Source organism: Hippoglossus stenolepis, chromosome 19 (genome assembly GCF_022539355.2).
Source record: "Hippoglossus stenolepis isolate QCI-W04-F060 chromosome 19, HSTE1.2, whole genome shotgun sequence".
Lineage (NCBI taxonomy): Eukaryota > Metazoa > Chordata > Actinopteri > Pleuronectiformes > Pleuronectidae > Hippoglossus > Hippoglossus stenolepis.
The window spans coordinates 8,023,909-8,168,087 of NC_061501.1; the positions used below are offsets into that span (position 1 = coordinate 8,023,909).

The 144,179-nt window shown below is 42.0% G+C and overlaps 1 protein-coding gene across 1 annotated transcript; it reads right to left on the minus strand.

Moving 5' to 3' along the window:
* Positions 1-22,612: 22,612 nt before the first annotated feature.
* ofcc1 (orofacial cleft 1 candidate 1) lies at positions 22,613-111,318 on the minus strand. Its single transcript, XM_035143166.2, has 20 exons — positions 111,301-111,318; positions 106,856-106,922; positions 106,305-106,484; positions 102,746-102,850; positions 102,029-102,112; positions 98,838-99,062; positions 98,448-98,545; positions 91,548-91,790; positions 87,591-87,739; positions 87,270-87,384; positions 86,052-86,379; positions 79,112-79,185; positions 77,203-77,348; positions 63,612-63,863; positions 60,937-61,189; positions 59,993-60,156; positions 53,580-53,739; positions 31,125-31,325; positions 25,452-25,590; positions 22,613-25,301 (listed from the first exon to the last, which is right to left on the minus strand). The coding sequence occupies exons 1-20, from the start codon at positions 111,316-111,318 to the stop codon at positions 25,228-25,230; spliced, it is 3,075 nt and encodes a 1,024-aa protein (XP_034999057.2). The 3' UTR covers positions 22,613-25,227.
* Positions 111,319-144,179: the final 32,861 nt, after the last annotated feature.

Genomic DNA, 144,179 nt, shown 5'->3' on the forward strand with positions numbered 1-144,179 from the left:
AGGGAACTGCGCTGTATACTTTTTATAGAGGAACTTTTAGTCATTAGGCCATATACTCCATCTCGCTCAAAGAGCCAGGCAACGCGGCAGGAGGCCACAACGTGCTTTTTGTACAAACCCCCCACCCCCACCCCCCCAACACACACACACACACACAACAGAGAAGTAAAACGTCTGTTAATGAGAGCCCAGTAAGTTCCTGTGTCTTCAGATGGTGTCCTGTTTGTTCAGCAGAGCAGGGGGATCTGTGTTAACCCTTCCACAACAAAATCTGCTTAGAAGGTGTAATCCTATCTAGTATGCATGTAGCAGTCTTCAGGCAGGGCTGTGCTGGAAAAACAGCCAAAGATGCTGTATCAAATTAAACATATGTGTGGAAGAAAGCGCACTCTCTTGGGCAACAATCAGGCCGCATTGAAAGAGAATGAATTTATTCTGAAAATCTAGTCTAAGGTTGTCATTTTCATTTGAGTCAAATGGGATTTGAGAACAAAACGCAGTTTGAAACATGACAAAAACAGACCCAATAGTTGATCTGTTTACAAAAACATGATTCACCCGGCGTACTGTACTTTCATCAAAGCAGGTCCCACAACTGCTCAAATGAAATATGATGAAATGTTTAATTTTAAATACATATATTATATGCATTCATTTAGCATTATTTAAATCTATGTCATAAAAATAAATAAATGATCAATTTGTGATAGGAACGTTATTGGAGTTTGAGTCAAGTATATTTATGACCAATCCCAAAATAAAATTACACAGCGTGATTATTTAATTATTGAGGGATTCTAAACATTTAACAGTGACCCATTTGCCCCCATTAATTCCTAATATTATAAAACATCATACATTTTTACCAGTGGAATCAAGGCTGCCAATATTATTGATGTGAGCAAGAAATGCAATAATAATTATGAAATTAACGGAAAATTCTCTTTATGTCATACACTTCTAGGTTTTTGCAGCTTTCTCTATTGTGTACTTTGTTTGTTGTCCATATTTAATAATTACCCATTTAAAAAAAAAATGGTTTCTTCTTACTTTCCTATAAAAAGATAATAAATGAGGAACAGAATCCCTTGCAGGGAATTTGTTTTATTGAAATTGCTCACCACTCACTTAAAGAAGAAGTCAATAAATGGAAAATGTAAAAAATATAGTAAAATTATAGAAACAATAAATAAACTGTAATAGGCAATAGGTAAACAAGTAATGTGCAAAGCAGGATCACAGTGGGGACAACAGTGCAACAACTTAACAGGGAAAAATAGATTAGCTGCAATTTAACAGTAAATTAATCGTAATGTGCAAAGATAAACAGGATGAAAAGGCTAATGTGGGTCAAGAGTAAATTAACAGTAGTTTAACAGCAGAGTACTGATGGAGATGAGCAGAAAGAGGATGAATTGTATTTCTGGATGGTCACAGGAAGGAATGACCTCCTGTAGCGTTCAGTGGAGCACTTAGTCATTCTCTGAGTCTCTGGCTGAACCTGCTCCTCTGACTAACCACAACACTGTGTGGAGGGTGGGAGACATTGTCCATGATGGAGAGGAGGTTTGACAACATCCTCCACTCCCGACTACATCCAGTGGGTCCAGCTCCACCCCCATGACTGAGCCAGACCTCTGATTCACTCTGTTGGTGTCGGCTACTCTCAGGCCTCTGCCCTCAGAAAAACATCTGCAGCATGGTGCCAAAGACGTTGAAGGAACGGAGCACTCTGGAACTTCCTGTAGAGAACCGCAGAGATCCTGGTCCAGTCCAGTTTGATTTCTAAGTGGACACCCAGGTATTTGTACCATGTCTGCCCTGTTGGAGGTTGAGTAGCAGGAGTCCTGGATCTCCGGACGTTCACCACCACACAAGTAAACGCCATCACTCATGATGCACTTAGAGCCATTGGAGAACTTCTCTTGGTGAGGTAGTCCACCACGACACCAGATGACACCAGTCATCGTCCTTCAGGAAGACGGGATAAAGGTGCTAAAGAAATGGAAGAACGTGATTTTCGATGCGCCCCCTGGCCTGTCCAAGTAGTAAGAATTATCCATCAGACTCCAAAAAGGACCAATGAATGGAGGGAATCCAGGACCCAGGATGTGTGGGGGCAGTGCTATTTGCCTGTAGTTGCTGGTGTCAAGATAGCTATGAGCGACATTTTATTAAACAGACTTGATGACTGTGTGTGAGACTTAAACGATTTTAGCCGACCTTCCATTCAATCTTTGTTCAAATTGTCCAGAATAAAGCAGTGAGCATATGTCAGTAAAATTTGCTGTTATTTGTATGTCGAGTCTTTAAAGGTTGCAACATTCTTTCCCCCGTTTAAGACTCTATCCAGACATCATCTTTCATAATCTCCCTCTCAATTTGTCCAGCTGGGTTCCTGCTAACCTCTGTGAACTTTGACCTTACCACACAGCCCTTGCCAGCCCGTCATATTTGTCTCTTTGTGTCCTTTGTTGCCCTTCTGTCCCCCCGTTCTCCCCCTTCACCATATATGGCAGATTAATGACAGCTAATAATATCTGATGTTCCTGGACATTGCGCCTGGTAATGAGATGCATTCCCAATGGGTAGGCAAGGTGTCACCACTAACAAATTCCCCGTTGCTGTGCGCAATTAGCCTGTAAAAAGGGTGGAAAAATACACTAAATCAGTATCGGCCAAGATGGATGGAGTGCGCCGAAAGAAAAATACCCCTTTGTTACCAAACAGCCGACACGGAGGAAGAGAGAAGGAGAGAGAGAGAGAGAGCGAGCGGGAGAGAAAAAATGTCTCTTTTCCTCCTCCACATCTTTCTCCTGGAGGAGATGTGGACAGGTTACCTTTATGGAAACATTATTCCTTGACTGCTCCCTGGCAGGAGTTCATTACAGCTCAGCCTAACGTTGAAATATTCTCTGCGAAATGTCAACATATGTAAATGAGGACTCAGCCCTCATTCGCATGTCATGTTTTGTTAAAAGTTGTTGCAACCTTTCTTTCCTACTTATTTCTGGCTTTTCCTTTCCAACCCCCAATGTCTTCCTCATCACAGGGAATTCAGCTCATTTCCAAAATAATATATATCAAAATACCAAGAAGGAGCAGGGAAATATATACATTTTGCTCGACACCGATCATTTATATCACTAAAAGCACAAAGGATACACTGCACTGCCAATTTTTCAGTCAGTGATTATCCCTGAAACACGACTCATTCATCAATAAATAATGCTGTTTTTTATTTTGCACCAGCATATTTTTTTTTTAATTCATGGATATCTCAGTTTGAAATAAAACCCGTGTGATCTGGCGTTTGCTTTACTAACATTCAAAAGAAGTTAAATCACACACACCAAACAACTGTGTTTTCCGTGTAATGTGGCCGCATTTGTATCCGCGATGGTCGGCCATATTAAATCATGTTCAACAACATCGATCCCTCAGGGCAGTTTAAATATTAGTGAGCATTAAATCAATAACAATGCAGGCTGTGGTTACACACCAAAAGGACACTGGCATGATTCAACATTTATGCAAAACAACAGCTAAACTGTGGCATAATGTCTTGGCTGGTGCCATTCTGCACCGCCGAGCCCCATGGCAAACTGCGAGTGATGAGAACGGATAGAGCTCCCATTCACAGCCACCCATGTGTGCCCAGTAGCTCAAAGCATTGACTAGTTGCCCAGTCATCCCCCGATGTGACAGTTAGCACAACTCTGAGCAAGCAGCTATGTGTTACACTGACGCTGAAACACTATCTACTTCACCCATAAACTCGCGGAGCCCGTGCCGATCAAATTTTAAAAAAGCGCTTTTGCCTCCGCAGGGTGAGTGTGAGGCAGATGCAGGGGAGATGGTAGAGAAAGGATTCACACCATGGATGGGGCTTGTAAAGGGGGGGGGTGGGGGTTCTGTTTAGTTGATGCAGCGATGTATGAATGCATCAACCTCTCAGTCTTGCGTTGTCAAAAATTCATTTCATGCAGGGGTACTGAAGATGCCAACTAGTTCACCTAGAGCTCTGAGGAAAGGGGATTTGGCGCATTGTGCCTCTGAAAAGAACGCCACGGCACTCACGTATTCAGCAGCCGGCTCCCTGCTCCGCTTTGTGCCCCTACTGTACCCCCTACTCACAGGCTGAATCTGTTGGGGGCTCTATCAGCCTAATGAAAATTACATTCACGCCCGCGCCACTCCTGCCTATAAAGCCTACATTATGCAACAGATGAGCATTGGGGGCCAGGGTGTCTAAGTTTGATAGCATTTCTTAAGCAGGATCAAACTGGAAGCACGGGAGGAGTATTGGCAGTGATGTGAATTTGATGAGTTCAACAGTAAAAATATTCACTTTCCACGTATAATGAGAACGGCAAACCCGCCCGGTGCAGGGTTGATTTTTGGAGTTTTTTCGGAAGGGGAGGGGGGGGGGTTCTTCATTGCAATATCATTTTGCGCGGTAAAATTGATATAAAAATGAACTTTTTGGAATAATTGACTCGGTGCTCATAACGAGAGGGGATCCCGTCATTTGTTATGAGCCAAATGTATGCTACAATATAGGAAATCCAGTTAGGAGAAAAGTGATGAGTTTCAGGAAGGCACTGAAATCTACATGCAAATGCGTAATAATCACACATCTACAATATTGCAGTGTTAAGAAAAAAAAAAAATACCTTGAATTCAATTATCATGTGGGCTGGAATAATCATAATGTTATTGGAAACTCAATTATGGAGGCAAGCCATGTCTGGAAATTAGCTGAACTTAGCTAAGGCAAGTCAGCCCCTTGAATTCATCAAGTATGGATTATCACAATATTACATGTTCACTTTGATTCCGCTGTCCAAAGACAAACATTCACAGTCACTGCTGCATACTCCCCACGTTTGTTTTATTCATGAACTGCGCTCTGATCTATTATACATACAAAACTGATTCTATGCTGATCGCCCCGGGCTAACAGGCTCAGACATAGAATTAATTATATTATATACACATGCAAGATAATTGTGTACGATTCGGTCAAAAAAAACAAACAACAGAGGTATTTCTCTATGTGTGATTACCAGTGTTGCTTCACCGGCAATTATTTCCATTATTGTTGCTAATATTGTTAATGTTATTGTTTTCTCATTACAGCATTTCTCTGGGGCTTATTTTTAAGATATTAGGATGTATGTGACCGCTACTCTGGAATAAATCATGGCATTGGCTGACGAAGCCCATGACATTAATACCTAAGCTCCACGCTCATATACCAAGAAAATTACTTTGAAATTAAACACAGGGCTAGCACAGGTCGGGCACAGGAAATAGAGATAAGCGTGCTAATTCATTAAAAAATATTAATGAAATATCCCCCTCTATACAGTGTTCATGGAGACAACCATACTTTTGAATATTGCAACATAAAAAAAGAATATTTCTTCTGGCTGATTTAAAGGGTAGATCTCTCTCTATTATTCATATTATATTGGTTGATACTCGCGCTCTGTTTTCCATGCCTGAGCATGATTGAAAATATCATTTCCATTTGGCACTGGGAGTTTCATGCATGGTTTGGTTATCAAATTCCAACACACTCACTGCAAGGTCCAATATGATTCCACCCCAATATTGTCCAAAGACATTTAGAAAAAAAAATATACACCGGGCTTCTGCAGAGTTTTCTATGAGGAGACTAAAAAAAAAAAGGAGCTGGACCTATGGAGGTCAATTGCATGCCTCGGTGGCATTTCTAATAAGCATAATGTATTTAGGCATGGGCCATGGAGAGGTGTCAGAATTGATATTTGCATACATCAACAGTGTGTAAGGAAAGTGTTTGTGTACTGTACATGGAAGAAAAAAAGTGTGTTGTGTTTACAGTATGAATTTAAAAAGCCCAATTTTAAATTTTACTTACACTTTTTCAACTGCTCTCGAATTATAATTGGGTAATTAAAACAATTATCAGGCATGTAAACAGCCCAAACCTTTTTTTTTTTTTTTTACAAACTTGTGCCATAATTTCTGCTCTCCAGCATCAGTGATCCTGGTAACAAACGTGCTCCTGCTTATGATTCCGTCAACTTTCAGAGTTCCTTCCAGTTCACTCCGTCACCAGCCTCACCCCTGTTTTCCCCCAGCACCGCCGCCTGCCACGGCGGAGCTGGGGGAACATGCAGCCTCGCTCCGAGACGACTTCAATCCCCTATTATCAGGAGCGCGCACATTGCCGCTCACAAGGGTTTAATTTATTTGTGCCTGTTTCAGCCCAAGATTAAAGTTTAATTGGCACTGACTGGCAGCTCCCAAGTTTTGACTAATTCTCCTTATCGGGAATCCTTACCGAGTAGCTCTGGGCAATGTGAGGTCTGCCTGCCTGCCTGCCTCCCTGTGTGCGTGGCAACAGTGCCCACACACACACGCGCATTCACACACATGCAGTCAACATAGTAATCTGCTATTTTAATTGGTCGATGGATGGAGTACCTGTGACTATACGTTAATTCAAGTTGTGTGTTTATAGGTGCGTGATGTGTACGCATGTTCGGATTTGTGGACACGTGTGTTTGAGTGGTAATGCGTGTGTTAGCTCCACTGGCAGGGCCCCCAAAAGCTTCTGGATTGTTGGGTAATTAGACATGCATCCTATTATTTACTCCAGACTTTATAATCGATTTGTGAAGGTGGAACCATCGTACTGTAGTGCAGGCCACTCTTGTGTTCCTATAACACACTGAGCCTTTGTGACTTGATGTATATTGATATGCATTATTTCTCCGTCTGTGTCGCAAACACAACAGAGGAAAAAAAAACGCTGGTTAAAAGAACACCAGTGAATTGTGGGTTGTCGCCGCTTGTGTCACCACATTTCCCCACAAACTCTTGGAACATAAATCATTATAAAGTGAATTACTGCAGAGGGGTTGCATTTCCATAAGTGCGTCTTTACGCCAGAGTGATACACAAGCGTAAATAACACTGATAATCTCAGCCTGTGTTTCATCAGCCAAATCTGAGTCGGAGGGTGCAATCGCTTGTGACCTGCGATATTAGTGGCAGCTATTAAAAGCTGCGGAGGATTTGCAAAGCTTCATTTAGTCAGTCGGGGAGATGTGCGTGAAATAGCGTTCCTTTGGTCGTAACTAATGTCTCTAATTCTAATGAGCGGGGCTTCTGTGTTGCAGCGGTGCGCTCCTAAACTGGGAAGCACTGGATTAAGAGAGTTCTTGTGAGGGCAAATGGACCCAAGTTCAAAGTCACTGGCTTTGATCAGGCACGGAGATGCGCGCACTGGCAGAAGAGCTTGTGTCGAATGATTCCACTGATGCGACTTTATATGTGTGGCTGAACGTACACGCTTACTTTCATCCGACCAAAATAATGACGATGAACTCGAAATTTTTCATCAGCATTTTTAAGCTCATTTGAGTATATGACACATTTCCAATAAGGGTGACATTTATTCATGTGTTCTCCCAAAGAGATTTGGCAGTAAACACAAAGTGAGTCATCTTCAGGTTGTGTCCTCCACTGATTCACAAGTGTTTGGAAAGCTTTAATGAAAGAAAAAGGAGAAGACAGGGAGACATGCAGCAAAACAAGTGAGGATGTTGTACTTATTGGAAAAGGAGACATTTTAAAAGAAAAGGAGGAAGGAAGGAAGGAAAGGATGCATGTGAGGCTAATGAATGGAAAGGGAAATAGACATTTATTTTCAAAGAAGGAGAAAAGGAGGTGGTCGACCTCGCCAGTTTCTCACTGGCCAGAGTGAATCTGGGAAAATGCCACGTTCTGTCCAGCTGGAGACAGCAGACTCCCTCGCAATACAAATATGTGAAGACGCCATACGTGAGCATATTACTGGTCCTGACTATGTAATGAAACATGCCACGACTGACTCCATGTCAAAGTCTGATGGCACTTCCCCTCGCCCCCCCCTCCCGTCTCCAGCCCCACTTCTCCCTGGCCATGTGTTCTCCGTCCTCTCCCCAGACCTGCCCTTCTCCATGTCTCCACCTGATGTCCCCGCACTTTTCCTTCATTTGTCATTTTTCTTTCCAAAATTCCACTGGCTCACTTGTTCCGCAGCTTCCGTCCTCGCTCACGCACCTGATCCCACCTCCCTCGTCCCCCAAACCAGTATTTACAGCTGCCTTTGTCAGCAGCTCCTCGTCGGTTTGTTGGCTTATGAACCCTTTGTGTCTATTAGCTGTGTTTTGTAACTGCCTGGATGTTTACCTGCCTGTATACCTGCCCGCCAGCTTGTCCACTCATCTACCTGTAAGCCTGTTTATTCTTCATTAGACTATCTTCACTGAATGGGCCTGCGTTTGTGTTCGCAACCTGTTTCCAGCAGGGTGACAATATACCTGCAGGGTATCTTGCCTGTAGGGACGGCAAAGTAAAAACACAACCCTGCTTAAAGTTGTACACATTAGCCAGTTTGTACAATACATATATAAAGACTCAAAAGCTTCTAAGTTGTGTTGAGTCACCACAAAGGATTGGAATTGGCAATATATAGAGGGCGTCGTAGTGAGTGGAAAACTGGGCCTGATTACCCAGGGTTCCATTTGGCGAGGTCCATTGAAAAACCTGAATTGTGTGCGTGAATATGCAGTACTCCACGACAGTGTTTGTTTTTGGTTGTGTTGGCTGAAAGTTGTTTTTGCGTTTGCTTATATAATTGGTTGTGTTGTGTGTTTTTCCATCTCGACTTGTTTTAAATCTGTTTGTTTTGTTTACGTGCACGTGTCAGACTAAGCAGACACAGCCAACCAATGATAGTCTATTTGCCAACAGTTTTTGTTTTAACCAACTACTTCCAATATTTGCTTGAAGCAAAGTGGTTACTTTCTGCTTCGAGCTATGTATTTATGTGCAGATCTTGATCTCCTCAATTCGCACGAAGCAAGAAAGTAACAATGAATGTGAAATGAAAAGGAATACCTTCAAAAAATCATGTAAAATCACCTAATAACAGAAATAAAAATAATAATAATAATCATCGCAGGTATTCTGCATCAAAGTAGTTTACTCTGCTCTGTCGTATCGGTGAAGTCATCTCCAAACTTGGGCAACCATTTGCTAGATACAAAATAAAAACTATGGTTTCATGTAAATAGGGTTGACTGACCATTACAATGTCCAATAAATGGGAAGCACAGTAGTAGTAGTAGTAAAAGGCATACACAGTCTGCAAAGAACTTTATTAGGAACATTATACGATCAGTTGTTAGGGCCTCGCTTTGCGCTGCACAGCCACAGCTGTTTGTGGAGTCACAGCTTCTCCCACAGCCTGTTTCATCCATGTCTGTAGGTTTCAGAAGACCTGGACAAATACCGATGAAATGAGTGAAGAGTACGGACTGAAGGCTACTTCCTTTTCCACACGCATATCTACCATTGTGCATGAATAAGCATTTTAAATAGGTGTGTCTGTCCACAGAACAAAAAATCGTGTACATGTTTAAAAGTGACCTGTATCTAGATAGTTGTGTGCATCGTGCTGCTGCCATGTGATTGGCTGATTGGATAATTGCTCCAATAAGCAGGCGAGCAGGTGTTCCTTTGTGAAGTTCTCAGGGTGTGTAGCTCACGATCACCTTCAGAAAAGATGCTGCCCTGACGTTTTACTGGAAGAGACAGCGGAGCTTGTTGGACTGTGGGAGACGATAGTGGTGACTGATGTTCTGTGGTCCGCCTGGTGTTTGCTAAAGTGGCCCCGGAGCATCACACATCTGCACAGTAGCCGACAAACACATGCACTGATAAACAAACACATTCATTCACATGAATATACACTTCTTTGGACTTGGTGAGACTTTTAGCTGCGAGTCATTGTTTCGGAGCTGTGCGTTCAGACAGGAGTGGCGTGCGTCTGCTGTGTGTTTGTTTGCATGTGTGCGTGTCAGGGGTGTGAGAGTGAAGGACTGTCAGTGCGCCGAGATGGGGGATGGCGTCCCTTAATGAATCCGCCAGGTCCGAGGGTCTTTCATTGATGGCTGCTAATTTCACCTGACAGTGCTGAGCGGCTGCTGCGTACGGCCTGGCAACCAATCAGCACACATCAGTCTCAATCAGGGGGAGATGCCCCCTCTCTGGTGCCTGCACTCTCACGCAAACAAACACACCACTTAATACAGGGTCGGGGGGGCTGCTATCACATCGCTCATCCCTAAGGTGAGCACCTGATCCTGACCTGAAGGACGGCTTTTCTGGTTCTAACTTCACCTGACCTCCAGGTGCTAAATACCGACTTGACATGGTTGTCACACCTGAGGGAGCAGAAGATATCTCTCTGGAGAAACAACGCTCAGGGCCCCCTCTCTTCCCTCTAAAACTGAAACTCTTGATGACATCACCTTGACTTATTGTCACCTTCAGCTTGCTTCCCTCTAAAACACGCTGTTGCACCACCTGTGGAGCGGCAGGGTGGACGCCTTTCACGCTGAAGTCAGGCTGCAGGAGACAAACAGCGCCCAGTGGACAGATGGTGTCACGGTGTTGAGCTGAAGCACAGGGGAGGCTCAGCCAGTGGAGGTTGCCAGTTACTGTACAACTCCCTGCACAGAAAGTGTGTATGTCAGTGTGTGAGCACGTGTTAGGGTTGTTAATAGTTATGAGTCTCATGTTTGCATGTGTGATTCAATATGCATAAATATTTGGCTGAACAGAGTGCACTCTGTATATTAATACGTTATTACAAATCCGGACCATTTTAAATAGTTTAAATTTTTTAGCCAAAACCCAAGAAGAATGAAGTAAACTAACATGAAAAACATCAATGTTTGACCAATTTAGCAATAATGAAATGTCTAAACTAAACATTCAGTTTCAGCAAAAAAAAAAAGCACCCTTCATTTGCAAATCTTTTATAAATTTGGGCGTATATCTAAAGTTTGGGGGGTTGTATTCGCTAACTTTTTCTAATAAAGTGCATAGAAAATTAATGAACCGGTTCACTTTGTCAATTTTGTTACCAATATAGAATCATTATGGGTTTACTAACAGCAAAATTATGTCCTTCTATTGTTTAATGCCATCGCAATTTGTCTGAAAATCTGTAGTATTGAAAAAGATATGTCCACACAGCAAACAATAAAAGCCATGGTTGAGTTTGATCCGTACAGAGGTCACATCTTCTGTCCAGGCTGAATGTTGGTCCCTGGGTCAGGACCATGGTCAGAGACACCTTTCACACTTCAGTACTGTTCAGTATTCAGTACTTTAGTAGTATTTAGTATTTAGACACAACTCAGGCCAAGAACGCTGTGGTGTGCTGGTATTTATTATTCTAAAACCCTGTTCATCCAATTAGCCTTAATTAGAAATCTCAGGAGTCTACAAATTTGTCCCAGTGATCAGGGTTAACCAGACTTTTGTTGTAGCAGTCACACGTGTTCTTACTTTTAAGGCGGCATATCGAGAACTGGATATTTAATGTAGTCCACACAACCTATGTGCTATTAATTATGAATACGATTAAATACCCCACACTTTAACCTTACGATAATAGAATATATGAGATGTCACAGCTTTGAATCATTTGACCTTTTATTGATCATTTTTAGTTTTAAACAGTAAGAGACACGTGCTGGCAGTCTCTGTTAGTCAGCTGTGCAACAATAGCTCAACAGGCACATCTTTAATTCATAAATGTTACGAATGCACAACCATCTTCTGCCTTAATCATCCTGCAACTGGTCTTTTTACTAGGCTGTTGTACAAGGTTCTTACTCAGGGGCATGTTTCTGCCACGCAGGATGATGAACAAGTGAGGAGAGATTTGTTTACAGGAGGACAACGAGAAAAAAAAACATGAATATGATCATCGCAAAATATTTATTGTTGCCTGTTTTGGGCAAATGTGCTCTTGGCTGGAACTCGTCTCTCTGCCTCCTCAGCTTGTGTACGTAGTCAATGCTCTGTATCTCAATGTGTCACGAAAGAAAACATTCAGATATGTTTGGCTATTAAATGTTGATTTGCACAATAGAGGAACGTTGAGACGAGTGCTATGTCAACAAAAATGAACCTGTTTTGTTTGCAAAGACTTAAGTTTTTGGCATTGACAAGCCTTATAAAACACATATAACCAGTAGAAGGTCCCTCAGAGGGTGCATACCTCCACCCAACAGTCCCCTTGTGAAACCACACTTCAATTCACTAGATCTACATTTGTATTTGCATCAGCACCAAACTGCACACAGATCCATGACTTACTCTCCGAGAAACGAACAGAAATGTTGCAAAATGCCCTCGCAACTTAAAGAAAGTGAAAAGTACTCTAATGGATTCTTCCCTGACCTATATCCTTCCACCGAGTTCCATGTTAATCATTCCAGTAGTTTTGGTGTAATCCTGCTAACTAACGGAGAGACGTACAAAACTCAAACACGACCTCCTCGGGCGAGGCAAACATTGTTTTAAGCTTTGAGAAGCTCGTTCTTTTTCAGCTCCGCGATAGCTTCACATTTAAATAGGATTTGAAGAGGTACACAAATTATAACCTGGGGGCTGCAGGTGGGGTTCAACAGTTGAGCCACAACTCAAACTTGTTCTATTTCTACTGTACTACCTCGTGTTATTCGGTAGATCTCAAGCAAAACAGCACAAACTGGCCACAGACTAGAAGTGACTCATGTGGTTGTTGAGCATGTATCACACGAGAAGTGTCAGGGAACTAAATACACAAATCAATGAAGCTGTAACTCTTTAAAAAAAACAGCCGACTTAGTGTGTTGATGGATTGAGATCAGGAAGGGATCAGGAAGACTTGCACCTCTCAACACATAATGGAGAAACTCATATTCAAATTCAAAGTGATATTCATCAATGCCTGTGTGGCTCAGGAGGTAGAGGGGGTCGTCCACCAACCAGAGGGTAGGCGGTTCGATCCCTGAATCTCCCGTTCTGCATGCTGGAGTACTGCAAGATACAGAACGATAGAGAAATGTGTGTGGTAATGGGTGAATTGCAAAACTGTTGTCATGAAGACTAGAATAGTGCTATATAAATTTACCTTATGTAGTTTCAGGTGTAGCATTATCTGCCTGCAAATCTACGTAAATTAATATTCTGATGTAATCTGCTCATTTAAATAGTAGATTAAATAATTATATATTCATATCCGAGTATATTTTGCTCTCTGGGCCTTTTGTCTGTAGCTCAGCCATGAGGCATTGTCTCGAGGTGAGTCAACCCTCCTCCCTTTCACGTGCCCACACACAGAAACACACACTAAAGTGCCCCTGTCATTAGTGCTCTGACGACCTCCAACACGTACCTACCTGACAGCTTCTGCACGTCTGCGGAGACGACGACAACAACACGCACCCACACCCCACACGCTGAAACGGAGACCCGGAGAAGGAAACTTCCGCGCCTCGCGCCCGGGCTTGAGCTGATGCCGCCTGACACCGTCAAAACAGAGCTCGGCGTTTCCTCGCTCGCCGCCACGTTAAGCATCAAGGCTGGTGCACCAGGCCTTACCTGCTTCCCGTTTGAAGGCCCCGTGGAAACCCATAGTGACGACGCCACCTGGTCAGTGTCAGCAGACGTCAGTACGAGCGCCGAGGAGAAGAAACAGAGACGGGGGAGGAAGATGTGGACGAAAGCAACACCGTGTCCTCCTTTACTCCGCCTGTATCGCTCATGGAGACTGTACCGGAGCAGAAACATGCAATACTCTGACCTTTACACTTTTTTTTAAACATTATTTAACTCTAAATTGTTGAATAAATGCTTAAATTGTCTGATTATTTAGCATAGTAGTAGGAGGACAGCACATGTGCACACGAGAGGTACAGCTCTGCAGAGATCCATTCATCCCCTGAGTCCACGGCTTGTTCTTGTAGTGTTGTACAGTTGCACATTGTGGCGAGAGAGAGAGTACACAAGGGCTTCGGGGGATTTTGGTGCATTTTAAGAAGTTCCATACTTAAAATGTAGTATTCGTGTCAGCCCACTGTTTATTGATCACTAAAGTTGTGCCATATGTTTGCATTTTGGTCAAGCTTGAGGAATAATATTAATAGTAATATTAATAGTTTAGGACTTAGGAGGGGGATGTATCATAATGTGACTACGGACTTAAATCTAAACTTTAACTTGATTGAAATTACAGTTGAAGATATAAAAAGTGAAAATGTGGTGGTTTTTTTAAGTAAGTGAAACATTATATAGTATGTGTTTTAGCTTAAATGCTTAAAGAGCTTAGAGCGGTTATCTCCTTTCCCATCGCCAGGAAGGTTTGCCTTTCTGTTATTTTCCACAACGGTGCAGAAAAATAAATGTTTATTTGGATACACACCAAATTGCACACACTCATAAATATCAGTCCCCTTAACTTGCCTGTTTTTCATCAAGAGCCATTAATTATTCTCTGAGAAATCAATGAAAATGTAAAAAAATTGCCTTATTTTTGCAATGTTAAAGAAAGTGAGAAAGATAATTCCTGAAAACTCCCCTTGATCTAGATCCACACCTAAATTATATTGGTTCTTCCTTGACCCACGCTGCCTCGTTCCAGCAACTCTCATGGTATCTGTCCTGTAGTTTTTGCGACATCCTGCTAACTAACAGGCAGACAAACCAACCAATTCAGAGAAAAAACATAACCTCCTTGGTGGAGGTAGACAAAAGAAAAGTGAGAGAGGAAGAGCAGAAAATCCAGTGTGAGTTTCCCTCCTTCCCCCAAATCGAAAGGTCAACAGGGCGAGGGAGAAGTGCAGCGGGTTGCAGATTTTCGCCGGCACTTCGCTCGGCGCGCTTCTGGACCTCGCAAGATGTTTGTGGCAAGGTCACCGCGGGAAGCGTAAATGGAAGTTGATGGCTGTGTTGTTCCGCGTCATCGGCCGTGCTCTCCACCACTCTGCGGAGACGGCGCTGGTGAGTGCAGCTGACATCATGTACGATCAAGGAGGCAGGCGATGTAAAAAAAAAAAAGAAAGGAAAAAAAAAGAAAGCGAGGCATAAAATAAAAGAGACCGGCTGAGCACAAGCTTCAGTTAGCCCACACAATGTGATGATGGGATATAATTGATGCATTTCCCGTCCCTGGAACCCAAGAGAGCCTTTCATGCGGGCGCACACGAACGCACGTCTTTGTTTCTCACTGCATCTTAGTGCAATTTTGTTTGTAACTATTTTGTTGGCTATTTTTTCCCCCTCCTTTTTTTTAAATGGAGAGGGATAATGGAAATTCACGATGAGAGGCTGGAGTGGTCCTGATGCTGCACTCACCCTTTTTCTACTCAGGACTTTTTTTTTTTTTCTTTCTCTCCTCTACTTTGCAGATGCATTGTTTTACTGCAAATTATAACCATAAAAAAGACTCTGATCACCCATTCTGTTAAATTAATAGAATTACACAAAAAATGTAATGATAGCAATTAAGTCTTGAAAATGCAAATTTTATAGTCAAGGACGATTACCTCATTTATAGCGTGTGCTGGAATGATGCCAGACGAAGGTAATTTAGATCCGGGTTGCTCACGGTTACATCATGATGAATATGAGACGAGCGGGGCCTCATCATGCACCTCCAGTCGCCCCAACTCTCAATCAAATGGAGGGACGGGGGGATGTGGAAGCTGTCAGGGACAAGTCTTCTGCAGGAGAGAAAGATGCACATGGAGCACATCGGCCCCCCCCCCTGATCTACGTCTGGTGGGGCCGGAGCAGCATGAGGATAAAAATGGCAGGTATTGTCCAAAAGGGCTCCAAAGGGCTAACTCCTGCACTCACCATAAGCTTTAAACGTCCTATCCTTGACTCCTGCGACTTTAACAAATATTATGCATTTCAACAACTTCCCGCAGAGAAAATCGGATTGAATTTTACAACCAATGCTGACATTTCAGAGGCGAATGGATTCTCATGCAGGTTTGATGGGAAGCCTTTTCAGGACGGGAGCGGAGTTCCTCGTCCCCGCGCCCGTGCCCCGTTAACCCTCGCGGTGTTTATTGCCCGGGATTAAAAATTCACATCAAAACTCAACGCCCCAATGACATTTAAATGCAAGGATTTTTAAACCGTAACTGCGTTTGGCTGAGTTAAATACTCACATTAGTTAATTATTCGAGAAAAAAAGGCAGATGTAATGGCATGAATCTTTTATGGGGGCCTGCCTGGTGCCATGATCTCTAATAGCTTAACATTTCACTTTAGCACTTCTTCCGTTCTATAGTGCAAACCAGGACTCTTCTCATCAACAACTGTTTCACATGCTGGACTACGGTGCATCGGGCGGCACGTCACGTTTCGACTTTAAATCCCGACCACGCTGCAGGGATCTGTCTGTCATCGTAAAAAAAAATGTTTTGGCGAAACAAATGATGAATGGCAATTTTACTCCAAATTTTCACTAAGGTAACATCATCACGAGGACCAGATATTTCCCACCTCACCGTCATGCGTTGTTCTGAAATATCGCTTGATTTAATATGATTTCACCTCTGGGCAGATTTAATAGTGCAAAAAGCACCGGGATAAAATAAGAGAAATAGCGCGAGTATCCCTCTTGTTTCTTTTAAAACTGGAAAGCTATTTAACTAACATTTCACCCAGCTCTGGCTATTACACAGTCTATTGACACATATTGCACCTGGGCTGGACTCTTTCTCAACCCCATCCATCGGTCACACAGATTGTCCCCCGGTAGGCAGAGGCCTGCGACGTTAATGGAAATGGGGCAATGCTGGGAGCATAGAGCCTGGAGAAGCCTGGATGATCCCTCAGGCCATGGCTGCCATGGGATGAAATAGAGAGACTATTACAGTGGAGTTGTAAAACCCCACACGCTCCACACACTATCATAATAGAATATTGATTCTATCAGATGCCAGGCCCCAGCCTGTCCCCGCAATGAAGAAAAGAGCACTAAAGGTCATTGTGCGAAAGAAGAGAGTGGGGGAGAGACAGCAGAGCCGAGCGGGAGAGAGGAACAGGATGGAGTGGACAGGGGAGAAAGAGCGGACCACTGCTGCTGTGCTACTGTATTTCTGTAATAACACAATGTATCTCCACAAAACTATTAGAAAAAAAACTAAGAGGACTAAATAATTCCAGTGCCGTATGAATAAAGTCGAACCAATCGTAACTCATTTCTGTTGTTCAATTAAACCCTCTTCCCTTTTTTTTTTGTTTTTTGCATTGCTGCATCTGTCTCCACAGCCATAAGTAACACAGAAGCAATTTCAACCATTAATTGTTGATCAAGGCGGTTGGGAAAAGCGCCAAAGGAAAAGGATGACAAATAAGCGCCCACCATGCGAACAGCAGTACAAATTACACCACAAGCAGGATACGTTTATGCTTGATTGGAGCAATTTAATGTTTTCTTACTAAAAAAAAAGGAAAAAAAAGGCTCGCAAATCCTGGGAGGACAGTTAAGGAAATGACTTTTTAATCATCCAAGGAGCCGCTGCGCCTTGTCTCTCCTGATAGCCCCATATTGAAGACTTTGAGCCATTAGGGGAGGGAGTTCGTATGGTTGAGGCCATTCTTAGCAACTTTTTAGTCCAAAATATATCGGAAGGGTTTGAACTGGGGGTGAAACAGTGATGCGGGGCTGTAATTATTAAGTATTTTTAATTCTCTTTTTTGTTTAAATGTTAAGATAAGACAAGTTAGGATAAGATAATCTTGAATTAGTCCAACTATGGGGGTGTTTGATGTGTTACAGCAGCAAAGATGACAGCAGATAATAGATAGAACTAATATATATAAAAAATGTAAACCAAGGGAAATATAAAAAAAATAAAACAATATATACAATGTAGACATAAAACAAAAACAATTTTTCTAGATTAAATACATCATTATCAATACAAACCAGTAAACATATTGCTGTAACATTGTTAATTGTGCACTTGATTATGGCTCTAAATGGCGTAAAAGAGGCTCAAAGACTTTGTAAAACAAACTAAGTCATTTTAAATCTGTCTGCAGCCGTCACACTCTGTAACCCAGTCAGGTTGGAGGCACATGTTTAAACAATGCCACCGTTACATGCACAATACATTACAAGGAATTGACTAATCTGCGCTGTGACATTATGGCCTGTACGAAAGTCATGATGAATTCTGTTTTTCCTGGGCCCCCTTGGAAAATATATTCATGAAATTTCAATGTCCGATGAAACAAGCCATCTTTTAACCAGAGCTTGACTGTGACATACCATTTATTACTATTCCAGGCCAGGCTTTTATTTTAGTCAAATAAATATCCATTTGTCTTGTTGTATTTATTTTCTTTTTTTTTTGTTCCTCTTTTTTTCAAATTCACACACAGCCCAGGTAATTGAACAGTAGTTGTTGGTGAGGGCCTCGGCAAATGAAACTGCCATTGTAGCATCAAAAATAATCAATTTGATGAGTCTTGTATATACTCCCATACTCAAAGTAATGTGATATTGATTCGGCGCTCTGATTTAGTACTCCTTCCCCGCACCAGAATGATTATTGGCTTTTGACAAATTCCAGCACAATCTTCAAACGCCCCCCCCCCCTCCTCCTCCTCCTCCACGCCGCCCAGCGCCCTCTTTTGTCTCAGAGCTCCGGTGCCATAGCCATCAACTCCAGTTCAACTCTGCAGCCTGACTTTGTGTTCGTAACACACTTGGACTGTAAAAGACTTTTCTTTATAGCTGCAAAAATCGCAGGAAAACAAAAGCGATAAGTCTGCATCAAATTGTTTTACTGGCAACTGAATTTGCATGTGAAAGACATGGAATTTTATACGCTCCATACAATATTCACGTGTGTGTGTTTTACCTTCACACACACATGCTTACCATTAAGTTACTATCTAATTGTGTATGTGGATAGTAATCCTTCTCCTCATACTGCTCACTCTTTTTTATTCCTATTTTTATAAGGATGCGAAGGCCTTGAACGAACATACAGTATGGATGGAGTGATAGTTGGAGCAGTTGGCAGAAGGTACAGGGGACGAAGGATGCACGGACTGATGGATAGATGGAATACAGGTATAGATAGACAGGGGAGGAAAGGAAGGAAGGAAGGATGGTGGCGAAGGGTAAAAAAACAGATGATGGCACAGTAGAAGAAAAGATGGGCAGGTGGCGGGCCTCAACATCGGGCCAGTCTGTATTGAATAGTGAGTGTGTAATAAAGAGAGGAATACACTTGGCCCCAGAGAAGACATGGCTCACTTGGTGTCTGCTTTAACAAGGAGTATGCTGTGTGTGTGTGTGTGTGTGTGTGTGTGTGTGTGTGTGTGTGTGTGTGTGTGTGTGTGTGTGTGTGTGTGTGTGTGTGTGTGTGTGTGTGTGTGTGTGTGAGATCTAAAGCCACTAAATATGCCGATGCGTGCATTTTACACACAGAAATGCCTATGGGTGTCTACAGAAATGAATAAATGATGTATGTGTGTGTGTGTGTGTGTGTGTGTTCAAGTGCGTGCACCTGTGTATGTGTCTTTTTGTTTGTAACAGACCTTGTACAGTGCATGGGAGTGTGTGTGTGTGTGTGTGTGCCCTGCAGGCTGCATCCCCTATGTGCCGTGCATGAAAACACCTCACACGCACAACAGGGGCCTGCTCATGGAAAAATCAATATGCTGGTGGTAGAAATATGCTAGAATGTTCTCTAGGTGAGAGATTGATCTGAGCTCCGTAGAGGATCTGTCCAAAACCAAATAATGGTTAGGGGCCAGCGACCTCCAGATCCCTCCTCAGAAAACAATAATTATAACCACACTGTTGTATGTGAGGACTAAGCATAAAGGCCGTGGTCAATGAAGGTGAAATGCTAACAATGCAATGGTTGTACAACTGGAGCCTTTCACAATATTTAGTTCCACAATGAAAGGTTCAAGATGTGTTTTAAAGCATCTCCTATTTTGTCAGAATAACCCCAAAAATAATAATATTTCATGTTGATAGTTCTGGGTATATTAGCCCAGGTTTTAAAACATCTACACCAAATTCCACACACGTCTAAATATCAGACCCCTAAACATGTAAAGAAATCAATAAAGTTACATAAAGTGATAAAATATAATCCTGATCTGGACCCGCACCCAAATTTAATTGTTTTTTTTGTGACCTAAACCATAAACATGCGGTCGGTCAGATGCATGTTTGCATGGTTGCAGTAGCACAGGGTCACTAGTTAGCCTCTCCAACGCTGAGCCCAGTGCACCAGTTGCACATATTAAACCCTTATCAAGCCTGTGTCCAGCTCCGTGTGTGGCAGGTGCAGTAATGTAAACGGTCTGTTTGGAGAGCGACCAGGCACATAGACACAGAGAGAGGGGGAGAGGGAGAGCCAAGCTGAAGCAGTGTGCTGGCGTGAGAAGATTTAATTCCTCTGTGTGGCATGAAACTAACCTGTTCCAACACTCATCACCGGGCTCAGCACTAACGAAAACAAATTCTTGAAGTATATTTTGTCGTTTTATCAGGATGTGTTGCAGGAGGCCCAAGGTTTGCAAACCAAAAATGTTGAAAGGCTAATTAATTTTTTTTTTAGAAAATATTATCTTTAAAATGCCTTTCAAATTTTTTAAGAAGTTGTTAATAATCTTATGTAAAGTGGTTTGTCGCACAGAACAACCTGACATTACCTAGCCAGCCTCTCATCAGCACAGCCACTGTTTGAGTGATGAGTCTCCTACAGGAACCAACAGCTGTATGTGCAAATCATGCATATAAATCAATTACTGGGGCCCTATGTACTTTAAATGCACCCATTAATTAAGCAATGTCAGACACAATGAACCGTGAAGTTCATTACATTTTTAGCATTCAAACCCGGGATTATTTGAAGAGTGCGTGCGGGAGAGGGAGACTGGTTTACCTAATGATTAGCCCCATAGCTCAATGTCAGGCAGACGCCAGCGGAAATTTCAGGAAAAGCTGTTGAGAGAGGAGTCGGAGCGGCGGCAGCAAGCTGTCTCAGCAATCTACGAAAAACACGGAAGGGCTTGATCAAAAGGGGGAAGCGAGAAACAACAACGAGCTACGAGCCGTGCCTACTTCTGAACTTTAAACTCCGGAGAGAGAGAGAGAACCAAAGACTTTTACAACCACCAACCACCCGTACAAGTTCTGTCAGGTGCTGGATTGATGTGGGTCAAATACTCGCGTATTATAATAATAATAATCATACTCTAGCACCAGTGTTCAAAGTTCTGCACAAAGGAGGGTTCAAAAATGCAGCTACAAACATAAGTATTCCGTGAGTAGTGGCATGTTTTTATAGGATAAGATAGACTTAATTAAGTTCAGGGAAATTCTTGTGCCAGCTTGCTCCAGCACAGTACAATAAACAATAGAGTACAACAGAATAACAAGTGTAAACAAAATATTTGTGAAAATATAAAAAATATAAATATAAATCGCATACGGAGTTAAAGAACCAGTAATAGAAATAACAATAGAACAGTAAAGTCATACTGAACTGAGGTGGCAATAGAAAGTAGTAATGACAATGAAGGAGTAAGTAATATGGAAGATATATTGCATATGATACTGCGTATTGTATCGTGTCATTACCGCAAAGTAGACACACCATGCATTTGCTATGTATCCTGTAATTGGGTCTTAAAAGATGAAGAGTTTCAAGAATCATCGTAATCCTTTAAGTGCAGTGACAAAAAGAATCACCCGAGCTAAATCTAAAAGGCAGTGTGTGTGTGTGTGTGTGTGTCTGTTTGTGCACGTGTGTGTGTCCGTGACCTCGGCGCTGCCTCATGCCAGGCTGTAGTTTGGTTCAAGTTGCTGTGAGATGACAGGGGAGGTTGGGGGTGGTGGGTGGGGGGTGGGGGGGGGGGGCACGTTGCAGCAGAGAGAAGAAGCTGGGCCCAGATGACTGGCATTAAACAATGACCTCTGCATAATGAAAGATGGCGACAACGTTTCCCCGCTCATTACAAGGTTCCACACTGTGACAAAAATTTGCATATTCATATATTTTTTCCTCTCTCTGCTACCACCACCAGACCCCCCCCTCCCCTCCCCTCTTTTCACCGCAAATTATTTTTTTTCCCTGTGAGCAGGACATCTGCCTCCCTGACATCGCTCTGGAAGAGGGAAAATAAATAAATATGTGTGCAGGGAGGCACATGATCCGTCCAGATGCCACAGAAATATGGCACGATGTTGACATCACCGCGCGCACCCAAGACCGTGTGTGTTTTCCGCGGCTTAAGCACCAGGAAATCACGTTCGGGGTCAACGGAGAAGAATACAGCTCGGGCGGAAAAAGCGACAGAGGTCCGGAATGTATATCTGCTTTGCATATTGTTGTTCTGCCACAGTGACATGGACGCCACCACAACGCTGGTTTTGCAGGTTACGCACAGTCGGGGCCGACTATGATTCATGTCACGGAGGAGAGGATCAATCGGAGGAGAGCTTTCTTCACAAAACATCAAAATCATAGCAAAAAAACTCGAAACCTTAAATACACTTATTTACATTCAAAAACACAAAATATGAAAAGAAGTTTTGACGTTTTATTAAGTGTATTCCACAACACACGCCGGAATAAAAAGGCAGCAGCATTGAGATTTTAATATTAAAGATTTTATTTGTCTTGTGAAAAGGCTCCAGGTAGACACATCAAAAAAGCATCAGAAGCTCTCCCACCCTCCACGAGACATAATTACATTTCAACATCAAACAGAAGAAGGTGCCACACATGAAGTTGGGCAAAATAGGAAATACAGACATGTATGCAAAGACAGTAAATGTACAAACTTCTTCATCAAAAGAAATGCTCGTGGTTCCTTTATAGAAAGAAAAAAATAACAGCCAGAAAAGGGTTGAAAAGAATGAAAGCAGCAAAAGTGGGGATTTGAATCCATTTTATTTAGTTGGGTAACTTTAATTCAAATGAATCAGGCTGAGCTGCTCCCGCCAACCGCGCCCCAAGAGTCGCCGATCTCGACGCGCAGCATAACGATCACCGCAGCACTTCTCAATACAAACTGTTTTATGTGAACACCTCAAGCTGAGGGCTATATAAATATAGAATTAGACAAAAGTGTTATTTTTTTCTTTTTATGTTTTCTTTTTTTCCCCCCTCTTTTCTTTTTCTCACTCTCCAGCAACATCCCCAGGTCGGGCTGGCTCTAAGCAGATGCAGGCGCTGCAGTTCCCTTATGATAGTTCTGCAAAAAAAAAAAAGGTTTTCTTTCAACTTAAATCAGCAAATTGTGGAGTGCAGACCTTGGGGTATGTTCCTCTCCCCCAGAAAAACTTGCTCGCAGGGATCAATTTGAAATTTAAATCGCAGTGAAATGGTGTTTGTCATTAACAATCAAATATTTGAACCGTTGAAATACCTTTTGCCCTCTTCTGCATCTGCACCCTCTGCCCCCCGTTTGGAACCTCCCCGCATGGGGCATCGTTTTGATGATGATGAATAAAACAAAAACGGTGGTGGAAAAGATCACAAAAGCCATTCATCACTATTTGTAGATTTTGTAAATCAAAAAAATAACAAAACAAATAAGAGACGGGTAGGATATACATCATGTCGCATCTAGACAATTAAAGAAAGAAGGCAGAGTAAGCGAAAAGCAAACCGGAGTTGGTCTAAATGGTGCAGCAGAGGAAGGTAGGGGAAATGGAGGGAGAGAAGAGGTTCCTGTCATCTCTGAGAGACAGCGTCTCTGCTTAATGTTCATTAGGGGCCTGATTGAATTGGGGGGTGTAGCACTGTCACTGTTAATGGAATGATCTCTAATTGGGGCGCATTAGCTCTATAGGATCTGGCTAGTGTCAAAGGCAGACAGAGGGGAAGGTTGCAACAAGACATCCTGGCTATGCTAAAAATACACCAAAATAAAGCAAATGTCATCATCTAATAAACATTTGCGTACACTGAAATTAAACATTAATGCATCCCGGGTAGAATTACGACAATGTGTACTTATTCCCCCATCCTACATCGTAGATGGACTAGAAATGTCAACTAACTTCTTTTACCTTTACGCCCATTTTTTATGAGGACAAGGCCCATGGCTCTGTCAGACCCTCAGAAACTTAAGTGTTGGATACGTGTGCGTGAGGGGAGAATGTGTTATGTGCGAGTGTGTGTGTGTCCATATGCACTGTGCGCCACACCCCCAGGGGGCTACGACCGCGACGGTTTAGACATGGAGGTGAGGAGCAACTTCAAGGCCAAAGTAAGGTGTGCTCATGATAATGACGAGCACAAATGACCGCTATCGCCATCCAACAAGGCCCAGGACTTGATCCGTAATGGCTGCCCATAAAGGAGAATCATCATCAATGAAAATGACAGGTTATTAAGATCCAATTTTAATGGGGGGGGGGGGCTATGGCTTTAGTATGATAGGTTAGCTATCTATAAAACCTTTACAGCCTGGCCCTGGACGACATCAGCCCCGATCCCCATCTCGCCGCGCCGTGTGCCAGAGACACATGCTAATAAGCTCACAACCTTTAATTAAGCAATATGTGTAAGTTGGTGGTCATTACTGCCTGATTTGTGAGCCACTTCATTACACTGAGCACCAGCCAGCAGACACATGTTCAATACAAATCAAGCTGGCCGGAATATTATCCTGCTTAATGTGAGGCCAATATTGATATTTTATCACTCGTCTTCTGATTAGTGACTTTTAGAATCTTCATGTTTCACTGTCTCGCGGCTGCACTCGACACCGGGCCTTCATTAGAAGTGTGACTGGACATTGTTTATTAAATCACAAAGAGCCTTTAAGACAAGGATCTAGTGTATCGTATTTGGTTTGCTGTTATTCTGATGAGTGGGTAAACGAAGAGGTGATTGACTTCTTTATTGCCTTTCGGTTTTTGACCCTTTGTCCGATGTCAACGAACGTACCAAGGCACTGGCAACTGAGGCACTCTCTCTCCTCACTGTCTTCTGCCAAATTAGCACATTCACCGGGGTGTCTTGTTTCCATCAGTGACAATCAGAGCCTGAGTCATTTGACCCGGGAGAGAATGTCGATTGAATCCATTCCCATAGCTGACACAAGCCAGATATTAGAGGGTGGTTTTTTGACCAGTGGAAAAGCGGCTTTCGACATTTGTTTTCAGTCATTAAACGGTAAAAGTATCGTAAAGTACAACATAAAGAGAATATTCAAGTATTAAATAAATGTAAATGCTACTTTACAGAATCCTGCAGCGTCTTCAAGTCAAACAGACGGTTGATAAGCGAACTTACATCAGTTCAGGCTCCAACTATCTCTGTCTTTGCTCTGATGTCATTGGTTGAGGTCCTGCAGTGCAAAGCTAGAGCCACACCCGCTTCCTCCTACTGGCTCAACACGATGGGACCCTGAGGGAACCAAACACAAGATAAAAAAGATGTTAATCTGCTCAGCAAACAGAAGGTAGGAACACTTTGTACAAGCGAAGAGGGGGGGTTGAGATAAGGTGATGGGAAGTTCACCAATAAAGTGATTGAGACAATAACATTGACACTCACGGCAAAAGAGTTTCTTCCGTTGGCGTAGCTGCTGGGGGGCACTCCTGCCTTCCTTGTCTGCCCTCTGATTGGTGGAGCCCTGACCTGGACAGGGAGCCATCCTGGGATCACCGTGCACCCCCTCGGTGTCACCTATCACCTTCAGAAGAAACGTGCATGTTAGTGATGCTCAGCCAAGCATGAATAGAAGCTTAACAATAAAAGAACTGGTGATACTGTTTTTAAAATCAACTTTTAAAGGCGGCGACTCTGGGGCCAAACGTGCCTCAAACATGTATCAGTGAGCGCAGGTTGAACTTGGATGACGGTGACTGAGATTGGCAGCAGGAAAACTATTTTCCTCGAGGCTCACGAGTGGTGTTGTCATGCAATAGTCTCTACCTCTGTCCTGCTGTGTAGAGTCAACTTGGAGGAGAAGCAGAAATGGAGACTATATGAAACTCTACCTCTGGTCCCAGAGGGGAAACCGGCTCTTACAACTCTGAATGGGCCTAATTCTGTGCAGGGATCCGAAGTTTCTGACTTTAATCTCGCGGGTATACACCAAAATTAGCAGGTATACACTGGTTATTCAAACACTGGTGAACCTCCCATTGTCAGTAGAGTGTGCCTTTCTCCGCTTTTTTCCCGGTGCATCATGTTTGACGTCACGAACGCACTAAAAACTGATCACTGTTTTGCCAAAGTAGCATAGTCACCCTGGTGTCTCGTTTCCATCACTGGCGATAGGAGCAGGAGCCAATAAAAACCTACTTCAGAGCCGGGAGTGAAAGCTGATTGTAACCATTCCCATGGCAGACAAAAGCTAAATATTAGTGAGTATTAGTGGGTTTTTTGACCAATAACAAAGGGGCAACAAATTTGGCCACAAACAAAATGTGTCTACTGCAATTAAAACAAATTGAATTAAAATACATTACTTCCCAGTTCAGATCCCGGGTGGTCCGGGCTCTTTCTCTGTGGAGTTTGCATGTTCTCCACGTGGTTGTGTGGGTTTGCCTCCCACAGTCCAAAGACATGCAGAGCCTCTAAATTGACCATAGGTGTATGTATGAGAGTGAATGGTTGTTTGTCTCTGCACTATGCTGGCGTGTACCCCCTCTCGCCCCACTGTCAGCCGGACAGGCTCCAGCTCCCCCTGTGACCCTCAAAAGCATGAGCGGTGGATGGATAAAATATGCAACAAAAATAATAACCAAACGAGAGTTTTCGTCAAAATGACTTCTGACAGGCATCAAGTCCAAAAAAAATGTAGGCTGACATTTCTTAAGCTGCAAATTACACAGATAGAGCAGCAAGTGAGCGAACTTTAAAAAAAAAACGCACACAAAATATGCCACAGAGTGTTTCTTTGTCTGAAACTAGTATAAACAGGCCAGATAATTACATGCGGTGTACTTTGGAGAAGTCCTCCTCCTAAGCAGATATGGCTGCCAGGGAGGCATTAATCTGCTCATGCAACATACAGTGCGTAGCCAAGGACATTCCCTCTCTCTCTCTCTCTCTCTCTCTCTCTCTCTCTCTCTCCCTCTCCTTCTGTGTGTGTCTCATAGCCACACACACCACATGCAGTGAAGACAGCGCACACACACACACACACACACACGCACGCAGCAGACAGAGCAAACTCACTTCCTGTATAAATCATATTCATATTTCTGAGGGCTGCCGATGACCTCACGGCAAATGAAGCGTGGGTCCTCAGCTCCGCAGCGGCAATCAAACGTGCGGCGGAGTAATTACAAAAGAGGGGTAGGAGGGAGAATTGATGTGGTTTGTCAATTAATGTTGCTGCAAGGTGTTTTTTCGAAAGGTTAACTTCTTCATATTCTCTGCATGCCAAATTAGGTCAATATTGGTCCGGCGAAGAGTCGCCGCCGCCGTCTTGTGCGTCGGCGCGGACGGCGGGCTGAGTCACGGGGAGCCGAGACAAAGAGTCCTTGTTAAACGGGAGATTTGAGAGCATATCATGATGATGAGGTGTCCCCGATGTCAAAGAGCGAGTCTCTGCGCCGCCTCCAACTTTCCATTTCCCCCCGCTCCCCCTTTCCCCCCATCATCATTCGATTTTACAGTTTGACGTTAAACAAATCGACAAACTACAAGAGGAATATCCACTCATAATTATACAAACCATGCATAATACAACACAGCCATTTCCTGCTGATATTTAAATAACCAAATTAAGTGCTAGCTGAAAACTCGCTCTGTGAATAAACTGCATACCTTTTGTTTCTACGAACGGTTAAGCACATCCACCCCAAAAAAAGGAAAAGCGGCGAAAAAGCAGCACAGCCGAAATTGCAGAGAAAAGTGTTTTTATTTATAGAAGTCGCTGGAGATGCTCATCATCAGCGTTTTTTCCGAGCCATAAATAATTTGTGGAGAGAGGTAATATTCAAGCTGGCAGAGCCTTAGTTGTGCATCTTTAATGGAAGTTTTACAGAAGCCGAGCCAGTTCTTGCATATGCTGCTGCCTCCCATATGGAGGGAAGGAGACAAAAGGAGCACAGTTGGCTTGTCCTATCTTTTCATAAGTCCATCTACACTTAAATGCTAGCCCCGGAGAAAAAGCGACACAGGGGGACATAAACCCACTGTGGTTTTAGGAGGCAAGATAATGACTTTGCCTGCATTAATTTCTTCATCAGCCATCTTGTTTCTTCAGACGGAGTGGTTACGAGGCCCTCTCTGAAGGTCCTAGGTTATATAGATGCATTTCCCCCGCATAATTTCGGCCTTAACAGTTGTTGTCAGCAGTGCAGTTTGTGAGTCGGCAGCTGGGGAACATCTGTTTATAGGTAATGAGTGTTTCCAAAAGCTACACCTCGCTTTACCTGTAATGTCTTTTATTGGAGCACACTGATGGGAACGCAGCTTTTTACTTTTTTCTTTTTTTTTTTTGTATGGTTGTGATTCAGCCAGAAGATTCCTTCAATGTGGTCAATATTACAGATGCTTGCCTCGGGCGCCAGACTGAACGAGAGCATATGATGGATCATTAATATTAACTTTCTTTAAACAGAATTCAATATGCGAGTCAATAAAGGCTTCATTATTGTTATATTTTTTACTGCAGACCCACATCTTAAAATTCACTCCTTCCAATTCCCAATTTTTTGCCCCTTGCTAACGACGCAACACAGAAAAAAACCAAAAAACTTTCAGTCAACATAGCTAGTCAATAATGGCTGAATAAACAGCAGAAATATTAAGTTTCTCATGACTCTTGCTCAGCCTCTCACACTCCGGCAAATCAAACAGGACACACCTCGCTGTTCTGCTCCTTCCAAACAGTGTCTAACAGTGTCTATAGCTCAGGGCACTTCTTCCAGGACTTGCTTTTTAAAAGGTGTTCGTTTAGACAAATTTCGGGTGTAAATTTGTGGGTATTATGCAAAGCCGCCGGACCCCGGGGCTGTGGTCATGTTAGTCTAAGGGAGGAGCAAGTCCTCGGGGGCATGGGCGTCCAGGACACCGCCTGAGAAAACAGGGCTCTTTTAAGGAAATAAGTCATCCGTCAATATTTCCTCAGTAAATGGAACCAGACTTCTAAGAGTAGCAGGATTAGCCTTTTAACTAACTGGGGATGGAGAATTAGGTTACATTATTACACAGTCAAATTAAGTTAAATATATTTTGTCACAGTCATCCTGCAGCTTTGAGAACCATCGTCACTGATGATCAAGATTTCAAGATGGAATAACAGAGAACATTCTCTAGACTACTTATAATAACAACAAAATACGTATAATGTATAATGTATGGTGCGTAGCTCAAATGTTAACATGTATCAAATAGGCCTTAGTGAACATACAGTGCCTCAGCATATCTGGATTAAAGAAAAACAAACTATACTGTTTTTTATTGCCCAGACATATTTACATATATCATACTTTGTCCTGTAACACAGCAGTGAAATCACATCACCATAAAACCTGCTATTATGTGTATAAGTGACAAGCCTTTACGGGAAAAAAAATTGCTTTAGAATGTCATAACAACTGAGGGGAACAGAGATGAACTTCTTCTTTAGTGTGATCACTGTGTCCTATAGCAGAGCACTCTACGGCAGTTTTTTTTTTGTAGCTATTTAATTTTTGTATAAGTGGCCTGCCTGGATGTTATTTCTCTCTGAGGAGCTGTCACCTTACATCTGAAGGCAGTTTGTACACAGCACGCCGTCGCAGTGTGTGTGTATCGCTGCCAGAATTATATAAAGCGCTAATAAAATCAGCTCAAGTGTTCTTCCGAGTGCTGGGGATGCCCTTTGGTGATCCCTGGATCTTGCTCTATACATAAAACCAGTCTACATATTCAGGGGAGGATTAGTTTTGAATATGTAAAGTGGGGGTCTGCGCTGTGAGGCGAAGGGGGATTGGCGTATAGTGCTCTCTCGGCGGCGGCACAGAGCACGGGTGTTATCGCTCCCCACTACCAGCGAGTGAAAGAGGACGCCATCGGCATCTTCTGCTACTGGAGGCCCCTGCCTGTTATGTTGCGAGGGACAGACAGCAGCACCCAGGGGACACAGTGGGTGTGAGAAAAGAGAGCAACAGAGAGCCATAGAAAGAGGGAGCATGTGTGTGCGTGTGTGTGTGAGTGTGTGTTTTCCAAGGACAGTAACACCTATCTTTCACTTAAGGTGGCCTCTATGAAACTCCCTTCCTGATTTCTCACGGCAGAAATATGAGGATTTAACTGTGTTTCTCTAGTAGACTGAGGGTGTGTGTGTGTTTCTAGGTTATTAAGTGTAGTATATATATATACAGTATTTCGGGATTTGCATGTGTATGTGTGTGTAAGTGCTCTTGTTTTTTTTCTTTTTGTAGGAGGTGAAGAGCTGTGTGTGCTTGTGTCAATGTGTGCATGCTCTGTTTGGCTACATTAAACTTTCCCCAGATGTCTTATCTGCTATGCACAGGTCTGGAGGCTACACACACACACACACACACACACACACACACACACACACACACGGTGACACAGTGACAGTAATAAATGTGCCACGCTATACGTTCACTCACATGGGCTCACCATCACTCAAATGATGATGGAGAACCATTAGTACACGACAGTGCCTCAGAGCTAATTGTTTGTTACTCCTCTGACATTCAAACTTCAAAATATTAATTTTCTCGGGATGATCCAGGTCGCTCTTGGGGGACTGACAAAATGATCGAAGAAAGGGAAGCAGCTATTTTTCCAGTTTTTTTCCCCCAGTACTGAATTACATTCATCCTAAGTCACAACACAGTGTTAAACAGGATTAGGTGCTGGGGTTTATATAACGTGTCAAAACTTTAGACAGGTTACTACCAGCTGGGGAGGAACTTTTACTAGTTACATACGCATGAAGTAAGTCTTGATTTGTTGTATTGTTGAAAGAAATAATAATTTCAAATATGATTTTGACCCCTCCCAAAATCTTTGTTGTAGTTACCCACCCTCCAACAATCACATTTTACTGATTAGGCTGAAGTAAATTCTGTCCTCAAATTCAGATGTTCACATTAAATGTGACATTTTGTACAATTCAGACTTCTCAGACACCCCGGAATTTCATGGGTGAAATTAGTGTATTTCAATGCAGATCCAAGTGCGGACAAAAGGGTAGAAAATATTATAATATAAAAATATTTTACAAATAAATGCACTATGTTGATATCATACCTCAACGATGGCCCCGTTAGATTGTCGGAGGAAGTGTCTGTATCTTTGTTTCTGCCCACTCAGGTACAGGGTGTAGACGACCACATGTGTGCTGGTCTCGCCCTCTGGGTGGGGGGCGCCCTCCCTCAGAGCGTCACTGCTGGATGCTGCTGATTCAGGGAGGGGGTCTTCTGCTGTCCAGATATAGTCATTAACTGCCACCTGAAAAGCAAGCACACACATTTTTCGTTTTTAAATCTATCGTCAAAACACACAGACATACACAGATATAGGTTTTCAAGATGGTATTTGATCTTAAAGGGGAAAAAAAGGTACCTGTCAAACCTTAAAAACACTTTTTTAGTTTAAATCAACTGAGTGAGTCAGGATATAAAATGTGTGTGTGTGGAGAAAACACAGCAGGAAAAAAATAGTGTCAGTAACTTTATTCGATTGAGACCATGTCTCCAAAATCAAAAACTTAGCCTTGCTGTTCATTTTAATTACATCTAACCGCAGCCACCAGACAAGCGCCACTGGTGTGCAGTACATCAGCACGCTAATTCCTACTAGTGCATGAGTCCTATGGGGCCTGATCTGTGGCAGATAAAGAGACAGGTTGTTTTTTGTAATCATGCATACGTGTAATCCTGGTGGCAGGCTTGTTTGTGACTCTTTGTGTGTGTGTGTGTGTGTGTGTGTTCGTTGGGGCCGCACACACCTGTAATGTGCTGCCCTTCTCCATTAGGATGAGACACAGGTAGCAAGCGGACCGTATAACGTGTTATATAGGTCATGTAACTCGAAGTCATCCATGTGTGAAGATCATGGAAGCTCTCTCCCTCTCCGATAGTGTCAGCTGGTAAAGGCTCCAACGTCTATTTGTCCACGTGCATCACGGAGATAAAGCAGCAAATCTCCATACTGAGTAAATATAATTATAAAATGACTAAAACTGGTTTGTCCTAAATTAATCCCAAATTCATATTCCAGACTGTCGGGCGGAATGTAGGTCCACATGTCTTGTTTTAGGACGTGATAATTAGTCGCTAGACCTCATCTACACAGGCATAATGCACATCTATAATCTCTTTCATTTGAACTTTCATTTTAAATTTCAGACTCAGTGATGAAACCACACACACACACACACACACACACACACACGCACACACACACACACACACACACACACACACACACACACACACACACACACACACACACTCTGCCCACATGGGAACATCCTCCATTGCTCTACTGATGTGCACACACAAGCGATATCATGGAAACAGTGTGTGTGCTATCATGTGTGTGTGTGTATGTGAGACCTTTTAGATAGGCCCTACTGCAAACTCTATTACAAACTCTCACACTACACACATACACACACACACATATAGTTAGAGTCACAAAGAGGAGTTTTTCAAGTAGTTTGTAAAAACTCAAGGTGACCCTCTAATTGGCTGAGTAATTATGATTCGTCTAAAAATACAGGAAAAGGAAAAACGGCAGACTCATTCAGCGGGGCCGTGAGTGGCAGGGTCAAGCTGAAGGAGAAGTTTAATTTAGTGGCGTATGGATGTCACCCCGCGCTTATAAACACTTAGCCAAACACAACTCTAGGCACTTCGCTGTGAAAACAGTGGGAGCCATTATCACACTTGTAATTAGAGGCATTGCATGAACTGCAAACGAGACAGCCCCCATGAGTAGGAAAGGCCTCATTGTCAAAATGTCAAAAAGTCACGAGTGCATAGAGGAAAAAGGAGACTAGCTATGAACATCTAAAGAGGGTGTGTGTGTGACTGTGTGTGTGACTGTGTGTGACAGTGTGTGTATGTGTGTTCATGTGTGTAAGAGAGTGGGGGGATGCATCTCTTCAATGCTAATTCAGCCGCTCATTAGTGAAATCGCCTCAACTGCGTCTTGCCTCTAGCTTGGCCTTGGTCCACACTGGGGGAAAGTGATTACCTGAATTCCGTCAGTAATCAGCACCTTGGCAAGTCGGCAATCAGTCTGTTTGGATAGTGTGTGTATTTTAATTTGCTCAAGCGGGACTGTACACAAAATCCGGGATCTCTTCCTATATTGTGGTTCTCAAGCTTGCTTATGATATGGTAAAGAAAAACACAAATATTTTGAAGTCGGGAAAGAGTGAGAAAACACACTTTCCTGCTCTACTGGCCACAGGAAGTGTGCTCATAGAGCTGCTTTCAGACCTGCACTGATCTCCGGATAATCTCCTGAAGTTATTGGTTATTAGTTATTAGGTCAGTCAATGTCCAAGTCAGTTGCTGCAGACATTCTCCGAAGTTTCTCCTGCCAGACCCCCAGTAAAAACTCTGGATAATATCTGAACCGAACTCACATGAGAATACAGCAGGAGATTATCCGGAGGGTTGACTGCGAGAGAGTGGGCATGTTGACGACGTTTCTAACGTGATGGACACAAAGCAGAAAAAAAACAAAGAATACAAATATCTCAGGATGAAAAAGAAGAGCAAAGGAGACACTGACGAAGATGTCAACTTGGAAGCACATGGGATTTGAGAGATTTTGGTGCTAAGGGCCGACTGCGCTTTCAATCTGTTGTATACAAATAAACACGTGATCGCCGCAGTGGAATTTATACGTTATGTTCTCCCTCCTTCACGCCAACCCTTGGCATGAATACTTCACAGATTTTTGTGTTGTTGTGAACGCGTGTGACCGGAGAATCTCCTGCTGCGTTCTTCATATGTGAAGAACGGTTAAGTCAAGACCCCATTGTGTGGACATTCTCCGGAGTTTGTGTCTGGAAACAGCTTATGACCCAACCCCCAACCAGGATTTGCAAGAACCGTACAGTGGTGATAGAAACATCATGTACACCTGTCCCCTTTGTGATGTGCATGTGTATGTATTTTGGCTTGCATGAAAATAGATTGTTTTTCATGTTAACCATGCCAGCGTCCTACGCTAATTAGCACGTGAAATCTGGTTGACAACACCAGACAAAAGCCTGAAAAGGTGTTTGTGCGTTCGGTTTTGGGTGACGCCATTTCGTGTAACGCACCATGGCTCTCAGGATGCATCACCGCTGAGACACAAAAAGCAAAGAGCATTAGAGGGCCCGTCTGCTCTGCACTACTCTGTTCTGGTCTGTTGTGTTGCGTTATGGTAGTCGCCTGGCTTCTAGTCTTAGCCTGAGTGCTCTCTCCACTCCACCATTGTTCCATGTGATAGCACTAAGTGACTGATTTAGGTTCAATGCCTGCACGGAGCAGACAGGCCAGCTGTGGGTTAAGCAGATAGCATTCAAGTGAGCTAACCCAATTCAAACCCAATCAAGCTGGGATTTATTGTCGGGGTCTGTATTTAGAAATCTGATAGAGTCTGCATCAGTCCCTTGACTTTCATCAGGAGAGACAGGCCTTATTTCTTTTAGCGGATGACTATAAATGGCAAACCATGTTTTCCAGCAGGGACATAAATTTCAGGATTTGTAGACATTACTGCAAATGCACATGGCAAATGGGAGGGAGGGCCGGGGACACAGGAAGTGGGGATGGCACAGCTGCAGACATGGCTCCATGGTTCACAAATAGAGTCTGTCTGTCTCTCTGGGAGAAGATTTGATTTCACACCTGCAGAATCACACCGTACCACATATGAATGCAGAAGAAAAGCGATCGGTTCTTAAATACAGGAGCCTGTGGAAGGGTTTTGTCTTTTAAAATCCACCACGACTAGTAATAAAATTTGACTGACCTGTCAATCATTTGAATTCAAGTCTGTGCAATAGGGATGGACCAATCAGACTTTTCCAGGGAGGGCTTTTGCTATCAACCAATACGTATTACTAATCTAACATCAGTGTAATTTATCAAATGTACGCTTCACTGTGTCAAACACCATAGAACTGTTTGTGTTACAAGTGTGAAATACTTCTAAACTGCTGAGCCTTGGATTTTTACTACCTGTGTATTAGCTTTAGCAAAATGTCTACCAGCACACTGCTGTTGCATGACGTATGAGAAATGTCCACACACCAGTTGATTCCACAAACCTTTTCTTTAGTTGACCTCTGAGATATATTGGTGGTTTTGTGATGTGCAGACATTTCTCGTTTTCAGTTTTTTGTCAAGTCCAGCACCTCATGTTTATCAAGTTTGGATGTATGTCCTTTTCTGAATGACATAGTACCATGCACACATAGATTTAAACCCAGAACAACACAGAATTGAATTGAATAGATAGGCCCCTTTTGTTAGAGATACCTGATCCAGCTCTTTCAGTCTGTATTGGAAGGATATCTGCCATCAGCGTTGAATTGCTGAATCCCTCGTGTGCAAATATATCCTGTGATGAATTTTGGAATTCCTGTCGCTGAAATCCTAGTTTGAGGCTAAAGGAAAAAAGGCATCACTGCCTCAGAAAGAAGGATAAATGCACTAGGATATTCTTTTGTGTTATATTTAAGAACTGACCCATATTCATACCTAAATTAAGATCTAAACTTCCAACTAACAGCTAAAAAGAGGGCAGACAGTATCTGGGAATTAAATAGTAATTTTCCACTGGGTGATAGACTGGTCTGGTAATAGCTTTTGTCTGGAAGAGGTGCATTGCATTTTTATATTTTCGTCTCCCATGTCCTTGACTGTCACAAATATCAGTGCCTGATGTTTCCCTGCATTTTGTCCCATGTTGGATATAAACACAGCGTCTAAAATTAACCTCAAACCATCGTGACCCCATCAGCCACGTCTCTGCTGACGACCAAAACAGTTTGCTCACTTCACCCCTATGACCTTGCAGCAAACGATACCAAAGCCAAATGCAAAGTGAAAACTAATCGCAGGGTCTAGACAAATTAGATCTCACCCACAGCCAAATAACGTGTCCCTAAATCCACCTTTTTAAAAACACTGCCATAAGGGGGGATGCATCACTGGTTAATACACACAAACTAACAAGGCCCCAGAGTGAGTTATCCACCGGTATTTAATATTAAGCTTTTATTACGAAACGGCTGTTATGCACGTGTGTCCACATAGGTTTGTATTTGAAAGCATTTGTTTGCATTAGTGTGATATATGGTGTGTTTATATGTGTTGTGTGTGTGTGTGTGTGTGTGTGTGTGTGTGCGTGCGCCTGTGACTGGAGGGAAGAGAGATGGAGCAGTATCCATGGGCAGTCGGGCTGAGCCGGGCTGGCGACTGTCCGGGACAGGAGCCTTAGGCGTGGGCACGTACAGGCCTGTCAGTCCCCCTGATCCTTAAATGATTGATCCAAACTAGATAGCCATCATTACAAATTATGCACCCTCTCTTCCCCAGGTATCCTTTCCTCTGTCTAATTTTACCTTCCATTTGCATGTTCCCACGGACTAATTAAATCTTTCTCTTCTCTCTCTCCTTGTCTCTCTACCTCGCTCTCCCTGTCTTTCTCTCCCTCTCTCTTTCTCTCTCTCTCTCCGCGGCCATCGGTATGAAAAATAATGCATCACATTTTTTGGCACATTATTATGTATGAAATGTGGGGGCATAATGTATTCCAGTTGGTTGAAGTTCTCCAGACCCTGTCTGTAATGAGCACAACACAAGTAGGCTCATTACACAGCCTCTGCATGTTATACCACCTTTTCTCTCCCCTCTCTGTCTCCCACTCTCTCCAGTCTCAGAGACAAAAGCAGCTGACCTTCCCTCTGTCTACCACCCATGCACTCTCTTTCCCACCCTTCACACAGTCCATGGGCCGGGGGTTTTCTCCTGCCGCTGCCGTGATCCTTTTGGTTTGTGATTCTGTCCCACTTGGCTTTAATTTACAGTGGGAAAATAATTAGAATCTCACTTTTGCAAAGAGTGGAGTGAAAATGTAAACAATGCTTCCCTGCGGGCGGGTGCTTCATCACTTTGACAGGTGCATTTGAATTTGCCTGGGTGGCGGACAGGCTTGGTTATTTATGTGTCAGTCGCACATGGAAGCCCCGGCTGTGGCTGGGACTGTAGTTGGGACTGAGACTATAGGAAAGAGAGTGGAGCGATACCTAGAGTCGGGAATAAGAGTTTTGATTTTGGAGAAAACTGTGGATGATTCTGGTTCTGGACCTGGTGTTCAAGGCCAGAGTGGGAATGGAGGATCATGTGGATCTTGTGTTGTGGTTGAGGACAGATTTTGAGCCAAGGATGGGGAAGAGTACTCACACTGAAACCTGTTTTTTTAGATCAGGGGAGTGAGATATAGCTGGGCGTGGGACTTTGGATGTGGATGGTGTTTAAGTATGTAACTATCTATGGGCTGGTACCAGCATGTTATAATATCAAGAAGAACTTCTATTGTTAAAGGATTATTTTAATCTCCCAGATCATCTGAAGTGTCTGATAAGATGCCAAGTCACCTGGCTATCAACTCTTTTCTAATTAAGTTACGTTCTGATGATATTCAATGGATGAATCATAATTACTTGTGTAGTTGTCACTGTTGTTTGTGGGATACCACATGAGGACCAAGGCAGCCTGGCAGGGTTGTGTGATATAAGAGTTTAAAGTTATCAATGCTCTATGTGTTTGAAAATTTAAAGTATTGTAAAAAAAGTTAAATGGAGACATTGGTCAACACCTAACAAAAAAGTTTAATACCAGGTTTCATTTTGTAATCTAACTAAACCTGTGTTCCGAAATGTGAACTGGTTGTCTTGCATAAACATGTTAAAGCCAGGTATAGTTATGGCAATGGATTGGGACTAATTGTGTCCATGATGCTTTTCATAAACGAGGAAAGATTGAAATCACAATTTACTTTGGTAATTCAAGCAAAGTTCAGGGCCTGGGATTACAAATGGCGTCTGAATGTTCTGGCGCCGCTTTTAATGCAAAAATGACCATGTTGGAATTTACAACGATGAGAATGGTTCTCATTAGTCAAAGGCTTGAAATGAAAAAGAAAGCAAGACCAGTCTAATAAAAGGATTTTGCAAGATGTTCTAAAACATGAAACTGCACATACACAGGTCCTGTGGCAAACCTACCAAGTCTGCATTGGTGAGGCCAATGTTGGTATGATGCCTGAAGAGAGTGGCACTATAAAGAGGATGGCAAACTGGCACAACCCGGCCTGGACACTGAATTCTAATCAACTTAAACAAGCAGGCTATCTCTAGTCCCTCCCTGTCCAACAAGACACAGAGAGGCAGCTACATGAGCAAACTGGAGAGACAACCAAAGATGACTATGAGGGTACCGAAGGATCCACACACTACAGGGACTTGTCAAAATGGAGATGTTGACATGTCTCCTATATATCCGTGATGCCACGTGACATACTGTTGTCGAGAGGTGTTTGTGTTATTCGAAAGATGTAACGAAGTATAAATGAAGTGAATGCATATACAGTACATTGGATGTGGTGAGGCTTAGCAGTATCACTACGCGCAGTGGTTGTATGTGGCTGCCGGTTGACAGGCTTAGTCGAGCCCAGAGGCCTATGACTGGATTAACTTGCCCTTGAGTAGGTGAACGTATATGACAGTTCAAAGGCACTTCAGGATGCACGATAATGTAAATGAATGCGTCACCGCTCATGCAGCCCCGGCGTCTCCAAGTTCAGTCGTGTGTTCTGTGTGTGTTAGTGGTCCAAGCCGTTTCGTTCAATCTCGGAACTAAACTGACCTTTACACGCTCGGCACATAAGGTTGATAGCCCAGCAAGGCATTATTTATGGCAGAGTTATCATATTATGAGTGTTTTGGTGGCTTTCATGGTCTTTTAATAAGCCGCTAATGAGGAAGTAACGTACTGTGAATCATAGCTGAGACGAAAACTGCACTCTTAGTCACTAGTGAGAGGCGTTCTGCTGCTCAAACCCACTTTTCTCTACTTGTATATGACTTAGGCATAGTGTCTAAGCATTTTTTGCACAGAGTCTATAAACATAAATGAAAAAAACAGTATGAATTATCTACTGAAGAGCTAGGAAACCGTGGCCCGAACATATGACGTCTTTTTTTGTCTCAGAAACTTTGTTTTTAAAGGTGGATGTATTTCAGGAATAGACATTTATGTTTTCATTCATTACAACAGATGTTCTTTTTAATGGCCCAAGTACCATTGTATCTATGGTCCTTTGCAGAGTGTTGCTTTATGGGTTATTTGCGCTCTAATTATATTGCCAGGCTATTGGATGTTTTTGAGTCCATCTCAGTGTTCCCTTTGTCCACTTTAACCTGCACGACTTTCTGAAAGCCGATGTTACAGACTACTTCAATTTATGCCAAGTGAAACCTGGTTGTGAGTGTCTGGCACTCTCCTGCACCGCCTGAATGACAGGCAGACAGAGAGGGCCGGTAAAGTGACTCGCAGGGCTTCACAGAATTTTTCATGGTCCACCGGTTCGCCAATGCGGCAACCCACTTGGCTTGCCACATTGTCACGGCAGTCCAGATGGCGAGTCCGACTATCAACCGGGAGAAAGTCTGTCAAACAGCCAAGAATTATGTCCGTCCCAGATGAGCCCAAAACGTCTACAAAATTTTAAATGTCAGAGAAAATGATTATACGAGGAGAATTATAGTGAGAGAGGACTCGACTCGCTAACCCGACTCGACCTAAACTAAATCAGCTGACTAGTGGCCACTGGGAAAGGGAGCGGTCCACAGAGGTCCAACCAAACAAAGATTTTGGTAATCCGCCAAACGCTGTTGTATGTCAGCTGTGGGAGGATGAGAACATTTCAGTTCAAATCTTCACTGTGAGTCTTGTTTTACCAAATTTATTTTGTATGCTGCGCAGTGCGAGGTTCATGAAATACCACTCAATTCATCAGTGGGCATATTCTTTTCGCTTTTCTCCTTGCTAGTTTGTTTTAATTAATTCATTATTTGAAAAACAAGAACCTCTGTTGTGATTTTACAAATATTGTAATGATAATGCTCCAAAATGATATCAAAATGCCAATTTACCATGTACTATTCTCAAATGGCCAGACCCACCTCTGTCACATTTGTTTTATTGTTATCAGATTATTGTTGGTACTCACACTTAGCATCTCTAGTAATAACAGATTCAGATGGAAAGGAAGATTTTTTTGTACAAAGAAAATATAATAATGGGAGAATTAGAACTGCTTCTTGATGTTGTCCTGGAAGTTTCATACATGAATATCATTCCTTGACTCTAACTTATAAGCTTTCTGACACTTAGGCCTCACGGAAATTTTGTGTTTCCTTAATGACAATAAGGACGAAGAAACATTGATTTCAGTGGCAATATCCTTTCTTTTTTTGTACAGATACGGCAGCCACATTGTCACTGTGATAGTTTTATGTGGATATTCAAAAATAAAAGTAATCACAATGTTAAAATGTCGCGGGCACACACAGGTAGAGGAAGGAAAACATTACTGTGCAATAGGGTAGACATGGCTACTTCTTTTGTCCACAGATCCTCATCCACACACACACACACACACACACACACACACACACACACACACACACACACACACACACACACACACACACACACACACACACACAGTAACACTCATCTACATGCTACACACACACACATACATCCGCGCTCACGAACAGACAAAGCCTCACACAGTGAGGCAACGCATGCATGCGTCTCCAACGCCTGCAGGCGCTTGGGGCTAGGCAGCAGGGAGAAGGGGGAGGTGAGGGTTGTGGGGAGATGAGGAGGAGGGGGTGCACTGTGCAGAGGCTCTCTAAGCTATAGAAGGTCAATCCCTCCACTCCACCACCATCACCACCCCGTGTATGAGAGCTGGCCCGGGTTCAAGGCCTGTTCGCTGTGCGCATATCACAGACTGTATGTCGGCACACAAACAAATGTGCCAACAACACGGGCACATCAACACATGAACCAGAACATATGCACTGAGACCACTCACTCACATACAAATTTGTAAGGAACGGGCACGTCTATGTAGTGAAGATGCACAAATCTTTATACATCATGGGTCACACCGCATAAGTGCACATGTTCATCCACAGCGATGTTGACGTATGGACATATAGTGTGAACCCAGTTCCATAGCCACACACTGGCTTTATGATGGAACGCATACACATGCAAGGCCAAGCCGGGCTGCAGCACATTGCACATGGCTGGGAAAGGACCAAACCACAGAGCATAAAAGACCACAGACATACATGCATGGATAAGCCAAGCAATGTCAGCCATTAGAATGGAAATAGATATGCTATTATTGTAAATTTGGCCAATATGTGGTCGGTCGGCAGATATAATTGGAGCAGCTTGAAAATGGCATGGATGCACACTGTCTGCGTTGGGCCTGATTTGGCTGAAGCAAAGGTCTGTGTCTGGTTAACGCACCACTGGACAAGACAAGCAACCCATTCATATTTGCATGCAGGGACACAAACATAGTGTACGCATCGCATAGTGACAAAATGGCTTGTATGCTACGGTGGCTCCCATCCACCCTCCCCTTATTACTGTGCCCATAAAGCAAAGATCACTGTCTATAAATATTTCAACTTGAATAACCATAGTTAAAATGCAATAATACCCTCTATCCTAAAGTAGCACAGACCAAATTGGACGTCAAGGGGAAGATAAACAAGCAACAATGACTATATTTACAGTCAGAATAAACCGAACAACTTTAAAAGAGATTATCCAGCGCGATAGTATCTCTGAGTGCCTAAGATAATCCAGAAAATAAGATATGCATAATTCGCTGTAACTAATCTCCTTTGCAGAAAATAAAGCCTACTCCCAGCCTACAGTAAACAACTCAGATAGATAGCAGCCCATCTTTTACTTCCAAGTCTGACTCACCCACGGGCCCCAAGGAGATCACTTTTCCAGGTTTGTTCTGGAGTATATTTTGGTTTACCTGCAGCTCAAGGGAAAATAGGTCCTTTGCATATTTTAATTTTAAATACTAATATTGCCTGTTAAGTGATAAAGTCAAGGCACCATATGCATGAGGTGATAAAAGCCTTGAACACATTAGTTTCATTACTGGACCTGCAAACATGTAACATCAAACGTGCACCCACTGCCATGAAAACACTTGTCTATATCTGAATTTAACGTTATTTTACGAATAAATCATTACAATTTAACCAGAGGCAGAAAAAAAAAAAATCTGACATAAACAAGTCCTAAACCTTTGTATTATCACACCCAACATTTGTCGTTCTTTTGTGCTGGGAAAAGCACTTACTCCAGGTGCATGGGAAATTTTAAGATGCCATGCTTGGATCTAAAAATTTCAGGAGACCGAGCTTTGTATTACGATGCCGCAGAGACATGCCAAAGTTGAGCATTGCCTTTGATATCCCGAAATTTGACTTTGGATTAGCTCAAATCTAATCAGGCCTCGGAGGCTGAAGGTGATAAGTATCCAAGCCAATAACTGAAATGATGCTGGGAAACTCTCTCTCTCTCTCTCTCTCTCTCTAACACACACACACACACTGCTCTGTCTCTTTAAGGTTATGACTGAAACCCTTATGACAAAAAAAAAAAAAAAATCCAAATGTCTATCTCTCCTTGGGATGTCATGTGGGGCTGTTAAGACACGACACCTGTCACAATCACCAGACCTTCCTCAACCCCTCCAGGCCACAGGAAGCGGCCAAGGTCAAACCCTTTAAAGGGAAAGGAAGGGAGGGACGGGGAAAGAAGTGACTAACGGCGGACAGTCACAAAGAATCAGATCTGTCAAGTTCAAGCTGTAAAACCTTTGTGAGTCAAAGGCTGCATATGCCGGTTTTGTATGTGTGTGTCCGAGTCTGTGTTACATACAGGATCACACAATTATTTAATTTTATTTTCTTCTTGCAAAACCTCTATAAGTGGCTCGAGTTGAGCCGTCTCAATATTCGTTCCATCGTCGGCTAATATATTTTTCAAATCCTTCAACAGTCCAATTTGTTTCCGTCTGTGTCACATTATGGGATGGCAGGGGAACAGGGCACGACTCCCTCCTCAGTCTGGTTTTGGAGGATGAGGAGGGAAAGGGCGGAGAAGCGTCTGAAAGTGGTGAAAACCTGGCGTCCATTTTAACCTCCTCCATCTGGACTTGTTTTGACAGCTGATGGGCGAAGCTCAATATTTTTAGGGGAAGTTAAAGGAACACGCTCGTCCTCAGTGACGGATTCATGAGAGACATTGGAAAGACAAAATATTTTCTTTCTAAGCGTATTAGCTTGATCCTTTTATGTGACACAGAGGTTGACCATATTATTGGCTGCGAACCAAAAGGCACTTCCTTGTTTTGACTTGCTATCTCTTTTTTCATTCTCTCATCCCCTCCCTCTTTTTCCCTCCGACAGAAAAGCCTGCCCAGGCCCATGCTTTCGTAGATAATGACATCCTCTCCCTGGATTAATTGTGAGGGACACATTAAGCAATGGGGCTGACACTCCCTGTAATTAAACTGTTCACACCGACGAGTTCCTACTGGAACACTTTCTCCTTTCATGCTCTATCTCCTGCTGGAACTGAGGGTTGGTCTAGATATAGTGTATTATTGGGATAGGGATATGATAGTGGAGTCGATCACCTTGAAATCAAGAAGAAGGGGGCGGTTTGAGGTCTTGGCCTGTGTTCATAGAACTCAATCAAATACAGTCAGATAAAAGAGTTCAATAAAAGCAAGGCGGAAAGATGGAGTGGTTTGAAAGTAGCCTACCAGAAATGAATCATTAAAAATTCATAAAATAATCTAATCTAATAATCTAATCATCCCATCTAATAAATGATGGACGAAGAAAGCTATGATTGATAAGAGAGAATAGATTATCCTCTAATGGGCACTTTAATACCTCTATGGCAGCAAAACAGGTGCACACCCAAAGCACATGAGTCAAATGCTCCCTTAGAAGAGTCAACATAACATTTAGTCCTGGCACTGATTGTAACCTTATGCAACATGAACACACAATCGTAGTGATCTTTTAAATGAGTCTGCAGACCTACTAGAACTCTGTGTCCATGCCTCTACACGCCCGGGTATCTTGAGTAACTGATTAGTGGGACAGGATACGGATATTGTGTGTGGCCCTCTGCTCCTGCCAGCAGGTGCTAAACAGAGGTCAAAGAGGAGGCACGTACATCACAGTGGAGCCTGCTAAGAAAGGGAGGGAGAGTCCGACTAATGCAAAAATAACTCATAATGTCGTCGCACCCATACGCTCCCTTGTGACATGGTTTGAGAGAATCCAGGGCAGATGTTGCACAAACAGCTCTGAGGACAAGCTACTACTCTTTAGCAATGGCAGAGTTAGGATTAGTGTATGAACGGTATTAAAACAAAATGCTAATGTTGTCATACTACAGTTAATAATCATACAGCAACAAAAACTATACATCACCTCACTGCTATGCCTCCTGCAAACAGCTGTGTGTCTTTTTTTCACTCCTTCCAAAACAAATGCATTGGCTGGCCAGGTTTTTTACAACAGGAGACAGTGGAAACACTTCCGCTTTTGTCCACAGAGGCGCCAAAATCAATGAAAATGTCCCTTGTAGGGGCTTTCACCGACAGAGCTGCCGAAGACATGAGCATGTAAATGTGTCTCCCGTTGCCAAGGTAACCGACGTCCAAGTATTTTATGTATATTTTATATTGAAATAGTAATCGGAAATTCTCCATTATGCATAAACATTAATTATTCATTAAATAATCACCAGCCAGAGTCTGGAGGGAGAGAGACCAGAGTCCGCGCTCCACCAAATCGCAAGTCAGTCTCAGCTGTCAATCATAATGTTTAAACCTGTTTCTATTGAATCAAATAATTAATCAAAACCAAACTATTCTGGAAAGATAAACACTTGTCATCAGAGAACTTCCTAAAATGACAGAACAAATAATTTGACGTGTACTTAGGTCCATGTCCAATCTACTAACATGGAGGAGGCAGTATTTATGACCTGTACTGCACCCAGCCACCAGGGGACGATCTGGACACTTTGGCTGCAACTTTGTGGAGCAGTCCGGTGTGTCCATCCTTATAGACAGTTGATACACTGCATTTATCCAACGTTACCAAACACTGACACAAAAGTATAAGATGGAAGCCTCAAAACCCCAAAAGTGCTATTCGGGATATAGTGGTATTTGGGATATTCTAAGAAATACAATTTGGAGGGATTGTACATTTGTTTGATCTTCATCAGTTTTTTTTTTCTTTCTTTTCCTTTTCAACCACTGTGCACCACTTTCACACATGACTGCCCAGCGAAGTCTGTGTCCTTTTAAGGGAACACAGGCATGTAGCGTTTGCAATCATATCTCATATTGAGCTCCCTAATGCTCAGGCTGCGGATGCTGTGTGTGCTCTTACGTCACCCCTGTCCCTGCCTGCCAGCTTGCTGTTGCCCCGGGGGCCATTGGGGCCCTCAGCGATGTCCACTAAAAACAAAACCATCCGCTGTAATTGAAGAAGCCACTCTAATGTGACATGCACATGGAGGCGCGCGGCAAAGGTTTGCATGCACGTACCCACAGATGTGCATGGCGCATACGCGTACACATGCACGGGCAAACTGTGTAAATGAACTCTGTATGTAGGTTAACAGCCCTGCATTCAGAGACATTCAGCTCGGCACATGAATACACATGCACGCATGCCCGCACACTGACCACATTGCTCTTTGGTAGAGGTGACTGGGGGGTTGGGAGGACTCCGGTGACCCGACACTTATGCACACGCTCACACACACACACACACATGCTCACACACACACACGCTCACACACACACACACACACCATAAACCCATAGATGCCCTCTGATTCCAGATGACCCCTCCTGTGCCACGGGAGCACTCAGCTCCTCCTCTCCTCTTCTGCTGTTCCTGTGTTACTGTTATGGGTTCCTGCTCCGGAGCTGAGGGCTCTATTGTTAGGTGACAGCGGTTCCTGTGTATTCCGCTACGGCCTGCTGCTCCCTGTGTCTCCCTCCCTCTCAGCGCTCCGTCTTCCTTCACTTGACATTAGATTTACGTCTCGGGTGGCCTGATACTCACTTTACTGTAAGATTTGCACAGCTAGACTGATAGGAAAGGCAGATAGATGAACCAGATGAAACAACATGTTACAGTGTGCATTGTCGCTTTGTGAATTTCAGGGATATTTCCTTCTGTGGCACGGTAGTAATTTATTTTGAGTATTTTATTTAACATTAGGGAAAGATAGAGGTTTTGGTCAGGGCTAAGGTCTTTGCACACCATGTCCAAATGATTTGTCTGAAATTGTCACGTCTTAAAATAAATTCAACCCCACATTGTGTCAATCACGGTTACACACTGAAAAGAATAATGATAGTAATAATATTAACAAAACATTTGCACACAAGAAATACACACTTTGTGTGCAAAGACCTTAAGGATTAGGATTTTATCTGAAACCACTATTAACGTTTTACTTTAATGACTTTAATCAAGTGTTGTGCATAAACACAAACATATTTGGCAAGTTACAAATACATAAATTAACAATGTATTCTCATTATCTAAAAGAAAATTGTGTTTGTGCTTGTTTGCTGCAAAGTAGTTGCATAGAAACACACATTTTCAGTAGTTGGAGCTGGATTAAGAGTTGCGTCTCCACTAGTTAATCTTCTTTTCCCAAATATATCTACATCACGATAGTGTGTGTGGAAAGCAGGGTAATATAGAACATTTCAAAATTAACTTTTGTAATGAGATTAAAACTGTGCTTTATTTTGTCCTTAGATAATTAGTTGAAAAAGGATGACCCTGATTTCTCTGTGTGGTCAGGTATTACCATCCCGCAGTCGTTTTAGACTAAAATTAGAACACGTTTTATATGATTAACAGCCAGCCTCCCAGACTCAGGTTATCATTAACTCTCCAATCTGTGCTGTTTGACTCTCAACAGGTTTACTCCCCACCAACCACGCTGCTGTTGCAAAGCACCTTGGGTGTTCCCAAACTCGCCGCTGGTAACCCATTACCTAGACATATGGAGACAAACGGCACGACGGTACGCAAATGTTCAGGTTGCGAAAACATCTCCAGGGCCACCATACAAAACCCCCGCGCTCCTTTCTCCTTCCTTCCCCACTTCTTTTAATCGCTCCCTCTCTCTTTCAATTATCCCAATGTCACCACCACCACTGGGAAAGTTTCCATTTGTTGAATTAACAGCCAAAGAGCTTTGCAGAGGGTAAGCCGGCACTCTGTCATTGTCATAGTGGTGGCTCTGACAAAACAGTTTGCGTACCTGCTTAAGTATTACAGAAATTAACACCTCCCTTCCAGGTACAGTAATCAAGAGGGTGACAGGAGACAATTAATTAGGTCTATCTGCATCACTGCCTTTACATAATTAATGGGGCTCATTACTGAACCCCTAGTATGATGTGGAGCATGCTAGCACTAGCTCAGAGCATCACAGCACCATAAGCACTAGTAAAATGAAGGTTTTTGATTATTTGTTTTATTTTGCACATGTTAGCCTCGAACTGGGTAATTTGCCGTGTTGATTGCAGTCTCCTATGAAAAGCTGTCAGCTTTTGATGAGCTTTTTCGCAGGTTAAGCCTTTACGATTAATGTTTAAAGCTGTAAAAACTTAAAACTTAAACAACTCCACTGTTTGCTGGTCCCTTCCCTTTTAATATGAACCACTGGAGCATACCAATGACAGGTTGCCATAGTAACCCTAACCCTGAGGAGAACTGGGCTACTTTGGCGTTTTATTTTTGCCTATGCCCCATTAAAAAAAATGTTTTCCACAGCAAGGTTTGGTATATTTTTTTGAACTAGTCATGATTTGATCATGCCGGCGTGATCAATCACACCTAGTGCTCATAGTTTTGGCAAAGTCATGGTTAACATAAATGACCATGGCTATTGGCTTCACATGAGAAAAACACAGCTGGGTCATGGGTAAAAGAAAACAAATCTTCCAACTCAAACAGCTTTATAAGTTGCTCGTCCCTACCCTCAGAAAGGATCCATAGGAAATGTACAGGCAACCTCTCTCTTTTATGTTTTGGACTTTGAACTTCCGCAATGATCTGTTGTTCTCATTACTTTCTCTCTTTGTTAAAAGAAAGACACCTCCAGCATAGTAAGTAATGCACTATCAAAGACATACTTTAGTGATTACCGTCACAAAGCAGCTTATATTTTGTATTGCAGTTTGCTCTGTTTGCAAGTTTTTTAGGCAAAAACTACTCAACTGATTTTCTTGAAACTTGGTGGAAGGGTGGGATATAGGCCAAAGAAGAATACATTGACTTTTGGTATTGGGAAATTTGTTGAACATTGAAAGATAGGGAGCGTTATTTCACATTTTCACTGCTTTCCCAGAGAATAATTCATGGTTCTTGATGATATGCTCCAGCATATTGAGAATATGAAGTGGCATGCTTGTATTTTAGGATAGGTGCCAAGTGACAACCCAATGAACCACATTTGGCCGTAAAACAAATGGATACAACAATATTGAAATGAAATATATCACAACCAACCTCTGTACAAGCACTGAGGGGGTAGAGAATGGAACAACAGGCTAACCTGCTACAAAGCCTCATATCAGTGGGGAACGAAAGGTGTGATGCAACCTCAGAAACATTTCATTTATGAAAACCACCTTAATTGATGGGTGAACTGATGCCCCTTCTCCACTGTTCATCAACAACCCTTGAGGCTGTTGTTCTATGATGGGAACATATTCCTTTTCCTTCCTTCCTTCCTGAGATCAAGTTAAAGAGCACACAGGTTGATCTTTGACTGTTTCACCCTCTTTGCTTGTAGCCACTAATCTCTGCTGCTGACATCCTAACCTGAGAGGAATAATCAAATGGAGGATGGAGGAATCTCTAATATAAAGTTAATTGGTGAGAAAGTACAAATTAGATCCTGTTTTATGATCACCTTGTGAAAATTACAAGTTTGATAATCATAGGCCATTTGCAGGTTGGTTATTGAATGTGGATTTTTTCTTTTTTTATTGTTTCACTGCTGGAGGGAGACGCAGCATCAGAGGGATTTTGCAGAGGTGAAACACAGCACATCCACAAAACTAGTGGTAATCTAATTGATCATCTCATGATCATCTGTTATTTTGTGTCACTTGCTTTAACTTTAGTTCCCAACAAAAACCAATAGTGAAGGCAAAAATAATATCCACGATTTCTGATGTTCCGCACTCTGCAAATACATTCCCTCCATTGATGCCACATTTTATAACCTGCTGTCTCATGTAATCAGGTTATTGAACTCTGTTCAGTGTTTCTGTGTTAATACACTGAACAGTCTGGTTGTTCCATTAGCTCGTCTTTTTGTTGTCTCAATGAGTACTAACAAACAAAGGATTCCTAGTGAAGCAAAGGCTTAGACATTTCTAACTTGTGTCTGTCGAAGGTTTCCTGACTGAAACACACTGAACCAACAGATTCCTTGTTATCCGGTGGCTGAGATACCTCTATTGTGCGCTATAGAGAGGGTTCTTGAATGACTTGTGCATGTTATAGCCTACCTTAAGTATTAGATTAACCTTTCACTTGTGATTCTTCAAATGATTTTCCATTTTCAGTGGCCCTGTCTGGCACCTGACATACAGCTGGTACCAAATTAGGTTAAAACACACCAGGGAGAATATGGAGTTCCTGTTTACCCCAGATGTGATTTGTTGAAAATGTCATTCTTTATCCTTTTAAGAGTGTACTGTTCAATAACTTTCTAAAATTGGCTCAATATCAGACTGCTGCTGCTGTTCCTGCGACTGCCTTGTTTTCTTCCTCCTCATCCCGCCTTTCTCTCACCCGGCTAATGAAGGCCTTGTGGCCTACTGTTATTAAAATTACGCCCTTGCCTCTGATATTAATTGGGTCCGTAATAAGGAATGCGTCGGATTCATTATTTAATTGCAAGGGCACATTTCGAATACAGCTTCTGAAATGTATTTTTAATGAAAAACACTACATCCTGACCTAATCATATCAACCTTATTCTATCTAATTAACGATGCAAAAAATCATTAGAGTTGCAAAATATTAGCTTCAGCTCTGTCAGGCTGCTCCTTTGCTCTCCTTCATGAATATATTTTTTCCCTGTCTATGATAAATAGTTAATGAGGGAAAAATGACAAAAATTTGCATGTCGGCAAATTAGTCTAATCGGGATATGTCTTTGCTAAGTTAGGAAAGTGACCCTTTTTACAGGAGAAATTGTTACAATGATTATGAAATAATGGCAAGACCCATCTTAGTTTGATGAAAAATGGCCCGCTTTAATAAAGTAGAAATCACAAAATGCAATAACCCTAAATTTTCATCATGCCTGTTAATCCGTTAGTTTAATAATACAAAATTAGATACTGTAATTGTTGCTGTGGAGGCAGATATGAGGTAAGGCACGGGTGATTTAGGAGCCGCAGCGCAGCAAAGAGGCCATCAGCACCTAAATGAATCACAAACTTTGCGGTTTAACTTCTTTCAAAGTCTCCAAACATTGGGAGATTCAATTTTCTCTCAATAAACAGGCCCGTCACCATCTTATTATGTAGTAGTGTAGTCACCACTCGGAGCCAGGGGTTGCAGTTCATTAGAGATTACAATACGGGTGTAGAGCAAATTAGCCCTTGGAATAAGAAGTTTAGAAGTGTATGTTTTAGCTTAATTCTGTTCACAAAATCGATATGACGGCAAATTCAAACACTTGGATTGAGACTATTGAGGCTCATGTGTAGAATTCAGTTCAGGACGAGGGTTCTGCTGGGGTGAGGCATTTAGCGATGATGGTGAAGAGGTAGGAACACATAAGGGTAAGATTTAGAGTTAAATATATATTGCGCCCAGTACCAGAAACAATGTTACAGCATGATAATAAAGCGTCAAACATAAGATGGGATCAGATGGGAGCGTTTTACAGGCTTGAAATGACTATATAAAAGCCTCCTGCAGTCCTGCCGGTGAGGAGCTCCTTCTTACCAGTAAATAACAGAATCAAAGAACTTGATGAGCACACTCACACAGCATTTGATCCAATATATCTGTAGCTTCTCTGTCGTCCTCATCCCCAGATCCTCGACTGAACCACAGGAGGCTTTGATATCGTCATGGCTGTTAAATTGTTTAAAATGAGCAGTAGGAGCTTTATTTTAAAACTATTAAGCATTGCCTCGACTAGATTGACTGAACTATTCACTATAATCAAATGACTAATAATAACTAAAATGTCTGTTTTCGTTGACTAAAACTAGATTCACAAAGTTACAGTTTCCGTCTACTAAAATGAGATTGAATAAATGCAATTAAATGAAAGATGACATCTGAAACAGGACGAAGACTTAATAAAAATAGCTGACAAAATCATTGTTTTATGTCCTGAGTGAGTTATGCATGACACAAATGATCATATCTGGTAAATATGATACCAGAATGACAATTTCAACCAAGAGAAATTTGGCTTTTCAAGGAACAATGATGCAAGTAAAGTCAATCTTCTTCTGTGCTATTTACAACCTCAGTTTTCAGCTATGGATACTATGATTAGTTGAAATAATGTTTTTTATTCTAACAATATGGATATTTGATGTGATGGCACATGTATAAACTCGTAAAGACAACTGAACTGATCATTATTTCCAGTTGTGTGAATGGTAACTGGACTGTGTTCATACAGCACCACCCATTCACACACACACTTTCATACACTAATGACACAGTGCCTCGCTCTCTGGAGAAGCTGGGAATCGAACCAGGAATCTTGCAACTACTACAAAACTGCTCTCGTTGGGGACAATATGACTTTTCCTCATTGAATGGTATATTCAGATCTTGTATGTATTTGTTAACACTGTACAACTGTATCTATTGGCTGAAACACTGTCAATCATTACTAATACATTTTTTTCTGTAAAAATCGAATCCTCTTTGTAACGATTGCTTTTAGCGACACTGTTGAGCGTAGACCTTTTACTAAAAAGACATTCCGGTCATTAAAACATCTCACAATCAGAGAACATGTATTGGTGCGGGTTAATCTGTTTTCACAGCCTTGTAAGACAAACATCAGTTCCTGTCTTTTGAGTCCCTCTTTCACCAGAAACAGAACTTAATGTGGTTCCGGGTTCTATTTTTACTCCTCTGCCGCCACATGAACTCGTGCAAGCGCAGAGTGAGCGAGTTAATGGACGTGGTGAACACCGAGCGATGGGTGCCACTAACAAATCCCCCAGATTAAATTAAAGGGAGCTGCAGTTTGATCGCCGCATGCTACATCCCTTATCTCAACAAGTCACATTTTCAATCACTATGCAAAGATTTTACATCGGGCGTGGGCTCTGTGCTAATGCACTGCCCTGCCCTGTGTCATCACAATTGACCTACGCTGGGCTGTCAGACATGTGACAGCCTCTCCCAAGCAATAGTAATTTCATGGGGACATGCATTTATGCAAAGTGGAATCCTGCCACACCAAGTCGTCCACGTTAAGATGAGTCCCAGTATAACATGTGCACGTATATCCCGCTATGATTGAATCGTTTAAAAAAAAAAATGAAATAGGTTTAGGAAATAGGTTTCCACAAATTTATCAGACAACCTGTAAACCTAGCTTTTGTTTTGGTAATTATCTTTAACTAACTATTAATCAGCAGGATTATGCAAAAACTACAGGACAGATTATCATGAAACTTAATGGAAGGATGTAATATGGGTCAAGATACAAGAATCATTCCATTTTGGAACAGATCCGGGTCAGGGGGTGGATCCAAGATTTTATTTTACTTTCTTGAATGTTGCGAGAACGTTTCACAACTTTTTAGTTTATTTTTTTCTGAGAATAATCAATATATCTTGATGTTAAAAAGGTGTAAGCAATTTCGTGCACATCCAAATAAAAATCCAGATCTAGTGAACCAAAATGTGTTTAAATAAGGGGACTTCTGGTGTGTGCTATTTGCCAACTCTGCAATTTTTGTTTAGCTCTTTGAGGTAAATTCCTAGTTCACTGAAATGTAACTAAATAAAATGTACCTATTCTGTGCATTCTGTCAAACTTAATATGTTTGTTAAACTGACCACAGCAAGAATCTATTTTAGCACCATTCTCTGAAAGAAATCTGTCACATCCCGCTTTGTTTTTATTCTGCGTGTTTTCTTTTTTTCAGTTTTATTTTGAAACTCACAGTTTGTCTTGCATTACGTCATTTCACTTCCTGATCCTCTCCTACTCTTTTTATTATCCACACTAATGTGTCACATGTGTCTTGTTGTCTCTGAGGTTCCCTTTTTTTTTTGCCAGTTTTGAAAACTTAGAGTTCAGCGTTCCAGAAGTTTAAGTATAGTTCCTATGACCTCTGACCTGCCTGATGATTTCTGCCTCGAGTCTTTTACCTCTGATCAATTTGATAGTGACCTTTTGGAACATTGTATTTTTCCCCAAAAACAGCTATGAGCTCAATTGATCACTAAGGGTTGGAGGTGAAGAGGCTGCAATGCAATGAGACGCTCACCTTGCGCCTCTCCCCATTGAAGCCTCGCCACTGCTCTGCCTTCCTGACAATGTAGCTCAGCTCCTGATTGGACAGCTCCAGATCTTGCGGCAGGAAGTACATCCCCTCTTTGGCTGTGAGCCGCTGAAAGATGTCCAGCATGTGGCCATCGTTGTGGAATCTGGAAGGTACAGGGGTTGGAAAATAAAAGAAGCGAGGAGGATTAAGTGGGAGCGGGAGTGTTGTATATTGATTCGCTGTCCCTGCCATGTACCAATCATATAGGGTTAAATGCCAAAGCAAGGAAAAACATACGCCTTTGCCTTAGGTCAAAGATTATGTTTTTTTTTTACAATTGGTTGGTGATTTTTGAACAGGTATCATGATAAAAGTCTAATGCCGCAATTCAAAGAGAAAAAAGGAATCAAACAAATTGGCCTGTGAGGGGGAAGCACTTTGGCAACACATGCTGACTGCCGACATGTCTGTGTACGGCTGCTGCAGCTGCGTGGTCGTACAAGTGTTAATGTGTGGGAGTCAGATCCTCGGATGTTCTTCACTGTTAATCCCGCGCTTCAAAGATGGCAGCTGCAACAGACGCGCTGGATGCAGATGTGTCAGGAGAGACCACCCTGAGTCACAGGGAAACGTTCAGCATGGCAGAGAAGCGTATCGATTCGTACCTCCAGATGAGCGCGCAGCACCAAAGTCTTCTTTTTCTTTTCGCCACACAAGGGTGCACGCAGCCAACCCCTCAAAAGAAATCACCATGTCTGTAAACAAATGCCTTGGCTGACCATCAAATCCTGCAGACCTTGTGCCCTTCCATAGAGATTCTAGCCTGTCAGAGGGTAATCAAGTCTCAAATAAAACCAACATCAAGGAGACAGGGATTTACAGAAGACGCTGGCGCGGAGCTTTGAACTCAGCATCATTCCCCATCGCTCCTGGGAGAGGGATGTTTGTAGAATCTTGACCTCAGACACAGGAATAGCATTGCATTCATTTTCATCCTACACTTGAATTGTGCTTCTCATTCATTTATGCGGCTTTTCTCTTGGAGAGATTCTACATTGTTGCATCTCGGGCGCTTCAAAGCGGGCTCGTTTCCTCTGTGTAGGACGTGCTTAAAGATGTGAGATATAACCTGGATGATAAGGCCTATATATCGCTTCTCTTTAAGTATAGGGTGGTCGCTATGACGACATGTACAAACCTATGGATTCCATTTAAACAGAATATGACCACGATTTCCCAAAAGACAAACATGCGGGGCTATTTGTGAGTTGGAAACCTACATTGAATACATGATGCTAATAATTCTGTATTTATTCAGCATACAATGTTAATATTTAAGCCGTTGGTATTTGGTATGCTAATTTTTGTTAATTAGATTAGATTAGAACATTTTAAACAAAGTGACTTGAGTATAAATAATGTGCTAAATGCAATAGTTATCAATCCCATACTAACAAATATTAATTACACAACAACTTATCATTGTAATGCGATTGCAGCCAGCATGGCGGTGCAGTGGTTGGTACTGTGGCCTCCCAGCAACAAGGTCCTGGGTTCGAATCTTCAACCTCAAAGGCAGCTTAGATTAACTGGAGTCTCTAAATTGAGCGTCGATGTGAATCTCAGTGTGAATGGTTGTTTGTCCAGGGTGCACCCCCGCCTGTAGCCCAATGTCAGCTGGGATTGGCTCCAGACCCTCCACTACCCTCAGAGCATCAGCAGTATTGATGATAAACATAATAAGGACACTAATTATATTACACTACTGAAAATATCATAATGTTCACAACAACAGTAACCACTGAATTATTTAACAGTTTTATGTATATTAAGGCACTTATAGAACTTGGTTAAGATTAGGGAAAGATATATATATTCTTATTTACATTTAACCTGAACGACAAGCTTTCTGTAACCTTAAGGGGTTTTCCCTGCCTATCACAGGCCTATAATGGGACTCCCCATCCACTCTGTGGAGACTGTGCTGTCATCAATAAATGTTTAATGCATTCAATTATATGTTGCAGGCAGCATTATGTTTCTTATAAAACATATTTTCTGTTTCCATTTAGTTGTATAGACACAGGATAGACTGAATATCTTTCATACAGAAACACTGTAGTAAGTGAATGCAACCTAAGTTTTTTTTTTTCACCATGTAATTGTTTGGATGTGAACTGCACCATTATCAATGTAGTGTTGCTGTTTATTAAGTTTCAAAGAGGATCGAGGTGTAAAACACATCACTGATATGTATTTCTGCAGCCAATGAATAAAGACTTCCTAAAATGTAATTAAAAAAGGATAACAGTCCATTCTATCTATACATATAGCCCGAGGCATTTTTTTAGAAATAGGTCACGCTCTGTGTCAGAGCCCCTTCCTTGCAGCCAATAGGAAACTGTAACCCATAAAATTATCATCCTTGCTTCAGCCTCGTGGCCTACATTCAATACAAACCCGAGTGGCGGTTGAGTGGCAGAAGTCATTATTACTAGCTGCTGTTTTAATATTGTCCATTTAGCTGGAGCCCGATAAGCGTCCCGCTTACGGAAATTAGATGGCACCCTCTCCTCGGCCGCCAATCTCGAACTGATTAATTCAATAAGGGTTTTCTTACAGTTTGAGCCTTTAATGGAGTTGTGTCTCATATGAGGGTGGGGGGGACACACCTTGGATGAATGCAGAGTTACATTATTCAGTAATTTATCACCGACCCCTCAACATTTTACTATCATGTGCAAAACCTGCTGTCCTTTTATTTAAAAAGCTTGACATTGCTGTTTCGATTGATGTATTATATTAAATATTTTTTATATATAATCAAATACTTAATTGTATAAAATCAAATACTTTTACCAATGTATTTAGTCTGGCCTCCACAATGATCTCTACAGATTTAGTTCTTTCTTTTTTATTTCTCTTATTACTATTCTTCTACCGACCATTGGATTATTTTTTAATCTTGCAGCCATAAGAGTTTTAAGTTTACTATTTTACCATTTGTATTGTTTTTTGAGTTACACATAATCAGTTATTCCTATGGCCGACTGTGTGTGTGGACTGGAAACCTGATTATTCAGGATTAAGGGATGATATCGGACTCCGAGCTCTTTAAAAACAGACAAGCTGCTCGATGGCTTTGTCTGAGTAGCTGCTTCCCAGGTAGAGACTATTTCACATATAGTTTTTCAGTCTTTGCTTTCCCCACCACTGCTTGATTACCCAAATCCCAATGTCCCCAGTGGTGTTGGATTCTGGCAACACGTAATGTCTGACCCCTGGTTGGCCCTCGATGCACACTGGCACCGTACCGGCATGCCAGAGGGTGTAGCAGCCCAGGAGAGTATGGTGGAGGCAGGAGTAGTAGGCTCCACCACCTGCATGTGACCTGGATGGTGTAATAACATCACCTCAACACTATCACATGATCTCGGGGTTTGCACCAGAACCAGACCCAATTCTCCGGTTTATAGCTCCACACTGATTCCAGCATTTTAGTCTGAATTTGACCGTTTGGTTTAATTCAGTCTTCACTGACTATCACCATGTGCATTTACCAAATTGTAAATTTAGTAAGCAACAATAGTTGGCATCATCCGTGACTGTGATGGTGCATTAAAACAACAGTAAGGACTGGGTAACCAACACAAAATACCCTGTGAATGTAAGAGATGTGTAAAACTACACTGAGATGGTTTTAATACTCAAACAAATATATATTTTAATGGATATTAAAACCAGAAACACCAGAAAAGTACTAATATGTAACCTTTAAGCATCACATTCTGAATTAGTAGAGCACAGTGCTTGTAGAAATCTGCCCTCTCATTGCACTGCAGTGTCATTCTCCTGGGCTTTTATGAAATTGAGAAAATAGGCGATGTTTGACTCAACTGTATGCGAAAAGCGCTTTTTAAATTAAGAGATTCACACATTAATGTTCCGTTTTTTTCCGGATGTCTCAGTAGAGACATTTGCTGAAATCTGCTGTCTGAGGTGTTAAATCACAATACAGACCCAGCAAGTAAAATGCTTCAGCATGGCTGACCTTAATCTGCAAGACATGAGTGGAACACACAGCGCATTAAGATAGAGTATGTGCATTCACCACCATGTATATGCAGTCCATTTCACTATGTATGAAACCTGCAGTGACACCAACCATGCAAAACATTCAGCCTAATCGGATAATGTAAGGGGGTTACATGTTCACGCTACATCAAAACACATATAACTTTTGAATTCGAAACGCTTTCAATTTCCCAACCAGTTGCAGAGAATGCTATGTATGCTATGCCGAAAGAAAAACTGTGTGGTGCATTTGTGTATTTCCGCTCTTCTGCTTTTTTGTGTTTAATAACTCAGTGTGTGTCTGTGTGTAGATGTGCGAGGCTGATGTCTAACCCTCAAAAGTAATTCCATGCCACTACATAATCAAAATGGATTAACATTCATTTTCGTTTTTTCTGTTGTTTCGTGCTTCTCTGTGGACAGATAAGGGAACGACGTGGCGGATGCTGGGGAATGGGCACGAGGCTGCGGGGGCGCGGGGACTTATTTCTGAGCGGGTGCTCGAGAATAGTTGGCTGCTGAGTCCCAGAGTGTTTGAGAAATGGTCTCCCTCTGCATTGACAGACTGTCCCTACAGACTGTGTCCATTCAAAATCACCCGGATGATGATTCCACACATTGGCAGCCCAAGCGATGTTTTGATTTTCAGTCACCAGGAAGGTCCGACACAGCTCAAGGTCAGAGGTCAAAGAGCAATGGTACATAAGAAAGAAACCCAGTCTACCCAGTCTACGTGTAAAAACCTGAACCAAGATGTTTACCACTATGTTTGGCCTCAGTGATAAACCATACAACTGCATATACAAGTATACAGTCATATATTCTGATATATCCTTTGTTGGTTTACTTTGTGAAGGCAAGTAAGGGAAGAACCCATTTTGGTGCAGATCCAGGAATTTCTTTCCACTTTATTTAACATTGCTAGATGTTTTTTCAACATTTTCAGCATTTTCCCAATGGAATAATAAATACTAAAAAACAATATGGCACATTTAAGGGCCTGATATCTATGAGTGTGTGAAATTCGGTGCAGCTTGATTGGACTTGAAGAAACTATTGGCCCTTGGCGAGGTATGCGCTCTACTGAGTGCCATTCTAGTTGTTCCAGTAAACATTAACATGATATTACAACAAAGGTCTGGCGGAAATTAAAGCAACAATTATTTGGGGTTAAAGAAAAATAAGGGAACTGAAAAAAGATGTAATTTCCTTTCCAGAAATCAAGTAGTTTTTCAGTTTGGGGCCTAGAATCATTAGATTCCTTATTTTTATCTGTATGATGACTCTTATAATCACTTCTGTACATTTAAACAACTTGGTTCTTTTAACTAGCAAATTGTAATAATTATATTAGTTGTATATGTTTAATATCAATGGGAAATGTTTTGGATACAAAACACCCAGGTGTAAGAACAGCAAGAGGGTAGTAGGGACACCAGACATTGGTGATATCTCATAGTTTAAGCGTTTGAGGGGATTGTATTTACCATAAGAAATCACTGTACCTAAAATAAATAATCACCATTAACTGAGACATTGTAAGGGACTGTAAATGTTATCCTGCAAGGCTGAAAATATTGTGGTTTTCTTAAGATTACGTTTTGAAATCAGTCCATTAATTAATTGTAATGTTGCTATATTAGAAGTAATCGTATTAGCCATACTTTGATTTGATTGATTTGATTGATTTAAATGTTTATGTGACTTAGACATTGGGTTTTCTTCTCCCTTCTTGCACTGAAGGCAGACTAGCGACATGTATATTCCTCTTCACTGCGATTGGGAAGTTTGCTCTAAAGTGTGCCTGCTGTTTGACCTATGACCTCTATCACGGATCTTTACTCGGTAATACGCCTCTGTACATGGCCACTGTTAGATTATGCAGGATGGAATTCATAGGCCACTGGTGTATATCCGGTTGTGTTGTGGTTGTTGTTTCTTACGATCAAAAAGGGAAGAAGTGTGGTGTGGAATTTACTGCAACATGCTGTATGTGAAACTGCTGCATCACTGTTAACCTTTTGTAATACCTCACATAGGGTCAGTGTAACCTTTGACCCCAGAAGGCTGGAGCGTCTGCAGTGTCTTCAGAGATCCTTATTGTGAAGCGTTCTTACTGGAATTTGTTATTCAGAGAAGAGACTGACTATGACCTTGGCCTCATTGCGGTTTTGTGTAGTCGGCTGGTGGGGGAAGGAATGGTTAAGAAGACTCTACACTATATATTCATGTGTGCAGTCTATTTCCTGGAATCAGAATAAATAACAATAATTTGAGACAACAGAGACTGACCCACAGAGTGTCTGTTCGCTCGTCAGCCATCATCTTCCTATTTGTCTCACCTGAGCAGGTAAATGGAGAGGATGGTGATGGAGAGCAGAAACAGGACCGCGTAGAGGAAGAGAGTGATAACCAGCCCGGCTGCACCCGATTGGTCAGTTCGATAAAAGTGCCAGTAGAGCTTTGCCGCGTCCCCCACTGGTGTGTCTGGGCTGTAGGTGAGACGCTGTGGAGACAGACATTGAATGAAAAGACAAAAAATACAAATGTGTATGAGGAAGGACATTCATAATATTGGAAAGGTAAGAAAATCACATAATGGCGTTTTAAGCTGCATTCACACCAAACGTGAAGTGGATTATCATGTCACGTTACTTGCACTGTGTCATTTATGTTTACTCCCAGTACTCGCACTAACAACACGAGTACACCCGACACGCAAATTCACTCGTTGCTCGGAACTGTCTCCGCTGAGTTTCATCTCAACACTGATTGGCTTTCACGGCATCATGCAAATCTGCTATTTTAGTGAAGCGCATGACGTGAATTTTGCGTCAATCACATCCCGTCATTCTCGACATTCGTGTAGCCTGGCGCGAGTGTCATGAAATTTGCGTCTATTCGTATTTTTACATTGATTTTGTATGTAATCTTGATGCGCAAATAATTTGCTTCGCGTTTCTTGTGAACGCAGCTTTTGAAATACAGTTCAGCTGGTGCTCCTCTCAATTTCAATCTTCTATAAAAAAATAATAATATAAGAAATGATTTAATCTCTTATTAATTAGTACAAAATGAGTTATTATTGTCAAATGATTCACCACTGTGAGCAGGCTAAATCACTTCATGTCTTCCTCATAGACAAAAAAAACAGACCCATCTCTCCTTGCATAGTTTTTGTCTCACCCTCACCCCTTTTTTTTTATATTTAAAGTCACTTTGCCAAGATAAAGTGAACTCCTATTTAAAGTGCACAAGTGTCCAAGCTATTTTTAAAGTGACTTACCCCAAGGACGGCGTCCACTGCAAAGACCGCCAGAGGGTCGAGGACTGTCCACACTCCCTGAGCCATGATAAACTTTGACGTGAAGGAAGGGAGTGAGCCAAATATCTGTTGACAGCCCCATCTGATCAGAACCAGCAGGAACGTTAATGCGTTCAAGGTCAGGGGACCCACCACCAGCATCGCCATCTCCTCCCAGATGTGGAGCAAGGAACTCTGGTATACAAGCTCCACCGTGTGTGCGTGGAACTGGAACCTGGCGGGAGAGGAAATGGAGGCGGGTGATGTGCATATGTGTCGACTGTGTGCACCAGTGTTGTATATTTGCGTTTGTGATGCTTTGCAGCTCAAGGGCAACTGGTTCCAGTAATTCCCACACAATGTTACATTGTTTGTGCTTGATTCAATCACATTTAATTAGTCTGATGACAATTAACATTAAAACTGGCTGTTTTACTAGTCTCTGCTGCCTTATTGATTACATGGTTACATGTAATATGTATTAAAAGCTAATTTTATTGGCTTTATAATCTGTAGATATATTAATTCAAGTAAAAAGCATAAATAAAGGAACAAAATCCAACTGACAGACGCTACAAGTAATTGTACTAACACCTTTGCTTCTGCAGACCTGCTATTGTAAGTTAGGCTCCCCATTCACAGCAAGCCTCATGAATTTCTTAATCTTGCCATCAGTCACGAGGAGGTAAAGCCAGTGGTGGGAGAGGAAAGGTCCAGTTTTTGCTCATTAATTTCCATCTGATTTGCTCCAAGAGTCGAGCATTCCTCAGATTCTCTCCATTAATCTGACAGTAGAGGTCCATTGGTTTTTTTATCTCAGGCAAATCTCTTAAAGGTACTATATGTAAGAACAGGAGGCGATTTACATGCATTAATCGCTTTTTTTTTATAGCCAATGTCTGAATAGACTGTGGCGTAACTTACAAAATCAGACCTCACGTTCTCGGTTGCCTGTAACGGCCTGTGGACTGATGTGCAAAGGTCTTGGGATTAATTTTCCAAGAGACGCGACGTTAATGCTTACTCCTGAGTGCATTGTCTCAATGTCTCTCTTACCCACAGTAGCGTAAACGTCAACCAGTGGCCAGCTCCCAGCACAACTCAGACTCCAACACAGAACAAAAAAAGACCTATCTCCAATGTGTCAGTGGCACAGAGAGTCAAATACTGTGTAACCTCATATTGTGTATATAAAATATATATATATATTTCATGAATGCAGATTATTGACAGCCTGGGCCCTCCAGAGAACTATAGCCAATCACAGCCGAGTATTGCGTGTATTTCAGCCTAATGCGAAACCTTTTTCCTCGCAATGTTTTAGCAAGTTCAGCTTTTATAACATAGTCTATTAATAACCCTGACCCACCTGCAACCTGCGACATTTTCTTGAATGCTGGCCCAAGCCCGTCCGACTAACGGATCAACCTGGTCACTTCTGAGTACTCAATTGGAAGCAATACATTAAAAAACACAAGACTTGACTGTTGAATTATTACTTGTATTTGTTTCAAAGATAAAAAGAGCTCACAGGTTTCAGTGGGGTCAGAGGTTAGATAATAGGGAAGAAAGAGGCTAAGAGAAAAGAGGGTGAAATAGGAACAAGAGGTGAGGGAGGCTGACAACACACCAGCTACTCTTAATGTCACTTGGTCTCTTCCTCTCTCCCTCTCTCTCTCTCTCCCTCTGTCACTGGGCACCACCAGCTCTGGCCACTGCATGGAGAGAGAAATGCTCGGAGGGAGAGCGGCAGCTTCGGACATGTGGAACTTGTCATCCGACGTTGACCCCCTCTGTTTTCGCATTTTCATTTTTTTTCCACCTTCCCATCCGCCCCCTCAGTCCATCCTTTTTTTTCTCCCATTTGGCCACATAGTTTCTTTTCTCTCTCTCTCTCTCTCTGCCTTCCTCTATCACTTTCCATGATTTAATGTGTGATGTTTGCACCCCACATGTTATTGTAATAAAATCCTGCCCGCATGCATGTTTGCAGCCAGCTCTTTTTATAGTGATGAATTAAATCAGCACCATATGCTGTGCTGCAATGTGATTTAACAGATCTGTGGTATTTTATTGCTATTTATTATCAATGCTGTGTACCAAATAATAACAATAAATTCCTTCCAAATAGTGTAGCCTGTTGGGGCTGAAGGCCGGGTGGTGAAATCAACAAACTCCTCCAACAATGGTCTGTTAATATTGAGAGAGTCTTGTTAAACTGTTAATGGGGGGATTCCAAACCGATGATTTGGATTTATCCAGTGTGTGCGTTGGCCATCGCCCACTCAGACACACTGCACATCCTCGTTCTCTCCACCGCTCCGGCCCCCTTCACATCCCATTTCACCACTACCGTACGTGGCATGTGTGTGTGTGTGTGTCTCTGTGCGTGCGTCAATGTGTATCCCTCTGCGATTTGCCTATAGGCCTCTGTAATCTATGGATGTGTCCTCCACGTGCAGGGATTTATGTTAGTGTCGATGCTCCTAAGGTGTCTGTATGCACAGGTAGTTCTGCTCCATGTTTGTGCATGTATTCATATGCTCCCCCTGCCCACATGCATTTGTGTGTGTGTACGTGTTTGTGTGTGTGTGTGTGTGTGTGTGTGTGTGTGTGTGTGCGTGCGTGCAGGGCGATATCAAAGGAAGCAAACTCACTTGTTGACAGGAACTGCTATGGCCTGGAGGTAGAGCCACTGGCTGCAGTAATGCAGGTAGAGCCTCACAAACCACATCAAAGCCATCAGCAGCATAATGAGGCTGAGCTGCCGAACAGAGCCGCGCCAGCTCGTACGCGGCTGCTGTTGCCCCGGCAACGGCGGGCCCAGGTCGGACGACAGCATGTGCAGGGCCAGGCGGGCTCGTTCGGACAGGCGCGGGGGGCGGGAGACAGGTCCTGTCACTGGTGATCTGTTTTTGGACGCACCGTGATTGACAACTCAAAGCTTAACGTAATGTTTTGCTTCCTTATAATATTAACAATATAACTCAAATGGATACCGTACACATCAAACCATAACACAGGATGATTAAATAGCTCCTGTACATGGGCGACAGCATCAGAAATGATTATTTGAATAAAAAACATTTGCATTGAGTTACTACCCTTGATCTCGCGACCTTAAATTTGCTGGGATTTACAGAGCAAATCTTTGCATCGCGGAAAATATTCAAATGAATTTTTACCATCATCAGATACACATTAAAGGTAGGGAAATGTAGCATTACAACTGACTCACATGCACACAAATGTACTACACACACACACACACACACACAGACACAGATAGGAATCCCTTCCAGCAGTGCTCGGCTTCCCCCAGCACCTCTGCCTCCTCTGTGCCGCCCTTTGTCAGGCCTGCTCAACTATTCCCTTTCATATGGAGGGTACAGATGGAGCAGAGGAGGAGAGGAGAGTAAAAGGAAAGAAATTACAATATCCCAAAAATGCACATACTACACACGTGACTGTATGGGGCAGTAAAACGTGTGAAGTAAATGAATGTGTACCCTTGCAATGTGCGTAGCCCGGCATAGATGCATGATATAGTTTACACATGTCCACAAAGGCTGACACTGCTGACCCCTATCCTCTGGCTGACAGTAATTAGACCAAGGCTAAAATAGGTGTGTACAGTAGAGATATGGTGCGAATCACAGAGTGTGACTTCAGGCCTTTGCCTGTGGACATCCCTGTGTCTTACCACTGTGTCCCAGAACAAAGTTGGAATTCACTTTGTAGTGTGTATCTAGGGAAAATCACACACTGCCTAAAGACAGAAAGAGAAAAGAAAAAAAATCAGTTGTATTGCTTTCTCCTCCTCTCTACAAATAATTAGGGCTAGACTTACATCAAAATGCAGCGTTGCGTTTTGTGTGTTTTTTTTCTCCTGCCCTGCTTGTATTGCTGCTGAAACACAAACAGTCCCACAGTTGCATTTAAAACAAAACAAAAAGAGATAATCTTTGCTCTCCCTGTGAGGTGGGCTCAATCTCTGAAGTGTTCAATTATTTGAAGTTGTCAAGTTTTCTTATTGCGCGCACATGGCACTGTAGGGTGTAGCGGTAACATGAGGGAGAGCTCAGAGGATTCATCCTGAGGTCAGACAGTCAATTCAGACTGATAAACATTCATAGCTTGGCTGAAATACACTCAGGCAGAGGGAGATAAAGATCTGTGATGAGAAGTCAGTTACTGGTCAGTTGTGTGGTTGAGATTTTAATAGCGCAGCTGGTTTTTCACTGCATGTGTTCTCAATATATCCTGCGTGAGGTCAGTGAGATGATCATAGGAATTACATTGCATCTGTTGATTCTTAATTTCACGTTAAATTGTCTGAGGGCACTGATTTATGATATTTAAAGCTACTATTTAAAGCTACTATTAACAGCAGTATGTGATAACAACACTGTTAATCAACAACACTGCTAATAAAGGTATCTTATAAATATCAACCTAGTGGTTTTCTTTGTCCCTACATGAGCCCTGAGGTTAATATGACTGATTAGTCATAGCATTATGGACAAAAAAATGGAATTATCATAAATATATGATTGACAGTACAAATAAATAAATAAACAAATAATGCAGAAATAAATAATCAAATACATGATTAAATTGTTTTTCAGTTAACAAGTTATTTCTGTATTCCTACATTGATTTATCTATTTCTACATTCATTCATTCATTTCTACATTTTTACTTTGGAATGGAAAATGTAATGATGCATCAGGTGCATTATTTTGTTTTGCAGAATAGTTTTGGATAATACTGAAATGAATGAACTAAAGTCAACTCAACTAAGCTTTTATGTTTTTCTGTGTCCACATGCTAATGAGGTAGGCGGGGTTAACCCAAGCCGGATTGGTTATGGCGTCGTGATCTTCGGATCTACTACTTCTGTATATATGTATCATCAGTTCCAGAAGGGTCATTTATCTCACCATAGAATATATCACAACATGTCGTTGTGTCCTGAGTGTCTGGCACCGCTACTTTGGGGGGAAACCTTCTATACAGCACTTGAGTTACTGCACAAATAAAACATTTTGCTGCGTTTTTGAAAAGGAAATAGTTCCAGCGTCAAGTGTGTTTGAGCGATGATAATGCACAAACGTGCTTCTGCTTCTCTGTTATGATTGTGACCAAGGTACGTCCGCTCTGTTCCAAGCTTCATCCCGACCTGATTCATTGTGTGATAAAAAACTGCTGCCCACATGTCTGCAAAAGTGGAATTACAGAGTAAGCAAAAAGCTCACAGTGTGTCACAGACACAGGCAAGATGCTGCCCTGTCAAGTGGCATTAAAAGAAAACAGCAAATGCAACCTGATGCCCATCTCTCATGTAATGAAGATATTGATGATGCATGAAAGAGGAATATTTTTAGATTTCCTCATGCGGTGGCCTCTTCCGAAGTAACATGATGTGAAATCTGTTATCGCCACTGATTTGATTTCATTATGGCACCTCCAATTACAAAGGTACAGCGCAGAAAAGAAGAGGGGAAGGCAGGGGGTGGAGGTGTGGGCTTTTTCTCTTGCAGGAAAGGAGGATATTTCATTCCAATATCACAGCTCGTCTCAGCCTCGACTGATAGCATGTGGCATAGCGGCCCGGAGATTAAACCAACCATTTCAACGGGCATGCATTGGCACATAATACTGTATTTTAACTGGAGTTTATGTGATTTTTGTGAAATCCAGGCCAGAAGCTGCTTCCTCATTATCCTAGTTGTGATATGTTTGTTGCTCATTCCCATGTCATCAAAGCACATTGCAAAAGGACTCATCATCCTCTCTAAACCTTTCCCGAGTGTGCCAAGGCCTATAAATCAGATTTAACTCGCGTGTATCTGTCAGCCATTGGAGCAAGAACCATCATCCTGGACTGGTTTCCCCCAGACTGTTTCCCTGTGTGTCGTACGCCATGACAAACAAATAGCTGCGCCGTTAAAAATAGCACCAAGTGAACAGCAAGTACAGATCAGTATTAAACCTTTAAGATGGCATGGGTAATGAGAGATGCAGGGGCCGGGGGAGGAGACGGGTACTGTGGGGTGTTACATTTTAAATAGCAGATTTAGTGTGAGAAGGCTCCGGGGCCGAGGAGAGTGAAGGTAACTCTCTGAATCCCTCCACACAGCCCTAATGGCTTAAACCCTCCAGTCTGAGGCCACTTTAAGTATTGGACTTATCCCTTTTATTTAGAGGATTATTTTCTGTCACTTTCTTATTTGGGCCACCGGCATTGTTTATAAATGTACCAAAAAAACCACACATCGTTTCCCTCGCATAGTCGAAGAATGGTTTGCTGTTGGGGAAATAGAGAAAGAAAAGAGAAAAGAAAAAAAAAAAACTACAGTGTGAAAATAGACTTAAAAGATTGACAGATAACATGATTGTTTCCTTCGTGGCCCAGATGCACAAGCGTTGTGGTGATTATGCAAGTTTGATTATCTTAGGTGTCGAGAGATGGAGGTGAAGATACTGCAGCTTTGTTTACACGTCATTTTTTGGGGATGAGTGCTGTTAATGCGTTTGTTTTTTGTCATCTGTCTTCTGGGGGTTGTGCAGCCATTTCCTGTCTGAGGTGTTATTAGGTCAAGTCGAGGCACTTTGGGTGAAACTTTGTAACTTGTAAACGAATGTGCATGTGAACATTTAAAACTATTTCTCATGATCTAAAAACAACTTGGGAATTGTAATGCTAATTTTTTTTTAAAAAGAAAGAAAAAGTTTAGAAGTTTTAGTGTGATAGGAAATATCTACAATGACAGAAACCATCCTTAAGAACAAAGTTTATGTTCTTAGTTTGGCCCATGCCCCATCCATTAACATGGAGGAGGCAGGATTTATGACCTGTACTGTTCCATGCATCAAAGGAGCTGTCACGTTGTTCCCCCTTGTATTGTCCATCAAACCAAACCCAATAACAAACATCATGAGAAAAATATCTAGCTCTAAAACCAAAGCGTTTCTGTTTCTGTAGTTTACAGGATGCCTTGGATGATGCCATTCATGACTCACACATTCATTAAAGTAATTTAATCACAGATGAGATTTTGCATGAGAGTTTAGATTTATTGTAAATGACCATGGAGGTTTATGTTGATATAAAATGAAGAATACCGCCATTATAATGACATATGCACTAATCAGGAACATTTTTTTACAAGTTACCTCAAGGGTTAGTCTACAGCAAGTTATATTTGAGCCTGTGAAGCACTTTGTGATGAAGCAATAAGATGCTCCACATGAATCCAGTGCACTGATGCATGAACACACACATGTTCACGTGCACAGAGCGAATGACCTTTGCAGACCTGCTCACAATTACCAAATCCAGCATTCTACCATTACCATTGTGTAGAGTTGTTACTGTGAATAGTTGTGTGCTCAGATAACGTCCTGTGCTGTGATTGCTTGTGTGTATGCATTTCCATACATTTACAGACACAAGTTACATGTTTTCTACAAGTGGTAACACTATGTTGCAGAGTGCACACCAATCCACATATACAAGTACAGATGCTTTCCATTCCCACGATACAAACCTTTAGCTTTAACTGCCAATTAATTGTATTCACGCAGAAGCACCTCTGAAATGACTTTGCACAGGTGGGAGAGAAATAAGGCAGGAAAACCTCTCATAGTGGGAAACACAAAGAAACCGGCTCCACCAAAAGTATGAAATGATAATTATTGATCATCGAGCTGGTCAACAGGTTGAACAGAGCAGTGCTTTTTGCCTGCTTTTAAAAAATGTAGTAGTTTTTAAATCCCACTTGTAAGAAGTTTTCTTCCCACTGAAATCTTTTCTCCAAAAAGTCCACAAAATGTCATCATTGTGCGCTAACTTTTACTCTCACTCTTATTTCTTTTCTAAATCTTAGTTGTTCCAAGAGCAATTACTTCACCATTTGAGGGCTTTATAGGCCCCGTTGTTTACGGAGACCCTGGCAAAGCAAGAACACACATAAACTTGAGTTTCATTGACAGTATGGGAGTACGGTGGCAGGTATTTGGGGTGTAGTTAAAAGAGAATTATGGAAGTGTGACTCAGCTGCAAAAACGAGAGTCCATCACTATGTAATTAAAATAGTATAACGATGCACGGCCAAATTATCAGAATTATTTGCTGACAGGGACGTGGAGGAGAGCATAATCAGAGGCAGCGGGAAAAAAAAACCTATGTTCCACTTAATTAGGAATCCATGCTTGACTAATAGTTGGCTGCTGGTTTTTACAATGCGAGAGAGGTTCTCACATACAGGCAAGCACAGGGCGGAAAAGGCCACAAGTGCTCTCTGTTGTTGATCAGCTCGCAGTGCGTGAGATGCAATGGTTGCATGGAGTCTCAACCTGATAGAAGTGAAGCAATGACTATATAAGATTCAAGGAGAGAGGAAGGTGCAGATTGGCAAGAAACGTGAAGGTGAGGAATGGTACAGCCTGTTCTCAACCTGCTGCTGCACAAAGAGTTGTTCACCTCTTTATTCAAAGATCGGTGAAGATAAACTCAGCCTGCAGAACCACGAGCTGCAGAATCACTTGTAGTCAACGTGTTCTTGTCATGATAGACCACAGGATCTATATGTTGATGAGTCCTATACCTCATGGCTGGTCGCCTGTTTATTCAGATTTGAATCAATCCTGTGTCCAAATCGCACCAAATTGGAAACTGCACTTCTTTTGGGCCCTTAACAATACCTGTGCCAAATGTGAAGTTAACAAGATGAACGGTTCTCAGGATAAGCAGGCCACACACACACAGACAGACAGACAGACAGACAGACAGAGGTTTGTGGAGTTATTAGATAGATGAAATAAGATGAATGGAGGCTGGACCATCAAACTGATCAGTTACCATTTCTTTAACACTGATAAGATAGACTAAAATAATACATGCCCCCCTGCTGTGTAAAAACTATAATGTGTCATTCTTTGTTTTTCTTTCTGTTTCCAAGTTGAACTAAGCCTCTCGACTGTGGCTTTACATTTACTGCACCAAGGTGAGGATGTTATAGATTTTCTAATCAGACCCTCAGCAAGTGACGATGTTGATTTATCCCTTTAACACACTATAAATACATGAACAATTTCAAGTGTGGCGCAACAAGCCCTGCCTCTTTCTATTTTAACAAGCAGAAAAAGTTATCACTAAACTGTAATACTACACTATGACAAGATCATTTTCATATTGATGTGGCTATTTCTCCAATTATGTCCTTGTTTCACTGGCAGGCCTCTGAAGCTACCGGCCAAAGCAGCATTCCAGAACAATAATTCGATGAGCAACACTCCAGCATTGCACCGGCCAAACAAATCCCTCCTCCAATAAAATACAAATAAATAAATAAATACAAGTTTTGGCCTCCTCGCACACCTTGGAATAGTTTGCCTGCATACATGAGGTAGCCGTTTCACTGCCGTGCAACATGTGGTGTTTTTTATGGAGCGCCTGACTGAGCACAAGAGGGGATTAAAACATGGAAATGGCAGGTCCCTTGGTGCACCATAAACCGGGGTGGAAACATTTCAAATGCACATGCACCTGGGATCGGCAAACACACAGGGACTTCCCAGGCACTCGTTACTCCAACCACCATAGGTCTTTACAGAAGAGAACAGGTTGTTTTTCTACTCTATAAACTTTCTTTTCAGGGAATAAAGGAAAACACACACACAATATAGTGCAAGTAAACTTGTAATGTAACTTGAAATGTATCAATTCATCAATTTGGGTGAGGCGTAGAGGGAGGAGAGCTGCAGAGGCTGAGCATGGGCCTCCAGAGAGTTGCATCAGTATTTAAATGGATTTCACTTCTCTGACCTTGCCTCATTACTGCAGGACATTGTCACCAGAGAGATAGAGACGCAGGGAGAATGAGGAGGGGATGGAAAGAGAAAGATGGAGGAAATTAAACGCAGAGAAAGTGCGATAAGACAGAATTAACAGGAGGGCGGAGAGGGAGTAATTATGAGCCAAAGAGACGAGCTGTAGAGAGCAATTAAGTGAGTGATGGACGTAGAAATAAAAGGAGCAAGGTAAAAAAAAAGTTTTTCTGTGCAGAGACATGACCTGAAACATCATCCAGTGTCACGGAGAACACCTGGAATCTTTTTTCTTTTTCTCTTCTGCCAGCAAGTGCAGAATAAAATGGGCCTGAAACAGGAAGAACCACTGCCCGATAGGCAATAACATATTCTGAATGTTGTACTCAGATAAAAATTCTCCCATGACATTGCTTTCCTGTATTCCTAGTGTATTACAACTCCCGTCACCGATTCAAACTTTCATCAACAACAGTGTTTGAGGCCCTGGAAGTTGTATCACAACAACCTAAATTACCATGTAAGTCACTTACACTGGATATTATAAGAGGCAGGAATACTAGATGATTGTTGTCATGGTAACATTGGACCCACGATACGTTCGATATCATTTAATATCATTTATAATTAGAGTTAAGTGTGCCTAACTGTCAAACTGCAGATCTAAATCGCTGCCAAATCATTTTGATTATTTCAGGGGGGGGGTTATTTCACCATATCGGACGGACACAGACATTCACAGTCTATATGGTAACAGTCATATAATCACTTCCTCTTTAGCAATTACTCTTCAAAGTAACAGCGTGTTTCTTTTGTGGCTGCAATGTTTCATATCAAGCTAAATTACAGCGCTGTTATTTTGAAGAGTTGTAAACTTAACAGCAGTAAATCATTCAAACGTATATATAAACCACAGACACCAACGAGTAATGAAGCAGATTCAGTTTCATTTTATGAAAAATATTAACTATAAACCAGGTAGGATGCAAAGTTTTCTAACTTCACTCTGCACCATAGAGTGTTTATAAAAAGCTCTGCACACAGTGTCCAGCACACAAACAATAAAAAGTGACAGTATATTGCAGAACTGTTCGAGGAGGACTCACTAATGACAAGGGATAATTCTGAAGTCGCTCCAGAGCTTCGACACAGGACAAGAGAACAGAGGAACAGTTTGGATATGTTTACAACTCCGTCCTGTTGAAATAAGCACATCCTTTGGGTTACCTTCGTTGTCATGGCTACAGCAATAAAAATGTACTGTGGATCACATCAAAGTCATGTATACACAAACATTGCACCGCGCATCAGATCGTGATTACATCGACATCTACAACTCGTCGGTAGTATTATTAGAGCCGTCTGTCAGGGATGTTTTCCTAAAAAGTTCATATTTATTTGCACAGGGCACGGTGCATTAGTGGATGTTTGTACTACAGTGCATTAGCTAATATGTATCTGCATGTAAAGAGCGACTTTTGAATTCTCAGGCAGTTGTTTGTTGACTTTTGTCGTCTTTTTCAGATGTTTATGTCACAGTGATTACAGATGAAAAAAGAGGAGCGAGAGGGAAGCGGCACCTCTGGCCTCACTTTGTCTCTCGCACACACACACACACACACACACACACACACACACACACACACACACACACACACACACACACAATCTCTCGTGCACGGATCTGCTATATGTTCTCACACTTAGTTCCTGTTAGTTTTCTCCCCTCCTCGATCTGAACCTCCCCTCTCTAACGACACATTGGGGTGGGAAAGACATTCATTTGACCCAGACCACCAATGGGACCGCAGTCAGCTCTGACTGACACCCACATCACCGCAGATTAACCAGTCATATTGCAACGTTTGCCTGTCAGGGAACTGACAGCTCTGATTTCCATAAAGGAAGCAACACGTTGATTGTGCATGTGTGTGTGTGTGTGTGTGTGTGTGTGAGATCCAAAGTGACCTAGGGCGCGTCTGGCCGCACAAAACCCTAACATGTGCACTCGGTTGCGGTAGCCAGGGGCCTCTCTTTCACACATGCACGCACTGACGCATGCACGCACGCAGACACATTCCTTCTCCCTCCGAACAGGAAAAGAGCCCTGGAAGGCACTGGAGACCACGGGGTGACCAGCGCTGCCATCTCCACCCACCTCTCCTACCAGCATTACATCAGAATTGATTGACCCTTGCTCTGAGTTGTGATTCGGAGCCGCAGTGTGCAGGGGATTGACAGCCTGGAACTAGCTGTTATTTCAGGTGCTTTTCTCTCTCTCTCTCTCTCTCTCCCTCTCTCTGTCTTTTCTTTTCTGCGGGGCCGATCTCTCTTTCTCTCCCCGACAGTTAATGGTTCCTCTTTAGCAGAGGAACGACACTGCGGGGTGCGCGGTATCAATGCATTATCCAGATGATCCTGTGTAATTAGCGGCATATAGACCGGTGCAGATGAGCAGCCTTGAACGACACAACTGTACATTCTCCTGCTAATCTCACTTGAGCATGTACACAGGCAGAAACAGATGGAGGGCACAGAAAGATGGAGACACAGAGGCACACAGTGGGTGAGTGCTCTGATAGGCTTGGCTGGGGGAAATGGGTGCAGAGGAACGTTGGTCCCCAACGAGGCGAGCTAACTGGGGGAAATTAGGTCAGTGTGTTCCCACTGACTCCGCAGCAAGAACAGGCTGTGCGCGTGTCTGTCTGTGTGTGTGTGTGTGTGTGTGTGTGTGTATGTGTGTGTGTGTTTTGCCGGTGCACCTCCACTGCCACACTGCACCACTACATCAACATACTGTGCGTGTCTGTGCTTGTTTGTGTTTGTCTACAATGCTTCCATGTCCATGTTCGGGCCTGATTGCAATAGAGGTGATAATACTTTCCACCGCAGTCGCCTCCTACAGCTTCAATCCAGACTCAGGAGTCGTGCTGTTTGTTTTGACACATCACTCGCCTCATCACTAGGATGTAACTAATCATAATGTAACATCATAATCAATAACAAAGTCGTTCTGAATGTGAAACAAATGAGTAGAAGGTTAACTGACGTGAATCCCCACATGGCCCGACCAGTCTTCAGGAGTAAAAGCTTCGGGGACAGATGGAGTCAGTTCTGCTGCGACTCGGCCTCCTGAGGACGATCAGGATACACTCTTCTTCTTATTCTTCCCCCCTACAACGCTTTGTCTTAACTCTGTCTCTCCCCCTCTCGCTCTCGTCATGTCTCCCGACCAGGACAAGTCAAACATAGTATAATTGATATGAGATTTAGGGGGTATATTTCGATGTAATTAGAATCTTGATAATTGCACTAATTAGGTCTAATTGCCGTGTGAGAATGACTTTGATTAAAACAGTTTTCTCTCTTCAAAATCAGACGAGGAGAAAATACTTAGGTGACATTGATGGGACGCGACGCCGTGGCTGATTGACGAGGATCGAGGATGCATGAAAATCACAAGCAGTATGTGGCACAGTGCACGTGACGAGCTGCTCTTTCGGAAAAAATAATTCTCTCCGTGGTGAATGCGTAAATGCAAGTTAGTAACAGTAACTTAGTGCAGAGCGCAGTTAAAGTCCCCTCTTTAGTGTAAAATTAATTCAGTTTGAGCGTGTTTACCTTTGCTAGAAGTTGCCACGCGATTCCGAAAGCATTAAATTGGCCCTATCGAATTACAACAGCCGTATTGAATCAGGTGCTTTGATTTTAGCTCGGCGCTGCTCTGTGAGAAAAAAAAATAAAAGGTGGTTAAGATTACATAGACATCAAATAAGCTGGAAGGTCGGCGAGAGACTTTCATGCGTGTTCAAACAGACGGCAGCAGCATTGGAACTCTGTGAGAAAAAAGAAGAAAAAAAACAGAGCGAGAGAAAAAAAGAAGAAGGAGAAGAATCATTCCTGGCGTGTTTTCATGATCTTTTTTAATTTACAGAAAATGTACTCGCAGTTGTCAATACTTGCAGTAAAATGTATGTTAAGTTATAAATTGTAATATGGTTTGCAGGTATTATGATACCATACATACCATGTGCTAGGTTTTTTTTTGTTCTTCTGAGGTTGTGGATGAAAAAGTTCAAAAGTAAAAAATTTAAGTCAACGTAAAAATTACACAAAATCACAGACATGAACAGAAGTTGATTCTGGCCCTATCAAAATAATTTAAATAAAATAATTTAAAGATGGAAAATATAGTTATAATCAAAATAAAAATCCTGAACACACTGTAGTGCTTTCAGAAAGTTGTACTCACGTGTTACATGACTTTGCATTGTGCAAACTGTTGTGTGAGTGATATCTTCATTATATGCACTCATGCAGAGGGTATATTGTTATTGGCCCTACCTCAAACAATACCATCATCTATATTTAGTCGACTGAAGTTGTCAAATCGCACCTGCTGCCAGCGCCTGAAAAGCAAATATTACAAGTATGTTCTGTACTCAGCGTGACATTTATACATCTCATAACCTCTGCAACACCTTTCCAATACATTCCTGTGCATTTATTTGACAGGGTGAGTAAAGTGCCCTCGACGGTGACGTGCGAGAGATGAACCTTTTTGCACGATTCTCTGACGATCCCCGCGAAACCTCCCTGCTCCCGAGCGCTTGCTCAATAATGCACGAGCATCTGATTTGCACGTTTGTGTCGGAGCGCCCCGTAAAAATCCCAATGAGCTCCGTCTCCGGTGGCTCAATAGATGGCAGTAATATCCCCCAATCACTGCAGTATGAATAGTCATCCCACAGACACACACACACAGTCAAGCACGTGCACAGATGCAACACAAACACAAAGAGAGCTCTAAAAATACCACAGGAGCCCAGAAGAAAGTCACACACACAACAGTGGGGGGAGATGGGTGAGGGTCTTAATTGTTGAAGCCAAACCCCGGCACCATATCTCTCTAATGATTCCTCTCCGATTAGGTGAGGGCATGGAAGCGTTTAGCCTTCAGCTCGGAGATGCTGTAACGTGTGTGCTTATACGGATGCAGTCAGTGGCAGGGGCATTAGGGCTCCGACTCAGAGCAATCCTCACAACCTAAAACTGACAGAAATGTCTCATCTCACTGAACCCGGTGACTGCCCAGAAGTAAAAATAAAAAAATAAAAAAAAAAAGCAGCAGTATGAATAATCGTGAAAACCATTTAATTGTGTCCCTTTTGTGCGCAGCCTGCATGGGGTTCTGTGTTCATTCTCTTTTTTTTTTTTGTATTCGTATTCGCTTTCCCTCCAGATAGTCCCTGTGTCGTCAGTTATTGGCAGGATACGCTGGTAATCATTTGAATTCCCCAAGTATGTTCAGAAGATGTCAGGGAGTAGTCTCTGATCTTGTTTAATATGTGACCAGCAGCTATAAATTACCAACTCCCAGAAATGAGGAAACATGGGTTCTTTTTAAGTCTCCGGGGAGCGCTCTCTCTCTCTCTCTCTCTCTCTCTCTCTCTCTCTCACTTCACCCCCGTGTAGTATGTGTGTGTGTGTGTGGCCAGTCCCCTCCTCCTTAATTTAGTTGATTTCCAAATAAAAACAAACCTGTGACTTTCTTCTTCTTTTTTTTGTTGAAATAAGCAATTTTGCTCTCAGCCTATTTTATTCCAACGCTCCACACGGGTAGACACACATATTGTTGCTTTTTTTTTATGCTTTTAACAAATTTGAGCCAAGGTGTATAGAATTCTCTGTTTATATTTCATACGTCCCTGTTTTCTCATTAAAATCAAATGCTGTGAGCCACGATGAAACGGGGGGGAAAAGAAAAAAATTAACAAACCCGCTTCCTTTTTGAGTTTTGTTGCGCAGAGAAAGAAACAACTGAAACACATGGTGACAGCATGAGTTTGGTTTGGCTTCAAATTCAATATTGTGACAAAACAAATTAGTTTGAATATAATTTAATAGAATAATTTTCCTTTTAGAACTACAAAATTAAATACAAATTCCCTTTTTAAAATGTCTTATAGACATTTAAATCCGTATTAATACAAATGCAGATCAAGTGGCTAGACTGGAGAGTAACTTTTTTTAACTATCAAAGAATTATGGACTAAAGAATTTATTGACTTTCCTACAAATTGTGACTTTGTTTGACTTCATTTTTTAGTCTAGACGAGGCCAAGAGGCTTTGCCGACTTTGCCTGTGACTTTTTAGGCGAACATATCAACACTATAAGTTTAAAGCTCGAGCTGAATCAATCTGGATTTCCCCTGAGCGCATTGTGACGGGTGCATCTCCATGGGTTGGTGACGTGTTCTGGGCACATTGTGTTGTCAGCGTCTGTCTGGTCGATGCCATGCACATCACTGTCTGAGAGGCACAGTAACCAGTTGTCGCCCATGTTTCTGTTTTTTTTCCTCGTGTTTCGAATGTTGCGAGGCTGAGGCGGGATAATGAGTGGTGAGACTTACTGTAGGGAGAATGTATACTCCTCCATCTCCTCCGTGGAGAGGTTCTCCACTGAATGCCGCATCCTCTGTTTGCCTGCCTGCCGAGGCGGCGCGCTGCCGCTGCTCATGCTGGGGCCGCAGCTATTTGTCTTCTTGATTGGCTTCTTCTGTGAAGGGCAGAAATCGGGGGGGGAAACACATGCGGATGTCATTTGTAATCAAAGCAGGAAACGGGCCTCGGAATTTATCTTGGGGGATGCACACGGTGACAGTGACAGTGTGCGTGGCACTTTGGAGCCTCTCCTATATCTCAGCCGCGCCTCAATTGACACGAGACAAGGATGACGGCGAAATCACATACGGCACGCCATCATTCAAGCTGAGTTCATTTGGGAAATGTGTGTACAGTGACGGTGGCGTTAAATATGTGATATTTGAGCAGCTGGCACTGTTTTTTCCCCCACACAAGTCGTTTACTGTCATCGTTATAAACACAGTCAAATGGAGTTAGGAAGTGGGGTTTTAAATATTTCACCAAGGTACTTGGGAGCAGATATTATTTGTTAAGCCGCCAACATGTTAACGGCTTGCTTTCCCTGGCCCTGTCAGTCCCGCCTGTGTTGCCCTTGGGTGGGCTTAGTGCCTTTCTGCTTGAAGTTGTGAAATACTCACTGATGTATGTTAATGAGATCCACAGTTGGAATAAGCAACCTCTCTCTTTCTTCCACCCCTGTCTCACTCTAACTCTAATTCTCTCATTTATTTATTTTTTTCATCTTTTTCCTCTCCACCTCCTCTCTCTCTCTCCTCTCTCGGAGATAAACTAGGCCTCAGAAGTAGTAAATGGGCAGGGCTCCATAAAGGCTCCATCAGTTTTCATAGGGCAATCTTTGCCAAAGCAAGCTTGGATTCCAGAGTGATGATCACAATAAAAAGGTGGAAAGGAAAGGGGAAAGAAGGCAGGAGAGAAAAAATGCTCGAGATATATAAACCGCAAAGTTCTCTGGTGTCTCCCCACAATAAATTTAATGCAATACCTTAAGAACAGATTCTGTATATAGCTGGATTCCTGCCCTGTGGGCAAAGTGGTCGCCTGGAGAAAATTCATTTTAATTAGGCCTGCACTGCAGGTTGAAGGGTTGAAATCTGATCCCTAGCACTCCCAGGCTGGGGCAGGTTGGAGATCACACCACTTAATCATTAGACAACTGGGTTCCACGCCACGACATTTGACAGATTTAGCAAGGTTTAAAAGATAGGGCGAGAAAAAAACCACGGTCTACAGGGGCTGCAGAGAAATAAAAGCTCATATCAACAAACTCATTTATTTAACAGGACATCGCTGATTAATGGCGGTCTGAAGAGCCTCGTACATCAGTAGTAGGAGGTTAGTGAGAATAAAGACTTGAAGGGACGGAGTGTGTGTGCGTGTGTGTGTGTGTGTGTGTGTGTGTGTGTGTGTGTGTGTGTAAGATTTGATGCTGCTGGTAGCCACACCACAACAAAAGGCCAGAGAGGAAGGACAATGGCAGGGGCAGGCGAGGAGGCAGCGATATGTCAGATCTGCACACAGAGTCATTTTGCTCTAACTACTTCAAAGTACGGCAGGTAACATGCAGGCTTTGATTAATTTAGCTTAAGTCGTCTGTAGCACAGGAAGAGGCGTGTTCAGAGTGACTTAAGAGAGAGAGGGGCCTGCTGGCATCGCGGATTTCATAGAATTTGAGCTGCTTTGGCTTGACAAGCACATCAAAACGGGCTTTGAAGGCCTGAAAAGTACCTGTTAGTGTGAAATGTATTTTGACAAATCTTAGATAATAAGCCAGGGAGGTGTGCGCGCAGGGCGGGGGGGGGCTCCAGAGGGGAAGGGGAAAAGGGTGAACGCGTTATTTCGAGGGCGGGAGCACTTCCCCTTAAATCACAGTGTTACCTTGTAGTGGATTCCGCCCTCTGCTTTCACCCTGCCGCACGGATCACCCTTCTCGCCTGTGTTCCCAGAAATGGCTCCGGATGAGGAATTCTTCCCTGCGTCCCCCAAAAAAATACAAAACAAACGAGGAAGTGATGAGCAGCGAGTGTGCACGAAGACAGAGAGGTTTGTGTTTGTTTTCATTCACAAACCACATCTGGTAATTATGAAGAGGATCAGGAGTGGCTGAGTAATATTTGTATTCAAACATCTGAACTCGTGTGCAGTCGATAAAATAAAGGATAAAACCACAATAACCATAAGTAAATAAATAACCATGAATACAATGATGGAAATACATTTTGTAATATGGACATAACATAATTACTTAGAATAATATACTTACATTTAATTTAGCAAAATATAAAACTAAAAATCAAAGCTTAAAATAGCAGAATAAATAAAGAAGAACTTAAAATCATGTTGTGTACTAAGAAAGCAAATATTGTTGCATTTGTCTGTTCTTCTATTCTGAAACAGGTATTGAAGATGAATCTGGAAACTTGCAAAATAAAAATAGTTTATAAAAATCTGGTTTTATTTTGTCCAGAGAGAAGTAGTAGTGTAAACGTATGGATGTCCCACTGCACAGTCATCCCACTATCTCAGAGGTGAACCTTTCCAGCCTCAGCCCTTTAATGTACGCAATTTGAAATGATGAAAATGAAAAAGAAATTAAATCTGGTTGTCATACATTTACCCATTCTTCTCTGCTTTGGAAAATTACTTTTGAAGTGTTTTTTTGTTTAATCCTCACCCTCTTTTTCTTTCACCCCCCCCCTCTATCTGTCTCACTTTTTTCTTATTTTGCTGTAATTTAAATGGTAAGCGGCCAGATGTGTGTCTCATGCTTGACGAGTCAGAGATCTGCATTATTTAGCATATTAACATTCGCAGAATTTAAAAAAGGGTTCCTGCGTCGCCTGGAGGTTGTAATTAAGTAAACCTTAGCTTGATACATGTAAAAATCTCACTGTGAGAAACTTTGTTTCCCCCTGTGGAACAAGTCACATCTATATAATACATATGGAAACCTCTGCGATGATATAATTTATCCCCTTGCTCTGGGATTTAATTTATTAGCAATAATAATTTCAACATCGGCAACGCAGAAATCTCTTTGACAGCTGAAATCTTCTTGAATGACAGAAGCCTGCTCACTAAATCAGATTTTATTCTGGCACAGATATAGTTTTTATTTACTACCACATTGCTCATAAACATTTGAAGTATTGTGTTTTTTTCTATTTACAATATACACATTTTTTTATTATTTCTTTTTTTTTCTCATAATAATTTCATAGCAGAAATAATTTTTATGTCATTGTTAAGATTCCAATAATTATTGTGTATCAAGTGGAGTGTAAACATAGCTTCTGTTTAATAAATCTTTTAAAAACTACTTATGAAATATGAAAACATGATCCTTTCAGTTCTTCCTGAAATAAAATGTATCGGACACCGTGCTTCTAACTTTTAAAATAATACGAAATCACTTTTTTCATTCAAGTTGAAGTGCACTGTTTTATTAGTTTATGGCTTAAATTCTTCGAGTTAAAGTGCACTTGAGCGAATATTACATTACAAAGTTGACGTGTGTTTCTTTGCAGACAGTCAGAGCCACAGCAAAACAGCCCTTTGCCAGCTGCACACACACACACACACACACACACACACACACACACACACACACACACACACACACACCTCAGCTTCTATTAGCAACAACAACTCACAGACTCGGACCACCATGGATTAGAAAGCTTTCTTAGACTGTACACACACACACACACACACACACACACACACACACACACACACACACACACACACACACACACACACACACACACACACACACACACACACACACACACACACTCATTACACAAGGCCCCACTTGCTAATGGGCAGAACGCTGTGGAACCAGAATGAGCGCGGAGGCAGCATCGACAGCTTCGACAGCTAAGGGCTACGTCCATGAACTAAGAGCGCTGGAGCTGCCACAACTCCAGCCTCTCCGGGCACTCAAGGCCAACAACAAACTCCTTGTTATCCCCTTGCGCTCTGAGCTGTGTTAAAACCGGCACACACAAACTCATCCAGTGCGTACACATGCACCCACACACAGAAAAGGCATACAAACAAAAATATTAATATTGCATACATGCACAAACATTTTCCAGGGTAGAAAGTGAGCGTAGCGTGTACCTCACAAATGCATAACTCAACAGCTCAACACACCTCTTTTTTTCCTCCCGCCTCACACACAGGAACAGGCCGAGGAAGGAGAGAGGCCCGAGGGCTGTAACACTGTCGAGATCCCATCACCGTGTTGCTGGATAGATGCAACCAAGCCGGCGATGGCGGTTCCTCGCTCACCTAGGCCCCTAATTGCCTGATGACTGGTCCAAAGTTACAGAGGAATCAGAGGTCAGTGACTCACGGATTACCCCTGAGTCCATATCTGGTGTTTGGATCTTGTGTTAAGGTTGTTATGATCCCAGCGAGGACTTGGTTTGGCTAAACACAAGAGCGTTTTTTTTTTCTTATGAGCCTTTGCATTTCAATGACAATAGCAGACACGCAATCCATACTGATATGTATATTTGACAGCTGTATTTTCACTCACTGGAAAAGTCTGTCGCGCTTTAAAATCAAAAGTCTCCATCGTTGTGAGTGAACCAAAACTGGCCTCACTTGCATTTTGGAGGCAAGAAGCTCTCACTTGTGCATGTACTAGTCCTGCATGTTATGTATTTGTCCTTCTGCCTTGTTTACTGCAAACCACTGTGAGGGATCACATGTGCATCTCTGCAAACCGGCTTCAAAGGTTGAGTCCATTGGCTTGGAATCCGGACATTGTTGAATTAATTGGCGGGATGCAGAGTGCGACTGATTGAGAGGCTGTGATGTCACGTTGTGGTTTGAAAACCCTGATGACTGGGACCAGCCTGGAGGGGATGACATCCTGAAAGTGCAGGGCAGTGCTCCAAAGCAGACGTCAGATGAGGAATCCTCGAAATCGCCCATCTGTGCCCAAAGGGATGGATGTTACCATGTATTTTTTAAGAAACAAAAAAAAAAAAAGGCAGAGAAATGAGGCAGCGATACATGCGTGGCAGAATCCTCTGCGTGCTCATAGGGATCCACTAAAGGCGATCATGAAACGAGACGCTAATCTAATTAGTCATTTGGGTTCATACAAACCCAATGTAACTGGATCATGCAGTTAATGTAAAAGGTCACTTAACCCAGTGGGCCTCTAGCTAATTTCAGTGTTAAGAAGCCAGATACACTCTAGCATGCTCGGACGAGTCAACTCAGGTAATTCTGAATTATTACCGTCCCATGGCAAGTTAATGTGAAACAAAAAAAAAAAAACACCCATCAAACCAAATGAAAAGCTGCCAGTTATTATCTCGGATTGGGATGTCAGATTTCGCTCTGTAATAGACACCTCAGCATTCACTGCGATTTTTCAATGGGGATTAATTAACTTCAGGCCTCAGGAACGCAAACTTCCAGTGTTACTGTCAAACTCTCTGCTGTGTGCACGTTATTGCACTGACAAGAGGTCTCCGTGTACTTGTCCCGAATTCTGAGACAAATGGGTAGTGACGAAAAATCCTGCCGTCACATGCACGGAGAAAGCGGTCGCGGCGCGGCGCACATTAGAAACAGAGGGGCATGAAATGGGAAGGAAATGCCTGAAACCCTCAGACTTGACAGAGGAACAGGGGATAATTTGCTCCTCTTTTCCTCGCTGAATTGGATTTCCATTTTTGGCTCGGTTGAAGTTGTCTGTCCAATCGCTCCCTTCAACCTCCTCGGAATCTCGTCATCTGAATGCCATAATTCACTCCAGAAGTAATGCAACACGAACGGATCTGTATGCAAATGAGACGCAGACGTCAGGTTGGCTTATGGGGAACGGCGTGGATGAGGTGTTGCGCGGGACACCTTTTGATCCAGTATTTCACTTAGGGATTGGGTTCACTTCCCAAGCAACCTCCTCACCTGGCAGCGATGATGTGTGTCCATGACGACCGAGGCTGCGTGTAAGCCGGGGTCTGCAGCAGTGTGTGTTAAAGAGGTGCCTTTTTTTTCCTTGTGTGGCAGAACATAAATCTCCCATCGTGAGCGGCTCCCTCCCTCGCTCTCTCTCTCTCTCTGGAAAGGCGGCCGGTTTGTTGGGGACACTTCCCTTGTGGGCGTTAGGATCTCTATGGGGGGTCACAGGTCAGCCGGCGGAGGAAGCGACAAGCTGTGAAATGTAAAAGACCAATTTCTTCCACATGTTTCAGTGCTGGGAGAACACTGCCAAGCTGTCAGCCGGCATCATGTTTAAAATGGGCCAGGGTGCTACCCAGCAGACCTGTCACAACTCATTTGTAATTAAAAAGCCTGTGTGATGTTTAAAGCAGAGCACCCCAGAAACTTTTGAGGACTGTTAAATAAAGATGAGCTGTGCATGCAGGAAGAAAAAAAAGAAAGGAAAGGAAAGGAAAAAGAGGGGGAGATGTATTAATAACAAAGAAGCTAGCCAGTCGTCTTTGTAGTAGATCAATACCAAATGAGGCTGGATCTGATTTCTGGCCAGGATGCTGGACGACTTGGAACTAGGTGGGAAACAAGAAAAGTGTGTTTTCAAAAGAAGGAAGTGGATACAATTACTATTAACAGAAGTCATTAGCCTCCTCCAGATGTGGTTACAATTGTGGTGTGACCTTCTGTGGACCACCAGATAAGAGGGACAACTGCGCCAGGATCATTCCTCTGCACAACTGATGGACTGTTCGCGGTCACGTTGGAGCTTATCCTAGCAAAAAGTCCATCACAAGATTAGAAGACTATAAGACTATAACACATTGTAGCCTAATCAGATTCACACCTGGGAATGTGAGTTTTCAAACCAACCCGACCTCTGCGTCTTTGGGCCGTCGGATGAAACCAGAGCACTCTGAGGAAAAGTTTAAAAAACGCAGGGGAAACACACAAGCTCCAAAACATAAAGACCATTCTAGGGCCGAATGCTTCGAGACGTACACTTCTGCCGTGATGTCCAAATCAGTTTAGCATTTTTATTTCTGTGCATTACCACAAAAAGGTTCCTCCACATACCATCTTCCTTTGCCATTATTTTAAGATTTTGTATATTATAATTTACTGTCTTCTATTCTAGATGCAATTTTAACTTGTTGCCTTTGCTGTATTCTTCTTTTTGTCCTCTTTGTGAAGCACTTTGTAACGGCTGTTTTGAAATACAAATTTTGCTATACAAATAAAGTTATTATTATTATAACGATTATTATTATTATTATAATTATTAAAATCCCAATAGCTCATGAAATAATAAAGAGTTATACAACATTACGTGACAGCCCAAAATTTAACAATGCTAGCAAGAAGTCACATGCCAGGATAATTTCAAAGTTTGTGAACATGACCCCCGAAATGTTTAAGGCCAGATCTGCCCAAAGAAACCGACACATTACAACATGTTTGGCAAATGACCTGAAAACTAAAACTAAACTAAAAGCTTAGCGTTCCTGCAAGTGCTACAATGCTGCATGCAACCTGAGTGTAATGTTGTCATCTCTCTGTTCACCACGTCAAAGCCTCTGGAGCTTCAACTTCATATATATTCAGGAAAGCCCCAGACTATTTTTATTTCTGATGGAACACCATCAACTAACCCACTGTAGACGCTGCAGTCGGCATTTTTTTGCTATTTAAAATAATTTCATCATCTGTTCCAGGATAAGAATTTAGGGTAATCAGATTACATTTGAAACTTGAATGTTCTTACTGGATAATTGGACAGATTACAACTTCAAGACAGTAATCATGATAACGTGATGGATTACTGCGCATCACTCACTGAACTGCAGAGAGGGGATGTTAGTCAACTAGAAGAACCAGACTGAAACGGATCTGCTTGATATTAGTGAGTATTAGGGCCCCGGAAAAATAAACAGAGATTTGTGAATATGGTCATAATATTACCTGAATAAACTTGTAGTTTTAGGACTATTTTAGAGGGAAAATGTCAGATCAGCCTGTCGCATGTGTTAAAATGAGGAAAGTGGAGCATCTTGCTCAGCTCAACTTTAGCTTTAGCTGGTTGTTTCCTAAAAAACGATTTTGTTCTTCTTGTTCTTCCTCTTGTTCTTCAATATGGCCCTAACACTCCATCACAGTATGAAGATATATAATAATAATTTGCAGTCAAAAATATTTTTACTTTATTTTACTTATTCAGTAGATTTGGTGAACTGCATTGTCCTGTTTGTGTATGTAAGAGGCCTAGTATTTGTCCAAGACAAAATTAATTACCTGTCAATTATAGAACCTACTGCCAATTTACATATTTTTTTTTTTTTTATAGTTCGATGACTGTTTGGAGCAGAGTCATGTATCCATTATCCATTGTCCTTATTTTCACCACTATGTTAACAGTATAATGAGAACATTTAAATTCAATAGTTTGCCAGTTTATTAGCTTCCATAATGCGTTTTCCATGTCTTTGTACTGCAGCAGGTTCGTTTGAAACGGGGCCGTGTTGTTGGTATTACTAAGAAGCCTCATCTGAATATGTCACAGGTCCATCAGCTGCATCTATCAGTGTTTGTGCTCGCTGTTCAAATATTTGCCTGAACCAGCACTAATGCTACAGTGTATCTGTCGGATTTTTACATATCTTCTAACTGAGAAAACATCCTTTCTTTTATGTTACCTCCGCCTGTCAAGCTTGACCTACTGTCTCGAAACCAACCCTACCCTGCAGCACCTCGGCGCAGTGCCGCTCTTTAAGTGACACCTGCCATTCTCCTCATCCCAACGCTGGTGACATTAGGGTGACATTTTCTCCCCACTGTGTCATAGTTGGGGGTTCACGCGGTGGATCCCTACCTGGCAGAGACGAGGAGGAGCACGCGGAATCAGCTGACAGGTGGAGAGGAGACCCCCGGTGAGAGTACGCCGCAGCGGGCTCTCCTGCTCCGCTGCTGGGGCCCGCGTGTGGCTGCTGCTGGGGGTATAAGAGGGACTGAGGATGAATGGACTGGGTACAAAGCTGGGGCTGGGACGAGGGCTGGGGCTGCAGTGGAAGCTGGCTCTGGAGTGGGTCACGTTGGGCGTCGGGTTGGGGCACCACTGGGGGGTTAGCAGGGGGGATCAGTGCAGTGGTGCCGTGCTCCGGCCCCCTAGATGGGAGCCTTTTGACCTGGAACACAACAAACAAGAAGGGGCGGTATGTTTGTGCGTCTCTGCGTGTTACAGGGCAACATATGGGTTCAGTGAAGATTAATATAACCTCTTCATGTTAATGCCATCAGTAGTTATGTTCATAATATTCCATTGCATCACGGCCGTTTGCGGGGAAACAGCATGTGTGCATAATTACACTGCAGGTGTTAGTGATCAACCTGCAGCCATTGCCAACTATTAGTGGCTGTCATAGTGTGTCATAATGTCATAAAAGAATTCAATTAAGAGCCTAATTGTGACGAGTACGAATGTCGTACATGCCCTTCACTCGGCAAAGATGTTCAAAAGTACGGCTGTTTACATCCATCAGAAATCAAAGCAACTGTACACAACAGTGATGATAATACAAACAACATGTCACAGTCAGAGGGACAAATAAAGAGACAAACCCCAAGACACAGAGCTTTGTTCTGGCTTTTAATTTGATTAAGATGTTTACTAATCTAATCATTGCATCCGGTCAAATGCATCCAGGATTGCATGGCTAAAAAGATGTGGTTCTTGTTTGCTCTTTGTTTGCCGTTTGCTCTCTGGGACCAATTTCCAATTTCTCCGTGAAGGCTTTGTATCATAGAAAATCCCAAACCCCCCCCCAGACCCACCACCCTGCCTCCTGAATAAACGGGTTAGGGTCAGAGTTGGGGTAAAAACACACACACACACACACACACACACACACACACACACACACACACACACACACACACACACACACACACATGTGCTAGTCAGAACTGTAACGTATACCTGCACACAATCATATACATAAAATGCAGACACAACAGATTAGAATCTTCAAAAGAAACATGCACACACACAGACACACACACACACACACACACACACCTGAAAGTACATGTTGCACAGCCAGTGGTCGAGATCAGACGAGAGGAGGCCTTCAATTTTTTTAAACTGGTCCAGTTGTGCGTTGGGCTCCCCCCTGAGAAGAGGCGTCTTGAACCTGGTTTGATGACACACAACCAGTAGTTGTCACCTCACAACCTGATGCATGACTAAAACGTTTAGTCCAACAAGTTGTGCTTGCTTTTTTTTTCTTGTAAAACTTCAAGCATTTAATCTGATAATTAATGATAATTTAGTGTAATTTCCTGCTTGAAATCATAGTGCTTAAGTGAACTGAAATACCCCTGAGGTGCAACAGCTCACCTGCCCTGCACGAGGCCGAGGCTTGGGCCGCAAACGGGAAATGCCCCCCACGCCACCACTGAGCTGACGTGGTCGCTGGCTCCCGGCAGAGCGATCAGTTGGAATATCAGCACCATGGAGGGGACCACCTCACGGGCTGCAGGTAAAATCTGCACAAACATAGAAAAAGGCGAGAAGTCATTCAGCGTCCGCGCGCATACGCAGAGACATCGACGCCAGACATGGAGTGTCTTTAACATGCAAAGACTTGCTCGCAATGCCAGAAGCCAATGAAAAACAGAAACACGGAGGGTAACTAACAGGACGGTAGCCCTCAGGGAGCCACTTAATTACATCCTAGACTTGAATCCTCTTTCAACTTCTTTCCATGTTCTTTTTAAGAGCTTTCACAACCGCCATTGTCAGCCGTCCAACTAAACAAATTGCCTAAAAGGAGATGTTGTGAGTGATAAATACTGTCGTCGGGCAAACACAGGGCGCAGGAGAACCTGAGAGTGCCGTTGCAGTCTGTGGGGTTTACCGTTTACTGGATTTGTGATGGAGCGAGGACGCCATAAATCAAACTGATGATATTAAAAGTATCTCGCACGAAGCAAAAAGTGTTAGTGGTTATAGCACTGGATGGCAAACACTCTTATTTACCCAGAGAGTGGAGGCTTCGCTTAAAAATGAACTGACAGTGAGGCGGGTGCCACTCCATTCATCACCGGGTGGAAATATTTTATCCCTTTATTAGTTGTAATGGAAAAAAGCAGAGGATTTGTTTTAACACATAAATCATGTGTGTCCCTCCCGCCCCCGTGCTAATCTGCTGCTGGTGTGCACCTGAGAAATGATGGGTAGTCGCATATGACTCAGGACACAAATTTATGGCATAATATCACGGATTATGGATATTGAGGATATTTCATATTATTCATTTACTGTGAGAAATATGACCTGCATAAATAGTGATTTGTGTGCGTGTACGGGTGCATATGTATGAAGTGCCTGCATGTAGACGTTGGCATGTGTATGGTGCAGGGTTTGTTAGACTGGATCATGGGAATCAGAGGGTTTTCTCACTGCTGGAGGAACGTCTTAAATCATTAGAAATGTCCTGTTTAATGCAAAACAGGCTGTGTTCTCTATTTTTTCGCTAAAAGTGAATTTGTCGGCAAAAATGAGGGAGGAAAAATATGGCAATCATTGTGAAAGATGGCGAAATGCTTTGTCGAACGTGGAAAGACAAGACACAAAACGCACTTCCTCGCGGATCGTAATTTGTACCCCCCCTCCCTCGCTCCTTCTTCTTCTTCCTCCTATACCATCTCCATTTGGAATCATATCTTTGCATTTGGTGTAAAAAAAAAAAAAAACTGCAGCCCAACTATTCTTGAGTCTACTCCCACCCCTCGTTGCCACCCCCACCCCTTTGCCGGCATATCCAAGACATCTCCAACTGAACTGCACTGTTTCTGTCTAAATCCAAAAACCCAGACAAACAAAGGGTGAATGAAAAAAAAAAAAAAAAAAAGAGCGACAGAGAGTGAAAGAGAGGGAGGAAAGGAAAATAAGCTCCTGGCTTCCTCCTACCATCAATAATTCCTCATTTCCTCCTCAAAGGCACAGCGAGCACTCCTGAAATCACACGCCACAGTGTGGGCAAGGGGGGAGAGAAAGCATCCGGGCCAATCCTGATAGTCTCAGACAAATCTGATCAGCGTCTCCCCTACTGTCAATGAGGACGACAACAACAGGTTTGTTCTGTAAAGTGCGCCTGAGCGTCTGTGGAGGGAAGGAGCAAAGTAAGAGTGACATGAGGCTTTTACCACGCCGCACTTAAACCCTTTTTTTGGTTTGTTTTTTTTACCCCTGAATCAGATCCCAGGTCCGCATTCAGTTTATGCCAGGGTTTTACCCCGTCCTTTATGTTTGACGGGAGCCGGAGACAATATTATCTGGATGCTCTGGCTCGGTGAATACGCCCACCAGCGCATTGACAGTTGTCCATATGTGCTAAAATGCTCCTGCTAAGGCCTTTTAGAGTTGCCATCAGAACAGCGGCGGAGCCCTCGCTGAGCCTGAACAAAACTCGATGGGATCAGGAGGGACAGTGGATTAAGTGGCTTCTGTTTCATGGATTCTTTTGTACCGTGCGGCACACATGAATGAATAAACCCAGACAAAGATTTCTAATCCACTGGTCAATTTCAACCATCCAGAATTTGTATGTTTTTTTTTTTTTCTTTCCGCAGATTCTATAGAGGATGTTTTTCCTTCATACGAGGAGGTTTAGGAAGGAGGTGGGGAAATGTGCACATATTTCAATTACGTTGCTTCTTGAAGTTGTTTATTTATTTATTTTTGCCTTGGAAAAATAGGTTGGGACTTTTACTTTACTTTTACTTCCATACAATTCTTCTATAACATATTCTCTTTTTGTCCCCCCCCACCCCCCAACTCCATACCTCTAGCCACGATCCAGCTCAGCTAAGTTACAGATGCTCAAAGACACGTAGAGGCGACACTAAATTTTTCACTGCATTTGTACTTCATTTTCATTCCAATAAAACACTACTTTCTTATATAAATGAATAATTGATCCCGGGTTTGATTTACATGCATGGATTAAATGTCACGTTTGAAAAGTTGTTGTTTTATTCATATGGAGATTCCTGGAGAGAAAAAAAAAAGAAAGAAAGACACAAAAACCTAGAGGCTGCGTGTGGCATATTTTCATATGCCGTCTTTTACGGCAATATAACTTCTCATAACCCCTTTCAATCTAGAATCTGCTCCGTCTCCGCCGCAACTGATGAAACCATGGGAAACAGAAAGAGGAAGAGGTGTTTGGAAATAATGTGGTTTTGTCATATCAGCACAGTATGTTTTATTGTTTGCTTTTATCCGAAGGGACTGTTTTTTTCATTTTTTTGTTACGATTTTTCAAAAACTTTCCATTGAATTTCATATGAAAGGCTTCAAGCATGTCATTGTAAGTCAGTGTGTTTTAATTCGGCGTCCCTAAATGGCAAAATTGCTTTCAGATGACATGTTTATATTTATTCAAATTTTTTGGGGGGTTGAAAGAGAAAAAAAGCCCACTAGTCAAAGCAGCTTCTCCAAGCAACATATAAAGGGTTTTTTTATTCAGTCACAAATCACAACCTGATTCTGTTCTTCCCTTGTTGACTAAAACCATATTGTCTGTCAAAAATCGCAATAGTGGACGTGAGCGCAGAATTATTTGATTTTTAAATTATGTTAATAATCTTGAATTATCCACGCTTTGTCACACTGAAGCTGTTACTCCTTCATCAATCTCAAAATTGTAAGTATCTAATAAAAATTCAAAATTGGTAATGTCTTGTGGAAAAATACTTGAGATTCTTACAGTCCCACCTCTACCCATTGGCTACATCAGCTACATATTGTTGTCTTTTAAAGGTGCTAAGTTGTTCCTTGAAACACTTTTGATCTTATTTGTTGAAATCTTCTTCGCTTCCCGATAGCCATCGACAAATTAAGTCATGTAAGAGAAAAAAGAAAAACACAGGTGGCTCTCACAGTACTGTAATAAACTCAACCAACATTCGGACCAAAAGAAATGATTGGCTGGCGTACCTGTCTGCCACTGACTTAGTCAGCGAGCAAGTCACAGAAAAGTTGGCTTCTAGCAGTTGTCACAGTACACGTTCATGTATTTTGGGGCCTAGCTTTGACAAGAGGGTTGTTGGGAGGGGGTGGAATGTATCAGTCGCCATTTTTCAAAGTGCAGCCTGCTCTTGCTAGCTTTTCTAGGATTACCTACCCTAGCTTTAAGGTTGTGTGCGGGCACTCACATTTATAACTACGGGCAGTTCAGAATCACAAATTAACCAAACTTGTGGAAACACACTTACTCCCTGATCTGGGGTTTCAACCAACAACGCTACGATGCGACATCGTTAACCAATCAACGATCTCCCTCCTCACCGTGAACAGGTTCTGGTTAATGTGCAGGTTGGTGTCGTAGAAGCGGCCCCGATGCTCGACCGGCTCGGTGGTCACAGCCCATTGTTGCTCCTCCTTCCCCCTGCGCCAAGCCAGAGCTGATCCCCCGAGACGACTGTACAGGGACACGCTGACAGCGTAGAGGCCCCTGGGTAGTTTGTCTCTGGCGGCTCTTAGGCAGCACACACACACCTCCACAGGCTGGGGAGTTGTGCTCTGGTTCATCTGAAACACAAGATTTGATTGTAATATCCCATTAACTATTTTTCATACCCTTTAAGCGAGAGTAAGACCAATACGTCAATACACTGTAAAAACGGTGCAAGTGCAAATCAGATGAATTGAGCTAAAGCTGTTGGTAGATCGTTCCAACTACTGCATCACACACCCTAAGGTAACAGCTCACCTGTCTCGAAGACAAACAAATGTAAGGATGATGTATTTAGAACTGTCATGTTATCTAATCTACAATCTACAATCTACAATCTACAATCTACAATCTACAATCTACAATCCCAACTCCCAACTCCCAACTCCCACCACACACACACGCACACACACACACACACACACACACACACACACACACACACACACACACACACACACACACACACACACACACACACACACACACACACACACACACACACACACACACACACACACACACACACACACGCACATACACTTACACCACTAGTTACTTTATCATTTCCCCCCACTTTTCCAACATTGTATGTTGGCCATACAATGAAAACAAAAAACAAAAGAATTGCACATTGGGAGTAAGGTTTTGTTGGGTAGACAGTTTTTCTGTGTTACTGTTTATATGCAGTAACTTGGCTCTTCCATCATCTCACAACCTCTAAATAATTAATTTTTACCCAGAAAAATCTGATGATATAATCCCTCACTTTTTGGTAGTCATCTTCTTTAACCTAAGGTATGTTTCCTTTGTCCAGCTGCACAGTCATGTACTGTTTATAAGACTTGACCAGTGCAGCTCCAGGCTTCCATCCACTGATCTCCATTCAGCCGTTTAGGGGCTAAGTGCCTGGCTCAAGCACGCAACTCACTGACCTTCAAATTCAACCCTGTCTCCCTACATTCATATACATCTAAACTACAGCAGAAAGAATGGCGCTCAGTGGGGCACGTACCACCACCAAGGCCTAACTGTCCCCTTATGCAACAACAACTAAATTCACTCGATCCAGATTTGTATTTGGATCTGCAGCTAGTTGCACACACTCATAAATATCAGTCCCCCAAATAAATGCCATCACTATCCATAAATTGTTCTCTAGGGAATCGGTGAAATGTTAAGGAAGCCGAGAAAGATTCATAAATCTGCCACTTTGCGCAGATCGGCGTCAAAACTTTATGTTCTTTCTTGGCACATGTTCCCATCCTTTCACCAAGTTTCATGGAAATCTGTAGTAGTTTTTGCATAATCCTGCTGACTAACAGGCAAACAAGCCAACCAATTTATTTATCCGTGTCAGACCAAATGATTAAAGTGCTGAAAATGCAAAAGTCACCATAAAAAGTTTAATAACGTTTAATAGTGTATTTAAGTTGTGTTGTCAGGCTCACAGTGACACGTGTCCTGATGCGTTGAAGTGTATTGACGTCAGTCTCTGCTGAACCAAAACAAACCCACGTCTAATGTTTGTTGTACAGTAGAGTTTTGCAACCTTAGAGTTCTCTTACCCGTGTTGCAGACACACCTCACACACATTTGCCTAGCAGCAGCTTGCGGTGCCCGATACTTTCAGCAGCCAGTGAGGGGGGGGAAGGTGTGTGCTAAGCCCTGCAGGATTGCCCTCAATCTCCCAACTGTGAGCATCCTCGCATGCCAAAAACCACCACAACATTTTAAGCAAAAGTGAAATTAGTGAAACTGGTGGCAAAGCAGTTTAGCCCACACATCTCACATTTGGAAGGAGGTGACGCAGGCCGTCAAACCCTCTCGCTGGAAAGAGATGTGTGCATGCAGACTGGAGGAAAAAAAGGGGGAGGGGGAGGAGGAGGAGGCAGGAGAAGAAAGAAGCAAAGAAATAAAAAATAACATCACAATTTGCACTCTGTGTGATTTCAAGAGGTATTGTTATTATCTTGCCAGCGCGCTTGCATAGGCACCGTGAGAGACAGTCAAGACGTCAAGGCAACGGTAAAAGGTGAAGTGAGCCAATTTTCCATATCAGAGGTGGTTTGTTTGCCCCGAGCCTGAGTTGTGCCTAAAGTGCCATAACATTACAGCACTCCTACAGATGAGATCAAAGGCTCGAGCGAGGGATCCTCCGTGGTTTTTGCTGGCAAGCGGCCGTCCTCTCGCTGAAACATCTTTTCAGGGCTTTCCACACATTGACTGATCACACAAAATGTGCTCTTAATAGAGACAGGAAATGCCACATACAAAAACTTCCTTTCTTTCTAAGTATGGGCTAATATTCAGAGATTAAGCTTTCTCGTTAATTATTTTCATTTTAATTAGTAAATCTTAATTAACAATGAACATTTACCCTTAAAATTTTTTGGCTTCGGAATGAAGGAGGGGGGGTGAAGAAAGGAGAGAATAAATATGACAATCTTTTTGGGACCTCCAGGCAGGATTACTGATGCAGGCTGCCTTAGTTATTAAACACATTCTAAATTAAATGCCTTCATGAATTTTGCACAGAAATATATTTTCATAGTTTTGCATGCCAAATGTGACATTTTATATTTCAGATTCATCTCGCTGCAGTAATTTTAGGGAAATGTCATATAAACAAAGATTTTGTCATTTACCAAAGGAAATTACTATGCGTGGCAGGTTTGGCCATTGGTTTCTCTCTCTCTCTCCCTTTCTCCCGTTCCCTCTCCCTCCTTTGCCCCTTATTCTGCCTGCGCCGGTTGTTTCAAGTCAGCAAGCCATAAAAAATCTTTATCTCAGTGAAACACAGCAATTTGGGAGATAATCGAATGGTGACTGGGGGGCACAAATGCCAGTCTGAGGAATTATACCACAATCTCCCCTGCATTTACAACCTTCCTCAAAGCCAGTTGTCACCCTGGAAGGAAAGCCCCCGACTGAAGATTCATTACATCTTTAAGCCAGCACGGTGGCATGGCAGCCTCATCCCCAGATGCAGCACAACAACACACTCCTCCCACAGCTGGAGACGCTACCGCTAAAGCTGCAGCTTCCCTCTTTCCCACTTGATTCTCTTTTCTCTCCTCAGTCTCTCCCAGTTTTTCCCCTTTTTCCTCTCCAAAAAACTCCCTTTTTTCCTCCTACTTAGATGCAGAAAACTACAAACACGCACACAAAAAAAATCTTTATATGCCGTATAAAAATAATGGGATTGAATAGGTATAAGCAAGCCTTCTGCTCAGTTGTTGAAGAGTGCTTCCTCGTGACAGTGTGTGCCTTTGTGTCGGCGTGCACATACAGTACCCGCTCCTGTCATGAAAGGAATGAAGGAATAGAAATCCTAGATAGTGGGGAAGATAATTTCTCATTTTCTAACATGTCCCATTCATCACAGCATTTCACATAATTTCATCATTGGGCTGTTTTTGTACAAACAACCCTTCTTCCGAGATTCGTAAACACTTAAGAACCAACGTCTCCGCCTGCGAATCCTCCCCTGTGGAGATTAGGGAACGTGTCACTTCCTATTTGTGCGTCTCCCAGTCCACAGTCACACCTTACCTGCCACATGGGCCGTGACGCCGAAGAGGAGGATCCCGGGAGCTCCGTCATCTGCTCAAATTTGGCCATCGCCTCCTCTTGGCCTTCCCCCAGCACTCGGAGCGACGGGCTTTCGGTGATTCTGCCGCTACACACACACACACACACACACAGGAAACCCTTTTAACAGCCACCTGCATTTTGGACCCCTCTGTTGTTCCAATCTGTATCAACTCAATCTAATAAACACCACAACAACCCACCTAGCCCCCCCCCATCCTCACACCACCAACCCCCCTCTCTCTCTCTTTCTCGGCCTTTCAATCTTATCAGCGGTAATGTAATAAGCGGTTGCTTCGCTCTGTCTCCTCGCCACCTCTCTTAATTCCTCAAAATAAAGCAATATCACAGGGGCCCCGGCCTGCCTGTGACTGGGGATAAGATGCTTGTAAAAGGAAGGATAATTCAGCAAATAAATGCTCGGCATCAAAGGCGGGCGCTGGCTCTTTCTTTCCCTTTTCTCCCTCCTCTGTGTTCGCCTATCAAAAATATTACATGTGCTTTCATCAGTTCACAACAAGGCACAGTGTGCTTCCTAATGCAATTACTCGACCTCCATTAAATCAGAAACAGTGGAAACAAATGAATTACACATTTGTTACAAAACTACAAGTCAGCTCCGCGTCTCTCGTCTTTATTTATTTTTCCTCTCTCTCTCTCTCTCTCTCTCTCTCTCTCTCTCTCTCTCTCTCTCTCTCTCTCTCTTTCGCAAGGCTTGTGGAGAGAAAAAGTGAAATAATTTCTCATTCAATTTCAGGCAAATGTAGCCCTAGGTGATGCATAGAAAGTCTCCCATGTCTAATAGCCACCCACCATTGATATCAGAAGGAATTTGCAGGGTTCAAGGCTGTCGAGAGGAGGTCATCTCGCCAAACTCCGAACCACATTCATCTGACAGGGCTGGTGTCTGACAACCACCCACCCATAAAGCAACCAAACACAAGAGGAGATACTGATGTGTACAGTAGTTTCTTGATTTTATCATGTCAGCCGGCATGGTAGTCCGTAATTACTAAAAACTTAAACATGCTAAGCGAATCGCCCGCGGGGCTTTGCGCTCGCGAGATGTGATGTGTGATCTCTAAAGTGGATGGACCAAGAATTGATGCGCCTCCAAGCCCAATGACATGGACAGATTTCCGTGCCCCCGAGCCAGACTACCCACAATGCAATTCCCGCCGACAGGAGAAACCATGCAGAGGATATACTGTATGAATTACATTCCTTCCCGAGTGTCAGCGGGAATACAAATGGTTTTCACACAAGTAATGATTACAGTCATGTGACATAAATTGTACATATGGAGAGAAATATGAAATGGGCGGAACGTACCACTGGAGCAGCGTGTTCAGCCCGGGTTGCGGCGCTTCCCCTCCCGCTTCGTCGCTTTGTGAATGGGGCTCCTTTGAAATATTAAAGGGGATGTATTAACAGATAGAGTTAATGCGTTAACTGTGATTCACATTAGCAGCTAATTGACAGTTTCAATTTAAATGGCATCACTCTAAATTATAATGTTGGTTATTCATTTCTGCGGCTGACTGTGAATACATATTTACAAGCGAAGTTTGTAAGCATCCCAGATTTGTCGTTATGGACAAATGCAGCGATTAAGAATTGGGATTAATGACTTTTGCTCATGAAATGTTAATGTTATACCGATAACTTTAAAAACAATACATCTTCATGTAGTTTATGGATGTTTACCTTCATATTCCCAGTGAGGAAGGCTATTAGTTTCTTCCTTCTCGTTGCCCACTCTCTACTCTTCACTGGTCCCTTCTGAGCCACTTGCTGGAAATACATGTAAACACACATGCACACTTCCTTTGGCTGCCGCTTTACGAAACAGTGCAGTGCACCATAATGGCAGAATTAAGCGCAGGGAGCAACTGCAATCTGCAGGCGATCTACACCGAGCCAGACCCTAAAGACATGGAGCGTTTGATGAGTACTTCTGCCGTTTTTTTTTTTCATTCAGTCAGCACATTCACTCTCGCCCATTCAGACGCATCGACACTGCTAAGTGACAGCGTCTCGCTCTGTAGAGGCTTTGTGCGGCAGAATAGAGAGCGAAGAAAAACACTATTATTTTAAAATAGATGTGAAATCTCTGGTGGATAATGTGTTTTCAATGGGAGGTGGGTGTGGAAACAGTAGGAGAGCGCACACATATTGTGGCAGAATAAGATAACGCTGATCCCAATACTGATACAGTGCACCATGCCACTGATTATCCAGTATGGGAGGATGAGTCAACTGTTGCTGTGGCTTCCAACTGATGGGAAGACATTGTTGAACCTTTTTTTCTATTGCACAAATTACATTTACTTTCTATTCATATAATTTGATACTCCTACTCTCCTTTCAAGTGAGATTATAACTAAAAATACAGTGGATAGAAGTTCCGTATTCTGTTTACATATGCGTTAATGTTTGGGTTTCATTGCATCTAGATTTGCCAGCACAATGGAAACCCCCATTTTTCTCGTATCTTGAAATACAAACACTTGATTTGAAAGAAGCTTTATTTCTTAGCGCTAGTTCACAAAATCCCTCCTCCCCAGCTGGGAAAAATAAAGTAGTCACGCTCTATTTTTTCCTGAAAAGACCATAAGGTAATTCAGGAACAAATATGCATAATGATGCAAAACAAAGTTCAAAGACAGAAAAAAAATAGTGTCTGCACAAATAAATTAATTATGTGAGGAGATCACAGCGTAGATTAAGAAGTTGAAATCCATGCATGGATTTTTAAACCGAGAATGAATGAGTTATATAACCTCTGAAATATATGTTCCACAAAAATAAATAATTTCATTCAGCTTCAGTTTATTCAGCTGCGATGTGAATTTAAAATGAAATGCGGGACTTCTATAAAGGTAAAGAAGAAAAGTGAAAAGTAGAGCAAATAGACAAACATAGAACAAAAGAGAAAGAAAATTATGAAGTGACACGCGCATGTACACTACACACAGGCTTCTATAACCAGACGGAAAAAAAACAGATAAATGTACGTGCACACATGCACACGCTCCATGTCCATTAGCCCGGGCCACTGATACACAGCATAATGGACATGGCTGATGTGTTGGTGAGTATGGGATGATGACACAGATATTCCTCTTTGTGGCCCTGACCTGCTGCAGTGAAAGGCTGCCAAGCGTGATCATGTCAGGCTGCACACGCTCCCTCAGCTGCTGGGTGTAGTGGGGGATCACCTCCTCAGCTATCCTCACTGCAAGAAGCAGTGGACATGTTCACATATTATATATAAAACACAACAACAATGACTGCAAGCACTAAGCGTACTTTTTTTGTCAATTCACAAATTAACTTTATCGGAAGAAAATACTGAACAGAGACAAAAAACATGATGCATGTTTCATGTATCATGTTTGCCCAAAGAAAATACATTTTACTCTACTGTAGTATAGTAGTATAGTAGTATAATAGTGTAATGCTATACTAACACAATGCCTCTCCGCATAGGAAAGAAAATGCAAAAAACAAATAAAAGATAGCATTACTTTTTACAGTGCTCTCGCTGCCCATTACCATCCTCCCTGCTTCGGGTCCAGCTTCCACTTCCAGCCCAGCACCAGTCTCAAACTGGGTCCTGGCAGTGGCGTGGGGCTGGGAGGGCCCGGAGCCCGAGGCACGACCACCACTGTGGAGCATCAGTCGCCGCTGAAGCACCGGATCACCTGACTTCACCTCCAACACCTCCTCATCCCCGGAGGCTTGCAGTGTACCTGGAGTGATACGCATCAGTGGGCAAGCACAAACACACAACCAGAGAGAGACAGAGAGACACACACACACACACACACGAATCAGCACACATAAACATTAGGAAGACGCATGCACAAGGATGTGTATATTTACCACATCCACAAATGGACACAGACACAGACTTGAGGCCTTTGATGGCCCCCAACTCTCCACACATGCATTACACCATTGGATACAATATATGGTAGAAAATAAGGACGAGCAACTAAGGATGAAATACTGATATGCAAGGAATCACAGGAAGATGTAATATCTCCTAAATATTTTGCTTCTGTACAACTTAACTCCAACACCAAATATCTTTAGTTGTAATTACTGAAAACATCATATTAAGAGGGAATGTATTTGAATGAAGAAACCACTATAGTTATCAAAGGAGTTTGGATCCAGAGTCCTGTCTGTGGTCGGGTTTCGGCAGGTTTGGCTTGGGAAAGGTTGTGTTCCTGGTTAAATGTTAAAATAAACTGTGAACTTTTTTCTGTATTATACCATCCCATTATATGTCCCTAACCATAACCATGTGCTTTGGCTGTTGTCACTACAAGTGGATAGTGTAAGATCGGACATACTCGTATTTTCAGTATCTTCATATAAGCAACTTACCAATTACCAAAATTAACCAAATACTACTCACATCAACACAATCCAGTTGCAATAAAGTTTCCAACAAAATGTTAATTTTACAAATTAAACAAAAGGGTAATTTTTTTGGGACAGGGTTGAATATAGAAAAACACATAGTAGTTACACAGTTAGTCAGTTCTAGACAAACAAAGAAACTTTGGATCCAAACTATACAAAGAAACATTAGTCAAAACAAATAAAAAAGATAATTAAGATATCCTCCTCAACTGATTATAGAAAATTGACTGACAGCCTAATGTTGCAAGACTATATTATAACTTTCTTTTAAGTGGTTATGGCTTTAGGCAATGTTTACGTTATATAAAATTTAAAAAAATTATATAAGAGAAAATTTGTATTTGAACAAATGTTTTATTTTTACTGATCAGCCTCCCCCTCGGATTTTGTACACAAACACCAGCTCCACACACCAGCCTATAAGAAAGTTTCCCTCTGCGTGGTGTGTGAACTACTTTCTACTTTAGTAACCTAGAATTCATTCACTGAAGGCAGAGAAGCATCGTCTGCTGGAGCTAACGCGCTCGCTGCGTGTCTCAACAGTTACGCCGTGCTGCCGTGTCGGTAGAAAGTATTTAGGTAGCCTATTCTTTGAGGATCTGCGTATTCATCGTGTGCAGTCCAAAATGTGTAACAGCCAAATCTGTTATCACTGCCTAATGCTTTTCACAGCGAAGATGATATCAGCGCCTAATGCCTTACAGAGAACTAGAATGAACAGAATGCCAGTTCTGTGGTCTTTCATCTCCAAGCCAAGGCAATAGAATTTATTGAGATAAAAAGGAGGAACTGAAGATCTTAGACAGACAGACAAGGGATTTCTCCAGGATTTTCTTTCTGAGAACACGTCTACAGCACTGGCCACTGTCCATTTCATTAATACTTTGTCTTATTCATGCTCTTTTCTTGCGAAACGTGTAAGGTGCTTTGTGACAGGCTGTAAAAGCAAAGACAAAAGCCTGAGAAGCAGTCACAAGATGTCAGAATCAATACTGACATGCACTGAGCTGGTTCTTCACTTGCAAAGACTTGCAGCCTACACCAGTGGGAGGCATCCATACAACGGCGTAAGGTGATTGTCTTGTGTTCCGTTGTAGCTCGGTGAAGTGCTAACTGGCAGTCGCCGCAGTTGGAATCCAACAGTACAGAAGTAAGAGCTCTCTCTTTCCTTCCCTGTCGCTCAGCCTATTGCATGGAGGAACCGCTAATCCAAGATCCTCTTTACTTTTTCTGTGGGATTTCATGAACATTCCAGGACAATGGATGGGGCTGCTAATCTCGGTGGTACAGCTAAATCCGAGACAATGGCAAATAATACGAGTCTGCTAAATTCCATTGCGTTGAAGCGGGCCTAAACCCATCACTTGTGCACTGGAATTACAAGGGAAATGTACGTTATGTCAACAGGATCTGGTGCGACTGTCTTCACCCAGAACAATGCAAAGCTTAAACCACCTCAATGTTGCCTGGCTGGCAACATATTTTAAATGAAACTGAGCTAATGAGAAAAGACACGCCTACTGCCAAACAATGGCAGTGCTTAGAAAGCAGCGACTTCTGCGAGGGTTCGTTTCTAGTCCTAGTCTTTGTTCCATGTTCGCGCTGCTTCCAGTGTTAAGAGGAAGATGTAGCATCTTGTTTTTGTCTGGGTGGTTTATGATTTCACTGTCTGAGCTTCTCTTCCAGATAATGTACCCAAAAAACTGGAGTCCTCAGTGGCACTACTGTGGCAACTGTTTTGGATTTGGCAACTTTGGTCATTTGGTTTGATAGTGATAAAACATTTTTATCAATAAAACCACCATCGGATTTGTAAATATGCCTTATTTATTCTCTGTATATAGTTATTTATGTTAATGTCATTACTGTTTTTATGCTGCTATAACAAGTTTGCTGTTTTTATTTTATTGCTTATATCTTTCTATATCTTTACACATTAAAGTATCTGTCTTTGACTGGAGACAGAAGCCTCTTACAAATCCAATGTACCTGAGAAACAAAAGTTATTCCTGTGACCGGAATTGCAAAAAATGTTACTTCAATTCAAATATATATCTGTAACATATTAATACACATCTCTAAAGAAATATCAGGACATATCAAGTATAGTCAAATTATTAAAAGAAGATTATACTGTATATTGTTAGAATAACATTACAATAATTCAAAATTACCATAATGTAAATAGAGTAAATGTTCTTATTTATCTTTGCTATTTTGATTACAGCCAACACATCAGCTGCTTTAGCAAGATACAGTAATACAGTAATAAGGGGATACCTACCAGGTATGTCTATGAAGGTGTCGTCCTCATCCAACAGTGCAGCCATTGTCTGATACAGTCTGTTTTCATCTGCATTTAATAATGGTGCAAGTTAAAACAATTATAAAATGACTACACTCGCAATGGTGCAAGAAAATTACATGTATTTGTGTGTGTGTCGAAATGACATCCTGCTTATCATACAAGTCAATCTAGACCACATCTAGAGATATTAGCCGTGGCTGCAGAGGGGTGAAAATCAAGTGTATGCAGAGGAGTAATGAAATAGGAGCATTAACATGCCTGTTAGCCAGCCTGTCATCATGTGATGAGATTTGGTTTGGCGAATCCTTTGATATTACACGGCAATGATATCCAAAAGATACAGGTGAAATGGCTTCTCCATTAATAGCCATGTTTCATTATAACATGCATATTACTTGGCTCCCAAGAGCTCGCTTTTAATAGGCCTACTTTAGGAGGGGGGCTGCAAACTATTGATATGGCTCTACGTGTGTCACTTGACAGGGGGAGAAAGCGCCACGCTGAAATGAAAACTGACCAAAGATACGTGACCTTCACCAATGACACCAAGTTGGGTATCCAATCTAGCGATGCCATCATTTGGTGTATTTACATAGACGGTCCTGTCGTCTCAAATGGCAGTCTGCTGCCAGTGATCTCTCTCACCTCACTTTAATGAACCGAGGAGAACTATTATCACTGAGAATGGCATACTTAATTCCAGCTCATCTTCAGCGCTGGCCCCGGCCATCCTGCAATGTCTTGGGTCCGTCTGCGCTGCCGACGATGGGTCAAAGTAATTTTGGGCATGTTCATCTCCTGTGTAAAGTGTGAGAGGGGAGAGAATGAGAGAAAAGGGGTGGGGAGTTGGTGGGGAGGGGGGATCGGTGTTGTGATGAAGGGAAGAGGGGAGTTGTACAGGTTCAGGTTAGTGGTTATTAGAAGCACATGAAGTGAAATGTTAATTTTGAAACCCACACTGTCGAAGGGCAGGGGCAGCGGCTGCTACCAGATAAGACAGGAGCACACGGGCAGGGAGGGAGAGGGAGCTGGGAGAGAGACTGCTGGGTTTCTCCGTGCACCTCTCCATGGCCTGCGGTGCTCTGGGGCCTAATTAGCATGCTGCAAAAGGTCACGGCAGGCAATCTCTTAAATACGACCGCCATATGTTTGCCATGTTCAAAAGGAACTAATGAGAAAGTCTACAAGCTCAAAAGTACCTGGAATTTCAAAGACAATACCTTCTAAATACTCCAAGGTCAGTGGCCTAGAGGACTGGGGAAGTTTGGAGGTGCAGATCCAAAGGAAAATAACCCGAGCCCATGTCTCATTGACTTCTTATTAGCAATCACTGACCTATGGGTATCAAGCTGCTCCACGGAGTTTATGGGAATCCAAATGGCTGCGGGGCCACCAAGCAGCTTTCTTAACCCCAAATCATTCTCATTACAGACCTTGAATATTTCACTGAAATCTAAATTGCTTTACTTGTATTTCTCAGGTTGTGGGGCAAAAATATGCATGGTGTATTAAATCATGTTACATATTCCACACAAGGATTGCTTTTACAGAAGGCTGAGGGTATTGGTACTTGGACACATCAAAACTCTCTGCGTGTTTGCGTTGGAGCACCACTGGCCCACTAGGCCGCAGACCAAAGAAAGCTCACTCAGATTTCTTTGTGCTCATATGAAATGAGGTGGTGGGGGGGTTTACACTCTGTCCTTACTCTTGGTTGAACAGTCCGACTGAAATACTTATTAAACAAGGAGCAGCCGTATGACTCCTCAGTGGCATCATAAATTGACTTAAATTCACATGCTAAATCCCTCTACACCGTTAACAGGGAGTTTGAACAATTTCCACGCAAATAGCTCAGAGGTTATGAAACCCTTTCTTCAAACACAAATTTGCATAATGGCACGAGCTTCCTGGATCGCCTTTTGAATCATATCTGTGATTTACCTCAATAGTCTGGCTGTCCTCCAGTTCATCTCTCTAATGAAAATATCAATTGTCTCTTCCTACATGTGTAATATCAATAACTGGGCACTTCTTGCCAGCCGGAGTTACAGTTAGCGGAGGATGAGAGATGACTTTGGTAAAGGCCAAACCGAAGTGTCACACACGAGGAACAATCTTTGTGATCTTCCAATAAAGGCGCTGAACTAAAGTGCACATTCGCACGACCCAATAAAAGAGTTGATTGTTTTGTGCGCCGAATTTGGTTACTTTCGATTTATTTGTTTATGCAACTATTATACTCGGTGCAATAACCAATAATAAATGAAGTTAAAATATATAAAACAAATAGTGAGAGAGAAAAAGAATGCCCAGTGGATTCCACATGTGCGGCTGCAACTGGACATTACACAGCACTGTCAAGAGCAAATAAGTAATAGATATGAACTGTATACATACGTTTAGGTTGTAAAATTAATAAAGTACCAAAAGTTAATTTTCTATGCTTTAAAAACAAGTAACTTTTTGATGCCTGCCTCCAGGTGACGAGGATGATCAGACCCCAGCTTGTGACCCCAGGTTGGTTACGTACTAACCAATGAAATGAACCTTGTCTTCTGTGCTGCATTGGTGAGACTGTAGATGGCTCTCCTTTTCCTTTCACCCTTGATGTCCCTGTCTGATGCCAATGCCCTGCATCTAACCTCCAATGGGAGACACCTAACTGCCCCTGCAGCCGGCTGACAGTTGTCAATCAGTGTTGTCTACATTTTCCAGTGGAGCCTTTAAGTTCCAGCAGGACATAATGACAACATCTTGTTACAGGGTGGTAGCTAATCCCTGGCTGAGGTCAAGATGTCTGCATATGTTCTTTTTCGCAGGTTTTGACTGCTCCCCGGCAGGTGATGGCCTTCTTGCTTTACAACTCCATCCAACTCCTGCGCTGACGGCCTCAGCGATGGTCTTCAGCTCCTGATCATGCCACTCCTCCCTGGGTTTGGACTAAGAATCCAGATACACTCTGGCTTTAAACTTCTCTGGTAGGCCAAACATGTCCATGGATTTCAGCCATCTATCTAACAAGATGCAGGTTCACTGGATGGATGATATGTCCCTCCTCCTACCTGGACGGCCATTTGATCCATCTCCTCTCTGCTTGAGTTTGCAACTCTTGGAGGTTCTGGGCACCATGAGGTGACTCCAGTCCTGTACCCTTGTGTCTCACCAGATTGAACACCAGCTCCTACCAGCCATTTAATCTTTGCTTGGTGGATCTTCAAGCAACAATCATACTGGCAGATTTTGCCACATGAGCCATTTTTGTTCATGCTGGATTTTAGGCCATTCTGTCTATTTATGTGGAGATTCCAATAAATCACAGAGCCACATACATTATCCCTTTGCCTAATTCTTCTATTATTCTCTGTTATAGTTAAGAAAGTTCATCTTCAGACTCCTTAAACCAGACAGCCAGATATAACAGAAGTCCTCTCTCTCTTATATTTGCAATCTGACCCTCATTATGTACAGGACAGTGACCATGTTATCATTGTTTTCAACACCAAAATTAATGATAATATAACGGTGAAAAAAATGCTCCCTTGTTTAGATTCAACATTATTCATTCATGCTAGTTCATTGTTTTAATTTGTGTTCATCCGCTGATTCAATACACCAAGTATGATCATACCTTTTGTGCATGAAACATAATGCAAATAATTGCTAATAATTACTTGCCATGTACAGCAAAAACAAAACTATACCACATTAAATCAAGAATCTAACGTGACTCATCCCTGAGAAAACTGGCACGCTTGCAGCCTTGAACGCATCCTAATTTACCATCCCATTCCTCAAGAGTTCTCCCTGACATACTGAATTATAAGGCGGCATATTCGTATGCCTGATTGGCCTTAAGCCGTGTTTCGGGGGCGTTCTGAGTACACCACAGACAGTGGATCGGCGTGGTAGCGTAGTAGCATATGTAAATGCACTCTCCTATGACTCTAGCCCACCACAAGGCATGTAGCCGAGAGTGGGAGTTAAGGCTGATTGTGTCGAGGGTACTTCTAGATAGAGATAGAACACCCACTACTGCTGCGTTCTCTACGGCAGAGGAAGAACTTATACGAGAGTTGCTTGTTAGGACACGCTAGCTTTGGAATGCAGGGACCGAGAGCCTCTCGAATGGAGAGAGAGAGAGAGAGAGAGAGAGAGAGAGAGAGAGAGAGAAGAGAGAGTGAGAGAAAGGTTAGATCAGGAACACATCTACTGTCAACAAATTTGAGGCTAATGAAGAATGAAGCTTCACCTCTTTCTTTGGCAGGGGCTTGCAGCTCCATTTTTTTTGGGTGAGCTGCAAGGGTGCTATCCGGCCTGTCACCTCGAATTTCTCTTCCCAACCAAACCAGAGGAACAGAAGGCTTGGCACTTCTTCCTCCATTAAAAGCTGGGTTTTCTATGCCTACCACTGCATCCCTCTCCTCTTCCCCTGATCACATAAGTAGAAACATATTTTTAAAAAATACAAATAGTGACATAAGAGGCCAATACAATAGTTAAGTCAAAGTGACTTATTCAAAATTGCATTTTTAATAGCAGCAATATTTTTCTGTTGGTGATTTCTGTCTTAAAATGTTCAAGTTCATCCCACTCAAAATTACACTAAAACACATTTAGGTTAAAATTAAATCAGAATCTTGCAGGAGGAGGAGAAAAAAGAGAAGAAGAAGAAATGATTAAAATAATTACAAATTGCGCCCTGACAAGCAAGAGCAAAATTTAGCCCAAAGCCATTTGTCTGTAATTAGTTAATTAATCCTTACACAAATTATGAGCAATAACTCATCAAGCAGGACTCACCCATCAGAAATTCAGCCGACTTGGATTTCTTCTGCTTAGGTTGCTTCAGAGCCTTCTGCTTTAACTTCTGGAGGGAAATTGTTAAATGAATAAATTAGCTGCAGAGTGAAGATCATCATTTATGATCCGCAACTAACACAGTATTTTAAATATGGGATGACACTGAAATGTCATTTAATTTACATCGCCGCTAAAGGGGTCAAGCACTAATTGAACAACAGGAGTGGAAAAAAATGTAATCATAAATAGATAAGAAAAGTTGACATGAATGTGTAATGAAGGTCACATTAAAATACTTCCTCCTTGTTTCTGAACTGAATGGGCACCAACACTCTCTCCTGGAAAAATTATGCATTATTGCACAGGCTGCATGAGTCGGCATAGACTTGTACATGTAAATAAATATGGAAATCCAGACACATTTCTCATTATTTTCATTCACGTGACCTCAAACCAAAGTCGAGAAGGAGAGAGAAAAATAGGCTCAGTTGTACATATATACCACTATACCACTGTATATGATGCTGTATAGTGTTGTAGGTGGTCTACACCAGAAAGAAAATAAAAAATGATATATGAAAGCAAAGTGTGGGTTTCTTTGAAATCAACTGCATGTGGAACAAACTCCGCAGTCCCACATTTCTCCCATTTCTGCGGACAAGCACAACAATAAGAAAGCTGAGGAAAAAGACATAAGTAGTTGTTTTCGTTATGGATATGTTTACATAAGAATGCACCATATAAAAGGGCTCCATTGCTCAAAGCGTATGGAGCTTTTTAAGCATCATTTTATGCAGATTTCAATGATGAACTGTGCTCATGCCCATGAACAGCATGTATTTGTATACAATATTTAATTTCAAAGACAAAATCAAGGGACAGAGAGGGTGGGGGGGCTTATTTCGACTCTAAATGACAGAGCAATTAAAATAGAGGGGGACTACTTCCAGACCAATCTGGTAAGAGGAGTTTTTGTAAATCTGTTTTTACATTCAACAAGCCCTACAGCAAGACATTCATTTATACCACTGAGATTAATGCTTATCTAATTGTAACTTATTTAAAAACCATTTTCTTTTTCGACTGGGTACCAATCAGTTTTTTTTCTGAATTTCACATGCGGCGGCGTTTGAGACTGGCAAATGCTGCATCACTGGTGACTGTGGCTGTGTGCTGTGTTTTTTCTTCTATATTCATTTTGGTCACACGCTTTACACACCTTTCTGCAGGTTACATATTGTTTGGCCGCGTACAGTGCGCAAATTGGGAATCTCCCTGACACAATTACAGGAAAATTAATCAGGTCATTTCGCTCAATAAAAATAATTGCAAACAATCACCATTAGTTTTGTGTTGTAGCAGGACACTTAACACAAAATTGTGTTGTAAACTAAAGCAGTCATTTAAATTAGCTTCATGATATTTACATCCATTATATGGTATTGAATTTTTGATTGTTATTGGATCCTTAAAGTCATTTCTGAAACCCTATTTGGAATAATGTGCCTCGACAGTAAATCCTATTTTTTTACTTGACACTTGAAAATTGTTCTTCAGTCATTTAACAACAGACACCATGAAAGTTATTGTCGGGGTTGATAGTTTGTTTGCTAATGTAATTAATCATCAAATTAGAATGATGGAAAAATAACACTCCTTTATTCCTGTTTGCCTTTAGGGCCTTTAAGACATTTTCAAAAGACCAATGAAGAAATTCCATTAAGTTTTATCTGAGGCTAAACAAATTTATTTTGTTTATCACCCACATTGCTGCATCGAATAATCCAGAATATCATCTTCTTCAACTGCCTTTAATGCACACACATAATACAGACAGTATCATATAACATCTGTCATAACATTTTAAGACTATTACTTGAGTTTTTTTTTACTTAGAAATATTGTAAAGTATTTATTTTTTGTATATATTCCCCCGTAGTTCTTCTCTTGTCTAACAGTGGCGATTTCTGGCGCTATGCAAAGTGCATTAGCTCCATGTCCTGTAAATGTCAATAACTCCTCTGATTACTGTGAATGTATTATCGCCTTAAGTTCCGTGAAGAAAAAAAAACACTTAGTAAACACACCAGCGAAAGTACACAGAAGGAGTACAGTACATACTCCCCGGGCCTAATGCTTTAGGTCATTGTCACAAAAAATCTAATCCACACACGGTCCCATGTAAGCGTCTCTGTCTGGAGAAAGCTAAGAAAAATGCCTGGTTCTCATCTCGCTCCCTGGGCCCCACTGACATTGACAGCATGCTCTTTGTAATAAAAGGACTGTTGTTTAATGTGCCATAACTGGATGGAACAGCAGATGTTGCATTTCTGAAACGATAAACAACAATTCAATCCCGGGGGGAAAAGGTATCATAGAGGTTCCTGAAATAAAGTGGATCTTCTGATGTAGAAATTGCAATTTAATACCTAAGAAGTATGATATAGCAGAAATGTAAATGGACTCAGTGCAGGATTAGATTTCTTACGCCCTGCCTGTCCCATTGCACATGCATCTATTAAACACATGGTGCTGCATCAACGTCGCATGCTTAGAAATTTGGGTTCAGTATAACAATCATAGAAAGTAACACAATGCAATAGCATCTGTTTATTCTCCTGTCATCTCTCAGTGTAAACCTCCTCACTGCTTTCTTCATTCCACTGTGTAGCAAACAATATGCCTACTTTGCAGCGAACATGAGAAAAAAAGAAAAAAAAAATCATTTATAGCTGGTGACAAAAAAAAAAAATCCATGACATTTTTTTTTGACTGTTGTCAAAAAGAATTGAACACAACAGACCCTTGTTCACTTCTTGCTGCATTCACAGGCATAGCTAGAAGGGCTTGGGGAAGACCGCTCGCTGCTAGGGGCTGGTGGGCACAGACAAGCTAGAAAGTGAATTTTGCATACTGTACGGATCATCGCCCAGTTCAGCCCAGTCACATTGAATCTGCCATCAACCAATTGTGCTTCATGAAACCGTCAACCCTCATTTACGTCTGCCTGTTTTCTTCCCCGCGCTGCTGTAAACAAGGCCCCGGCTTTGAGCTGTCGTCCTCTGTCCCTGTGCGCGCTGCTTGCCAGGGGAGTGCAGACAACCACGTCTTCACAGAGCTACTTGGAGCTACCCATTTCCCGGAAAGCAAAGGCAGAGGATTCAAGGGCAAGAGTGCTTCTGGAAATGACAAGGGTCTTAAGAGCTTTACACAGAGACAACTGCATATGCCTTGTGTCTTACTTAAAAAATCACGACATCATGTTATTCTGTTACTCCGTGATTTGGATCCTAATCATGGCAATGTGAACGATTGTACATGTATTGGTAGTGGAATTAAATAATTTCTTAATATAAATATGCTGTGTGTGTAAATATACAGTGTATCTTGATGGGCTGTGATGATATAATGTCAGACATGATAAAGATGGGGACTGAATGTCTTCAAATCAACAAAGAAGTAAACGTAGATTTTGTTTTTTTTAATGTTTTTTAAGTGTCATTTTTTATCTTGCAACATAATTAAGAATGGCCGTCTCGATAAAATGTCACATGAACGTGTACAAAGAATCTTTATGTAGAAAAATGAAAGATAAGGTAGCGCTTTGTTTCAAAGGCATGAAAAAATAAAAAATAAAATGTGAAACCATGCGAATTCATGGAGCAGCCTTATATATGCACAGTAATTCTGACCCACCAAACGGTTTCTTATTAAACAACAACGGCGTCAGTTGGTGTAGACAGAAAACATAATTAGTATTCAAGCTTAATTAATCTACGCTGGCCCCCTTTAAGTGAATTACTCAATTATTTATGCATGTGTGCTCCTTTGATGCTAACAGATTATGTATGTTACTGGGGGAAAAAACCTTGAAAAATGACTTTGAAAACTTTCCTCCATAAAATGTCACTACAGGCTCCTGCACCGACTCAGAAATGTCTGTGAAGACCATGAATGCTGAATAATTATGAGAAAGAAAAAAAAACTTCCTGGACTAAACTGCCAAACTTTAACAATTTGTCATTATTGCCAAACCACCATGCCAAATATTTCCGGGCCTGTCAAGTAAACCATTGCAATCCACCCTCCAAACATCCAGCGCACAAGACTAAATAAATCAGCCAAATATGTACTTTCTGTGTGCCCTAATGCGAGGAATGGAAATCCAACACAGGTCGGATCAAGGTCTTTCCTGGGATCATGGGAACTCTTTGGGATTTTCAAGAGCCTTTTTGTTTTTACCCTTGAGAACCAGGCTCTGGCCTCTGCACCCCTCAATCCCCCATTGAGAACCCAGAGGCAGCGCTGAGGAATGCTAAATGTCAATGGTCAGACTGCACCAGCACCTTCAGAGAGAGCGAGATGGAGGTGTAGCCTGCATGGCCTGGTCTCTTTGTGTTCGACTATACGCTGCTTAGAGGGGCCAGGAGTGAAATTGTACTCACGGTGCCAAAGGTGTCCATGTCCATAAACAGCAAAAGATCATCGCCCGGGCGACCGCGATCTCGGATCAACGGCGAGGACTGAAGAACATGGTGCAGGAAAATATGATGAGAAATCTGTGAAAACAAGAACAATGTAAAACCTTTTCAAGAATCTGAACTGCACATGAAGACAATGTGTATATACATTTTAAGCGCTGTTTTAAATATGCCTACAAATTGAAATTTTGTTTGAGTTATTCAAGCTAAAATTTGCAGAAGAGGTCCTTAGCTTCGTTCCCCCATTCCGAGCAGTGTTACATTATCTCTCCCCTGCTTTGTGTGTTTAAAAGTGTTATCTCTGCAATGCATCTCGGAGAATAAAGGACAATAAACACTGTTTATTATCACTGACAAATTATTTGCCCTGATTATTCAAATAGCTTATTCATTTATATCTGATACAATAGCGTTTGGTTTTTTATCATCTTTTCCTATGGTAATTCACATGGCTTGCACAAGTTTCTGCTGAAATAGCAAAACAAACCCCAGGCAAAATGTGAAAGATTATCCCATACCATGCGAGCTAGGATGAAATGCTATACTTTTTCACACTGAACACTGCTCCACTGGGTGTGATTGAAAAACATGTAAAGCTATTGAATCTGTGGTTTGTCTATGTGAGGGAAAATGAGTGTTGTAACAAGTGGGCCAATGTTTTTGTAATTGTTTCAAATTACACCCGGTGTAATAACTCAGTGAAAGTAGAGCCAGTGTGCGGTCCGTGCACATTAACTAGGCAAAGACCACAGGATATCCATGCACCTTATCGTGGCCCACGAAAAAACAAACAAAAAAAACAACTTGATTGTGTAAGTGAGGGGAATAAAACTCTTGGGCTATGGTTCCAGCTGTGTCTATTTGTGTCCAATGGCACTTATCAGCAACTACACAACGGAAGGACAATATGTTCAGACAAAGAGGTGCTCTGCTGCATTTCCTCTACATTTGTATTTTATTGATTTCAAGACACCCCAACATTGCTGTTTTTAATTTGCTGAGCTGTTTGTGTGAATTACTGATATGGGTGTGTGTGTGTGTGTGTGTGTGTGTGCGTGTCTGTGTAAATGTTTTATACGGGCTGTAAAAATTGTGATGTTGTGAGAAAAATACATCCATTAGTTGTTAAAACTGCAAGCCTCCTGCCAAATACTGGCTCCCTAACCAATGAGAGTGCCAGCCCTATTGTTAACCACATAAATTACTGATTCACTTTTCCACTTTGGGTTCAAGCTCTCTGTCAAAAGCCACATGTGAATATCTTACAGTATGTGCATGAAAACCCCTGAAGTCCTACCAGTGTAAAGCACTCGCCGGAGTTAGCAAATGTCCAAAAAGCTATGTTTGACTTCACTGCTATATCAAATTATCTCATGTGCTTACTAAACAACACATTCATTCGAACACGCACTGCCAACACCTGCCAGCAAATGATCCAGACACAGAGGTTTTAAATCCATGCGCCACAACAATGTTTCCTTGTTAAATCACAACAACACAGGGGTAAATCCAGGGGTGGGGCCGGGGGGACGCTGGCCCCAGCTGAAATCTGATTGGCCCCTAAAGTGCCCCTGTTCTGTCAGTAGTGTTTACAAAAGTTAGTCACTTACTAACAATACTAACAATAAATATGACAACTTCTCAAGAATTTTTAATTTCTAAGCTTTTTTTGAATTACACAATGTATAACCAAAGGAATGACTTAAATGTGCGACCCTGCTAAATCAGAAATTTTGCATGGATGTTGGACTTATAATTGGCCCCTCTGTGTAAATTGTGGCCCCCGGTTTAGAAAAATACTAGATCCGCCACAGTAGTAAAATGTCTGGAATTACCAAATTCTGGTGGGAGTTAAACAGCAAAGAGGTAACGCTGCTAATATATAATTAATAAATAACATCTTTCTTATGGCCTTCTCTCAGACCCAAAATCCTACTAATATTTTTTGATTGTTGAAATACATTTTATATATTTGAATAATGTTAATGATGAATAAGGAGGTTGTTTGTTATTATCCCAAAATACAATGACTAAAGGTACAAACATATAGCATGAACCACACACTGGCCTATACTGCTTATATCACACAATAATACTTAAAGGAAGTATTTACATTGACATCTGCTACGACACAGTTCTACATCCGAAGTACAACCCGTTTTTCCCCCTACTCCCTCTCCTGCCCTGAGAATGACCATCTCCTCTGTCATCTACTCACCTAAACTCAATCAACTCCTAATCCACTATGACAGTGCGGCCTGTGTTGCACTAGAAAGGGGCACCTCCCCTTTTCAATGGCATGCGACCTGAAATCTTCGTTTGACATTCTTTTTCCCCCCCTGAACACAGATAAGGGATGTAATCCAATAGTCACCGAGGGACTGGGCACCGTGCACCAAAGAATATTTTATTTGCTTGTGGACAGAGGCCTTTTTCTTCGTGTTTGACAACAACCATGTCTCCCTCAAGACATAGAGTTAGCACAGCCGACAGTCGGGGTAGAAAAAGGGCAGTTTTTCTTCGTCGCTGGGCAATGGAGACATTTTACATGCACATTTACTCTACATCTACTCTTTGCACTTTGAACTCCACTTGCAGCAGCGTATACATCTGCAGTGTATTGAGAAGTCCACAGCAGCACATTGTTGTCTCATATATTTGAGTGAATTCATGCAAGTTTCGGCTACATGTGTTTCGTAAAAAACTGCACCGTCTCGGTTAAATTTCAATCAGGTAATACCTTTGTTAGTACTTTTTCAACTAAAATATGTTATTTGATCTCACTGGATTATTCAGCAAATCTAATGCAAATAACTGCCACATTATGGGAGTAAAGGTATTGTTATTGTTTAGGATTAAGAGGTATGTTACCTTGTGCTGCCCGAATTCTTCCTCTCCGTGGTCAGCTACACCGCAGTCGTCAAGGCGATGATGACGCAGGCCCTGAAAACACACACACACACACACACACACACACATATTCTCAGGTAACCTACTCATGTTCACTTTCACTCACTGAAACAATAGGTTCAACAGAGAGTCTGGATTAAATTCTATTGGATGTATCCAATTAATTCTCACTAGAGATAGTTTACACTAATTGTTGCATGTGCTGTGCATTATTAATTTCATTAAACTACACATGAATTGAAGTAGGAACTGTGTGTTATTTAACACCATAACATCTGAATCATACCAAGGCCAAAGCGTCCCATGGGTGTCGGGGGGGTATTTTAATCTCACATTTTGGTGTAAACTGAGTTGTGTCAAGGGAAAGTTTCAATTGTGGGACATTATTTACCATATGGCCTTACTGTTTGTGTATTAAATGATGTTTCATTATTAACATTGAGCGTGGCATACAGTCTAGAACAGAGATATAAGTGGTAAAACAGGCTGCTTTGTCACTTTTCAGTGCCAATAACAATAAAACTCCCTCAAACAAAAAGCAAGGAGCTCATAGTGCTTTGTAAACATCCATTATGTAGCATATGACAATTCCTACAAAGTTCCCCCCATGCATTATTTAGAGGGGACTCCAGACGAACGTGTTTCTAAGCCAAAGACAACCCAGAGAGCTTTTACGGCTGCTGTGAAGAATAGGTACACAGCGCCCTACGGACACGTTTGCTCACGTTTTGGAATAAGGCATATTAGCACTAATGTCCCCCTCAGAACAGATCATGAACTACAGCTAATGATTCCCTCGGAACCAACAGTCACACTGTGCTTTACTCATGACTGCGAAGCCATCAGGCCATTGGTGGCCTTTTCAACTGAGGAAGAGAGATTGCTCATATGTAACCGCAATGAATAGTCCTCATTTGTTTTGTCAATACGGAGCGGTGAATGTTGTGTTTTATCTAAAGTATATCTTGGCTGCTAGTGGACTCTCCTCTGTTCATCCATGTTGCAATCCCTCCATGATTATCCCGCAATACTGCGAACAATCAGAAGTTAACTATGCACAATAATACATCGTTATTGCTCATTTTAATCAATGCAGCTCATGCAAACAGGATTTCTGCCGCACCTACGTCAGAAACCACTGGGATCCTTTTTGCTCATTAGGCTGGTTAAATTTGATCCAAATAAGATGCCCACCGATGTGGACCTCCTATTTCTTGTCTAAGCTGTCGTTGATCATTTATGCGATTAAATTTAGACCTAAATCTCCATCTTATCCAATTAATTCTCTGTGCAGGCATGAGAGTGGCTAATGATGTTATCTTACCTAATTAACCTGTATAGGGATTCAACTCCAGGACAGGGGATTGTTCATCCCTCATCCGAGCGTTCATTATTATCATTACAATCATTATCATAAAGGGGCTAACTTATGATGTTGGCCATTCCACCACCATTAATCTAGATTGAGTCCTCTTTTTTTCTTCTTTTAGGGGAGGGGAATCCTTGGGGTCATTTTTAATTATCACTAAAAGGATGGGAATCCTAGCAAAGCCCAATAAGTTCAGTTGTGGTCACAGCAATCAACGGAATCCCATGAGAGCACATTACACGGATGTGATTTGACTGCTTATGACTGAGGGGACATTTCAGATTGTGCCGCATTCGAGGGCCTTTTGCGTTCAGTGGCTGCTGTGAAACTATTCTCTCTGTGTTCTGTCAGCTTCCCCATTGAGTGATGGCTTCAACCTATTAACACAGCAGACTTGCAGCAGATCAATAGCCCTCATTGGGCCATGTGTCATTAGTTAATCGGATATTGATGAGGGTATTGACACGCACCTAATTAATCTCAGGCCCAGTGCCGGCTTTCATATGTATCCTTAATTATGCACTTCATCTTAGTTCCTACACATCAGCAGGCTGCCACTTCCTGTTTGACAGTGAGTAAAAGTTAGCTGTCTTGTCTCACTCCTTTTTATCCCCTTTCTTAGCTCTTTGTTTTCCAGCAGCAGCGAAGCAAACATGCATGTTAAGCACCTTAAAGGCTCATTTATGCTCAACTATACTGAGCCTTCTGTCCATACTCTATCCGTATTCGTGCATGTCTTCAGAAAGCTTACGGTTAGGCACGAGACAGGCAAAATGGATCAGTACCACTGGGAATCGTGGGGGGGCAGTGTTGCCAAAAGCTCAAGCAAGACGACCACAGGAGACAAAGAAAAACATTTCAACACTGTTGGAACTTTTTCAATAGAGACTTTACAAGTTGGGAAGTTGGACCCCACACCGTTTACAATGCAGCTATCTTTGCGCTGCCCTCTGGTGGATGCATTACTTGACAACCACGTCAACGTAAAGGACGCACGGAAGCGATGTGGGCAGTAATTGTAAAATCGTTTGAAACAGACGTATCTGTTTTCGTACATAAAAGCCGCATAAATGAGCATTAAGTCACCTTATGTTAATGTATCCGTCAATAGCAATCTGCCAATTACGAAAACCAGTAGCATAAACCATTACATGTACACTAGAGTAGTTAGAAAATCAGGCGCTGACAATCAGATTACATGCTTACATTTTTAAACTAATATCAAAACAGATAACTCTCTATATATATATATGTGTGTATTTCAATGTCAATGCATAAGTACACAATGTATAATATCTGTATATATATTGAAATACCAATTACCTTTGATGTCCATGTTTACTATGCAGCATTGGCCAAAGCGTCTCATTATCCTTGTCTGATGTTAAGTGTATGTAAACAACAAACTGTATGTGTAGGGGCCTACATTTAATCTACATACATGTAACCCCATGTCAATGCATGAGCTTTAAGATATAAGCTCATTTCTGTCTTATTTGCACCTGCATGTGTGTGTGTGTGTGTGTGTGTGTGTGTGTGTGTGTGTGTGTGTGTGTGTGTGTGTGTGTGTGTGTATGCTGTGTGTGTGTGTGTGTGTGTGTGTGTGTGTGTGTGCTGGTGTGTGTGTGTTGATGTGCACAGGCTGATCAATATGGCTGTGCATAAGCACACTAGTGCACAGATGAGAGAGCACCTGAAGGTGACCCTGACTACTGGCATCACCACAGGGCTCCAATAAGCTGCTCCTCAACCGCTGCTCTGCAAACCACAAATCTCTAACTTTTAGCCTTCTGCTGTTGGTTTGATTATTGTTTATAGATACAGCCGAGAATTAAAGTATGGCCCGCAGGCAGCATAATTATTTACAGCTGAAAACTCATATCATTACCAGCATGCTCCTAATTGCCAGAAGTAATATCAATGTTAGTTGATTAAGTGTATTTTTTTTTCCGTCTTCAGTCTCCGTAATGTGCAGAGATTGTTTTCCCTCAGCATATGGGGTGACGGTTTATCTCAATACAGCTGTTCATCTGGCTTGACTTCTGTTTTTCTTTTTTTTCCCCGCTGTTAATTCCAAAACAGTGTTGTTGCATCTTCAGAGGGTTGCGATCAATTGCTCCCCTTTTTGTAGTTTGCTCACAAGGTCACAGAAAACATATTCATCCTTCACTGCTCAAAAATAATTCATCTCTGTAAAGATTTTTCCCTAAATAGATACAGATGTGAATTACAGGCGCAACAGTGGACCTTTTGACTTGAGATGATGTCAGAGCTACAGCGAGAGGCCGGTGCGCTGTAAAGCTATCTTTGATTCAAAATTATGATTAATTAAAACAAATGTTTATTTGGCCTGGACCTCCCTCCCTCCGTTATCAACACGTCAAAATATTTCATTCCGTATTTAAGGCAACAAGAAAGATGAGGCTATAAATAACGCTGCCTGTGAAGGGAAAATACATAAACCTTGAAGGCTGCTTTATTATTCACATATAGATTACTCAAACACGAACGTGGCGCGGCAGCACAAGAAAGCTCTTTCTTAGATCTGAACTCTGAAATCTCCCATCGCAGAGTTCATGCTTTGTGTTTTTTAATTTCAATTTGAAAAGGGCAAAGGTCAAACTGCTCCTACAATGAAAAATCATCTGATTTACCCAAATATTCTTTGTCTGCGCTTTTTTTTTTTTGCTGCTTTCCGAGATCACAATCAGCAATTTGCACATCATTAAAACTATTGTCGATAACTTTGAATGTGATGCGTCTGTTTACAGAAACAGGAGTATTTTGGTCAGAGTGTCATTTACAGAGACTTGGATTCTTTTTTAGTTCTCAAAATCGAGTTATTCCGCTCATATTTTGTCTTTTTCTCTCATGTGAATATTTTTTTTAGAAGGCGTATATGTGAAGCCTCAACTTCGCTTCAATGATACTTGAGAACAAATGCTTTGCAAGTGAGCTCGCCTTGCATTATACAGCATAAGTAATACAGTACATAGAGGGAAAAGTCATAGGCGACACTACCACTAAATTTTTCAACATTTCCTTTGAACGGATTCATGTCTGACGTGGCCCCGAAAGGCCGAGTCTATAAGGCGGTTAACAATCGCAGGGATCCATCTCATGCTTCCAGAGTTAAAATTGTGCAGAGGAGTGGAATAATTGTTTAAAGGGCAATGCAAATAGTGATTAAAAGTTGGCCTAGGGTCATCATTAGGGCATGATCTCAGAGAAATTGAGAGCAAAAGGGGGGAGTGTCTCAGAAACATCTTGCTGACCAACATGGGTATCTCGCATGCTACTTACGTCGCTCTGACAAAGATGTATAATGCGACTTTTGACAGGCGGTGAATCTTCCCCGTTGATGAGCGCACTGTGAGTTCACGCACAGAAACACTTGAGGGAATTAGACGAGCGCCGGGATGAAACTTTTGCGCTACAGACAAATTGTTTCCTTTCTTTGTCATTCGTTCGAAGATGGGGTGATGTCATTTGCACGGCGGAGGTCCTCAGCTCTCTTTTAAAGATCAAGAGGCCACAGGCGGTGGTGGGCCCATGCCAGAGAAGCATATGACAGGAAATACAGTCTGAGACGTATCTGGCGGGAGACATACGTTAATGAATCACGATAATGAAGAGGAATATGTAAAACTGGGTGATGTTGTTGAGGATATTGAGTATTGGCAGATCTGGTTTATATGATATCTATGGATAATTATTATCTTATTTGGACCACCAAAATAAAACAGAAGCAATAAAGCCTCAATATGGATTTAACATAAACCTTAGCAGTTGTTAATAACTTCTCATTTTACATTTCTATACAAACAAGCTTGTGCCATAGAACCACGTAGCTCCAGAACTATTCTTTCACTCTCTCGTTTCAATCTGACCATTTCTGAATATATTTTTAAATAATCATTAACCTGCTATTGCTTGCCAAAATAATGGTGTGTTTTTGCCAGTGCACAGCCACTGGTAAACTCACTTCACTCCTCTTGTGCCTCTCAAAGTCCAAACTGTCATCCGAGCTGCTAACGTTGTGATTTCCTACATTAAAAAATGAGCTTTGTGTCAATACATCTCGCCCTTGCACTTCATGTCACTCTCCGCACTCGTTTTCTGGCTACAAAACATTTGACATTGCCAACAGCAAAGAACATGTCTTCACGTCAATTATTGATAAGCTTTTTTAGTTTACTTTTCTGTAAAACGCTTGTTCATTGCAGCAGGGGTAGAGCCTCAGCTACAGTGTAAATTCTACTATTGGTTTGTTCAACAAGATTCAAAGTTTCAGCTCATGTAGAATAAAGGATAAACAAACTTGAGTCCTCATAGAACAGCTTTGTGAGCTCGAAAAGTTCCTTTGTTGGTGGCTCATAAGGTTGTGAGCCTGTTTGAATAAAATACCAGGAACTAGTTTGTCAAACTCCTGCTGCAACAGCAGCTGCTCACCTGAAATGAGTCGACCCTGAGCTCCCAGGTCACTAAGCTAAGCCACGCATCTGTCTGAATATCTGTGAGAGCGTTTGAAATGTAAATGCCTTCAGTGACCAACTGCACTCAGCTTGTCTTCAATGGACATGCATCACTGACCCTTAGGGCATTAGCAAGCTCATTGGACTATTCATAGACTGTGTCCTCTGCCTCCTGCCTTTCAAGTTTTTTAAAGGGTATAATGTTCACTCTGTGAGTTTAACCTGGATCTCTTTTTAACTTTTAATGATCTATTTCCTACAGTTAATGATTCAACACAAAGTTTACTACTGTGTGTGTGCACTGACATATTAATGCCCAGGCGAAGCAAGGACACTTCTAGATGTAAAAGTTCAATGACGGAGCACTATTTCTTACTGTTTGTCCCATTCTTGAACCCATTGGACTTTTTTTGCATTTGAATTTGTTTCATGGAATGTAATTTTAAATAAACATTACCACTGTAGACAGGGGCAGCGTAGTCGGGGGAAAGGTGCGACTGACTATCCAAGGCCTCAAGGGAAGAGGCCCCATGAATAGCCTGAAACAAAACCTGTTTATTTGCAGTTTCTTATTTCTAAGGAATTTGTTATACTCAAAAATAAAATTGACTGAATAAATGAACTGCGATGCTGAACTTTAAGAAAGTGCAGACACTTTAAGGCTCTACCCAACTGTTACAAAAGATGACAAATGGTTTAATCTGATCAGCTACGCTAAACGCTAATCTAGCCACGTCACTCCTGAGGTTGGAGCAGGAAACTGAGGGCAAACTAAAACAGTTTAAGAATGGTTTAAACTGATATTAGTAGTTGTTAAGATTGAAGGTCGTCAACCAGGAATCTAGGCAGGAGGCTAATTGCGTTGTATAAACATCATAGCTACAATGTCATATGACCTTTAACATTATGAAACTCAGGGCCAGAGTTGGAAGACACCCCAGACTATGCCCTGATGAGAGCATTAGATACTGTCTTATACTGTAGATTCGTCCCACTGCATATTCTAAGAAATATCACCTCGTCCTTTTTTGGAACAACATGAAAAGCGTGTTTAGCAAAATGTAAAACATTTTTAAAAAACAAGCAACTGCAGTTCAAGCTACACGTCTTCCTGAAATCACTTGTTAGTTATTGGTTCAAGAGGCTACAATGGACAAAGTGCTGCAAAGGAAAAGTAATTTAATAACAGTTATGTAGTCATTTATTTATTTTGTTGGATGGTCGGCGTGGTTGGTGTTAAAAGTTAACTCTGATTCATCTTTCGTTACGCAAGCTTTTCTCAAGCAAGCCAGGTGATTCTCTGTAAATCCTGCTGACATGTTTTTTTTAATTCACCTACACAAAAATCATGACACATAATGTGGCTGTTTAGAATTATGTGCCACAAGAACAAGTTTTTTTTAAGCTGACACCCATAACTCATTCTTGGATGAACGTGAACCTTTTATATCGTAAAGCTTGCTAATCCACAGACTTTGTTTGTTTGCTGTGAGATGAAGAGCATTAACCGTTGCTCTGTGGAAGTTGTTTAACCAGAGATGCAAAGGACATAAAAGGCAGAAGTCAAAGGTAATGCGGTTGATGCATGTTTGTCAGGGTTTATTCTTTAATTGCTTATGTCTTAGTCCACATTCCAGCTGCAAATCCATCTATTTATATCTATATCCAAGTATTATTTTAGATACAAATTTCAAAATATATATAAAATACATTGTATTGCACAATATTCCACTTTCATTAGTCATTAACACGTTATTAAAGATTAAGAAACACTAGGTGAATTCAAAGGCAGGTTGTCCAAGTGTCTCAGAGCACAAATACTGAACAAAATGTTAATACCCATAATCCAACGCGATTTATACTGAAAACTATGCAGCTCCTTCCCAGCATTATCATTGCAGTGTTACTTCAGACTGACGACTGACGCTCAGTTGAGCACTTTCCCCTTTGTGTTTTGTTTTTTCTGTCACATCTACCTCTCTTTTTCTCCATAGGACAAAAAAAATTGTAGCCAAAGTGGATGTCGTCGAAGCCGAGGGCGATCACAGCTCCATTTTCACATGAGCGAGTGTTAGATGTGAGTCTGCGTGGGGCAAGTCTAAGAGCTCAATATCTCCAGCACATGAAGTTATAAAGAAGACAGAAGCAAAGCATCCTCTGTTGAATAAAAGTCATACATCGCTCGCAGGCACCAAAACACGAAAGAAGTTGAGTCGTGAACGTATTATCAAACAAGATTGGAGAGTGGCAAATTGGTAATTAGCCCCTACGTTGCAAATGAGCATTACAGTCTTGCTTATGACTTTCCTCTCTGGTCCCCAAAGCCTCTTCTATTAATTTAGCTCTGAGCGGCCATCTATAAACAGGCTAAATAAGCTGTTAGCCTAAACGACGAGTGCAAATGAAGGGCTGGCTAAATATGCTGAAGGTAAGAGAGATAGCGAAACATCCAGCGCTCAAATTACAGCAAGTAGACAGGGGGAGATGCTGGAATCATACACATTTTGTTTGTGATTCCATGAAATGAAAAATGTATTTAAAATGAAATTTGATTGTTTACAATTCGCCTATTGCTATTTTATAATTTTTTGCTTTCTAGAAAAAAAAACAAGTCAGGTCAATAATTAGATAAGACTTTATTTGTCCCGAAGGAAATTCTTGTGCCAGCTTGCTGCAAAATTACAGTATCACAATATATCATAGAGTATGGTGAATAAAACAATAGAGTATTAAGTGTACAAAATCTAAGTGAAAATAAAAATTAAAGTATAAAGTGTATTATAAGTGAAGATATAAATCGTATACGGACTAAATGCAGAAGCAGTGCCTAATAGAAATAACAATAGAAATGAGAATGAAATAATACAATAAACTAATACTAAACTTAAGTGGCCGTAAGTAGTAATCATAGTAGAAGTAAGTAATATTGAATACTGCACATGATATTAAACATTATATGATGAAAGAGTTACACACTCATACTAATATACATGTGAGTGATTCCTTACATCTATTTTCTATATGTTCCCATGTGTGCAACCAAAGCAAGTTTGATATAAATTATAGACTTCAAATATAAATCTCTGTTCATTGGATGAAACAGAAAAAGTGGCACCTGACTTTTTTTTTCAAAATAAACTAATATATGAAGGAAATGAAATATCCAACAGCATAAAACATGATTATCACTTAAACAATATGTTGAATTATTAGTTAAGTCAGATAAGTTATTAATTAATTTGTATGTGAATAGGCCTGACGTGAGAAGCCCGCCATCGTTTGGCACATATCATGTTCTGTTTCTCAGCTTTAATGGAATTGCTCTGAACTCTTGAAAAGCCTGCCTCCCTTCCTCGCGAGGTCAGCTTCCTGCTTCAGAATCCATTCAGCCCTCTGGTTGTCTTGCATAAGAACAAGCTCGGCCCATTACCGCAAAATGAAAAGGAAGCACGGCAGAAAAGCCTCCAAATTAATTTACAGTAGCACACACCTCACAGGTAACTGACTCGAGTTTGATGTAATTACTCCTGAAACCATAAATGGCTGTAATTGAGAAAAAGCCTACAGCATACAAGGATAACAAATGGCAAGATAATGGAGGCAGTGAACGTCTGAGGTGCTCAGATTGATGTGAGCGGGAGAAATATCGGGCTTCTTGCAATTCTTGCAAATACACCTCACCAACACTGGTAGCACTGCTGCCCTGTGGTTGCCCTCCTCTCCAGTATGCCGCTTATATTCAGATGAGCCAGCCATTAGCTCTAAGTGGTCTTTACCCCCAAATCCTGCCATTTCATAAATGAGTCAATTTTCGGCATTAGACATTAGCCCGTGGCTGAGGGTCAAAAGGTCAGCTGTGGTAAATATGAGCTGCAAACCTGCAATTAAGGGGATTAATAAGGGCTTGTTCTAAAGCTCTTAAACAGAGCACGTTTTACTGGAATGGAAGATGGGCACTGGCCATTCAAGATGAGTGACATGTCAGCTTCGAAAATGTTCGGAATGTTTCCCCCGCGACTGGGCTATGCCCTCCTCTGACCTCAGCTGTGGATGTCAGGTTTTAAAGCCATCTCTCTCCCCGTCTCTGCCTCTCGTTCTGCCGTCCTGCCCACATTGTGTCCTAAATGGCCACTGCATGGTTTAATGCAATGGACAAAATGGCATTAGCTTTTTCCTCTATGCCAGAGTGGGAAGAAAGGCTTGTCAGCAAAATAGACTGGAAACAGAGAGAGAGAGAGAGAGAAAGGAAAAAAAGGGAGAGAGAGCACTCTCGCATCCCTGCCCTTCCACTCCATCAAGTATGCACCGGGGCAGACGGACATATGGGTGACGCTACATTCTTTAAAGAGAGGAAGCATGTTCCTGACGACAACTCCCACCCCCCCCCCGTCCCCGTCCCCTCTCTCTTGCCCCGTCACTCACAAATTGCCCAATCCGAATGTCAGCCCTTCTCTTTATCAAACAAGTCCATTGTCTGCCAATTCATGGGCACTGACGAGAAGCGGCTCGCAAACTCTGGAGCCTCTCGTCTGCGTATTAGTGTGTGTGTGTGTGTGTGTGTGTGTGTGTGTGTGTGTGTGTCTGTGTGTGTGTGTGTGTTTAGATCTGCTGCCTAGCTGTTATTAGTAGTCAGCTTTGTTAAAATGGGGGCACACAATCAGACACACAGCCAAAAAATCAATACAGCTTTGCCTGTGCCTGACCCACATACAGGGAGGCCAGTCGAGGCGGTGACATTATTTTGAAAGCGAGCGTGCGTTTGGAGGAGTGTGTGCATGTGCCAACGTGCATGTCCGTGTGCATGTGTGAACGTATGGACATGCATGTTAGCGATCGTGTGCATATGTATATACACGTGTGTTTGTGTGTGTGTGTGCGTGTGTGTCCATTGGAAATGCACATAAACACATTCATTCAAGTGTGTGTGTGTGGTGAGTGGTTTTGTTTTACCATACTCGTGAGGGTTTAACAGCTTTGTGGGAACCACACTTCTGGACGCCATGAGTTTAAATGGGCTGTTTGTGGGTTAGGACTTGGTTTTAGGGTTATGAGAACTAAAAGTTTTAGGCAAGGGGTTGAGGTTATGCAGTTGGTTGTGGAGGTTAAGGTTAAGGTAAGGGGCCTGGGAAGGAATTCTGTCAATGACGGGTCCCCATACTGATAGGTGTACAAGCATATTTGTGAGTGTGAGAGTGTGTGTGTGTGTGAGTTTGTGTGTGTGTGTGTGTGTGTGACTGAATGTTGGGCCTGAGTGGGTGTTGAGTTCACACAAGCCCTTCCTGCTGCCTGACTTCACTGTCACTGATTGCAAGCGACGCAGAGCTAATAAAAGAGCAAAGCTGACTGTCAGCAGCGATTAGGCTGCCTACAAAGACAAGACAAAGAGAGGGGAGAGCACAGCGGCATTAGCTATGGTCATTAAACAACTTGAGTCAAGGAGATTTTCAGACTAACCTGGTTTATTAAAGGGGAGGAGGAGAGCAGCTGTACGGAGCGGTTTGCTGTGAGTTTGCAAACACGTTTTGACTCAAAAGTGTTGATGACTTCAGGTCGGAAATTCGATGATAGATTTTTACGATTGATTTTCTCAACAAAGTAGGTCCACTGTGCACTGCAAAGAGTCAAGGGGCCAGAATCAGTATTGCAAAGGGAATTATTGTATCGGAACATCTCTAATAATTAAAAATGTGAACATGTGAAGTTTGTCATTATGTTTGCTGAAGGAAATTTAAAATGTGTAATTACTGCAGAGGTTTTTAATAAATGAATCTCAATTCAGAGTCAGTGTGACGACCCGTGCAGACTAAGCTCTCACTTCCTGTTGTTTTTCACTCACTCCAGCTTCACTTCCTCACATTGTTGAGTTTCCCACCACTGCACTCACCATACCTGCACCTCATCACCAACCACTCACTCAGTTTACATGCACCTGCTCACACACTTGTCTCTGTACGTTATGTTGATTTGAGCTTCGTGTTTTTGCCTCTTTCGTCACAGTCAGGTAGACCTGCTTGATTTCAGCTCATCAGATTCCCACAGTCTGTAACAGCTTCTTTGGAGCTCGTTGTCATGGAGTTGTTTTTTTATTTTCGGGAAAGTGAAGTGAGGTCATTTCCCGACACTAGCACAGATGAGTCAGCATGAGATCCATTCAGATGCATTACTGAGTGTTTCTGTATAATTACACTCCATCTATTCCTCCTGATCCGTCCTCTTGTAGCACGTTTTATTGCAGTTGCATTGGACAGTCTGTGACAAAGCTGTAACCACACATAAACACAAACACTTGCTTATTCAAGCGTGTATGCAAACATTCAAACATGTGAAATCACAGAGTCAGTTCCGGGATTTCTTCCCAGTGGCTGGCTGCCCTAGCAGGTACCTGTGGCTCTCCTGACTGACAGGGGGAATTAGTCAATGGCCTCTCTTCGCCTTTCAGCAATGTTCGCTCTCTGGCTGGCTGGTTCACTGGCTCACTGGCTGGCAGCAAGGTTACCTCCCCGTCTCTGGCTTCTTCTTTTTTTAACCCGCCTTCACTTTAACATCATGAGTAATAATATTATCCACAGATATATCAAGCCTGAAAGCAACCCATGTCCTTTTTTAAGCTTAAGTAGGTACAGTTGTGTTTGCAAATGTGAACAAGAAGGGAGATAGTGAAGAAGAGAACAGCCTAAGCTGCATTTACCATTTACCTGTCCGAACCTTGTGTTTATTTAGTCCAAACTCGACTCAGCCGCGGTTAATGTAACCAGTTAAAGCTAATTTAATGGGTTCTTTTTTGGTCTGATCCTTGCATCAAGTCAACGGACATGGGCTAAAAACATTCATCAGCCACAGAAAAAGGATGCAAGTGTCTGACTCTTGCAAAATCCTTACCTTTCTTGCTTTGGTTGAAGAAGAAGCAGGAGGAATGGATGGAGGGATGGAGGGAGGCAGGGGAGGATGGACTGAAGTAATTAAAGAAAGAGGTGACCTGAAAGCCCAGACAGGAGGCCGTAAAAGCTGCAGTCAGGCCAGCATGCGGGAGGTCTTAGGGCAACTTGTAAGTGACATGTAAACGGATATCTTGCTTTAGAGCTTCTTGTAAACTTTTCCTCAGAAACTACATCACGACCCTGATAAATTTAAAATGTGTTACCGGGGACACAGGTTGACTTATGCATCACTGTGTTATTTTCATATGCACCCTCTCAAATACACAACACCTAAAAGCTACTCGTATTAAAGGAAGAAACCAGAATAGCTCAGATATGTAAATTTTCTGTACAATCCAAACGCAGTGTGAGATGAACTGTTACAGATTTTTTTTTTTTTGCCCCTGAGGCAATTTAGCCCAAATAAAATGAGAGGAATGAGCACTCTTAAAGTTTTGATTCTGTCATTTATACATTCACATATAAATCTAAAATTTCTCTTTCACTTTGATTAAAAATGAAGTGGCAACAAAAAAGTCGTGCATCAGAACATTCTGAAATCCTTTTGTTGCACGTTCAAAAAGTCAAGGGAGGGTTGATTAATTTTTCAGAAATCGTGCATATCAAGTTGTTTTTGGATCTTTTTCTTTCTCTCCTTTTCCTCACATATGTATTTTTTGTCATCGTCTCCATTTCTGTCTATTTAGAGATTTATTTTTGCTTCCGTCGATACATACACATAAGAAGTTGGGAGTCCACATGCACACACACGCAGACACACACACACACACACGCACACACACAAGTTACTGTATCACAGAAACAAAACCCGTATCAAATGCACATGCCTGAGATGCAGGCGCGCTCACAAAAATACACTCGCACTCGAATAAAAACAAAAAACTCAGTCATATGCAGGGTGAGTCATACACACACACACACACACACACACACACACACACACACACACACACACACACACACACACACACACACACACACTCATACACAAACCCAAAGCTTGTTTTTCCAGCTTGTGTTAGAAATGGCTGCCAAGAAGCAGGGGTATCCCACAAGCCCTGTAGCCAAGAGACCAAGGCTGATAACCAGATTGAAACTTTCTGTGTGTGTGTGTAAGTGAAAGGAAGAGGGCTTTTTTTATTTTTATTTCATTTTATTTATTTGTTGCTGTGTGAATGAAAGTGAGAATCCCATGTGGAGCTGTGTTCAGGTGCACACCTCTCAACGTGTTCTGATTTGTAAAGCTTGTTTGTTTCCCACATCTGGCCGTGCACTAAATGTATGTATTTGTGCTCAAGCGCAGCAAGTGCTCTGCTTGTTTTCATAAGCATGTGGGTTTGGCATTAATATACTGTAGACTCGGCTCGTCTTTCCTCCCTGGATCCCTCCGACTAACGTGCCTTTGAAGGCCCGGTCTTATTGCTCCCCTTTCCCTCCGCAGGTCACCCTCGCTGCAAAGAGGCTGGCGGGCTGCCCCCTGAAGCCGGCCTCCCTGGGGGTCTCTTCCAACTGCACCCCAGGAAGTGTTTTGGACGGCTCTGTTACAATTATTCTGTTGCCATCTGTATGTTTTTGCTGCTGCAAATTGATGTGTGCGGAAACGCGGCAGTTGTTGGATGCAGCTGAATGTGCAATATTTTATGTAGACTTTCATCGGCGGCTTTAATGAAATATGGAATTTATTTCAGGTGGTGAGGTGAGAAAGTACCAGCGATCACTCATTGCTATGAATCAGAAATTAGAAACGTTTTCAGGATTTATTTTATTGTCTGAGTACACTGCATCACTGTCTCAGAAACACAACACACACACACACACACAACATAAGTCTGCCATTCCCGCTACAGTAACAGTGCCTCCCAGGCAAAAGACAGACCGTGAGGGCAGAGAAGTTTTTCTACTGTTCACTTCTACTTTGTAAAAGTTATATCTTGCAAAAAGATATAAAACATAAGTAAATGTGAAACAGCCAGATTCACCTTCCGAGATACCAAGTTACTGAGTTTCACACACTGAGGGAGTTAATATAAATAAAGTAAGAATATATATTACAATGCAAAACACCGAAAAGTGAGAGAGAAACAAACAAAACTAAAATCTGAAGATTCAGCAAATCATAACACTGTAAGTTTGGGGGAAATGATTCCACAGAGTTGGAGCTAAAATAGCAAAGGCTCAATAACCCTTTGTTAAGCAGGGGATGGATTAAAGCCTGAGTTTTGAGCATCGGAGGGAATGAAAAGTGGAATAAAGAATAAGGAGATCAGAAATTTGACTTGGGCCAGGTCGTTTTGTGAACAGGAGTTGATAGAAAAGAGTAATGTGGGACCCACAGTTCTAGCTAATATTCCTGCACTTTGAACCAACTGTAACTCAGCAGCTTGATTGAAGCACTTTGACAAGAATTACAATAATAAAAACAGGTGAATTAATATTTGATTATTATAATAATATAATAATTTGAGATTAGTAGAATAAAAGATACACCTGCAATGTTAGAGATATGTCTTGACAGTGCAACAGTTGAAGCATAGTCAGTGAGAAGATGAGTGGTGCCAGCACTAAGCCCTGATGAACTCCATGTAGCAGGGGAGCTCAGGAGGACACATGATTGTTAATACAAACATAAAAAATATTTGTCAGATACAATTGAAACTTCAGTGCTCCATCTCAACTTTAATTTGAACTTACCAATGGCAGGAGTGAAGGGAACAGTCAAAGTATCATTCACATTTATCCACAAGCAAAATAATGTTATTGTCACTCTTTGTAAGAAAAGCCTTATTGAAAATTGATTTTTGGAGACTTTGCCCACTTCAGGAGTTGATCCAAGATGATTTATTTTTGGGTAAGATTCTAATTCCATAACTACTCTATCATCAGTCATCTGTGGAATTAAAGGGGACAGGTCTAAAGAGTTTCATGTTGGTGTTTGTGTTCATGTCACTTGTGAAATAAACCTGTCACCATTAACATTAACTCTAGTTCAGTAGAGGGTTAGGGAACAAAGGACGCTCTCAATTTAAGTTTTTTCGACATGAAATAATATTTTGAGTTGTAGTTGTTATCAGAAAAAGATATTCAGCCATGTTAGATGCTAGATGCTAAGTTTTTAGTTCAGTTACGATATCTCAATGTCAGATCATCTTACATTGATGATTAACGTTATTACAGTACATGTATATCTATCTATGTTTCCACATTTTTTTTGGTCATCACATAGAATTCTCACCATTGATTCATATTGATATGTTATCCAAATTGCTTTTTACAATTTTTCAGATTAAGGCAGCAAATAAACCGATAACAGCAACAGTGCAGTGGCCTTTCTATTATAGATAGAACCCTGAGGGACAGAGAGAATGACACTGCTATGCATTCAACTATCACTTCCTGTCACATTTACTCATATTATGCAGTTACACTATGCAGGTACAATAAAGACACACCTTCAGAATAAGTTCAGAACTCAAAAGTGCATCTCCTGCTCTTTCACCTCAGTATTTAAACTTTAAAGCTTCCTCTAAAACTCAACTTTAAAAACCTAATGACCCATTTTGTGTCTGCAGCCCAGCACTGATGGGAACTTGGTCAATACTGTGAGTGTACACAAACTGTCACAATCCAGAAACACAAGCGAGCACAAGTACTCACATGCCTGCATCTAAATACACATTCACAATATGAGAGCTCAGAAAAAACATTATCAACAACACTTTTTTTTAACTGCTCCACATGCTCAAGAAATCAATACAATTATCGTTTGTTCTTGAGACGTCTTTTCTTTCCCAATAAAAATCGAAATGTATTTTTATATTCCAAACGCACAACTGCAAAATGTTCAATGACAACACAGCATCTGGGGAATGAGGTAAGTCTTTGTCCCGGCAAACAAATATACGCATGCTATTTTCTGCTCCGCCAAGATCAGATATTTGGGGCAAGGTGTTCGCAGTTTCCTCGTGGGTCTCTCCTGGGAGTTTGCGTTTTGTGCCTCGTCTTCGGTCTGAGATAAATCAAAAAACCTTTTGACTTTCCCTCCAAGGAGAGAGCGCGAGCGGGGAGGAACTGTGAGCTACGCTGAGGAGGATGCGCGATGCCTCCAACGTAGAGAAAAGGGGAGAAGAGGGGAAAACATAAATAAAGCGATTTCCTCTCATTATAATGCCGTTCGGCTTTCTATTTTTATTTTGAGGAACCTGCATGTCACTTTAACTGGGAATGATTTGACACAGCAGCCCTCTTCAAAGTGGAACATTGTTGCATGTTTTTGTTATTACCCAATGTGACTTTATTGTGACATTCCATAATGTCTGTTTGCCTGGTGAAATAATCAGCAATTTCAACGCTGTTCTATATCAAGTCAGTTTCAGACTTGAAAACACATGTTTTTTTATTCACATTATTAACTGCGCCCCTGTCGGGTTGCCAGAAATATTTCCTGCATTGAAACTGTATTCCCTTAGGGATGGGGTAACAGCAAAGTGCTTCTTATATCTTTGCTATCTTGTCTTTTGTCCAATTTACCTTAAATGCCCATTAATCTAAGTGACATGCCATTAACTTGGCTGTGTTCACGGAAAAGAATCAACTTCTTTTTCTAAATAAAGTCATCTCTCTGTACAGCTCCAATTTAATTTACATAAACATTGTGTGAAAACATTCAGTATTTATGTAGTTATTCAACAATACGCAGTCATTAATACAGGATTTAATATCTGCTGAAAGAAACAGATGTACCCCTAAGTGGAACTTTTCATACGTGTGTCGCCTCCTAAGTGGTTACGTGGCAGTTCAATGAATATTGAACCAGTGTAAAGGACAAATATCAAGAACTGGAGCCAGAGGGTAGTTACTATATTGTCAAAGTGTATTGAAGCCCCCTTTTTACTAAAATAAAAAAGATATATAGCACAACCTAAACTAGCATTACTAACTCTCAAAAGTTAATAACTACTCTCAAATGAGTGCGTTCAAATAATTTACAATATGTATGGCCTAAACCAAATGCTTCGACCATATTTCAATAAACAAAGGGAAAGCGGCGAAAACATAACCTCCTTGGCAGAGATGATCCTGACAGACATAAATCAAACTTTTTGCCTCCCCTTTGTGAAACAAAATACCGGTGTACTGGTTACAAAACGTGTGGTTTCCAATGGGTTGCTGTGAGTTCAATTTATCCTGCTTTATCAGTGCATAATCTGTGTGTGTGTGTGTGTGTGTGTGTGCGTGCGTGCGTGCGTGCGTGCGTGCTTGCGTGCGTGCGTGCGTGTGTGTGTGTGTGCACGCCTACACTTGTGCGTAGGTGTGGTGTGGAGGGTGAGAGGGGTGCAAGGCAAAGGGAAAAAAATAAGGTGTGGCGTTGTTAACCAGCTTGTTTCCACCTGCCAGAATCCCAGATGGGTAGTGTTGGGCCATACCTGTTTGTGTGGCTCCTGACACGGAGGGTTAAATCATTTAAAAGACTGACAGTTGACCTTCAATGAAGATAAACAGCGGTGCAATCTTCCCACGGTGGTGGATGCACTTATATCGTGTGTGTGTCTCACAAACACACACACACACACACATAAAAACTTAAGCGAACTTGTCTCCACCTTTGATTTTAATAGCTCTCTCTCTCTCTCTCTCTCTGTAATTCTCAGTAGGTATTATAATATCAAACTAATCCTTTTTTGACATTGAGTGAGCTGTAATTCATATTTTTCTTTACTATTAAGATCGTGTTTAGTCGGAGCTAGAACTTGAGCAATGCATTGTCACCAGTTGTGTTGCAGAGCTCCAGTACCACACAATATGGACATTGTGATCAGAAATCCAGAGCAGTGAGTCACCTTTAGTTCAATGCTGAACTCAAGGTAATGTGTCATTCTAATCTCTGTTGGATATTGCACATTACTTGAATAGTATAAAAAAGGTATATGTGTAGTTAAATGTAAACATCATGTAACTCTCAATCAAACCAATAGCAAAAGACTTAGTTTGATGATATTGTGAAGCAGCTTAGGATCAATGGAGTTGTTGTGTTTAACATGATTTACGTCTGATTCATGTCAGATGAGGTAATGTATGAAAGTTGTATTCACATTGTGCAGCAAACAGCAATGAATATTTGTGATTCATTATGTGTGACCAATAAAAAGAGTGGAAGGGAAGAAATGCTAACTGGCTAGAAGTGTGTTTTTCCTACGTCATGTGTCGTTTGTCCCGGAAGTTGGAGCGGCGACGGACAAAGCCACAGGAAATGATTAAAGTAATAATTGAATGAAAGTGGGGATTTATCTGGGTTTGACCTTTGTTGTAAACATTTTGGATAATGTAAGTAAACAAGTCAACTAAATAGGTTGAGTTGTTTTTAGACATTTTGATGAAGGCAAATTATTTGCATGAATTCATTTTTCTGTTCATTTTCTATCTAGACAACCATACAATGCAGACCCACTGATTGCGGATGAAGACACATCTCCCGACAGTGTGAAAGGTAAAAGACTGGCCATCTATTTTCTCCATTTCATAACGGCTGGGAAGAGAGAGAGAGAGAGAGAGCCAAGCCACCCCACCTCCATCATCTTCATCAAAATGTCCTTCACCACATGTTGAGAGAGAGAAATCCTTTAAATTTGCTCAAGTGGAGGTGTACGTTCAACTTAAGGCAGGGCAAAAACAGCATTAAAAAAGCTCAATGTTCCCCTGTAATCCAATCGCATCACACCAGTCCCTAAATCTTTGTCAACAAAATGCAATTGTTTTAATGTGTTTATTGAAACTTGGGCAAGGTTTTATTTAATCATGCCGTGCTCTAACAGCACTGGTGGTAGATGAGAAAAACACCCAATCTTTCATCACACCATCATCATTGGGAAATCCAATTTGTTGCTGTTTGCTCTCGCCCTGGTGCACGCCACACGTGTGATTGCTACGTGGTGCAGCTTAGAACATGGAGTGAACTCTATCTCAATGTGTTCTATGTATCTTTTCTCCACTGTTTTGTTGCATTGTGTGTCGTGGCAGCTTCATTTTTCTGGTGATCATCGGAGTAATTCTGTTTGTTGGGAAGGCAGGTTGCTGCTAAAGAAGTGTACGTGCGCGGCTGTATGTCGGGGTGGAAACTAAAATATGTTCTTTTTAACCTTCATGAAACCCAAACAGGACAAATTCATCCACCCAGAAAACTGAGATCCTCCCACACATCCACACGAAAACTAATACTAATGAAATGAGAAATCTTTCCCTGACTTTCTCTTTATCCCTCCATTTTCTTGACAAACAACGTCAGACTTGATGAGGAGTTAAGATATGAGATATGAGCAAGAAATATCTGAGTACAGTATATGTATTTAGACAGAAATAAACAAAACACAATTTGAAAAAAATGTCTATGCAATGCTCACAGGCGCTTACGGCCTACCAGGTGCTTTGTACAAATAAAATATTATTATTTTATTTAATTATATTTAACATGTTTAAATATGTTTTTTTCCCCACTGATGCTTATTAGTTATCCCGTCAGAGCTTTAGTCTGAAACGGATATGAAGATACATGGTATAAAGTATTTGAGAAAAACTCACACTCTTGCACATTACACAACTTACACATTTTTACGCAATAGTGTTCTTGTGTTTCCCAGTCTTTAAAACAATATCTGTCCAGCAGACACTGTTGCACGTGGTCCAGGAAACCTCTGAATGTGGTCTGAGTGATCAGATCCCAATGAATCCTCAATGCATCATGGGCTGAGGCCAGGTATTATCAGGGCCTTGGTGTATTTGGTTTTGTGAGTGCATGTGACATGAACAGAGACTGCTCAGCGAAGAGTTGTTGTAAACACGTAATAATGCACAAACAAACAAATGCAAATCTCTTTATATGAATACAAAACTTTTCTACACACGTACAAACTGTCAATTTCTCAAACAGAAATAGTTTACAGGTTTACAAAGATGATGAATTACAACAACAAACTTTGGAGTTACGAGTTGGAACCTCCAAAACCTTTTTGAAACAACATCACAGGCCCAGTAAGGGTCCAAAAGTCTAAAACCACTTTGTCTGTGTGTCCACACTGAACACAGAGCCACATCACCGCAATGCATTGATGTTTTACAGTTTTGTAGTGTGTGTGTCTGGTGTGTGTGTGTGTGTGGGTTAGTGTGTGTGTGTGTGTGTGTGTGTGTGTGTGTGTGTGAATGAATTTTGATTGTAAAACAGTATTAGGTCAAGTGTGTAAGTTTGCTCAACTGCAAAAATACTGCATGCGCACTCTTATATGTGTTCTATGTGTGTGTGTGTGTGTGTGTGTGTGTGTGTGTGTGTGTGTGTGTGTGTGTGTGTGTGTGTGACATTAAGGTGCTTCAGATGTTCTGGAAGCTCAGCCCCTCTGGCTCCAGCCAGCTGGAGTTCTCCAAATTAGCCCAGCACTTCATTATGCAGCTCCTCCGTCTCCTCCACCTCCCTGCTCCTCCTCGCCCCTACCCGACATCTATCCTTATCCTAACCTCTCTCCACTGCCCCACTGTCCTCCCTCCTCATCTCTAATTGACAACCCCCCTCATTCTAACTTTTCCAGCACCCCGCATTTAATCTGTAACCTCCCCAAGTCACCCCTTGTCCGTGATCTTTCACAAAATTCCTCCTCCAAAGCAAAGTTTAAACTCAAATTTAACTAAAAGCTTGAAAATGATAACGACAAGTCTATAAAACTTTAAAATGTCCAATCCAGCCACACAATGGTTGCGATTAACCACCTGCTTTCCCCTCTCCTCACCCTACTCCTCCCTTCTTGTCCTGCCATCGCCCCCATCCATTGCTCTCCCCCGTCCCTCCTTCCTCTTCCACACCTCCCTCTCCTCTCTTAACTCCCCTTCGCTTTAGATATTTAGCTCCAGGTGAAACAGTGAGCCAACCCTTATGTTGCCTCTGTCTGTGAAGCTTTTGTCCTCCCCTCATAATTGCACCGAGGCTCGATGCAGAGAGAGAGAGAGTGTGTGTGTGTGTGTGTGTGAGTGTGTGTGTGTGTGTGTGTGTGTGTGTGTAATGTACATGCATGTGTCAGACAGAAAGACAAGAATGAGGAGGTTTGGTGGGTTGGGGGTTGTTGGGGGTGTTTTGGCCTGTTTGTGTGTGTTCTTGTACATCTATCTTTGTGAGAACCACTTTTAGTTATAGACCATAAATAATGAGGACATGTTGTGATCAGTCCTCACAACTTAGGTCAGGGTTAGAGTAAAGGGCTGTGGAATGCATAATGTTAATTGTGTGTGCGTGCGTGTGTGCGTGTGTGTGTGTGTGCGTGTGTGCGTGTGTGTGTGTGTGTGTGTTGCTTTTCATCTGTTGCCTGCGGTGCAAGCTACAGCCCCACTCATAACCACTTTCCCACTACACACACACACACAAACACTCACACATGCACTCACACACGTGCGCTCATAGCCCTGCAGTGACGTTCTTGGCAGGTGTGTTTAGTTTATGTTAGCATTAGCAGCGTTAGCTTAGCCGCCGTGCCCCCCCCCCAGTGAGTCTCAATGGAAGCCAGGGATTTCTCGTGGTTTCAGGGCTGAGGGGAGGGCCTCGGTCGTGCATGCACACGCACGCACACACACACACACACACAACCAGACAAATGCAGGGGCCTGAGGGAGGGCCAGTAACTGAGCCACCAGCCAAGGGAGCTGGACCAATTACATTGTTAGGATAAATGTAGCGCCGGCTATGCATGGATTGTGGTACTTAACAGCTGGCGCGAAAAAGAAAAACCCTCCCTTCCTCCCTTCCCATGCCTTCTGCCGTTCGCCTGGGCATTTTTTAAATGGAGGGGAATTTAAAAACAGATTTATGGGTCAGTTAAATATAGTAGGCATAACTGATTCCCTTACCAACCACCCCTCCTCCATAACTCCCTCCATCCATCCCTCCCTTGTTTCACCGCCACCCTTCCATCCCCCAGTTTTTGTCTCCTTTTTCCCTCCCTTTGGTCTTTTATAAAATGATATATCTCTTAAAAAGAACGGAACAGTTGTCCCAGTGGAACGCTCAAACACAAATTGACAATCCCGGCCTTGTGGTTTAATAGGCACCCTGTATCGGTCTCTTCAGCACTCCCCTCCTCTTTCTTTCTATCTTCGTCTCCCTCCCGCCTCCCTCTCTCTCCCGTCTCTTATTCTCCTGACCAACAAGGACTTATTAAATGAAGCCTTAACTAAATTTGAGTTAATGAATTATTCTAACACCTACAATGTGATTATTGTAATTAATGGGCCACCGACGTACTTACCTTCTCGCCAGGTTTTCCTAAATGAACATCTTGCACGGGTCTAATGTCTTTCTTCTTGACACAGATTTAAAGCTTCCTGTGTGCCTTACCCCCTCTCTTTATCTAGCATTAACATCCCCCAATGCATTGTGGGATAGAAATCTGGGTCTTAGATTCAGTTTTTTAATACACAAGAGTATTTTTTTATATATTTTCATTTTTAATAAAATCGAGGGCACTTAAATCTGTGTTCAGGGGATTAACGCGATCTCAGTGAGAACATTTTTATGTCAGTGCTACTTTCTGTAAGGGAGTGTGACCTCACAAAATGTGTTTTCCTTTTTGTCAGCAGGCTTAAGTCCATGTGAATCAGGGAATGTTTGCATGTGGATGACAAGCATCATTTGACAATTTGGCAAAGTTTTAGGGGCAAAGAGAATCCCTCCTCAGTGGCATCGCTGTTTTGTTTATGTATTTTTTTTTTTGTGCATTTCCTTTAAAAAAAATCTTCTCGGGGATGGGGGGGGGACGTTTCACTGAAAATGTGTTTACCTCACTATACTGAGACTTGTAAATGCAATGGTTAGCAGGTTTTCAGCAGTGTGCATGGAGGTGCGAATCTCCCTCCTCACCACACGCTAGCCTCCAGCGGCAACACACAGACATGCACAAATACTTTTTTTTTTTCACACACACACACATACACACATTGGCGGGTGCTGCCTTCTGCTAATCCACAGCACCAGCACAATCCACTTTCAGGGCTTTGCTGCTGCAACCCCGCCAAACAGGCCACAAGTTTGGTTCCCTCTCCAAGACACACAGTTCCAGGCCATGTTTGAGATTCTGTTTCAGCAGCAAACACACAGACCAACACTGTTCAAAGTTCCAGTAGAATAAAAAGCAGATAATTTAGACCAAAAAAAAATAAACCTTCCTGGTGTCACTGCTAGTTCACAAGCTCGGCCAAGCCTTTCATCCCAAAGCCAATGTGTATGGGGCAAACATTCAGCTGTGTGCTTTGATTTTCTAACCACTTAAGAAGATTCGGTCATGCTTAATCCAGTTTCTCAGCCGAATTTCCCTCCGAGCTCCTAGTTATGGTTGAATAAAGTGTATACTTGGGCTATTGCTGTTGCTGCTGTTGTTATAGAGCCTGCATTGGGGTGTTGTAACCTTGTAGTCAACCTATCCAACCTGGTCTTCATACAGATACTGTCTGAGACCAGTATCAGTTTATGTTTAAGGCAGTAAATCTACATTTGTGTTTTTCCTTGTGTCTGGATCACAGCCTAATTTTAAAAGGACGGCTGAAGAAGAAGCAAAAAGCCTCTAATTGTGAAATTTTCATATTTATCTAATGTATTAAATCTGGTCATATTTGAGGGTCAGGACAAGCAGCCTACTCTGTCTGGTCATGGTATTTAGATCCATTTCAATTTTCATTTCAATTTTGTTCATTGGATCTGTGACAATAGTTCACATTCATTATTTTTGTGTCTGAGTTTGTCTGTTCATTAGTTAGCGGGATTACGCAAAAACTACTGGACGGATTAGCACAAATCTTGGTGGGAGGATGAAGTGTGAGTCAGTGACTAACCCATTCAATTTAGTTGTGGATGCAGTTTTCCTAGGAAATACTACATGGAACTTGATAAAAAAAAAACAATCTGCCTTATTTAGGGGGCTGCTATCTATGAGTGTGTGAAATTAGTTGCAGCTTGATTGAACGTCAGGGGACTGTTGGTGCCTTGGCGCAGATATTCACTTTACTGAGCGCCATTGTAGTTTAAGGTGTTTCTAGTCATGTGTTTATTATTGTAACCATGATGACGATGAGGTCCTCTTGCCTTCAGGAAGTAATCACTCTAACCCAAATAGCGATCCGTAACATAACAAAGTCGATTTTGTGATTATTCTAACCAAACTGTGACAGTTCCATAAGCTTAAGTTGGTCGAACAACAAGCAGTTCTAACATAACACTGCCTGGACACCGGAGTTTTGATCACTTGGTCTGCAGACACCTCACTCATCAGGTACCATGATTTACTTTACTTTCAAGGCTGAAAGGACGGATGTACAAAAAAGCATAATAGACAATCTCACCAAAAACAATTGACCTAAGTGGAGATGCAGTACTGTTGGTGAGACCAGCTTGTTCAAGTTGAATTTAGAGACATGCATATGATATTGCTTATTTATTTTAGTTATTATATATTTTATGTAACATCACATCAGTAAAGTTTCAAAAAGCCTTCTATTGTATTTCTTTCACCGGTAGAGCTGAAAATTAGACTTACCATTTTTAAGCTGCTTCAGTTTGTTTGCATGGCCCTTGTCACTGCTTGAATGCTGATACATTACGACCCAGTGTTGCAAAGTTGTTACATATTTTAGATTAACGCTCAGTGCATTTTCCATTTTTTTGTCTTTCATATATCAGATCTGCAAAACCAGCCGTACACGCTGCATCTCCCATCTCCCAGGTAGGCTCATTGTGTAGAGATGTGAGGGGGACAGAGTTGACCTATGCGGCCCCTCAGCTGGTCTGTGTGCTCTGCGCCTGCAGCAAGAAGGCAGGCCGGCACTGATGAGAATCCCTATAATTGGCCCAAACCGGCACACAGGGCCTCGAGGTCCAGCACTCCACATCACCAATGAGAGCGTGGAGCCAACAGATAGAAAAAGTATATAAGCGGAGAGAGAGCGAGAGCTGACCTGACTGAAGATGCAGCCACATGCTCTCTCTCTCTCTCTATCTGTGAAAAGAGGAAGTTTGGCTCCACCAAATTCTGACTGGAAATGGAGCATCTCACGAGAATAATATTTTTTTTGCAGGAGTCAGGTAGCCACCAAACAGATCCTGGTAACTCTCAAGTGAAGGATTTTTCTATCTCTCCTGTTTCCTTATCTAATATGTGTTGTTTTCTCTATACCTACGCCGTATTCCTTTTTCTTAGCACAATTTCTCTTTTCCATTTTTGATCCATGCATGCTCCATCCCCTCATTTCCACCGTCGGTGCATGTGTGCGTATGCTGGTGCACCGCTGCACGTGGGCCTGCTATCTCCTAGCCACACTTCTGGGGCTGGCAGTGGGACAGAACAACCGGAGGGCTCTAACTTTCCCCAGCTCCCCCAACCCCACTCCCTCCCTTCTCCCTCGCTCCATGTCTGTTGGCCATCCAAGAATATGCCAGTCAGGTCCCGGGCAATCTGCATGCTGCCCTCCTGCCATCCTCCACCTCCTCTCTCATCCACTTTTTACTCCTCTGCTCTGTGTACATCCATTCCCAATTTCGCTTTTTCTATCTCTCCTCACCTTATCTTTGCATCTTTGTGTACAATATTTTCTCTCCCGGCTCTTGTCCTCACTGGCCTCTGGCAGCCACTGTAAACCCGCTACATGCAGTGGTGCTTGTTCATAGCTCAGTGCAGTATGTGTGGTGACGCCCTCTGGACACGCTGGCACGCTGGCAGACAGCTTGATTTGGATCCGCTGTAGCAGAGAGAAGCAGGACTAGCATTAGAACGCCTTTGAATGTAAATATACACATCAGAGCGATATGGAAAGGGTTTTATATGTTCATCTTTGATGAATTGGGTGCAAACCAAATGTGATTATGTTCAATGAGATCCAATAATTTTGCGATTCGTGTTCTTCCATCTTGTGAGGGCCCACTCACTTGTCTCTTGGGTGCACAGGTTGAGTTGTGCCTTCTGGGACCATTTCCTTTGTACCTATTATTGTAATGAGATTATGTTATTATTAATAATTAAAGTAAAAGGGTTAAAAAGATAAAGTTAAATTTGTGACCTTCCTGTGGTTTTCGGTTCTTTTCTCTTTCTTATATTTGTCCCGATGTGTCATTCCCGATGGGAGAGGTCGTTTTTTATGTCTTAACTTCATATGTGTTATTGAATATAAAGAATGTACTTAAATTATACAGAGCAGATAAATAAACTGAGAAGCTATTAAGAGTTAATATCACATCCCTTCATTTGTACGATGTATGCTGTGTCTTTGTTTGTGTCTTGACTACATGTGCCGAAATATCACATGTACTGGAAGCAACAATTTGCAAACTCCAGTGTTGTTGACTCTCGATCCTTTATTTCTGATCCAAATCTGAACCGTGATCAATAACAATACCGCTGCTCTACCAAGGCTTATCTCTCCAGCATCCGGCTCTATGGTAAACAACACACAAAAAATTCATAAAGACTTCCTCTGTCATGTTTGATGAAGTAAATTATGTCACCTAAGCCATTGTTGCAGGTTGAAGGATTGATAAGAATTTTAGAATTAGAATTTGCCTCCGTCAGCGGCTGGGTTGGAAGAGTGGACAGACCAATGTCCTGCTGCTATCGAACGTTATTGACTGGCTGCGTAACCGCACTGTATGAGGATGGATGTGACTTCACTGTGGGGCCACATCTGCATGGTAACAAATGAGAGGAAACACAACAGCTATACTGTAGCAAGACCTCCGTCGGAACAGGACTGATTAATGCAGACTCCTCCAGGGGTGAGGATGGAGGGACGGATGGATTGATGCTAAAGAGGAGAACCTGGCAGCTGGCTCCCAATGCTACAGGGAGAGTGACGAGAGGGAGGGAGGGAGGGAGAGGAGGAGAGAGAACGTCCGGGGGCAGGCATGCAGGAATGAATACACATAAACTACGCACACGTGGGGAGGATTTTGACTCTTTAATCTTGCCCTGTGTTGCTTTGATAAGGAGAGAAATCCCCCCCCTTGCCACGAAGATAGAGCTGTTCTCCTTTTGTCTTAAAGTTACGGGCATATTTATGCATGAGCTGTTTATTTGTGTCAGGCTTACAAATTAATTTCTCAGAGTCCCTACCAAAAAAATAAAGTGTTTTCCCAAGTTAAATGTGACTTTGCAGAGTTTTTGAGACATATCTCCGCGCTGATTGTGCTGCATCCGCCGTTAATGAATTGCTTCGTCGGCCCGGAGTATTTATACGAACCCACGAGCGCACATGAGTCACATTCCTTTTTATCTTTCAATCACGTTTCTCAAGAGCAAGCGCATTCCAAACCTGCAGTAGGTCACCGGATGTCAAGTGCACTGCAGCTCTCACCCGTCCTCGCTCTTAATTTTACTCCCAAATTAAGTGCAAGAATTGGGGCAACAACTCTGACGACTCACATTCAACAAAATACTCACCGTTCGATTCTAAACCTTAGCAGTCCTCGTGTCCCTTTACATGCAAGTCTGCTCCTCTAACCACCCACTTCCCACAACACACGAGTATCAAAGTGTTTCTACTGTTGACCCAGCAACATGAAGCAACAGTACTTTTTGGCAGGCTTCCATTTAAACCCATTATTCAAAATTCACCCCCCCCCCCTCATAACTCAAACGCACGCACACAAATAGTGTGTAGTTGTCGGAGGTGTAGAGCTCTGTTTTGAAGCCGCTTCCAGGCTTTGATGTCCCTGACCTTTTGGTTGAGCTCGTCACAGGGCGACGCAGAACCGGACTGTCAAGTTGCCATTGCCTCCTGCCACATTCCGTGGTGACTGCAACCAGGAAACCGTTTTCGAAAAAAATGATTTCTGTGTCACTGGCGTTTGACGGCGTAGAACAGTCAGAAGTCGTGCACTGATTTAATTCGAAGACTTAAAGATCTTTATTGTAAATACACTCAGGTACAAGGAAATTCAAAGAGGTTTCTCTCCACATATGTGTATTTTGACACATATAAGTATATAAATATGTAGAAATATAGCATGGAAAACAACAATAATTGCAGCAACAACAAATTGTATATAGGCCATAAACTGTATGTAATCCTGGGTGGTCTATTCTAACCACATTGACATAGGGGCTGCGGACACATTATCTTTTAACAAACCTTTATAAAGCTACTAATTATTTTGCTGTGCAGTTATACACACATTTGATACAATATGTATACAAACGTAGCCTATTGTGATACTGTTAATAGTAGGTAAGTAAGTATGCCTTTGTGTGTGAAGGCTACCATCATACATCTGTTTATGAGTGTGTCTGCTGGCCTTTTTTTTTTTTCTCCTTCTTCTAGACAGTTACTCATGCACCTAATTTATGGCACACCTGCAGAGTGTGTGTGTGTGTGTGTGTGTGTTAGTGTGTGTGTGGTGTGTGTCTAACTGTGTGGTAACTCTCAGACTCAGTGTTGATGAAGGAATGCTGCTCTCTCTGACTCACCTGATGATTTGGCTCTTACCTTGTGATCAGTACAGCGGGCAAATCCCACACAATAGGAAGGTGATGAGTAACGCACAACAACAACACGGCCTTTCTTGTCCGAGCTTCAGAGGAACAAATGGAAACCGGTCCCTAAATAAACGTGTTTTCAGATAACAGCTACTGTTTATCTGCAGAAGTTAGACCGAGAATAAAACAAAACAGTGTGTTGCATGTTAACCTCCCGAAACGTGGGGATAAAATAAATGAGCCTGTCTCGCGGATTTGACGAGTTACACACATGTGAGGTGAACAGTGGCTGATCAAACGTACAAACATGTCCGCCTGCACTCCCACTCACACTAACCCCATACACGTAGCGCATCACAGTCCCGAGGAAGAAGCCGGCTCCTCGTGAGACGCGCAACCCAGAACGACGTTAGATACACACTCAGCCAGTATAATCACATAATCAATGACTAAAGAGTTCAGTCCGCTGCCCTTTGTGAAGACAGGCGCTGACAGACAGGCAATGGGAAGGAGCTGGGTGGGTGGTATTTAAAGTTCACATGTGTAAAAGCTTTGAGCGCAGCCTTGGATGGATGGACGCGCTCATTTACATTTCTGCTTCTTTACGCTCATGTCTGTCTTCTGAAGTGTGGTCTGCAGAAGATCACTGCAGCGTGCTGCCATCTCTCTT

Coding starts and splice junctions, on each gene's coding strand:
- ofcc1 (XM_035143166.2), bottom strand. Junction 87,385..87,590: donor CTCGGCCTCGTGCAGGGCAG/GTGAGCTGTTGC, acceptor TCATCAAACCAG/GTTCAAGACGCCTCTTCTCA. Junction 53,740..59,992: donor CTCTCCATTTACCTGCTCAG/GTGAGACAAATA, acceptor TGTACCTTCCAG/ATTCCACAACGATGGCCACA.